The 144,179-nt window shown below is 37.0% G+C and overlaps 1 protein-coding gene across 2 annotated transcripts; it reads right to left on the bottom strand.

Annotated features, from left to right (window-relative positions):
- Nucleotides 1-57,887: 57,887 nt before the first annotated feature.
- LOC131056778 (protein NO VEIN) lies at nt 57,888-141,411 on the bottom strand. 2 transcript variants are annotated; one of them, XM_057991040.2, is made up of 13 exons: nt 140,821-141,411; nt 124,280-124,617; nt 112,974-113,622; nt 112,155-112,283; nt 91,171-91,312; nt 88,808-90,639; nt 66,417-66,629; nt 63,854-66,133; nt 63,587-63,699; nt 62,715-63,117; nt 61,210-61,539; nt 60,797-61,057; nt 57,888-59,653 (listed from the first exon to the last, which is right to left on the bottom strand). In XM_057991040.2, exons 1-13 carry the CDS (start codon nt 141,280-141,282, stop codon nt 58,451-58,453), a joined length of 8,355 nt encoding a protein of 2,784 aa, XP_057847023.2. In that variant the 5' UTR covers nt 141,283-141,411; the 3' UTR covers nt 57,888-58,450. The 2 variants fall into 2 exon arrangements, with proteins under 2 accessions (XP_057847023.2, XP_057847024.2); XM_057991041.2 differs by lacking the exons at nt 124,280-124,617; nt 140,821-141,411 and having other exon boundaries at nt 112,155-112,286; nt 112,974-113,112.
- Nucleotides 141,412-144,179: the final 2,768 nt, after the last annotated feature.

Here is a 144,179-nt window from a genome sequence, read left to right as displayed (position 1 = left end):
GATCCAAGAACCATTAGTATTTATGTGAGATATTAGGGATTTTTCTTCATACCTTTCTTCATCTGATCCATCTTTGATAGCCACATAAACTACTTCCTCTATATCAGTTTCATCTAATTTATCATCATTCGATTCCTCATCGGCTATTAAGCATGACTTTCTATCTCTTCTTCTGAAGTCTTGATATCCTTTGTAATGATTATCTTTATGTCTATCATCTCGGTAATCTCTCTTTTCAGTAGAATCTTTGTCGGGACAGTTAGAAGCCATATGTCCTATCTTATCACAATTGAAACATTTCAAAGGTAGTTTTCCTTTATACTTACCTTTGCCTCTCGGTAACCTTCTGGCTAATAGTGCTTCAAACTCTTCTTGCTTTTTTATTTCCTCATACAGTTTGTGTACTTCCTCCGTGTTCTTGCGAAATCTTTCACTTGCTCCACTATGATCCCCTTTAGTGTACTTACTCATTCTATCATTGTAATCATCAGATTCACCAATATGAAAAGAACTAAATGCATATTCAACTTTATTTACTGATGACCCACTGTTATCAAAGTTACTTAACTCAAATGCATGTAGCTTACCAATAGTAGCATCTAAAGAAACTGGCATATTAGGTACAGACCTCAATTCATTGATTGTAGAGACTCGGATTGCATAAGCCGGTAGAAGGGTTCCTAACAACTTACTTGTTATATCATTTTCTTCAATAGTTCCACCTACTCCTTTGATTTGATTGACAATCTCCTTTAGTCTTGTACTGTACTAGGTTATGTTCTCACCTTCATTCATCCTCATAGATTCAAGTTGTCCTCTTAGACTATCCACTTTTTCTCTTTGAACGTGTTCATCTCCTCCATACACTGATATGAGTCTGTCCCACATTGCCTTTGCATCATTGCAGCCTTCTAGATCATTAAACTCTGAATCGGTCAATGCAGATGTTATTTCAATCATTGCTTGAATATGTTCTTGCTTTTCTTTTATCTCTTCCATTGTCAATGGATAGGTGCTCGGTGTGATGAAATCATTCTCCAAATAATATACAGCATATTCTCCAACTCTTGATAGGTGCAGCTTCATCCTTTTCTGCCATGTAGAGAAACTTGATTTGTTCAGCTTCAGTGCATCCCTCTTATACATCTTTGGATCTTTGCCTCAAGTACCTTTAAACTTTTCTTCCGGAGTCCAAAGCTCTGATACCAATTGATAGTTCTGATACTTAAAGATAAGTATAGATGCCAAGCTAATAAGATGAGAGGGAGGGGTGAATCATACAAACTTAATCTTCCATAAAAACATTAAATTCAACCTCGGTAACATATACTTCAGTAATATAACCAAAACTGGTAAACATGCAAACTCAAAAGCATATAAACATCATAACACCAGCTTTAAGGTGGAAACCCAAATAGGGAAAAACCACTGTGGGATTTTGGACCCACTAAGAAATATACTCTTCTAAAGTATGCTCGATTAAAAGCAAATCATGTTAAAGATTACAAACACATTGCTAGATGTGACCCGGTTAAGGGATTTCCCTCAGATCTATTAGGATCTTCACCTTGTTAGAAGTGACCTTGTTAAAGGATTTCAAACACTCAATCAGAATGCCACCTTGCTAGAGGGTTTTACAAATAAGACTGTTAAGTCCACTCAGTTAAGAGATTTTCTGTCACTTCACAAAATAACAGTAATAAAAATCTATCTGCAAATTCACATCTAAAATGATAAAGCAGATTCTTATTTGCTCAATACAATATAGACATAGAATTAATCTTGTCCAACTGTTGGGCTCTATACTCTGTTTATTCAAAACAGGTCTTCAAGCTTCTGTGCTTGGTAATCACTATGTAGCATCCCTATGCATACACTTGCCTGCATACATTGTTTATCAACAGTTCCCTATTTATAAACAATTCGCCAACTGCTTAATCTCCTTGATCACATTTCCCATGATCAATCATAGCCATTAGATCTTCAAACTTTGACCAAGTTCAATGTATCCTTCGATCTGAAAACATTTTACCCCGCCTTGGAACTTGCATACATTTCTTGGAACTTGTGCTAGGGTATTGTAGTTAAATCTAAGCTGTAGATCTTCCTGTCGATTTTCCTTTGCCATAGATTCTTTAACAAACTTCATTCATGGCATACCAATCATTTCATCATAGCCAGCTCATCAACTTCCTTCATTAAATAATGCTTGTATTCATTCAATGCATTTTGTTATTACTCGGTTGCAACTCGGTAAATACTAAACTTCACTCGGTAGACATTCTGCCTTCATTAACCGATAGTGATAACCTTAGGGTTTACTGACTAGGTTCCTTAGGGTTTATCGACTAGGTTCTTTGCTCGGTAACATAGTATAGTATTAACCTTACAATCAATAGCATATGTATGATATCAAAACAATCTAAACATCATGATCTCATCATTGTCTAACTTGGTAATAGTTGCCCCTTGAATAACTTATTTCTCCCCTTATCCATCATACTCTTTCTGTGTCTTTTACCGACATCTTTATACTCATCAAATCATACTTCTCAAGATATGGCAACATCATACTGAATTAGAAAATCTATTTCTTGACATCAATGACAAAATAATAATATTAAGACAGTAAACATCCTTAATCAGTTATATCCATAATCATCAACAACCTTCTCAATATCCTTATTGAAATGCCAACAATCTCTCCTTGCTTGTTATAATGCCAAATGCCAACAATCTCCCCCCTATCCCCTCACCAACCTCGGCCACCTCCACCATCTCCACCATCGTCTCCTCCATCGCCACCTCCCTTATCTACCTCCTCACCTGCCTCTCCCCATCGTCCTAGCCTCTTAGGCTCATCATCCTCCTCATCATCAAAAATGAGAATCATCTCCGCTGGATTAGATATCCTGGCCACTACACGCGCTGCAAAGAGTGTTGCAAACTCATCAGTCATCCCCGCGTCCACTATCTGAGGGGCATAATCCCAAATCTGGCCGGCTAAATTAAAGAACTCCTCCATGGCCGCCGCGCTATCAATCGTAGGTCCCTAATCTGGAATGTCCTGTCTCCGTCAAGCATATAGGCATGCTCCCTATGGAATCTCATGTTGTCAACCATACTGCCACAGTACCCGGCTATGCAGAAACCTCTCGATAACAAAGGGCGTCTGCCCTATCCGATACCTGGACATGTAAACATAAGGCATCTCCATCTCATCCTCTGCCCATACCTCGCAACCTGTATATGGTCGCTAGACGACTGTATCAATATCATCCAACACTCTCCTCCAGTGCTCTAGCTTGCCCAGCTTACGCTGGACAACTAGCCCTCGGTATCCATATGCGTACGCACACCCAACAGGCCTATCTCCATCCGCCAGTGGCCTAGCTGCAGTAATATGCTCCCATGCCCATACCTGTAGTAGTGTCACTCCAGCTGATAAACTATTATAACCCAAGTATACTACCCCAAGCAAATTCCTATATAAGTGGGCCAGCATAGCCGACCCCCATGCAAAGCGGCGACCCTGCATCACCATGTCCTCCAGAACTAACCCCCACCCCACTTCCAGTCCCTTTGACCTACGATCGGGACATAAGAAACCACCTATAAAACCTATCAGCATTGATGGTAAGGGAGCGTAATCCAAATCTAAGAACTCTTGCCAAGGGATCTTGTATCCACAAACTATGTCATCCTGCAGAATCCGGCTAAGTGCCTCTATACCACCCTCCTCAATCTGCTCATAGGGTAATAATGCCCCTACCAGAGGAATCTGCAGAATCCAGTAGCAATCCTTAGGCATGACTGTGATCTCACATGTCACCAAATGAAAGGTGTTCGTATCATTGTGCCAACTCTCAGCTAATGTTGTCAATAAACCTCGGTTCACGATAAACCGAGGCATCTCTAACAACAAGGACAGGCCACACCTCTCAATCATATCTCTATCAGCCTGTGTCAATCGTGGTATCAATGACCACGGTCTAAGAAATCGCTCTCGTGACTGAACCACTCCAATGCGCTCCTATCACACAGCAAAACAAGTCCAATATCAGTTTCCTCATCAAAACATAGATATCAAAATCAAATACATATCAAAACTTGAAACTTTGAAAATCTATTCAAGTTCCACATCATATCAATCTATTTTCATATCAAATCATATCAGCTTGTAACACAACTCAAGTTTCACATTCATATCAACTTGTAACACAAATCAAGTTTCACATTCATTGCAACTTGTAAAACAACTCAAGTTTCACATCCATATCAGCTTGTAAAACAACTCAAGTTCCACAATCATTGCAGCTTGTAAAACAACTCAAGTCAAACATATATATCAACTTGAAAAAATTCATATCAAATCAAGTTCATATCCACCATCCTTATCAAAAACCACATCATATCAAATCAGCATCAAATCAATATCAACTAGAAACATTGCAAATCAAATCAAGTTATATCAGAACACCTATTGGACAAACTTATCGCAAACAATGATAGCAGGCACGCCGACTAACAATTTACACCTATCTTAGTAGAACTGGCATCAACCTACAAATTTTCTTCGTCAAAAAATTATCCTTTACCAAAAAAATTTCCCCATGCACTAAACAAACTTGTCTACACGCTAAACTGCTTACTATGCACTACCCTATCCTCGCAAAGCGCTACCCAATCCATCCTATGCGCTAGCCAGCACCTACGCGCTATCATATCCCATTTCTGTGCCACCTAACCTACCCCAAGCGCTAAAACTGCCCTATGCGCTATCCTACTTGGCTCTTGCGCTATAACCCTTCCCCGCTATGATAGGGTATACCTACGCGCTACATAAGCCTACCAATGCGACCTCGTAGAAACCCTATGTGCTAGGTATCTCCTAGGTGCTACCCATTTTTCCCTCTACGCTACCCTGTGATCCTGGTGCGCTAACCTAATCCTAAGTGCTACCCTAATTTACCACTACGCTACCCTAAACTTTTCGGATGCTACCTATTTTATTAAAACCTACGCGCTACGAAACCTATCGTATGCGCTACGCTTTGACACTGACGTGCTAAACCAACAAATCCACGTGACAAAATTGAAAACATGATAAAAAATGACAAAATAAAAAATCGAAAAGGGGTCAAAAAGGTTGACTTACTGGTGGTCCATACGTGACAGGCCTCCGATACCTCCAAACGCGCTCGAATCAATGAGAAGCATAAGGAACCGACATGTTGACTTCTCTCCAAAAATCACTTTCTCCAAGGTCAACAAGCACAAATGAGACAAAAGAGATCACTTTTTCCCTTTTATAGGGTAAATCGAAATTAGGGTTACATGGAGGGACGTGTAAATTGCTCGCGGTGTCTCCTACAACCCTACCAAATGTCAATATCGGGAGATGAATCAAATTACCGCATTCAACATAGATAAAATTTCACAATGCAATGAAATTTATCAAATTTATCTAAATCAAATCAAATTTTCAAAAAAATTTATTCATCTCCCGGGGGGGCATTATCAACATCGTTTATCAAACCTGGGGCATCGTTTATCAAATCTAGGGCACGACATGAATATCTCAAAATGACATAAAAATTGATCATAACTAAATCATGACGACACATCATTTTCTTTGAATCAACATGTGGACACATGTCACTTCAAAGAGGGGCAAAATGTAGACGTATAAAAATGACCATATTCCTAAATGAATATTTAATGTTCATTTTATTCCCATTCCTCCATTTAGTTAAATTCAATTTAACTAAATCACCCACATTCTTCTATTTAAATAAATAAATTATTCAATTTATTTAGTTAAATTCACTAAAGCCCTTTGCATCATTTTATTAAATCCCTTCTTCTTACTTTTAATTAAATTTACATTTAATTAAATAGTTTATCCCAAATTGAATAAATCTAATTTATTCAATTTCCCAAATTGCAACCAAATTGAAATAAAACAATTTATTTTAATTAATTCTATTTTCCCTCACCCACTTGCATTTTCCTACATCTCCCACTTGCATCCTAAACCCTATTCCTAACTTCTTCTAGAATCCATCTAATCCTAATCAATTAGCCCAAACCCATTCATTATCCCCTTTCCCTAAATTTGAGGAGGTCACTTCTCAAATTTGGAGCAAAGTCTTCAAAAGGCATTAAAGACTTTATCCATTCAACAAGTTAACTTGTTGAAAACCCCCAAATGTGGAAGGACTCTTAAAAATTTGTCCCCAAAGTCTTCAAACCATTAATGGTTAACTAACCCTTAGTGACATGGTTAGAGACTTTTTGACTAACTTAACCTCCATCTAACCCAAGGGTCTCATCAAGCATTCATTGCTTTGACCATGGTTATCCCTTTAACCTTTGCACAAGAATTTACCCCTTGGCTAAAAGCTTTATCCATTGGATAACCCTAACCTAACCTTAACCCTTACCTCCTAAGGTAACCATAAGGTCTTCTCAAGCATTTAATGCTTCTTTCATCTCTCTCAACTAGTCTTATGCTGACAATTGTCACCATTTCATTGGTGAAAATTGTAAACATGGATTAATAACTTTCAATCCTGACCCTTGATTAACTCCTTCAAATCTTGACCATCCATTGCCCTATTTTCACTATAAATAGAGCTCTCATTCCTCCATTTTAAAGATCCATGCAAGCTTTTAGTGTCTCATTTATGCTCAAATTTATCAATACATCTAGCTTCTCTTTGCAATAGGAATTAATCTAATAAGCATTTTAGACTATTTCCTTTATCATTAGCTTAAATCATTAACTTGTATATCATGTTAGGATAGTATTGCTACTAATCTTGTCATCTTATAATCTAGTTTATTGTATTTGTAGGATCATGCATAGATAGGATGTCTTTCATAATTAAAATCAGTCATAAGCATCCCTCGTTTTTACATTTGTCATCCCTAAGCTACTTTGCTCAGTAATCTAAGAGCAAAGGCATTGGCTTGAGGGACCTTGTGAGATAGAGAACCATGGAACCAACCTTGGGAAGTTGAGTCATTCTTCATGACTCCATAACTTGCACCAAGAAGTATCGTGGGTGTGTGAACAAGCCTCTTTGAGACCACATTTTCACATTTTGAGTTTCATCGCCCCGCTTTTCCCGCACACAATGCCATTTGGATTTGTTTACGATTGAGATAGACGAGGAGAGTGCTAGCAACAACCTTGACCACTACCTTGATATACCTTAAGATAATTGTGTCTTTACCCTTACTCCCGCTGACTTTGAAAACATCGATGGTCTTCTCATCATTCACCCATAACTCATTGATTAGGACCACGAAGGATGTTTACAACTAGACACATTTCAAAACGATGAGGCTTTCATAGAATACCTAGGCATACAAGATGATCTTCCATTTGAGGACCATAAAGCAGGATACACTATAAAAACTCAATGACATGGCATACTTTGGTAAGGGTGTTGGGTCTTCTAGTCGCAAAAATATAAAAATAAAAACAAATCATGACTCTTATGTTGAAAACCACACTGTGGCACTATCTAACTCTAAATAGGTAAAAAGAAAGGAAGTATCTGAGGGTGAAAACCTCTTTGAGGTGCCCGAAGATGGAAGGCTCGACATCCTCCCAACATCATATGAGGAGAAATCATCCATGTTGGTAGAAGAGACTATCAAAACAAACATTGGCACATAAGAGATTATGCATAACATATTCTTGGCACAATCCTTGACAGAAAGAGAAAGGCCTTAGTTCATAAGTTTCTTCATGGAATGACAAATTAATTTTGCATGGTCATATGCAGATATGCCTAGACTGGACTCTGATCTAGTAATGCATCATTTAGCAATTAAACCAGGAGAAAAGTCAGTGAAACAAACATTAAGGAAAATGCATCCACAAGTGGCATTATTAGTAAAGGTAGAACTTGAGAAACTGTTGGATGTTGGATTCATAAGACCAATTGATTACCCCGAGTGGATCTCTAACGTAGTACCAGTCAGCAAGCCAGATTGCAGCATCAAAATATGAACAGATTTCAGAGACATCAACAAAGCTTGTTCTAAAGATGACTTTTCGTTGCCAAATATTGACTTGATAGTGGATCTTGCAGGTGGTCATGCAATGCTATCTTTGATAGATGAATTTTCTGGCTATAACCAAATAAAAATTGCAGCTGAGGACCAACACAAAATAGCATTTACTTGTCCATGGGGAACTTTATGCTGGAATGTCATGCCATTCAGACTAAAGAATGTGGGCGCCACATACCAAAGAGCTATGACTACCATCTTTCATGATCTTATGCATGTAACTATGGAATATTATGTTGAATACCTCATGGGTAAATCATTAGAAAGAGAAACACATTTGGACATTATTTTAGTAGTTTTTGATCGATTAGAGAAATAGAAAGTAAGATTAAATCCTAAGAAGTATGTCTTTGGAGTAACCTCTGAGAATCTCCTTGGGTACATTGTTCCAAAAAGAGGAGTTGAAGCTGATCCAGCTAAAGTCAGAGCTATATTGGAAATGCCACCACCAAAGAAAATCAGTCAACTTTAGTCTCTATAGGGAAGACTCCAGTCTATACAAAGATTCATAGCTCAACTCGCGAATAAATGTCATCCTTTTCAACATCTACTACACAAAAACATGAAATTCAAATGGGATGATAACTATCAACGGACTTTTCAGACACTCAAGGATTATCTCCTAAATCCACCAATTTTGATGTCGCCAATTCCAAGAAAACCCCTGTTACTTTACATATCAGCTACACAAACAGTATTGGGGGCACTCTTGGCACAACAAGACAATGAAGGCAAAGAAAGAGAAGTATATTACATCAGTTGCACTTTGGTTGGCTATGAGATTAACTATACACTGATTGAGCGTGCATGTCTTCCAGTGGTTTTTGCCTCGTATAAATTATGACATTACATGCTAACTCATAAAACTAAGCTTGTTGCAAGGATAGATCCACTAAAATATCTTCTCAATAAGGCAACACTCATTGGCAGATTAGCTAAATGGGTTATGATCCTAAGTGAATTTGACATCGAATATATGGATAGAAAATCAATCAAAGGACAAGCTATTGTAGATCAGTTGGTAGATGCACCCATGGTTGATGATACGCCTATAACTTCAGAGTTTCGAGATGAATCCATTCTGACGGTGACACACACAAAGCCTTGCCAATTATACTTTGATGGTTCATACAAGCAGCACGGTGCAAGAGTTGGCATCCTCTTTATCACACCTCAAGGGGATTCCATTCCTAAATCATATCAATTTCCATTTCCTTGCACTAATAATATAGCAGAATATGAGGCATTGATGACAAGATTACGAATTGCAGTTCAGTGGAAGATCCACGAACTTCCTGTTTTGGGGGACTCTCAACTTGTAATTCGTCAAGCAAATGATTACTAACAAACAAAAGATAAAAAATTATTGCCTTACAAGAAAATGGTAGATAATTTCAAGTAATACTTCACAAAGATAATCTTTGAGAAAATACCAAGAGAGAATGGTTGAGCTGCAGATGCCATGGCTATTATTGCCTCACTGATTGATCTACTACAAAATGAAACATGCTATGAGTTCTTGGTGGAAAAACTTTTAGTCCCCTCATATGAAATCACTCTTGTTGAGATGATATGTGTCATTAGTCCCAATTCCCCTTGGTACGGTGCCATTTTTACATACCTTCGCAATAATACCCTTCCTCCTGACCTATCCAACAAACAATGTTGTACTTTCATCCGCCAATCTTCCCATTATGTCATTTTCGCTGATACCCTTTACCCTCGAGGTCTAGATGGTAATCTTCTTAGATGTTTAGAAAGGGATGAAGCTCAGATTGCATTATGAGATGTTCATGAAGGTATATGCGATGCCCATTCTAGTGGTCTGACCTTAGCCAAGAAACTCATCAGGACAGGATACTACTGGCCCAGTATGAAAAAAGATTCATATCAATTTGTCAAGAAATGTAAGCAATGTCAGATTCATGGAGATCTTATTCATGCACCAACTCAATAAATTCAATCAATGACAACTCCTTGCCCTTTTTGTCAGTGGGGACTTGACCTCATAGGCCAGATTCACCCTCCTTCTTCCAATAGCCATAAATTCATTATCACCACCACATAATATTTCACAAAATAGATTGAAGTCGTTCCTCTCACTTAATTCATTGGAAAACAAATTGCTACATTCATCCTTAACTATATCATTTGTCGCTACGGTGTCCCTCTCTCTATCATCACAAATAATGGACATCCCTTCAAGAACCAGGATGTTCATGAACTTTGTGATCGCTTACACATTAACCATCGCTTCTCCACTCCATACTACCCCCAAGGTAATGGTAAAGATGAGGCGTCTAATAAAACCATTCTTACAATTCTCAAAAAGACAGTCGATGACGCTGGCCGAAATTGGCATATCCAACTCAATCCCGCACTTTGGGATTATCGCACAAGTGTTTGTACGCCTACATGAGCTACACCTTATTCACTTGTCTATGGTGATGAAACTATCTTTCTTATTGAGGTCGAGTTACCATCTTTACAAGTCTCTTTACGCAACATAATCGGTGATGAAGACTACAGGGTCTCTCGCTTACAAGAACTAGCACTATTGTATGAACGATGACAAACTACTTTTAATCATCTTAAGGCTTATCAATAGAGAATGAGTCGAAGCTATAATCATAAGGTAAAGCCTCGTACATTTGAGGTGAGTGAATTAGTTCTCAGAGAAAATCCTAAGAATCAACAAGACCGAGAAAAGAAAGGAAAGTTCGAACCAAATTGGCTTGGTCCTTACGTCATCACAACAGTCTATGGATTAGGTGCATATCATCTTTCAACACCAAATAGAGAACCTTTGGAAGATCCTATCAACAAAATGCACCTTCGCAGGTTTTACACGTAGCCCTTTAGAATATCCTAATTCAAAAATAATTAAAAAAAAAAAAAAATTGTTACTTGGTGAAAACCTAGCAAACTGGAGCCTTGTGACACAAAAAAAAATTGAAAAATCAAAAAAAAAAAAAAAAAAGTAAAGTAAAGAGAAATCAATTCGTCCAATGATGAAAACCACTTCAGTGGCGCCCTGGGCAACTACCATGGTGAAAACTAGGTTACTGACGCCATGTGTAGAGACCTTGCTCCTCCCTCCTTCAGGATTCAATCCCTTTTCCACTTCACTTTGCACACACTCAAAGCCTATCCATTCATGATAAATTTACCCATTCCCATCATGGCTTCTTATTGATCTACCCAAGATTGGTTATCCATTCATAATAAACCTCCCTTTTCACCTGTTCCTTCCATAATAAATCAGGTCCAATCCATAACTCGGGGCAAAAATCCTAAATCTAGTGATGGAAGTGGTATCCTAAGCATCGCATGTTTTGAGGAGCATCGTCTTTTCATTCCTCCTTTTCACGCACAATTCACAATAAAAGATCACTTGCATCACCAATCCGCAATAAAGTTCTATTCTTTTTCGCAATAAAGTATCAATTTCATGGATTCAATCAATTTCAGATGAGACACAATCATCAGTGGGCTTTTAACAAATCAAATCTTTCAGCAGACTTTGGCAACAACATGGTTTTTCAATATAATCTGTCCTTTATCAAGATGACAACATTGTGACCAAATCAAACATGTTAACATATATGGCAAGAAACACAAATAACTTGAGTATTTCATTGTATGTCAAAATCAAGTCTTGGTTTTCTTTTGATTTCATCTTTTGGTGACATGTCTTTTAGCTTTTCTAGGATGTCTCTGACTAGAGATTATATCTCCGAGATGTATTTGACTAGAAAGGCGAGGATGGGATATGTTCACCTATTGTTTTGTTGTATGTGGATTGTCTCTTAGTAATGTTATGACTTGTCCAAGGATATGAGGACATTGTGAGTCTAGTATGAACTAGGGCATTCCTTGTTTGCGATTGTTTTATCTCCATGCAAATGGGTACAATGACTTTCTAGGTCTAACTTATACCTCGATTATCATAACCTATTTTCCATAATAAAGCTCAATGATGATAAAGTACAAGAAGCTCTTTCACTTCCATATCGTCTATCTTCCATCCCCCATTTCGTGATTGACCTCCATTATCCTTCCTTGAGTCCATGTAGCCCTCTATCACATGACTAAGTATAATGACATGCCAAAAACATCTGCATTTCATGTAGTTTGCACCTGCATCATCACATGTTAGCATATCTCATATCATACATCCATATAGATATCACAATAGCATCACATCCTGCACACACCACTGATTAGTACATACACATTATGCATCGCATCTTGTAAATAATCATATCATATCATTTTCATACATCCATCTACATATGGTACATCCACATTTGCATTCTCATTATAAAAACATAAAAGAACAAAAAATAATGCATCTCATCATGTATATTTTTTGAATCCATATCATAATCATCATCATCGGCATCATAGAATCATTATACGAACATGCATACATAAATTACATCATCATCAACATATAGAAGAATCACATAGGAACGCATGCATATAGTTGTCGCAACAAATGAGTCATCTCATATATATTAAAAATAATCAGTGCCATGATACAATGATGTCAATATCTTATATGGCTACAAAATCACCCAAAGGTGTCTACGTCATAATACAAAAACTGATACAAAATAGGATCCACGGGAACTATGATGAAGACCCTCCCTCAGAACTAGATGGCCTCGAAGGAGTCTGAACTCTTGAAGGTCCTACTCCAGGATCACCCCCCTATCTCTCCCTCCTGGTGGTGCAGGTGGACCCATAACCCCTCTGATGGATGCCTATCATCTATCCCCTCCCCCTATAGTCATCTGGGATGCTCTCTTGAAGCTCCTAGCCCTTGGTTCTGGAGGAACAACTGCATAGTACAAGTCTCTCCAGTAGGCTATCTCTTCCCCTACCCGTAGGACATATGGATACCCAATTGTTGCATCCTCTTCTGCTCTCCTGCCTACCCTCAGTGCCTCCTCAGCCTTAGTGTATCGCTACATGGCCTGATCCTTCTCCCTCTACATCTCCGCTAGTTGTCGCCTCAATCAAGTAACGTCTCTCTCAAGATCCTTGATCTCATCAGCTTGTCCTATTGCAATCTCTCGCAGCACTAGCAACTCATCTCCACCTTGAGCACCCTCATGTCCAACCAGTCCCTGTACCTATCCTAGTGCATCACCCCTAGGTACTTGTCCCTGTCCCTGCCCACCAACCTGTAATACATGTCCTCCTCTTCCCCTCGGTGGTCTCAGTGGTCTCCCTGCCTATAGCTCTTGTCTCTCCTCATCCCTCTCTCTGGAAACTCTCTCCTAGCATCCCTTTGTCCACCTCTACCCCTTACCACCCTCCTCGCTACTCCTCTCCTCTTCCTCCTCTGTCTCCCTCCACCCCTATCATCATCATTCTCATCATCATCATCCTTTGTTGCCACAAGCTCATCTGGATCTGTCAACCTAGGTACCAGATGTGTTGCAAAATATGTGTCAAACTTTGCTTCTGTACCTCCGTCAACAACATCCCTCAGTCGATGCCAAGGCATCATAACCATCTTCTCACACTATGTAACTGCAGCATCATAAGACAAAATCAACCCCCAGTGAGCCTTCTCTCGCATTGTTCGTGCAAACTCTCCTGAACCCCGAGGCATCCTCTACTGTCGTTCGAACTGTCTGCACACCCTGTCAATCAAATTCATATCCAAGATATATTGCATTTGCCCAATCAAGTACCTTCTCCTGAATACATAGGGAAGCTATGTGGCATCCTCCTCCCAATCCTCACAATCTAGATAGGGTCTCCATATGACACTATCTACATCATCTATCACCTGTCTCCAATAGTCCACCTTCCCAATTTGTGGTTGGGAAGTAATCATACTGTACAAGTGAGCAAAACATTGTCCATGCCCTCTCCCTCTTAAGTGCACTGGCCTCGTCATTGTGATGTGCTCATAGAACCCCACTTGTAGAAGAGTCACCCCGCAACCACCAAGATGCACAAACCAGTGAAGCTCATGATACAAATGTGCAATTACATATGAGCCCCATGCATATCTGGTATGTTGTGTCTCCAATGTCTCTAGTGTCCATCCCCAACCAATAGACATACCCCGTGTCGCCCTGTCTGGACATAGGTATCCACTGATCACCCCTCTGACTATTGTTGGTAGTTTGCATCCAGTATCTAGCATGGCGTCCCAACTGACATGACCTGATCTCATCTCCATCTCAGGGTCTCCAAAGACTCGTCTGAGTGCATCCTTGTCTCCCTCTCTGTCATGTGGCACTAGCTTGCCATGGATAGGTATCCTTAGAATCATGTACACATCCTCTAATGTGACTGACATCTCGCCAGTCGACAAATGAAATGAACAATTCTCTAAGTGCCATCTCTCTACTAGCACAGTTAGTAATCCCCTATTTGACCAAATCATAGGCAGATACATGATGTGTCTCAAATCCATGGCCTCGACAGTAGCTCACTCCTCAAAGGTCAACTCTGGTCGCAATCTCTATGTCACAGGGAATCTCTCTCGTGACTCTATCATGGGAAAGTACTCATGTATCCAATCAAACCAATCATGTTAATCCTAGTGGTATTCATGTTTATCACATAGTGCTACTCCTATCCTAGTGCTTATGTCTATCACATGGCATTGCATCCTAGTGTATATGTTCATCACATTGCACTTGATCCTATTTAGAGGCCTTGCTTGAGTGCATCCTTACAACATCTTATCCAATTGGCAACATATGTTCATCACAGAATTGTCAATTACAACCTATCTCTCAGTTTTGTCTTTCCTAGGGCACCTGCCTGAGTAAATCCTCTCAGCAACTTATCCAATTGACAGTGAATGTTTATCATAGAACTGTTGACTTGTTCCCTCTAAGGTACAAATGCATTTTTACAACATAGACGTGGTTTTACTTAACCTAAATGCACTTTCTTGCCCTAGACGTGCCTACACAACACAGACGCGTCACTGGCCTACCCAAACGCATCTTTGTGGCACAAACTTGTTTTCTGCACCTAGATGCGTCTTTACTTAACACATACGTGATCATATTCATAAACGTGACTATACATAACCTAGATGCAATAATCTATCCTAGATGTTCCTGGCACAAACCTAGACATGTTTTTCATGCAAACTACCGATTTTTTCATTTTTGTTCATGTGCCCTACAGTGCATTAATGACAGTAATAAATGCAAAAATGTACAAAGTGGCTTTGAGGCACTTACCGGTTCACCCATGTCATCTGTACTCTGATATCGCCGAACTCGATCAATCCTGTGAACTATATCGGTCATCGTTGACTGCTCTGACTACTCTAAGATCTCTCTCTGCACTCTGATCTCTAAGGTGTTTGGAAGCAAATGAGGATTTTTTCCTTGTGGCCTTATCTTATAGGCTACCTAGCCCTAATCTTGTCTATCAGTTTTTTTTCCCCGGGTCAATCTTTTAGCTATGTGACCTTGTCACCCTATCTGGTTAGTCCTTTCTAGCCTTTCTTTATTATCGAGAGATTGTCTGCAACCCCTTTTAGTTTTTCCATCCAATCTATCGAGGGGGCATATCATTCTTGTCTTGGGACAACTTTGTATCAGTTTATCTTATCTTTTTTCAGCCAACCCGACAAGCTACATTGTCTCAAAGAGGGGCAAAATGTAGACACCTAAAATTGTCCTCTTTAATTAAATAAATATTTTTATTTATTTAATTATTTTATCCTAAGTCTTTGATTAATTAAATAAATCTTTATTTATTTAATTATTTCATGAATCCTCTTCTAATCATTTCCTCATTTAAATAAATACTTTTATTTATTTAAATTGTCTTTTTCCTAAATTAAATAAATATTTTATTTATTTAATTGATCCCACTTCTATTAATTAAATAAATCTTTATTTATTTAATTAATTAATTATCCTTTTCTACCCATGACACATGTCATTTATCTCTTAATTCTTCTCTTACCTACCTCCTTTATCATTTTATTATTTCATCTACCTACCCTTTAATCTTAGCCGACCATTTATCTTTTCACCTCTTAATCTTATCCCTTCATTTCTTACAATGTCTTCTATATAAGAGGATACTCTCCTTCATTATCAACCCTAATGAATGAGCATTCTAATCAATCTTATGCAACCAAGCTATCAACCACATTTCCGTTCTTTGTTGAGCTCTTGTGCACACATAAAATCTGAGAGCAAATATATCCAACAAGATCAATGGAGATAGGAAGAGTTGGAGATTGAAACCCTACTACACATGTGAATGTTATATTTGATTTGTTTTTATTGATTTGAATGGTCTTAGGTATCTTCATTAGTGTATGGTGGATTGCTTTTATTGTTAGGCTAAGATTTTGTGGTTCAATCCATTTTAGTCTTTCAATATTGTTGTTTCCATTATCCACTTTTCACCATATACAGGAACAATAGGATTTGATTTGTCAAAATAGTATATTAGTAGTATTTCATCTTTAGTATAGTAGATGTCATTTATGTTGTTGAATGCAGCACAGATGTTAACCTTCCAAAATCTGTATGTATCAAAGAAGGAGAGATCCCCTTAGGAGATTCCTTCCTAATTTGGATAACTCTGATGAATATCCACCTGAAAATCTCGCTGAGCCAGAACTTGACCACTTTGTGCAACTCTTTGCAGACTTAGATAACTTAATTCCTGCACCAGAAACACCACTTGACGAAGATCTAACCATTGCATTAGTTGTTTACCAAGGCATTATGGCTGGTAGAGGCGGTGGTGCAAATAATCCACCTCCATCCCCTGAACTAATCTTCAAATTTCCCATACCTCCATAAGGAGCCAATGCCAATCTAAAAAGCATCCCTCCTTCTCTCGCTCACTTCTATGACCTTATTACAGAAGATCCAGATACCTTTCTCTTTGAATTTGATGTCCTATGTAGAAGCTATGATTATACCACAGATGGACACTGCCTCAAATTGATTCCATCCACCTTGAAGGATTCTGCTCTCTGATGGTTCATGTCTTTAGGAGAAGATTTTGTCACTTACTGGGACAACATGAAAGAAAAATTCATTAATAAATACAAATATTATTTTAGGGGAAGTGATATGAGGGGAGATGATATTTTCAGGATGCAACAAAAAGATGAAGAGTCTCTAGAAGATTATGTAGGAAGATTTCTTTTTTGTCTGAAGAAATTCCAACATAATCAGCTAAGTGAAGATTCACAGAAATTTGTCTTTTTAAGGGGGGTTAATGAATAATGTATAGATTCTCTCAACTTCATGGCTAGAGGGGATATTACTCAAGCTAAATGGAGTGACATACAACTACTATGCCAGAATTATTCAAGAGTTGCATTGACGAAGCCCAGAGGATCCAAGTACATGTCATCAGGAAGCAAATCTAACTCTCGAGTTTCAAAATTGGAGTTGACTAATCTGCTCAAAGATTTTCAATAAAACATCATCAACAATATGGCCACACAAATTGACACTCCCCAAGCCAAACAAAAACAAGAAGTTGTAGAAGCAATGTTGTCTGAATTTTGTCCACATTGCAGACAGAAGAAAAAGGAGTGCAGATGTAAAAAGTTGGCCGATATTGACAACAGAATGCATCAACTGGACTTTCACCAAATTGAGGATGATGAAGGATAAATTTTCTTTGTGGCACAAATAAAACCATGGGCTCAAAGACAAGGTATGCCACCTGATCCTTTATCTTTTAATGGTACATATTCATATGCATCCAATAGTCAATGACAAAACCAATATCCTTCTAATACTGGCAATTATGGGAACCCTCAATGGAACTCTCAACCTAATTCATGTTCTGGACCCCAAGCTCAATGGAAACCACCTTAAGGAAACTATCATTCACCTAAAGTGAATTGGTAGGCTCAGCAATCTAGTTAGCCCCAACAACAGCCTTGGAGAGGACAACAATGGCCTAACCAAGTCAATCCACCTCCAACCTCTCAGCTAGTTATTTTGCCACCTACAAATGTTCCACCAAGGCCTACACAACTTCCTAACCAACCTACCCCTAATCCTAACAATAAACCACAACATCAACCTGTGTATTCAGCAGAGTTTAACCAATATCCTGCCTACTTAGTTAATATCAATAATGTTCATCTCAGATCAGGAAAAGCTCTACAGTCACCAGTCACTCCAATAATCACAGAGTTAACCAATGAGGAGGAATAAATAGTTGGGCCAACCCCAATTTTAACACCTAATGACCCTTAGGATCCAGACCCTCCATCCCCTCAAAGATTGATCAACCAAAATCTGTTCCTAAGCCAACATTTGATGTTTTGGATTAGCTTAAGTAAGTCTCCATAAAAATTCCTCTTTTTCCAAGCCATTAAGGATATACCTATATATAGAAAATCTCTTAGGGAAGCTTGTTTAAAGAAACTTGGATGAAAGGAAAAAAAGACCCTACAACAATTCATGTTTTGGGAAAACTAGCTGACATCATGCTAGGAAAAGTGTTCATGCCTAGTTGTTTCAATTATGATCAATGAAGACGTGATTCAAAATGCTCTAATAGACTTAGGAGATGCTATTAATGTAATAACCAAGGAGATTATGCAAAGTCTAAATTTGGCCCATCTAAGACCTACTCATACAATTCTCCAATTAGCTGATAGTTCCACAGTTAAAAAGGATGGTATCATAGAAGATATTGTAGTAACTCTTGAATCTTGGGAATATCCTGCTGATTTTATGATTCTATCACCTAAGACTACTTTGGGAGGCTATCCAGTTATTTTGGGAAGACCTTGGTTGGTACTGTAGATTATTATATTGGTTGTAGATCTAGGAACATGACTATCTCAAATGGAGATAGTACAAACAAAAAATTGACACTCTTTCCACCAGCTCAACCTCAAGAAGAATCAGAGAACTTTGTTTGGCCTAATTTGGGAGAGGAATCTGAATAAGTTGCTAAATTTGTGGTAAAACTTATGATGATTAATAGAAGACCTCTTCTCCATCTCTATGATGAAGATCAACTGTTGTTACAAGTGTTGAATAATACATATACACAAGAAGCTCCAACAAAAGATACTATTGGAAATTTTGAATGCTCTTCAAAACAACAATTACAAACATCTGATTTGCTTACTCCAGCATTTCTTCACACTTTGTTACCTCAAGAAGTCAAGCTACCTAGTGTGAATGAAACCTCAATGAAAGAAATGACTAAACAAATTTAAGTGGCAACTGGAAAGCAACTCATTATTAACAATCAACTCTCAACATAGCAGGAGCAGTAATTGCAAGAATTGCTGCAAGAAAAGCAATGTGCCTTTGCTTGGGATTATATTGATATGGTAGGCTTAGATCCTAAGTTATGTACACACAGAATTTACATTCAAGAGAACATTGAGCCAATCAAACAACCTTAGAGAAGAGTTAATCTATCCCTTAGATAAATTGTGAAGACAGAATTACAAAGGCTATTGGATGTTGGATTCATTTACCCCATCTCAGACAGTAAAAGGGTTTCACCATTGGTAATTGTTCCTAAAAAGAATGGTAAATGGAGAGTGTGTGTAGATTGCAGAGATTTGAACAAAGCTACCAAAAAATATCACTTTCCACTACCTTTCATTGATCAGGTACTTGACTCTCTGGCAGGTAAGAAATATTTCTCATTTCTTGATGGGTTTAGTGGTTATAATCAAATACAAATTGCACCAGAGGACCAGGACAAGAAAACATTCACTTCTCCCTGTTTGCTTCACCAATAGGAACAACAACTATAGCTAAAGTCTCAACCCGAAGTTTGGACATTCACTCCGTAAAGTTATTATCTTCATAATTGAATTTCATTTGTTTATCAACTCAGGGACATATTACTTGAAATGGGTCTGCACTATATATGCACTAAGTTCCTGCAATAGCTATTTTGCATTAATGCAGCAACTAAACCTATTTGAAATAAGTAAGCAAGAATTGTAACAACTGAATGGCTACAGGAAAACTATGCATTAACATAAAACCCAATTAAAGAACTTGTTAACTAAGTCCAAAGCTGACAAACAGGAATTACTATGTTTGCTTTGGTTGTAGGAATAGTCACAGCATCTGTTTCCAATGGCTGCAGGAATAGTCAATTGCCAGAATGACTACTGCAGCAGAAAGGGAAACTAAGTTAACAAATGCACAAGAATACTCACCAAGTGGGCCCCCTTGGATTAGTGTATCCAAGCTTCCAAAGATAACTCTAAATACTTAGAATAGCATCACTTTATTCATTGTCTTCAAAAGGTCGATACAACATACAGAATGAAAGAAAGCTAAAAATACTCTACAACTTTATTTCTAAATCTTCTTTATCTCTTCCCCTTCTCTTTCTCTAACCTCTAGGAAGAGGCACGGACTCTTATTTAAAAGAAAAATACAACAACTACCTACAATATAGGTCACTCCGATGAAACAAGGCGGGGAATATTTATGACAGAGAACAAACGGAGTTAAGCCACTGAAAACGTGGATCACTACTAAACCGCAACCAAGAATATAGCATGGCGGTATTATAATATTTAATGTTTACTAAAGACAAACATAAATGAGTCTTGTGTGCCCTGCTATTCCTTTTCCGCTCCTTACGCCCATTATTCTCTTTGTTGTTTTGAAATTTTAACCGCCCCTTGAATATCTCTAACTCCCTTCATGTCGTGACACAAAAACCGCCACTGCAACATCTTATTTATTCCTGCAATTAAAAAGATAGAACATACAAGCATACACATATATCTATTTTAATTAATCAAAACACTTATACATTTCACACATGATATCACCTATGATAATCTACATGGCAACAAGAATAATTGGCCAAGACGAAACAGGATTTAATGAGTTCAGTTAACATATGTAATGCATATAGTCAAACTCTAATACATCATTACTATCCCATTATACAAATTAAAACATGGTAAAAACTTATCATTTTTAAGAATAAAAAGAGATAATATCTCAGCTCATCATGCCCCCCAACTTAGTGTCTTGTTGATCCTCTAGCAAGAGGAAAATTTCTGATTTGGGCACTTACTCACAAGTCACCAATAGTTCCTTGTCTTTTCCCTCCTGTAGCCAAATTCCAATAAAATCCCTTCATTTTTTTTGGTCTAGCCCATTTGGCTTATTCGGTGGCCTCCTCATATGGCTTATCTGCAACCCTGCATCCCATTAATGGCCACATAAAGATAGGTGGTTGAAATATCAAGGGTAGCCAGTTACTGCTCTTCGCCCTACCCAATGGATGTATTTAGGGGCTCTTTATATAGCTGCATGAAAATTAGGCAATGAATGAGGTTCACCCTATTTTAAGTCTTCTGGAAGATTATTCCAAAGCTGAAACAGACAGTCCATTGCAGCTGCATTTTCATTTTTAATCAAATGTTCATATTCTTGATATGTTTCCTCTCTTATTGGTAACACTTGGCTCCTTACATCAGATCTTGCTAACAATTTCCGCCAATCATAATAAAGAAGCCGTGGATTCTTGGCTTCGGCTCTGAGTGGTAATGGACGATCAAATTCCAAATTTCTATATGTTTTGGCCTGAGTCCCCATGTTGATTTCATTTTGCACCCATGACATTAATGCTTTTATGTGAATGTCACCAATGTATAACAAGGGATTCCACTCACTGTTAGAAGTTATAGTATAGTTATGCAAATAGAATTCACATAACAAATTCTTAACATTTGTTGGAGAGGTTTGATAAACACTATAAAATTCTTCTCGGGTATCTAAACAATGACTAAGGTCTCTAGCAATGTGGTTTAGCTTAAAACTTAAATACTTCTCTTTTAGATGCAAAGCATAAACCATTGGAGGAGCCCTACATTATATCAACTCAAGAACCATACTGGCAATTGTGTCAACTTTATCTTTCAATTCCTCAATCTGATTATCCCTCCTTTCAATTTCTTTATGTTGGTTATCAATAATCCCATGTAACCTAACCCTTTCTATCTCCCACTGCCTATAAAATGTAAGTGCAACAGACAAACTAGTGAGCGATGAAGGAGGTCTATTAGTTGTTAGCTAAGGGCGTGAGATTTCTTCAACAAGTTCTCCAAATTTTTCTGCTACTTGTGATAGATTTGAAAGTCTATCGGTACCATGTTCTTCCTATGATTTAATCTATGTTTGACTCTCATGCCCTTCCTTTGATGCTTCTAGTGAAATGATTTCCACTGCTTCCCCTGTTGCTCAAACTTTATGCTTACTTCATCGAGTCCTTCTTGCATACATTTTCAAAGTGGCTACAGGAACAGTTCTTGTAAGAGGCATTGTTGTAGGAGAACTTTCTTTCAGCCTACGCTTTTTGGCTGCAGGAGAAACCTGCGCTGCTTGAGGTTGCACTATGGTTTCTCTCTCTGCGTCAATTGTCTCTACTTCTTTCCCTTTTCCTTTAGAAGATGTCGCTCCACTTTGATGAGTGGAGGGTTGCTCAATATTTGTTCCCATCACTATTTCTTCTGCAATAGTCAAAGCTTCATTGGCAACGGGAAGTCCATCCTCTGCAAAAACCCTAGGGGATGAGGGCTCTCTGATATCCTCCTCTTGGGCTGCTAATTCTTCTGCAACAGGAGCATTTTCCTCCCTAAATTGAAGTATATCTTCAAATACCCCCCATGCCATTTGAGAAACATCCCTAAGAGAAAGTTCTACTAACAATTTTATCAGGCCATGATGACTGACAGAACGATTTCCTCCCTTTCGTGTTTCTTTTGCACTTATGGAAATAAGGTGATATAGAAAATTGGGAACATTTACCCTTCATCCATGTCATAAATGACTAAGTAGTTTAAAATGGACTGAATGCAAATTTGAGTACCTTCCATCGTAGGTAATGTATTTCATCACATACAATGCCACCTGGGGCCATTCTGCTGGAAGAGATATCCGCCGAGTACCATGTTTGTCCACCCTTAGGGGTCCATCTGTTGGGTGTGTAAATTCTTCCCTAGCGCTTCTTGCATCCTTACATTCAAGAAACAGCTCCCCTTCCTGCAGCAACCCAATAACTTTAGTTATTTCCTGCTATGTGGCAATAACTCTCAATCCCTTAATAGAGGCCTCTCCTTCATTGAATGTACGCATGAATTCGGAAGTAATTTCTTCATTGTAATCTATTATTTTTAGAAAATAATCAATCCACCCATCCATATGGAAATAATGCTCACACAGGAAATTCTGCAGCAACATGTCATGAATTATAGGTTCATGGCAGATAGGACCTCCACCCATGTCTATTTCGTCTTTCAAAATAATTTCCACAACAGAGAATGAGGGACTGAGATAACCTACAGAACTGAAAATATTTTTCTCGAAAATACCTTACTTCCAGTTTCTTTCAATGATTTCGGTAGCAGGATGAACTGATCACTCATGGAAAAGAATGTCTTATTCAAAAATGATGTTAGGAAAATCAAAGCAGGTTACTGGCAAGGACGGATAATTACTCGACTTGGAAAAAGTGGACCATAAAACACCCCCCCCCCAACTTATGATGGCGTGTGTCCACACATGCAGAAAGGACAGAGGGAAGGGTACGCGGATTTAAAATAGGCAATAATCATAGTAAAACATTAAATGTATAATTAACAATAAATAAACAATGTACATACCTGCAGTCATACCAATAAATGTTGCATGAAATGATTAACTAACAAAAAGGGTGAAATGAGATTGTCATGCTCTATGAAGTGTACCTGTACCTGCAAACACAGTGCACTCAATAGATCATTACAAGCAATGGTTAGTGAATTAAATCAAAGAAAAACAAAACCATAGCTAAGCGATCTATCACCTCCTAGTAAATGCGAGTATGAATTTTGCTCTCAGATCTTGGTATGCAAACTCCAGTGACTTGACTACACTTAAATGGAGGATTTAAATGATGAAGATGCATGATCTAGAAATGATAGCATGATTAAGCTACATGATTTCATGATTATTCTAGAGAAGAGGCTAGAATGAAGATGCAATTAAGCTAATATTTGAACATGATAACAATGCTTGAAATGATCAACTAGAAGCTAGATGCCTATAGTAACAATGCTTGAATGCAAATGAGATGGGATCAAATGATATGCAAAAGTGATATGAAATTGGGACCCTTTGTGCTCCAAAATAAGGTCTATTTATAGGATTTCCCAAGGCTAGGGATGATGTGGCATGAATCAACAGTCGAGATTTGATCTGAAGATATCAATGGTTAAATTGGAGGTGGGTTGAGAAGAGGTTGGATGAAAGGGGACACTTAGAGGTTGGTAGGAGAAGGGGTTGGATGAAAGGGAACATTGTCATCTCCATGATGATAAGTGTCAAGAGGCTTCTAGAAGGTGTTGGATGAAAGGGAACATGTGGGTTGGTAGAATGGGTTAGGTTTATTTGAATTTAAAAATTCAAATAATAGGAAAAGGCTAATTAATTTCAACAACTCATGAATTTGATTTGTTTTAATTAATTAAAGGATTTAGAAGAAATGAATTTGATGGAGGGAATTAATTAATTTGAATTAATTAATTAAAGGGGATTATGAAAATGAACCTATTAAATAAATCCTTAGATTTATTAATAAGTAGATGAAAAGGGGATTTAATCAAATTGCTTAGTGAATTCAATTAAATTAGGAATAATTGCTTATTTAATTAATTATCTTCAGACCATTTTTAGGTGTATACAGAGATGATGTGACATGAATGAAGTGATAGACACAGAGATGGAATAGGATGACGTGGATGGAAAAAAATTATTATCGAAGAATAATATTTCCATAAGACATGGAAATATTTTTATGAAAACATGCTTGAAGAATTTATTGAATGCTAAGAACATTCCCTGCAGAAGTTGCACGAACTTCTTCAGATGCTGAAGGAAATTCTTTAGTTGTTGCAGGAACTGATGTTTTTTCTTGGCTGGTGAATTGTTGTAGGAACTGTTCTTTGGTTGCAGGCTTATGATACAGGCGTAGTCGATGACCATTGACTAGAAGCTTGAATCTAATTGGATCTATAGTGGTCAAGCGAACTGCTCCATTTGTAAAAACTTCATCTATTTCATATGGTCCTAACCATCTTGTCTGCAGCTTCTGTTGGCATTATGTGAACCAGTATGAGGACATGATGACATTGTATGTTGTCATTGATGTCAATATGTTGAAGATGAGAGAACCGATATGTTACCAAGAACTAGTATAACATTGTGAACTAGTATATGTGCCAAAGTGAAGCAGTGTGTTTGTTCAAGGTGAACCGGCATGTGGTTATGGGAACCGGTACATAGAAGCCTTGTATGACTACCGGTTGGTAGTCTCAACTTCAGGGTTTCTGATTGAAGTGCCTCAAGCCTGTGTGACTCAATCAGTGACTTTGTGTGATGAGTTAGCATTGTAACGAAGAACAGATCATGTTGCCACGTCAGCCTTGTGCGCATGAAGGATCTTGCATGAAGGAGATTGTCCCTATCTACCTTGGGAATGTGCAAAGTCTGTAAACGGTGATAATGCGTGATGGGTTATCAGCCACCATGGAATCGATGGAAAACGAACGATGGAGAATGTCTTGAGATTGTCTCAAGACTGTTGCATTTAATGAAATGTGCTCAACGGTCAGGATTGAACGGTTTGAATTGCTTAACCTAACGGGTTTAGGGTTTAGGGTTTATGCTACCGACCTATCTGTTTCCTATAAGGTCAATGTTGTGTTTCTTTCTGAGGTTGTTGGCAAAATTTGTGTGTGTGTATCCAAGAGAAGAGATACGTGATTCTTGCCAGACCAGAAGAGAGAAGTGATACCTGCAGAGTGTAAGTGCAGAAGGTGAAGAGGAGCTAAAGAGGATCTGCATTGGCATTGAGTGTTGTTACCAGATCATTGTAATACCTGTTGATCTCTAACCACTTCAACAGTTGGGAAATCCCTTAACAGGGTAGCTTTAACCGGCTTACTGTAAATCCTTTAACAGGGTGACTCAAAACCATTGAGTTCTTGAAATCCTCTAACAAGGTAACCTTTAACAGGGTTTAACCCTTAACCGGGTATTCTAGTCATCCCTTAACTGGGTGATCCCTAGCAAGATCAGTTCCTAAAAGAACCTATTGTATCAGTCTTTAACCGGACAAGGCTCCTAACAGAGTGGATGTTAGAACATAATGTTATTAGGGATCACATCCTTATAACATTTATATATAAGGTTCTAATATAAGGTTATAAAACCTTATATATTATATGCTTTATAAGCATATCCCATTTGAAATAATTATAATCTAATAACTATTAGATTATTAATTATTTATAAGTGGGGGTTATTGAAAAGGTGTGACTAGTGAAGTCACCCTTCCTCCTATATTTAAGGAGGATCTCTCTCATTTGAGAAGTGTGAATTTGGAGCTTTATGGTGAGTTGTATCACTATGCATATGAGGTATTATTAGCCATGCGGAAGTATTGGAGGAGTATCCCCAGGTTCATGTCTATTTTATTATAGACTATATTTGTAAGTGTTTTAATTAAATGATGTTTTATGGGGTTTTTTACCCGAAAGGGTTTTCCCCATGTATATCTTGTGTAATGTGTACATTTTGCATGTATGTTTCATATTTCATTTACTTTATAATCTTGTTTATAATGATTAGTATCCTTAGATCATAATTTCTAACATGGTATCAAAGCAGGTTAGGCTATACTAATCATTTTTACAAGTTATACTAAAAGATATGTTCAACTTGATGGAATTCTTATTTATGTTGAATCAACACATGTGCAAGGTCTTATTTATCTATTTTTTAAAATCAATTTATCAAGGCCAAGTAAGGAAATTCTAACTATTATTTTTTCATAAGTGATATTTTCAAGAATATTTCAATTTTTTTTCTAAATATCTATAATGCATATAGATAATTATTAGGTGGTTATGATTTTATATTCTAACTAAATCAAGAATTGTTCTCTTATAAAATAACTTTATTATCAAAACCTTTAAGTGCCAATTCTATAGAAAGTTATGCTTCTTTTAATACATTATTATCCCTTATTAAAATGTCAAATAATGTTCTTAAAAGTCATAAGTCGTGACCTTGGTTTCCCTCCTCTCACATGAATTGAATGTTCTTTCTCCATTATTACATTAAAAATCATCAAATTTCATTCTTATTATCATTCACTTTAATTTCTTTAAATCAACAAATCTTAGTGACATAATTGTTCATTGCTAATCTATTTTTTGAGGAAGAAATATATCATATATTACATTAGTTGAGCAACATGATTACAAGGACACCATTTCCGAAAAACAAAAAAGGCTAATATTTTAGTTTGCATCTTAAAATAAAAAATTGGTACTCATCTATAATATATGCTAAGAAAAGTTTCAACAATCTCAGTCATCACGATGTCATTTTTTATCTAAATTCATCAAGAAAGAATAAAATTGAATGCTAACCAAAATTATTCTTATAACAATAATTTCTTAATTTTCTAAAGAATGACCATTCAATTATTTCCAAAAATTATCTTCTTTAAGAATTGATTTATTAAAAATAAATAAATAAATACCATTTGAATTTGTTAAAACATCACATAATCTTGCAACCGTTAACAATATTTTATGACTATATTGATACTATTATAATCCATAAAGTGGTCATGGAGGACCTTCTGCGTGGCTATACAATAAGTACATATGACTATGAATTGTTTATAGACTACACAAAATGTGTAAGAAGTTGTCTTTCATTAGGTACGTGACCATTTACCATTCAACATATGATTGATTTTCGAAAGGACGTGTTTTTGAAGGGATACAAAACATAATCTTGTTGATACACAAAAGCAAATTATATCTCCATGTTTAGATTACACTCTTTAAAAAAGACATGAAAAGAACTTTTTTCTCCTTGAATATTTTAAACCACTCCAGCATTTCGTAATCCTCCTCCTCCATGAAATGGGTGTAAGCACCAGCACGATGCAAAGCTGAAATAAGTAAAACTAATCATACAGTGTGACATTGTACAAAATATATCATCAAACTATATTTAAAAAAATATATCTGCCAGTAGCTCAAGAATATCCAAATAAATGAATTGCTTACCATAGAAAGAGTGAAATCTGATGATAAAGAGTGCAACAGGGGGTAACATTGTATTGCTCATTTATGCAACCTATTTTCCCAAATCAAATCAAATCACATTGTCCTTTGCGACATAGCAAACGCTCCACTGCCAGTAATACATACTATTTGGATACTTTATATTGTTCATGTCAGACATACTATCATTGTCTATCACTATTAGTGATGGGAATATTACATTCATAACATTTGATGCAAATATTACATTCATAACATATTTCATATCCCCATAACATACATACCTATACCATATTGTAGAATTGAATCTGAAACATTAGTAGATATTTGGCATATCTTCTATTATCAAGTCTAAGCACAATTATCGATTAAGGAAAGGAGGGAATTAGGAATACCATCTGGTCTAATATAGATATCAGAATTATAGTAAGGGGATTTCAATAGAAAATTCAGATTTATTAGTATTAGAATAAGCTTGTCAAGGTGCTTTGTGGGTTCCACACAATAGTTATTTAGATTCCTATAATAAAAGAATCTTAAAACAATGTTTGCAGCAATTAGAAAAGAGTTTGAAGATTTCACCATTGTAGTTGTTTTGTTTTTTTTAGGGAATGGAATTGATTCATTTGGGAGACTTTGAAATATTGGTTGTGTTTTTTATTTTAGCCTCACCTAAGCCTTGCAGTTTATTGATTGTAATTTGAACAAACAACATTAACAAAAGGTCAATGATGGTCTAAGAGGAGTCAACAACATGTTGAAGATTGAAGATTTTTGTTTCAGAAAATTATTTGTGTTTTTTATCCATTCTCCACTAATTGTTAGATATCAACCATGGTCTAAGGGGATGTTTACAATATAGAAACATATATGTCAAATCAGAGAATCTATCAAGATAAGTACTACTTTTATAAACTACCCTTAAAACTTTAAGTCGAATATTAGAATGAAATATATTCAATTTTGATAAAACTATATTTATTAATGAATTACTTCCACTTGAAAAATTTCCTTCATGCTCAGTAGCCTTCTTGCAATTACATCTCACATATGAAACCAAATTCAAGTCATTTCTCCATGAAATAGATAATGCAACTTAGTGTGATGCTAGGTGAAATTCGTAGAATTTTTTTCTACGTCACATCTAAGTGTTTGACCAATAATGCATTTTAGAGTTTATGATGGATCATTGTTCTCATATAACCACTTTTAATTTCATAAAGATGATATCTTTGAAGAGAATTTAAGATTGTGGAGTATAATCTACATTATTTTTTTTAATATGAGATTAATTTCATAACAATTCTAAATGATAGTTTCAACCTCATATTCAATAATACCCTCTTCTCTTTCAAGATTTCTTGAGTTTTTTATAGAAGATATTGAATTAGGTCTATCAAAATAAAGATATATCAAAATCTACACCCCTTCTAAGTTGGTATGATAATATCTAGAAGCAAACCATATTCTTGAGGTCCTTTTGTCATTTTAATTGGCATGAAATTATTATGAGAATATCTTAAACTACATTTTGATAGGGTAATTTTTTGCTATCCATTGTCATTATAATGAAATTTGTTTATTTATGACATTTCCCATTTACTTTCAATACTTTAAAAAAAATCAAGTCTTCATATATATTTAAGACTCATGGAATTATTTTTGAATCTTTGATCAACTAACTTTACTTCAATGTGTCAAATGTCTTTCAAGTGGCCCTTCCAAATTACTTATTATTAACTATATTAGTGCTTATGTTGCATTTAAAATGTCACATACGAACTAGTAGGAATAAAAGAAGGAACATCATGAATTATCTTTATTTTTTTTTAGTATTTGATGAAGGATATGCATTATATTAGCATTAGGGATATTCCTACTTGTACTATGTTTGATGTATGAATGATTTACTATCAAATTATCACATGATCATCTATAGATAAAGGATAAAATATTTACCTATGAAATATAAAGGCTATTAATTATGCATATGTAAATTTAAAAATTTCTTATTAGTATCCTCTTTTGGAGATCCAAGTTATTTGTTATTCTATTCTATATTTGATCCATTCCTTTTTCAATCATCCTATTTATAATGGGTGGCTATCGCCCTTATAAACTATCTAGGGAGCAAACCTGGAAAGGATAGCTCACCCATTGCCTAAAATTTTATATGGATCATTACTATATGTAGCAGCATGTCTATTTTGTATCTTAAACAAGACAACTAGTTATTCATGCTTATTCTCATGAAAATATCCATTGATCTCCTTGCTACCAATTATTGGACTATATTTTACATTTATGAGGAATATTATATGATATTTGGCAAATGGAAAATGCATACTATTATGTTCTTTCTTTGCACCAAAAATTAATTTAATTGATTACTATGTTACTAACTATATTGTTTCTTCTATGGCGAGGTTATGCCTTCAAAACATATGGTGCAAGTGCTATTACATGGATGGTGCAATACTTTAATAAGAAGACTATTTTCTATATGTCTTTGAATCAAATGGACAAAATATGAAGAATCAATATGGCCTTGAAGATTTATGGAAGAGTTCCATTTGGATACATATGAAAGTACTATATTACTTGAAGTTACTTTACTCTTTCTAGAGAATATCATTTCTAAAGATCAAAATAAACATTAAAGATCATGGGCACCTCACTCAAGTGAAAGCATTCTATAATAAAGGCACCTTGAAGATCATGGGCACCTCACTCAAGTGAAAGCATTATATAATAAAGGCACCTTGAAGATCATGGGCACCTCACTCAAGTGAAAGCATTTTATAATAAAGACACTTTGAAGATCATGAGCACATACTATATATTATATTTTTAGCCATCACTTTGAAATCCTCTATGCAGTGATTGGCTTTGAGGTGATGCCATTAAGGGGGAGTGTACATGACACCACCTAGTGGCTAAATCCTAGATTTAAGACGTAATAGGCATAAGACCTTTAGGCATTATATGCTCCAAATTCAAATAATGCTTGGCCTTAGGTGATGCCATTGAGAAGGAGTGTGCATGTCAATGACACCACCTAGTGGCTAAATCCTTTATTTTTTAAGTCCTATGGGCATAGTATCGTAAGACCTACAGGCAAATTTTTTTTAAGTCCTACGGGCACAGTATCGTAAGACCTACGGGCAGATTTTTTTAAGTCCTACGGGCATATTGTAAATTCTTCTCCTTGTAAAACTTCCACTTGTAAAAGCATTGTATTAAGACCTACAGGCTCTATGTAATGAACCTGGGGAGAGGCTAATTTGAGGGGACCGCGGCTCCAATATAATTTTTCAAGACCTCACAGCATCATTTTTAAAACACTCAGATTATAAATTATGACAAGATGACTTTCATGTAGTCCAGAATGCATGATCTTCATGTTGGTATATATTTGTGTCCCTGTTTATCACTGTCAAAGAAGACCTACGTTACTAGGGTGCTTCATTTTTTCATTTATGGAAATTGACATGTGATCCCCTATTAACATTAAGGGGGAGTGTTAGAACTTAATGTTATTAGGGATCACATCCTTATAACATTTATATATAATGTTCTAATATAAGGTTATAAAACCTTATATATTATATGCTTTATAAGCATATCCCATTTGAAATAATTATAATCTAATAACTATTAGATTATTAATTATTTATAAGTGGGGGTTATTGAAAAGGTGTGACTAGTGAAGTCACCCTTCCTCCCATATTTAAGGAGGTTCTCTCTCATTTGAGAAGTGTGAATTTGGAGCTTTATGGTGAGTTGTATCACTATGCATATGAGGTATTATTGGCCATGTGGAAGTATTGGAGGAGTATCCCCAGGTTCATGTCTATTTTATTATAGACTATATTTGTAAGTGTTTTAATTAAATGATGTTTTATGGGGTTTTTTACCCGAAAGGGTTTTCCCCATGTATATCTTGTGTAATGTGTACATTTTGCATGTATGTTTCATATTTCATTTACTTTATAATCTTGTTTATAATGATTAGTATCCTTAGATCCTAATTTCTAACAGCGGACTTCTAAAGAGTTCAAAAAAAGATTGTGGGTATTCATCCCCACCGTGGTTTTTCCCAGTTGGTTTTCCATGTGAAAAATCTGTGTGTCATGTGTGGTGTTATTCATGTGATGGTTTGAGTGATTTGTGTCTGAAGATAAATCATGTTGATCTAGCTATTTATATATCTTTGATGATAGATTACCTGTTCATGCACTAGGGTGAAATAGAAATGAAGTATTAGATTGTATGAAAAGATAAGTGTCAACCAGTTTATGCTTGTCTCAGTTACTCTAGGTTTTGTCAGTTGTACTCTGTTTGAGACTGGTGTTACTGTTTGTCTGCCAAAGCACAGTGTCTGCTGACAAACCGGTTTAGGATTGTGTTTTTGTCTGTACTAATTCACCCCCCCCTCTCAGTACCAGTTTGGTACTATCTGTTCATCATTGAGTTATCAACTTCCCCATAGTATCTTTATATCTTGAATCATACAGCAGTGCCCAATCACCTGTTTTAAATTTTTTCTCCTTTATGTACTTATCATGCTACTTAGCTCTTTGATTTTGAATAAGTTATGTATGTTGGATGGCCATCTTCCTCAACTCATCCAAAGCATTTAATTGCAGAATGTGGTATGTTTGTACTTCAGAGAGAGTCATATTCAATTGTAGAGTTATCTGAAGAGTTTTGTGCTCAAACTCAATGGGCATCATTGTTGTTTTTCCATACACTATTTCAAAAGGTGTAAAACCAATTAGTGTCTTCCATGTTATGTATGCCCAAATGGCTTCAGGAAGTCTATGTGACCAGTATTTCTTATGAATAGCCATTTTCTTAGTAAAAATGGCCTCTAAATCCCTATTGGTGACTTCTACTTGACCATTTGCTTGTGGATGATATGGGTTAGACTTCATGTGCCTGATATTGTATTCATTAACCAACGTTGCAATCAATGTGGAAGTAAATTGTGGTCCTTGGTCTGAAACAATCTCTCTTGGAACTTCATACGTGATAAATATTTCTTCATAGAGAAATTCAGTCACTTTATTATCTCTTGCATGTGTCATAGCTCGTACTTCCACCCCTTTAGTGACATAATCAGTGCATACTAGAATACAAGATTTCTCATTTGAAGGAGGATCAATTGGCCCAACAAAATCTAATCCCCATTTATCAAATGGTGCAACTAATATCTGGGGATATAATGGCATTTCAGCAGATCTGGTAGATCTACCCATGCACTGGCATCTATCACATTTTCTAGTATATTGTGTTGCATCCTTATATAATGTTGGCCAATAATATCCCATGCTAAGTATTTTAAGTGTTGTTCTTTTAGCACAAAAATATCCTCCAAATGGTTCATCATGATATGCATGAAGGATATCATATGCTTCATCCTCTCTTACACTTCTCATGACTTGATCAGGTCCAATATAAAATAAGCAATCAGCAATCTGCAATCAATGAGAAATTAAAGCTTTTCTCAACTAACAATCTTCTTTCTTTAGGATAAAAATGAATTGGCATCTTATTAGCAGCTAAATAATTTGCAATATCGGCATACCAGGGTGTGTGTGCTTTTATAAGGAACAAATGTTCATCTGAAAAATCATTGTCTATGGCTGCAAGATCATCCTGCAATTGAAGCCTAGAAAGATAATCTGCAACTACATTGGATTTACCTGGTTTATCAACAACTGTAATGTCAAATTTCTGCATCAATAGTAACCAACGAGCCAATCTTCCTATAATTGAAGGTTTGTTCATGAGATATTTGATTGTTGTATGATCAGTGTGCACAAATATCGGATATCCTGTTATATAATGCCTGAATTTGTTGAGTGCATATATAACTACTAACATCTCCTTTTCAGTGACAGTGTAATTCATCTCAGGCCTCTGCATGTTCTTGCTAATAAAATAAATTGCATTCTCCAAAATGTCAATCTTTTGTCCCAAAACTGCTCCTATGGCATAATCTGATGTATCTGTATGAATATGAAAAGGTAAAGACCAGTTCGGACCCTTGAGCACTGGTGCTTGATTTAATGCATATTTGAGCTTCAGGAAATCTTCATTGCATGATGAAGTCCAATTAAATTTTGTATCCTTAGTCAAAAGAGAATATAAAGGGCCTGCAATTTTGTTGAAATATTTCATAAACCTCCTATAATATTTGATGCAGAGGCCTCCTTACACCTAAGGACAAGTCCAAAAGGTTAGTTTCTGACCCTTTAAATGACAAGAATAACCCTACAAAGAAGGACTCCACATCTTAAGGTTTTGAACCACTCCTACAATACTCAAGCCTAACACCTACTCAAGATGAGTAAATGGCTTCAACTTCTCTAACATGCCTCACCGGTGACTCCTTCTCTTAGGGGATTTGGATTTGGTTCATTTATGGCCATTAGAGACTAGTCCAAGCATTTTGGGGGGGTTTAGATTCCAATCCCCTATACCCCCTTTAGAAACCTACCCCCTAGGCTAGTAGCCCTATTTGGCGATAAAATTGGTCTTAACTCCAAAATGTTCCACACACATATACAAAAATGTACCATTTCAGATACCCTTTTGGGAGTTACACTTATCTCCAAAACAGTTAGCTCAGACCTGCACTTTCCAGGTCTGAACCCTTCAGAGGCCAAGAGACTTAATTAGGGGAATTAGGCCTAATTTACAAAGAAACCCTCATTACCGATATCCCAACCACAAATCCAAATTTATGAACATGTGGGAGATGGTGAGTAACATCTAATTCCAGAGTTGCACCCCTGGACTCCACCACTATAATGTTTTGTGATGATTGTCCTAAATTTGCCTAAGGTAGTCACATAGAGATGCCTACCCAGTTTTACTTCTTTCTCCTCAAAACCAAATCTTCCTGAAAAAACCCATGAAAAAATTAATTTACATTGACCAATATTGTACTCCACTAAAGGAATTAACTTCTAGAGGAAGGAGATGCAAGATATGGCCATTTTCAAGTAAAACCCTAGCCAAACCCTTACTTTCTGGGTAACAGTCAGAAAAATGGAGGGTTCTCACTACATAGACACAATCAAAGTCTCAAACCACCACCAAAATGAAGATATTTCATTCCTCCATTTACTCCATGAATGGTGTGACTCAATTCAATTCGTACAAGCACGTACAATCACTGCAAACTCAGAATTTTCGGGAAAACTTCAGTATTTCAGTGTTTTATTGCTTCATCACTTCAAACCACAACATCATCCCCATTGGGAATCATGTCCACAAAATTTATAAAACTCTCCAATGGTTTCCAACTGAATTTTGAGGAGGTTGGAGCCGTTGAAAGGCTTTCCCCAACCGCATTTTGAAAAGTTGCACTTTTGTACTCAAAAGTTGCACTTTCAAAACTTGCAATTTTGCACAAAATGTTGTCAAACTTTATAAGGTGGGGATCCACACACTTGGATAAACCAAACACCCCTATAACATGTAAAAAACCTACCAAACACAAAACTAAACCTTCTACTATCCCTTATTGAGCACATTGTCCCAATTGGCTTATCAAATTGCCTAATTGGTGGCATGGGTTCACATGGTGGGGTTTATTGAATATATGAAACAAACTTGTATAAACACAAGACACACTGAGACAACTATTAGGGTCCTAATATTCATCCTTGGAGCCATGATTTTCTTGTTGATGAGGTGCACCTACACCATACTCACCGGAAGAGATCTCAAGCCCACTTGAGATCAAAGTTTGTAAGTCTGCATCATGGTTGGAAATTTGTTTTTCTATCATCCAAACTGCCTCAGAGTCTGGTTTGTCCTGCCAAGCCACCAAGTACTTAATGTTCTCCTTGTTCCTTGTCTTCTTTGTGACTCTAGTGTCTAACACTTTTCTCAATTTAGGTGATTTATTCCTTGGAATGTCATTGTCTGCTGCAACCTGCATTGGTTCCTCCACTTCATTGTCACTACCTTTGAAAAGTGTAAGATCACACACATTAAAAATGGGTGATAATCCAAGATCAGAAGGAAATTGGATTTCATAGGCATTTTGTCCACATTTCTTCAAAATCTGACATGGTCCAATCTTCCTCTGCATGAGTTTGGTGTGCTTACCCTTTGGGAGTCTCTCCTTCTTTAGATGTACCCATACCAAATCCCCAACACTAAACTACACATCCTTGTTTTTCTTATCAACATAGGCCTTGTACTTCTCTACATATTGTTGGAGATGAGACTTCACTTGGTCATGCACCTCCTTGATGGCTGATGCAAAAGCTTCACCATCTGCACTAATGGGCTCTTCTTTAGGAAAATCCCTTAACTCTAATACACCCCTTGGGTGGATACCATACACAATTTGGAAAGGAGACTTCCCAGTGCTTCTATTTATGGTGTCATTGTATTAGAACTTTGCTTGTGACAGTATATTGTCCCACTTTTCTCCATGTTGCCTTGGCAAACATCTTAATAGGTTTCCCAATGACCTATTGACAACTTCAGTTTGTCCATCTGTTTGAGGATGGTAGGCTGATGAGAAAGCTAGGTTAGTTCCCAACTTCTTCCAAAGGGTCCTCCAAAAGTGACCTATAAACTTCACATCTCTGTTTGAAACAATGTTTAGAGGAAATCCATGTATCCGGACTATTTCTTTGAAGAATAGGTCTGCAACATATGAGGCATCACAAGAAGTCTTACATGGCAAGAAATGAGCCATTTTACTAAAAATGTCCACCACTACAAAGACACTGTCAAATCCCCTCCTTGTCCTAGGCAGACCCAACACAAAATCCATACTTATGCTCTCCTATGGCCTAGAAGGAATAGGTAAGGGTTGATATGATTTTACATTAGAGGACTTCCCCTTGTCTTTCTGACATATTACACGTGTTTCCACAAACTTCCCTACATCTGTCTGCAACTTATCCCAGTAATAGTGTCTCTTCACAAGGTCTAGGGTCTTGTCAAGGCCAAAATGACTTGTCATGGCTCCACAATGCTTCTCCCTAATGGTATTTAACCTCATGGAACACTTAGGAATACACAACTGTCTTCCTTTGAGTAACAATCCATCTTGTATCAGAAATTCAGAAAAATCAATATGATACCTCTCACTAAAAGTTTCACATACCTTGTATATCTCTCCAAAGTCTTCATCAGCGTCATACATATTATTCAAGGAGTCAATACCAACACTCTCCATCTTGATTTGGTTGAAAGTTAAGACCCTCCTACTCAAAGCATCTGCAAATTTGTTCTTGACCCCCTTCTTGTGTTTGAGGGTGAAGGTTAAGGTTTGTAGGGTCTCTACCCACTTCATGTGCCAGTGGTTTAACTTCTCTTGGCTATTTATAAAACTGAGTGTTTGATTATCAGTAAAAACTATGAACTCCTTAGGCAATAAATAATGCCTCCACTTCTTCAATGACTGAACCAAAGCATACATCTCCAAGTCATAGGATGAGTATCTCCTCTTGGCATCATTTGGCTTTTCACTAAAAAAAGCAATTGGCCTTCCTTCCTGACTGAGCACTGTCCCATTAGCCATGTGGCTTGCATCACATTCCACCTGAAATATCTTATTGAAATCTGGTAGGGCAAGGACTGGTTGTTCTACAACTTTCTTCTTCAAGGTCTCAAAAGAATCATCTACCTCCTTGGTCCAACTAAACCTACACTTTTGTCCTCCCTTTATGGTTTCAAGCATGGGTGCACAAAAATGAATAAATCCTCTTATGAACTTCCTATAAAAATTTTCTAAACCATGGAAGCTTTGGACATCATTCATAGTCTTAGGTGTTGGCCAAGATAGTATAGCACTTACCTTCTCTTGGTCCATTTTCAACTCACCTTGTGAGATTACAAAGCCCAAGTAGATGATCTCCTACTACATGAACAAACACTTATCCAAATTGATCATTAGTTGTTCTTCATGTAACCTTTTGAGAACCATATCTATGTGTTTGAGGTGCTCTTCCCTTGTGTGACTGAAGATCAAGCTATCATCTAGGTATACTATGACAAACTTGCCTATAAATTCTACCAAGACCTCATTCATCAACCTCATAAAGGTATTAGGGGCATTGGACAACCCAAATGGCATTACTTTCCACTCATTTAACCCCTCATTGGTTTTAAAAGTTGTTTCCCATTCATCCCCTGGCCTTATTCTAATCTGATGGTATCCACTTTTTAGATCCATTTTGGTGAAATACTTAGCACTCCCCAAGCAATCAAGCAAATCCTCTATCCTAGGGATTAGGAACCTATACCTTATAGTTATCTTGTTGATGTCCCTTGAGTCTGTGCATAGACTCCAAGTAGCTTCTTTCTTGAGTGCCAGGACAGCCGGTACTGCACATGGGCTTAATATTTTGCCAATTAGCCCTGATTCTAGCAACTCCTCAATTTGTCTTTCCATTTATGCATTTTGATCTCGAGTGAGTTTGTATGCTACTTTGTTTGGGAGAGTAGATCCAGGGATCAGATCTATGCAATGACTGATGTCTCTCATCAGTGGCAGAGATCTTGGCATTCCAACTGAGATTATGGCTTTGTACTTATCAAGCAACTATCTGACTGTAGGGTCCATGTGCTTATATCATCCTTCTTTCTCTTCTGCAAACTTCTCTTTCCTTGTCATCTCAGGACTAGGCATGAGGACATAGCAAACTGCACCTTTCTTTGCAATCTCCTTCATAAACTATTTTCCTTCTACCATTAGCACTTTGGCATCTTTCCCTTTTGATTCCATCTCTTCCTCCATCACAGGTAAGAGTTTTGTCACCTTACCATCCTTGGTGATTGAATAGTTGTTTCTCACCCCATCATGATGAGCTTTCAATTCATACTACCATGGTCTCCCACATAAGAGATGGCATGCATCCATCTTGGCTATTTCAAATAGCAATATATCCTTCTATGATCCAATCTGAAACTCAACCCAAGCCTGCTCTTCTACCACGTCTTTCTGACCTTGGGTGAGTCATGAGACCTTTTAGGGGTAAGGATGAGGCAACCTTCTAAGTTTAAGCTATTCTACCATTTCAAGTGATACAAAATTTTTCAGTGGATCCGAAGTCTATCAAGACCTTGCATACCTTTCCTCCTACCTTGCAAGTGGTTTTGAAAACAGATTTCCTTTGTGTAGGCTCCATGTCAGGTACCTTCATGGTGGTTACTTCTCTCCTCATCATTAGAGTAGGTCCTCTTTCAGGATAGCCATAGCTATCAAGATCACTAACACTTTGATATGTGTTTGCACTTGCCACACTTTGACAATTAGATTCCTGCACCAAATTGATTCTCCTTTCTCCTATGGAGATAGAAGCCTTCTCTAGACACCTATTGTCCATGTTCCCTTCTTGGTTGCATTTATAGCATCTAGGAGGTCCTCTACCTTGGTATCTTCCTCTAGAGGGTGGTCTTCTACCCCTAACGTTCCCTCCTGGATTGTAGCCCCCTCCTTGGTTGTAACTGCTCTCTCCTCTATTGCCTTCTTGGCTAGAGTCACCTTGGTATCCAAAACCATTTCCCCTACCTCTGAAAGGGCCTCTTCCCCCTCTTTGTTGTCTCCCTTTACCTATTCCATTTTGTTCCTTCCTTCTCTTCAACTTCTCCTCCACCTGGAGTGCCAATTGAAAGCACTTTTGGACTGTCTCCTGCGTGTGGAGATTCAAATCTTATTGGATTGCAAATCTCAACCCATTGAGATATCTTGCCACCTTATCATCTTCACTCTCTTTCACCTTGGTCCTCACACACAACTTCATGAACTCCTCTGTATAGGAACTCACGTCCATCTCCTTTTGCTTCAAATTTTATCTTCCCTTATGCAATTGGACATTATAGTCCATTGGAACATAGGCTTCCTTCACCAAAGCCATCATCTTCTTCCAAGTAGCCACTTTTCTCTTTCCTTCTTTCACCCTCTCATCTTGGATTAAAGTCCACCAAGTCAGTGCAGCCCCTTTCATTTTGGATTGGGCCATCTTCACTCTCTGGTTCTCTAGTATGTCTTCACTTTCAAAAAAGTTGTCCAAGGATTTTATCCAATCCATCACTGTATCAGGCTCCTTCTTGCCTGCAAACACTGGCAGATCCATCTTCACCTCCATTTTTCTTCTTTCCATGGACTTGAGGACACTCATCAAGGGTCTTCGGTTTGCAAGAACCTCTAGTTCTTCCTACCTAGGGATTTCCTCTTCATCCCCTTCTTCAACATCTCCAGAGTCTCTCTCTCCCCTCTCCACCTTGTCCTTCAACCGGTCCATTTCATCTCTCAAGGCCTTATTCTCATCCCTGACTTCTCTGCTCTCTGCCATCTGCTTCTTCACTAGGACATTCAACTCAGCATTGGTCATCCTTAATGGGACATCTTGGGATCCCTCTTCTTCTGACATCTTGTCTTCTCCTTCTATCCAAAGAACACTCCTACGCTATGATACCACTCAATGCAGAGGCCTCCTTACACCTAAGGACAAGTCCAAAAGGTTAGTTTTTGACCCTTTAAATGACAAAAAAGACCCTACAAAGAAGGACTCCACATCTTAAGGTTTTGAACTACTCCTACAATACTCAAGCCTAACACCTACTCAAGATGAGTAAATGGCTTCAACTTCTCTAACATGCCTCACCGGTGACTCCTGCTCTTAGGGGCTTTGGAATTGGTTCATTTATGGCCATAAGAGACTGGTCCAAGCATTGGTTTTGGGTTTAGATTCCAATCCCCTATACCTCCTTTAGAAACCTACCCCCTAGGCTAGTAGCCCTATTTGGCGATAAAATTGGTCTCAACTCCAAAATTTTCCACACACCTATACAAAAAATTTACCATTTTAGATACCCTTTTGGGAGTTACACTTATCCCCAAAATTGTTAGCTCAGACCTGCACTTTCCGGGTCTGAACCCTTTAGAGGCCAAGAGACCTAATTAGGGGAATTAGGCCTAATTTACAAAGCAACCCTCATTACCGGTATCCCAACCACAAAACCAAATTTATTAACATGTGGGGGATGGTGAGTAACATCTAATTCCAGGGTTGCACCCCTGGAATCCACCGCTATAATGTTTTGTGATGATTGTCCTAAATTTGCCTAAGGTAGTCACATAGAGATGCCTACCCAGTTTTACTTCTTTCTCCTCACAACCAAATCTTCCCAAGAAAACCCATGAAAACCTTAATTTACATTGACCAATATTCCACCAAATTAATTAACTTCTAGAGGAAGGAGTGGCAAGATATGGCCATTTTCAAGTAAAACCCTAGCCAAATCCTTACTTTTCGGGTAACAGTCAAAAAAATGGAGGGTTCTCACTACACAGACACAATCAAAGTCTCAAACCACCACCAAAACAAAACTATTCCATTCCTCCATGTACTTCATGAATGGTGTGACTCAATTCAATCCGTACAAGCAAGTACAATCACTGCAAACTCAGAATTTATGGGAAAACTTCAGTATTTGAGTGTTTTATTGCTTCATCACTTCAAACCACAACATCATCCCCCTTGGGAATCATTTCCACAAGGTTTATACAACTCTTCAATGGTTTCCAACTGAATTTGGAGGAGGTTGGAGCCATTAAAAGGCTTTCCCCAACCGCATTTTGAAAAGTTGCACTTTCAAAACTTGCAATTTTGCACAAAATGTTGTCAAACTTTCTAAGGTGGGGATCCACACACTTGGATCAATCAAACACCCCTAGAATATTTCAAAAACCTATCAAACAAAAAACTAAACCTTCTACTACCCCTTATTGACCACATTGTCCCAATTGGCTTATCAAATTGCCTAATTGGTGACATGGGTTCACATGGTGGTGTTTATTGAATATATGAAACAAACTTGCATAAACACAAGACACACTAAGACAACTATTAGGGTCCTAATCTTCATCCTCAAAGCCATGATTTTCTTTTTGATGAGGTGCACCTACACCAATATTTTGCATGACCAAGGAAACGTCTGACATTCTTTTGCTTTACAGGTGCAGGGAGGTTTTGAATGACTTATATTTTTGCTAGGTCAAATTGTATTCCTTTGAGAGAGATATGATAACTAAGAACTATACCTTCATGCATCATCAAGAAGCACTTTTCACTGTTTAATGATAAATTGTAGTCTTCGCACCGCTGCAAAGTTTTATTCAAATTCTTCAATGCCTCTTCAAATTCTGAACCATAGGTAGTAAAATCATCCATATAGATCTCCATGATGTCCTGGGAGATATCTGAAAATATGCTTATCACTGCTCTTTGAAAAGTAGTTGGAGCATTACATAATCGAAAAGGAAGAACAAAATATGCATATGTTCTCCAATGACAAGTAAATGTAGTCGTTTACTGATCTTCGGGAGCAATTTGAATCTGGTTGTATCCATTGAATCCATCCAGGAATGAGAAGTATCGCTTCCCTGCCAAGGAGTCTAATACCTGATCCACAAATGGTAATGGAAAATGATCCTTCTTGGTTGCTAAATTCAAAGCTCTGTAATCCACACATACCCGTCATTTACCTCCTTTCTTTGGAACTATCACTAGAGGTGAAACCCATTGACTATTCGAGATAGGATAGATAAATCCAACATTTAATAATTTATGCAATTCCTCTTTAACTATTTCTCTTAATGCAGGATTAATTCTTCTATGTGGTTGTCTAAGTGGTCTGCAGTCCTCTTTTATGTAGATACGGTGGGTACAAACTTTAGGATCAATGCCATGCATGTCTTTGTAATCCCATGCAAAAGCGTGTTGATGACATTTAAGCAAGTCAACCAGTGTTATTCTTTGAATCCCTATGAGTTGATTGTTGATATTCAAATATTTGTTTAGATCAACTTCCACTTTGACAGTAAGATCAACCTGATATGCCTCAGAAAGATGAGAAGTGCAAACTTCCTACGGCAACAGGGTATGCAAAATATCAGTGGTTGCAGGAAAATCTGATGTTGGAATATTTGATACTAACTCCTGCGACTGTTGCCCTTGTCTTAATTGATTTGTCAGAATTTTATAGAGAATTGAATCATCATCATGAAGTTGTATGAATGGTTCTCCATTAATCATCATAAGATGATTGGCAGGGTCAATTCCTTCCTCAAATTCTTCTCCCACATTAGGCCAAACGGCTTGTTGTTAATCAAGTTGGCGCTGAGCAGGAGAATACAAAGCCAAATTTTTGGTTGTATTTCCATCTGAAATAGTCATATCTCCTGATCGGCATCCAATATATGCATCGGTTGTAGCAAGCCAAGGTCTTCCCAAGATAACTGGATATCCTCCCAATGTAGCTTTAGGAGACAAGATCATAAAATCTGTTGGATATTCACAAGAATACAAAGTAACAACCACATCTTCAATCATACCATCAAGTCGAACTGTGGAACTGTCAGCAAGCTGCAGGACTGTAGGTGTAGATCTAAGACTGGTTATGTCAAGTTTCTACATAACATCTCTTGTCATTACATTGATGACTGCTCCCAAATCTATTAAAGTATTCTTTATCTGAGTGCCATTGATGACTATTTTCAGTACAGGGCTATCAGGATCAGTATATTTAGGAATTGAAACCTTTCCTAACATGATATCAGTCGATTGACCCATTACATGTACTATTTGCAGATCCTTTTTCTTTCTACCAGGCTTCTTCAAACATGCCTCCTTAAGTGCCTTACCATAAATAGGGGCATCCTTAATAGCTTGTAACAATTAACACATACGTGTTTCAGCTGATCTATGATATCAAAACGTATTTCCTCTTCCTGAAGAATCTCTTTAGCTTGGAACCTATGAGGAAATGGGGGTATTTGCTGATTTTGAGGTATTTGGGCTGCTGGACTAGAGATTTCTTATTCCTTTTGTATCTCAGTTATAACTGGTGGAGATGGGTTGGGTAAATTTGTCCCAGACCTGAGGTGAATATCACTTATAGAAAGAGAATAAGTTGGGTATTGATTAGGATCAGCTGAATAAACTTGTTGTTGTTGCTGAGGCTTGTTATTAGGATTTGGCATTGTTTGAGTGGGAAACTATGTAGGTTTAGGTGGAACAGTATTGGCTACAGGAGGAGGCATTATTGTAGGTGGTTGTGGCTACGGCATAGGTTGTTGATAACCAGATGATTGATTTGCCCATGGCTGACCTCCTCTCCATTGAGGAGCAGGTTGTCAATTCCCTTGGAATTGTTTCCATGGTCCCTAAGGTTGGGATTAATTTTCTTGTGGTTGCTGCCACTGTGGAATTTGATTGGCAAAATGTTGCCCTTGGCCTTGAGGATTATACCAATTTTGATAATTTTCAAAATTTTGAGCATATGGAGATTGCCATTGATTATTTTGTGCATAGGAATCTCCACTATAACCAGAAAAAGAAAGTGGATCGGGAGGCATACCTTGTCTTGGAAAATTTGGCCTTCTCTGAGAAACAGAGAAAACTTGTTCATCATCACCTTGTATTGTCTTGAAATTGGGAACTTCAAGATTTGCAACAATTTTACATGTGTAGTCTCTTTTCCTCTATTTACAATGTGGACAGAATTCTGCAAGAACTACATTAGCTTCCTCATATTTCTTCTTAGCTGAAAGTGTGTCCAATTGAGTAGCCATGTTGTTTATGATATCCTCCTTAAAATCCTTCAGCAGATGGCTAATCTTCATTCAAGAAACTCCATTACTGGATGTCGATGAAGAAACCCCCAGCTTGAAACGCCTACTCTTCTTAGAAGAAGATCTGGAATACTTTTGACAAATTTGTCCAATGTCATTCCATGTTGATTGTGTTATGTCACCTCCTCCCATAAGATCCAAGGCATCTGTGCATTCATCACTGATTCCTATTAGAAATATTAACTTAAGAGATTCTTCATTTAGAGTACTATGCTTGGACTTTTTGACACTGAATAGAAATCTCTCCAGATAATCCTCTAAACTCTCATCTTCTTTTTGTGTCATTCTAAAAATATCATCCCCGTGGCAGTCAGTTCCTCTACAATAATCCTTGTATTTCACAAGAAACAACCATTTCATCTCATCCCACTTAGTGACTGTGCTACTCCCTAGACTCATAGACCATCTCAAAGTTGACTCTTTCAAAGTAGCAGGGAATATTTTGAGTCTATGGGCATCTATAGTATAATCAAAACTCCTATAGAGGACATCAAACTCAAACAAGAAAGTGTCGGGGTCTTCTATCACTAATCCATAGAATTTAGGAAGGGAAGAAGCTGGAATGTTCTTAAGATGAGCATTATCATGCTGATCAGAAATAGGAAACTCAAACGCTGGAGTCACATGTGGAGGTGGGTTATTCCCACCAGGGGGTGGATTTCCTTGCATTGGGCTTTGAGGGGAAGTTACTAAATGAAGTTCCTCTTCAGGAGGTCCAAAGAGGAAATGGAGGTTGTTCTCTAGAAGTTCAAATTCAAGAGGGTTCAAATTATCTAGAGTTTGGTATAGTACAGCAAAAGGATTTACATCTGGGGGGTCATATGGATTGAGTCTTGTATGGTTAGGACGGTTGGGAAGGAATCTACCTTGAGAATCTCTTCTTCGTCTATGCATACAGATTCATGAGAATTACTTTAAACAAACTGAGTTATCAAAAACAACTATATTGAAAGCTAAAAATTAATAACCATACCAGGTTCTTAGCTTGACACCATCCCCGACAATGGCACCAAAAATGTTTGCTTCACCAGTAGGAACAATAACTACAGCTAAAGTCTCAACCCAGAGTTTGGACATTCACTCTGTGAAGTTATTATCTTCATAACTGAAGTTCATTTGTTTATCAACCCAAGGATGTATTACTTGAAATGGGTCTACACTATATATGCACTAAGTTCCTGCAATAGCTATTTTGCATTACTGCAACAACTAAACCTATTTGAAATAAGTAAGCAAGAATTGTAACAACTGAATGGCTACAGGAAAACTATGCATTAACATAAAACCCAATTAAAGAACTTGTTAACTAAGTCCAAAGCTGACAAACAGGAATTACTCTGTTTGGTTTGGTTGTAGGAACAGTCACAGGATCTATTTCCAGTGGCTACAGGAACAATCAATTGCCAGAACGACTACTGCAGCAGAAAGGGAAACTAAGCTAACAAATGCACAAGAATACTCACCAAGTGGGCCCCCTTGGATGAGTGTATCCAGGATTCCAAAGATAACTCTAAATACTTAGAATAGCATCACTTTATTCATTGTCCTTCAAAGGTCGATACAACATACAGAATGAAAGAAAGCTAAAAATACTCTGCAACTTTATTTCTAAATCTTCTTTATCTCTTCCCCTTCTCTTTCTCTAACCTCTGAAAAGAGGCGCAGACTCTTATTTAAAAGAAAACTACAACAAATCTCTACAATCTAGGTCACGTCGATGAAACAAGGCGGAGAATATTTATGATAGAGAACAAACGGAGTTAAGCCACTGAAAACGTGGATCACTACTAAACCGCAGCCAAGAATATAGCATGGTGGTATTACAAGATTTAATGTTTACTGAAGACAGACATAAATGAGTCTTGTGTGCCCTGTTATTCCTTTGTCGCTCCTTACGCCCATTATTCTCTTTGTTGTTTTGAACTTTTAACCACCCCTTGAATATCTCTAACTGCCTTCATGTCATGACAAAAAAAACCGCCATTGCAACATCTTATTTATTCCTCCAATTAAAAAGATAGAACATACAAGCATACACATATATCTATTTTTATTAATCAAAACACTTATACATTTCACAGATGATATCACCTATGATAATCCGCATGGCAACAGGAATAATTGGCACGACAATAGGAATAATTGGTCAAGACAAAACAAGATTTAATGAGTTCAGTTAACATATGTAATGTATATAGTCAAACTCTAATACATCATTACTATCCCATTATACAAATTAAAACATGGTAAAAACTTATGAGTTTTAAGAATAAAAAGAACTAATATCTTAGCTCATCAGTCCCTAGGGAACTTATGCTTACTTTGTCCTTCCATTTGGGCTATGTAATGCTCGAGCAACATTTCAAAGAGCAGTTCTAAGTATTTTTGCAGATATCTCACACAATTATATGGAGATCTATATGGATGATTTCACCACATATGGTGATGAGTTTCAAGAAGCACTTGATAATCTATCTAAGGTGCTGCAGAGGTGCCAAGATAATAATTTGTCCCATTGCATTTCAACCAAAGGAATTCAAGTGGATCCTACTAAAATTGAGTTAATTCAAACTCTTCCAGTCCCTACCAAGCAAAAAGATGTACATAGTTTTTTGGGGCATGCTGGTTACTATAGGAGATTTATCAAAAAAATTAGTACTATTGCCAGCCCTTTGTATGGTCTTTTGTTAAAAGATGTTGACTTTCAATGGACACCATTGTGTGACAAAGCATTTCAAGAGCTCAAAACAGTACTCACACAAGCACTAGTCCTACAAGGCCCCAAGTGGAACCTACCTTTCTATATATATACGTATGCCTCTGACCATGCATTGGGAGCAATTATTGCTCAAAAAGAAGGAGCTTTAGAAAATACAGTCTATTTCATTAGCAAAAATTTGCAAGGAGCTGAAGTCAACTACATTGTGATAGAAAAGGAGATGTTAGCAGTCATGTATGCTCTCAATAAGTTCAGACATTACATTATAGGATACCAAGTCTTTGCTTATACTGATCATACAGCCATATGATACCTCATGAACAAACCAGTTATTTCAAGAAGGCTGGCAAGATAGCTTCTCTTGATGCAAGTTTGATATTACCATCATTAACAAACCAAGAAAGACAAATGTTGTTGCTGATTTCTTATCTATACTTTCACACCAATCTGATGAGCATTTGCTTGCAATCACAATGCACATACCATGGTATGCTGATATAGCTAATTACTTAGTTACGGTTAAGGTACCTAACTCCTTTTCCCCAAACGATAAAAGAATGGATGTTTGTTTTATACTGGACCAAACAATGTTATGACAAGATGTGTTAGAGAAGATGAAACATTTGACATCCTCCATGCATGCCATGATGAACCTTGTGGTGGTCATTTTGCAGCCAAAAGAACAACCATCCAGATACTTAACACAAGGTATTATTGGCCTACTCTACATAAGGATGCAACCAACTATACTAGGAAATATGATAGATGCCAGAGGATGGAGCACCCAACAAAGTCAGATGAGAAGCCACTGTATCCACAGGTAGTTGTTACCCCATTTGATAAATGGGTTATAAATGGGGTATAGACTTCATTGGTCCAATTGATCCTCCATCTAATGGAAAATCCTACATCTTAGTCTGTACCGACTACCTAACTAAATGGGTTGAAGTCAAAGCAATGAAACATGCCAGGGACAATAAAGTAGAAAATTTCTTGTACGAGGATATATTTACCAAATATGGAGTATCTCGAGAACTTGTAACTGATCAAGGTGCAAAATTCACATCTAACCCGATTATTGCTATGATAGAGGAGTATAATATTATACATAAAAAGTCTACACCATATCATCCTCAAGCCAATGGTCAACCTAAAGTGACTAATAGAGAAATTGAGTCCATTCTCACCCAAACAGTTGCACTTCACAGGAAAGATTGGGCAAATCGCCTCCCAGAACCAGTCTGGGCCTACCGAATATCCTGGAAAACAACAATAGGGTTTACACCCTTTGAATTGGTTTACAGTAAACATGTTGTCATGCCCATTGAATTTGAGCATAAAACTCTACGTATAGCAGTACAATTGGGTATGCAATTGTCAAAGGCACAATAAGAAAGAATATTGCATCTAAATTAGTTGGATGAATTAAGGAAATCAGCATTGGAGAATACACTTTTAGTCCAACAACATCACATGAAGTGGCGTGATAAATACATCAAACCTAGAAATTTTCATGCTGGGGACTGGGCTTTATTGTATGATTCAAAACTTAAGGATAATCTGGGGAAGTTACAAAAATGGTGGCTAGGCCCTTATGAAATTAAATAAGTGTTTGATAATGGTGCAGTCAAGTTGGCCACTATTGATAATGCATAGTTCAAATTGATTGTCAATGGCCATCGACTCTGCCTATATCATAAACCAAGAACTAAGGAAGAGTTTCTCCAACAATTTCAACCACTTCCGACTCTTCCTACAACCATTGAAGGTGAACCTCCGGGTCCACCATTTACATGATGACAATTGTCAAAAATCATAATAAACACTACATGTCCACATGGAGTTTCTTTCACTGTTTCATTCCGCTTTCTTGTCTTTCACTTCACTTCCGCCACCATAATTCCTCTATGAACATTGCAACAATAATTTGCTCTTGTATTGCACGTGCCAACACAAGTCACAAAGTGTCACAATCACAACACAAAGCACGTAAGTATATTTACACTTTCATGATTACGACTTTTTGCTTCATATTTTTCGTCATTTCATTCAAATTTTAAATAATTATGATTGCATTATGATTTCCTACCCTTACACATGTGTGGACATTGCATCTATCTTCAGTTGGGAGGGGAAGGAATTGATTGTGAGATAAGGTATTGCCATTATTAGACCTATACAAATTCAAATAAGCATGTTAACTCAAGTTAAAGGAATGAGTTAGTTTTACCTGTCATTGTTAAATTCTAGTTTATTTCTAATTTGGCAAATTTTCAAAAAAATTCCTTTCAAGTCGAGTCTGTGTAAATCCCTGTTCTATTTGGAAATCTGTCTTGTACACATTGTTTTCTTCTGTTGTCTGAAAGCAAAAAGCTTCATATTTTGGGTTTAATCGAAAGGGATTTTCTTGAAGGAAGTAATAGTTGCAGTAATGGGAGGTTCCCCTATTAAGAGAGAGCCTAAAGACCACACTCTGATATTACAAGATGCGGATTGTGAACCTTTGTATAAAGGATGTGGGTGGTTAGAGTATTTCTTGAAATTGCATACTTATGATGACAATGTAGCCCTCGAATTTGCGCAATCTTTGAAGGATGGTATGGTTGTAGTGAAAGGGTTGAGGATTCCTATTACAGAGGAGCGTATTGGTCAAGTTTCTGGGTTGCCTAGGGACAATGAACCATTTCCAGAAACCAACAATGTCAGATCTGTTAGAGCACAGTTTACAGAGCATGGTGACCTCCTTTGAATGTCACTAAGCAAGGAACTAATAGGTTGTCTCTTCCACGTCTCTGGGCTCATAAGGTAACCTATATTATTAAGTACATTACTTGTGGGAGGAGACAATCTCAATTGCATTATGTTCATTTCAAATTGTTATGTCATTTAAGACATGGTAGGCGGATGAATGTTCCAAATTTCCTTTACAATATACTTAAGCAGATGGCAGCTCAGGTACAAAAAGGTAACCTTCAATATGTGTCTCACCATTGCTTAATTCATCTATTGGTTGAGCAAGCCCAAGTAGAAAGCAACCCTAGGATGCAATGGGTGGATTTTTTGGCGATAAGCGGAGCTCATCCATTAAGGCAAATTTCCAACTTAGCAAAAAGCTACAAAGGCTTCATCCTCTAGACCTACTAAGGATCATAGTGAAAATTCTTTTGAGTATGCCACTCAAAAATTCGCTTAGAAAGTTCCAAAAAAACAAAAACCCTCATCCAAGAGTAAGAAGAATGAAAAATTGGTTCTGGGAACTAGGGTTAAGAAGAATAAGGAAGAAGGAAAATTTTCTAAAAAGCAGGAAGCAAAGAGACCTACGACCTCTGCAAAAAATCAAGAAATGGGAAACTCTGCAGTAAAAGATGGATCATCTAGCCGAAAGAGGAAAAAAATCAAAAGACCTTCTACAGGAAAGAAGCCTACAAGAACTAGTCATAGGCTGAAAAAGAAGTTTAAAGGGAAAGTAGTTGTAGGGGAAGGAATTGAAATTCCGAGCTCGAAATCTGATGAGGAAAACTTTCCTCGAGAAAACTCTCCTAAGATATTGTCTCAATCCTCTTCTCCTAGTGAAGAAGAAGAGCAAGAATATGAAATGTCTTATTCAGAAGAATTCTCAGAAGAAGAAGTGGATACCAACATAAGAGGCAATCAAGAATTGGGAGGAGAAAAATTCAATGAAACAAAGTGTGAAATTCAAAACATGGCTCGGACTAATGAGGAGGAACATAAAGAAGCAGAGGACGAACAAGAAGAAATAGAAGAAGATGAGGAAGAAGGGCCATGACATTTTGGAGAAATCAATTTAAATGTTGATTTAAACATTGGTGATAACACTTCTAGACCTCATCAAACCAGTTAAGAATAAACCTAATAATGAAAGAATTGTTGCAATTGGGTTAGCAAATTTGGTTGAGGTTGTTGAGAAAGTGAATCGGGAAGAATAGCAAACAAAAGATAAGATAAGTGTGCATGTTCCACATTTTTATTGGGGATCAGTTGCTTTTGGATTATTGCAATTATTAGAAAATAAGGAGGAAGAATGGAAAAAGGAAAAGGAGACATTAGAAAGAAAAATGCAAGAAAAAGATGTAGTAATAAACAAGTTGGAAGATAGGATAGATAATTTAGCTACTCTGGTACCTCAGGTAATAGAATGTAGGCCTCCTCCAAGAGTCTATTCTCTTTATTTAAAGGAATTGCATCTTTCCTACAAGATAGGTAGGGAGTTATCAGGACTGAATTCATCATTAATGACTCCCAATGAATTTTTCAATGCCTATAAAACCTCTCCTCCTGAGCAAAAGAATTTACTTTGCGAGTTCTATCTCCACAACTATGCTATTCCATACACACCTCAGTTGAACCCACTTCTTTCTATCGAAGATGTTCATCTCAGGGCATTTATGTCCTATATTCAAAATGAAAATATGAGGGGTGAACAGGCTAGAGAATATATGGATATGGAACAAGTTGTTTCATTACCACTAAGGGATGAATTAGGGGACCCAGATGAAATTTACTATAGATGGAACCAGCTTACTTCTGATCCAAGGGTTAAAAGAAGGATTTTCTCATTAAGGGAAGAAGTTCACATTGAATTTGAACAAATGGCATAAACAACTGCAAGAACAGTGTATGGACATCTGGCTCAGAGATGGAATGGTTTACCTAAGGACCTAAAGAAAGTAGAGCCACATTCTTTAAGAAACTATCATGCAGCACTCAGGCGAGCAACCATCTATATACATTTGGGGCGGTCACAACAGGCAAAGTAGATTCCTTTGACATCTCAACCGCCTATGTTATGGTGGCCTATTCCTCACTGGGAGGAATTGCAGTATTATGATGTGGAATAGGAACGAGAAAGATGGGAGGATCTTAAAGAGAACCAGGGGTTCTACCAGAGCCCTATTGCTAAAACACGAGGGGAGACTTCTGCTACCGACTTCAGGCTGCTGACTTGGATTGAAAATCAAAAGACATCTTCTGAGGGAACACCTGCTGGTGGACCAGCAAAACCTTCAGTTGGGGGTGTGATGAGTCATAGTTTTATGGTTCTTTTATAGATAGTTTGTCATCTTTAGAGGTTTATGTATTTACTGATGGACTTCATAAACATACTTTAATCTATCTTATATGCTTGTTTTGATAAGTCTTATTATCTGTAGTTGAAACATTTATTTTGACAGAACCATGAACCTTATGAATGCAATTATAAATATTTACTATTTTTATGTGTGACTAATGAATATGTTCAAAATAAATGATCATGATGTGTGGATAGAATGTTTGCTCTAACCTTTGCGTGGCAGTTGTGTGGAATAATCTTTATGAAGGAACAGGATCTCATTCATAGCAACAAGGTAACTTGGACAAAGGATGGACATCAAGGCACGAAGAGTTCAAAAATATGTTGAAGACTTGTTCGCTACTATCTCTAATCAATAAGGAGTCTATCGACTAATTTTGATCCGTTAGCAAAGATCGTTAGTTGTCATGAGGGATGTTAGAGAGGATATAGGGAAAATCTACAAATATTCAAAGAAGGACAAGAGTTCTAATTATCTTAGCTTTCCTAGATTTTATAAGTTTTAAATAAAGTTCCCACCTAGATAGTAGGAAGTGGAGCATATATTCTGGATTGTTATTAAGGATGAATATTATAAATCATTTGCGCATTCATGTGTTAGTTCTTGATTTCATATTAGACTAATGTTATGTTGTTAAAGTTGATTTCTGAATAAAATAAAAGCATCTACTTTCCAATTAATATGGCGTTTATGATATGGTTGTGGGCTTAATCAGTTAATTGTTGTTATAGTTCTTAATCCAGGAGACTCATCCAAGGGGGGCCACTTGGTGAGAATTCTATATGGTTGTCTTTTATGCACTTTGTTTCTTAAGTTGTTTAATTTTGTTTCATTCACTTGCTCGTTGTTTGTTCCTGCAACCACAGTCTGTAACTCTATGATTGTTCCTACAACCACGACAGGGCGGAATAGTTATTTCTGTACAAGTTGAAGAATTGGCATTTTGTTAGCAGAAATTAATGTTATCCTTAGATTTGTGATTTCAAGTAAATTCATTTTCTGAAAGCAGATGTTTAATCATTGTCTAAAATAGGATAGACTTGCTCCTATATGTTCTTAGTGCATATACTTCGTAGTCCCATTTCAAGTTACGTGTCCTCGGATTGATAAATAAATGAGTCAAAAGAATGGAATTCAGATAGTTGCTCAATGAAAACTTGTGTCTCTAGTCTAAGTACTTAGTTGTGTGTTATAGCCATTGTTTTGCACCTACACACTCTACCATCAATTCATTGCACTGCATAGCTGGAGGAAATCTAGCTACTTGAACAATTCCATTTCACATCATTTTGTGTGCAAGTAGTGAAGGAAGGCAACCATCAGACCCGTACATCCTTTTCTTGAAATCCTCAAGGTCCACATGGCCGAGGTCGGTATCACTAACTTTCTTCCACTTCCTCCTTAGAAATTGTTTTGCACCTACAATTCACTTTGAAATCTACCTAGAAACTTGAAAGGAATTCTTCCAAGAGCTCCAATTTTCAAGTATGAGAAGCAACTTGTGAATGAATAGATTGCCTAAACCTATGTTTATAGAGAGTTTGATCCTTGCCTTGCTTTATTTTTGTTTCAATGAGTTTTATTTGAAATGAATCAAGTCATGTTTCGGGATTCAAATCGAGCCTTCCCTTTTCTTTCCTTTGTTTTCTTTGTTTTTTAATTTTAATGGCAATCTCTTTTCTCTTCTTGCTTTATTCTAGAAGCATCCTCTCTTGAGCGAACTTGCCTCTTGTTTTAATCTATTTTTGCTTAAAATCCTTTTTCCTTTCTTTCAACACTTTGCCAAAAATTCTCAAACTCTTCTCTCTTTCACTTAGGCGAATTCTTTTTTGATTTATTTCTTATTTTTGCTTTAATCCACCTCACCATTGTCCTTTCAACTTGGGCAAATTTCTTCTCCTTTGACTTTTGCTTTATCCACCTATGCCTTCAACAATTTCTTTCCACACTTCTCTTTTTGCTTTAATTCACCTATGTGAATTCTCAAACTCTTCTCTCTTTCACTTAGGCTATTTCCTTTTGATTCTATCTTTTTGCTCTAATCATTTATCCTTCTCCCTTGGATGAATTTTTCCTTGTTTTCCACAGTTGCTTTTAGCCAGACTTCTTCTTTATCCACCAAGGGAGAACTTTGCATTAGGTTGGGGAATATTACCAAAGGAAGGGGGGGGGGAGGGTGTCGAGGGGCGGACTTGGTTTGCCCTTGAGGAATTTCCTCACACCTTAGAGCGTACTTGGTCATTCCACCAGGAATTTTATACTTCCCTAGGGCGGATTTGGTGTTAGCATAGATTGGAAATCTTCCTCATGGGAGGGGTGGACTTCATTCCTCTTAAGGATTAACCCTGCTAGCTTGGGCGGACTTCATCTTGGATTGGAAATCTTCACCATGCCTTGATGATCTTCAAGATAGGAACAAGGAATCCCATGATCCAAGCTCCAGACTTAGCCATTTTTCATGATCTTCAATTAGCTTTTTAGAAAACATCCTTTGGATTCGAAAGCAACTTCATACTTGATTTATTCTAGATGCATTCCCCTGACTTGACATTTCTCTTGACCTAATGACCACCTATGATCCCAGAAAAGGCAAAAAGCAACTTTTCTATTTTTAGAAAAAACAAACTAAAAAAGCAAGTTCCCGAATCGACCCCAAATGCCAAAAACAAAACTTTCTAAATTTAAAATGAAAAAAAAAAAGCAAAAAGCAAAATTTCCTAAAAATAGGAAGTTGTCAAAATTAATCCCAAAAAATTGTGATTTTACTCCTTCGGCCTATCTGAGCACATCCGTAGCATCAAAACACTCTTTTGAACATTACTTCTCTTACTGATTTTAGCGACTCCTCCAAATTTCAAAAACTCAACTCATTTGCAAAGGCTAGAGATCGGAGACAAAACCCTAAGATGCCAAAACCCTAACCTAAAAAGCAAAAAACAAGGGGCTCCCCATTTGCAATGGGGCGATGTGTGATTATGTCAGATCACTACCCAACACAAGCGATGAGACAACCACCACAATTTAGCAAATCATGCTAGAACTTCATAAGACAAATTGCTACTCAACTTTGACACTAATTAATAATTTCTATTGGACACTATTGCTGCATATTGATGATTGTGTACATGCATTTCCATGCTCTGAGGGCTTTTATGATCCTTACACACCTTGGATGCATTTATTTGACACCTTCATAGAGTATCATGTCTAGCATATAGGAATGTTTATCAATCTTCGGCACAATTTTTTTGTCTTAGCCAATACACACAAACAAAGAAACACAAATTTACTTAGCAATTGAACCCTAAATTTGATATTGTTGAGCAGCAAAAAATTGATAGGACTCTGTGAAGCATAAGCAATGTCCTTCCTTTGCCAATTCAATTGAGGACTTGCAAGAGACAAGGCCGAGGGCACAGTAAGGAGGCAATGATATGGGAAACCACTCGTGCATGAAGTGGAGCTTTAGCAAATGAATAAGGGACTTGATGGCTATGTAATGATGAAATTAGAGTTTTAGGTGGGATTTATGGCTGATCATGGCTGATCAGACTTGCAGGCTCAATAGATCACCTGCACACCAACAGTAAAAAATACCCAAGTTATGAAAACGTGTGTTCACATCGCAGCTTGCAAGGATATGAAGATTTTGGAACAAATAGGAAATGTGCCTAGTTAAAGGAAAATTCTGTTTGCATTAAAATTTGGCATTCAAGCTTTAAGGGTATTTTGGTACCATAGGAAGTGGTGCTTAGGTGGAGCCAAAACTTGCTAACAAGATTTGGGATTAAAAGTGTCTTGGGTAACAAAATAAAAAACATGTTCGAGTTGGATGAAATCCCATTTTTGTGGGCCAATGGGTTTACTAGGACCACTGACACAAATGAAAAAAGAATGCAAAGTGGCTAAAAATGTTAGCATAATTTAGACAACCAGGGTTACAATTTTGGCTACACATTTCCACCTACTGCAAAAGTGCCTCAAAAGTTTGGTTTCCCACCATATGATGTTTCATGCGGTAGTAAGTTTTACTCACACATTTGCACACAGTGCAATAACGCAAGCAAACCAATTCCCCATTCCATTTACGATTTGACAGGCATTTTCTTGACTCCTCAAAACAGCCATCTTAAATCTTAAAATACTTACAGCCAAGACCATTTAACAATTAAAAATTTTGCTTCAAAATACTCGAAATTTTACATAAACAAAGACCTTTTACAAACACCTCAAAACACTCGTGCAATCTCCACCAAGACCATTTGGCTAGCAAATGTAAACCCAAAATTTAAGTACAACACACCTACAACTGTTAGGAAAGCATTTCACATCTAACACTACACCTCTGCTCAATCACCTAGGAAAAGAACAGTCACACCTAGATCATTGAAGAAAGATGTATATATTCTTAAAATGAAATCTCACCGTCATCTAAACTCTGAACACTTGCATGTTGAAAATAATGGACACTGAAGCATTGGGGATCCAAATGGAAAACATATTGATTAGAGAAACGGTGCCATGCAAGGATAATAACGAAGAATGGATATATTAAAAAACAAAGTAGAAACAAACTATTTGGAAGAGAATGAGGATAGTTAAGAACAGAAAGGAATGCGGAAATAACAGCATTAAGATCACTTTCCCACACATATCCTCAAAAACAAGTTAAGCTCAGCAAAAGATAAGTGTGATACAAAATGAGTAATTGTATGATAGAATGTCCACTGACGACCATATATTAGGTAAAAATGTATATTCGTCAAAATGAAAATCAAGTAGCCTAACAGAAATAATAAGCATGATAATAAAAAGTTCAGCCTTAGGTAATCCTTCAGTAGCAACAAAACATAAGATTTGCATTAATGAAGCATTAGTATTGACTTGAGAGATGTGAATAGACACTTGAGAGAACCTATCATGAAACGTGATAACAATATCAATAATGATGAGAAACATATAATCAGTAACTCTTAGAGACCTCTAATTCATAACCTTTTACAATATTATAATAATAATATTGTTGTTATTGTTACTATTGTTATTATTATTTTAAAATAACAATAACAACAACAAAAGAAGAAGAAACGTAAGAATAACAATAATAATCAATCATATTACTAAAACTTTAATTAAATGGCTTACTATCTTCAAATTAAATAAAAGCCCTATGATATCTTGTCTTTAAGGAACAATGGATGCAACCATAAACGATATCTTTTATCTTATAATATAATTCTCTTTACGCGAGATCTCGGTAAGACCTGGAACAATGAATTCAAAAGTCTCTACACAATGTTATCCAGATACATGATATTTGCAATATATAATGACTGCTACAATCTAATCTGGCATCGAATAGCCATGTCTATAAAGAATGAATATATTTTATAAAATAGAATTTCCAAGATGTACATTGTCACCCCTGTGCTATTTACAGAAAATGCCTCCTTGCAGCACTTAGCAGATGTTAGAAGTCTTGTATACTTTATAAAGAAGAGATGTACAGCCAACAACGAAAGCAAATCAGTCCCATACTGCTATCACCTCCTTCCAACTGTTGTGAACAAACTATCCAAAGATCAGCATACCCTTCATCTTTTTGTTTGTCCTTCTCTAGAGGTAAGAGTCATGCCTTTCATAAGCCCAAGGATACAAAAAGTGAGTGCCTGCTTCATGCCATTAAAGAATTTTCAGATTCTTACCCAAGATGTATTACCAAGATGACCATTTTTATTGCATCAGATGTGTAATGGTAGAATTCATTGGTACTGAAACCGAGAAGCCTCTATCTCATCCCATCCCTGAGGCATGAAACTGACCTCAGGAAACACACACTGCTGATTTGTGGGTGTCAAAATAACAAGTTTAATGAATTTCTGTTGGCAGAGCTTTATTGGATTTGCAAGCAAAACAAACTTTACAGATTGAGATAGAGTCAAAAACACCCGGATTATTGTAAAACATTCACTATTTTTGCTTGCAAACTCCAACTCTCGGGTTGTTATCTCAAACCAATCTTTATTTTCAGACCTAGTTGCTTTTACTTCTATGAACTCTTTCTTGCCATCTGCTTTACTAAGAATCATGTCAAAAGGTGAACCAGTTTCCTCCTTTTCGTTTACCCAGTTTACAGACATCAGACCATATTTCTCAGTTAAGTACTTGTAAACAACATATTCTCCTAATCTACCAGTGAGCTGCCGTTGATCATCATCAGTTCCACCCCAAAATAATTTATTCCTGTTACTAAATATGCAAGATGTCCTAACATTTGTTTCCTCAGAAGCAGACATATTTTGTGAATGTAAACCAATGTCAGCATTTCCCAGTCCTGCCAAAGATGGTTCTAGGAAAAGATCATCTTTACCAGCAATACTACTTTCACCTTCACGTTTAATCATGGTTATATCTGTATCAGATCCGATCTTTGAATTGTGTGGAGTTACAGTAATAGTGGAAGCCTTAAAGGTATCTATGCTCTGATCACTTTCATATGCACTCTTCGATGAAGAAACATTTTTTAGGTCAATGCTATGATTGGATCTTCCAACATCTTGATTTATTTCTGAATGAGAAACATGTGGCAGTACCTCATCTTGAGAACTTGGTGCACCAAACCATGTAGTTGGGGGCCAACTGGCATCAACACAAAGTTTTTGTGACTTCTTAGAGGTCAAGTAATTTTCAGGAATATTTGCACTTGTTAGTAAAACATTTTTGTCACTATGATATCCATGTTCACAAAACCATAATGCTTCTTCCTGAGGAAGTTTAGGTATTTCTTGTGCATCCATAATAGAAGATTCTGTCTGTTCCTCAGTAGACCCAGACTTTGCCATTATAGTAATCAGGTGAAGGAAATTTGCCAACTGAAGATTCACACATCCCTTGAAGAAAAGGCGTGATAATTCCAAATATATTGCAGAATACTCAGCCTCTCGAGACACGTACAAAGTGTTTCCCTACAATGACAGTGAAGGCCACTTGAAGGTAAAAATTCAGACAGTGATTTGCAAGAGTGTTTAAACCAAAAGATACATTATAACTATGAAACGTGAAGCTGTTGAGTCATGAAGATTTAAGTGTGCAAAAGTTTAAGATAGTAAACGTTCAATATAATATGACATTATCCATATTTGAAAAGATCACACCTTCTATGGAGTTGTAATACATGCCATATAATAGTATATTGACAGCAATGACAGACATCCTAGCTTCTTTTTTTTCAATTCTTACTGAGTCGATCCGACACCAAATGAGGTTGGGTTACAGCTTAAACAAAATAAATTGATAGAACTATAGACACGAGTGAAGCACAGCTTTATCAAAATTAATCCCAACGACGGGCTGGAATCACATCAAATTATTTTAGTAAATGTGTCTAGTCTAGAGTACTTGCACATTGATCCAGGTAAAGAGAAAGACTGTACTAATTCCGGGGAAATGGTTCTTAACATTTCAATGACAGAGATTGGACATAAAATCAGATTCTAGGTATCTGAAGAACCATAGAAATTCCAGTTTATAGGCTATTGACACAATTGTCCTCAAAGGGTAACAGATTACTTGAATGGTTAGAGAGCTAAGAAGAATATTGCAATTTTAGAAAAGAGCTGGATAAATTTGCCTTTAATGGAAGTTATAAAAAGGCCACAAGAAAAAGTTCAAAAAACATCAGAAAACTCACTCACCCTCAAGATCATCATTCCATAGTTAGAAGACGTTATGCATTTCTCTGATTGTAAACAACTGTTAAGAAATGTTCGAAGAACCGAAAATTTCAAGAAAAATGCCTACTTTCTTAAGTGAACCAAAGGTGAGGACACTTATGAGCAGATGTTTTGCAACCAATAAAAAAACTCATCATAGTGAGAAGCATGTCTGGACCCAATTAAAAATATAAAAAAAATTCTAGCATAGTCTGCTTTCCTTCCATGATCACAGGTTCACTTCAAAAGCTAGGTACATCATCCTAATTGTATTAAGCTTATCCCATATGGCGAGACAACCAACAAAATTTGTATCCTTGTGCAATGAAACCATTCATCTTATCTTGGAATATTGGAATAAGCTAGTGAAAAAAGTGACGTGACATTCATACTCACCTCTAAGAGACAGCTACACTCATATCTTTTGTTTGAGACACTATCGCAGCCATGCAAAGTGTGCCTGTAAAAAAGTTTTTCAACCAGCAGAAGGAGCAATCGATTGGATTCGCTACTGAATATATTGTCTTTTACAGCCCAGTATACTTCAGGATGCATCCTGTGCAGATACCTTTGTGCATAGGGAAGGATCCAGTTAATGAGAGAGATAATTTGCTTACTGTCTTGATGACCATAATATATTGCTTCTCGCACCACCACCTGTTATAGAAATGAAGCAGTTTGTTTAGACAATATGCATGAAAATTGAGATTCTAGCCATTCAGAAAAGTACTTCTAAATTATGTATGGCTTGCAGGGAAGCTGATAAATACAAAGAAAAACACTGCATAGAGCAAGGACTTAAAACCAACCTCAGAAAGGGAAGGGATTCCCATAGTACGCATAAGAGTTAAGACTTTACTTGGAATACCGTCCTTTCCCCTAATCTTATTGAACTTTCCCTCTGTATTTAGATGTAAAAAGTAGATGCCATGACAACTCCTAAATTGTTTCCCAAGTTCCACATCATCACACCAGCAAACGAGGCCACCTTGTTGATGTAGAGAAACCCACTTATCCTGGATAGTTGGAAGAACTGAACAGTCCAAATCATGCAAGCAACCTTTCCAGCGGGAAATCTCCTTGGAATCCACCCTCTCAGATTCAATATCCTCAGCCCACTTATATAAAACTTGAATGACCTGTGCCAAAATTCATATCTGAAGTTATTCAGACTAATCTTGTATAATCAAACCTCAATTAGAAAATATATGAGTCTCTGTCTATGTAGTACTCCTTTTGTCACCATTGCTTCTGGTGCAGATTTACAGGACAATGGATGTGTGTAAAGGTTTGTTCAAAAATATTCTAATCACGTGTAATGTCACCTTTTCATTAAGTCAACAAATGTGGGACCACGAGGGCTGATTGCTAGAGAAATATATACCAGTGAGGATTGGTTTCATCCATTTGTCCATGGTTTTTTTGAGTTCGAAATCATTTCCTATATTCTATTTGCATTTCCTAAATTTTAGGACAGTTCTCTTTACTCTTGGCATTATTCATAACCCTTGGAGAGTCTTTAGTGTACATGTCCATTATAAGTGCCCTAGGGAAAACTTATTCATATTTCTTAGGGGCTTTTAAATGGTGAAAAGGACAGAACTATGTCATGCATCATATCCTTGGATTTGGATGTGAGTCGGCTGTTCATAATGCTTTATCTCCTAAGGAAAACTTATTCTTATTTCTTAGGGGCTTTTAAATGGCAAACACATACAGAACTATGCCATGCATCCTATCATTGGATTTGGGTGTGAGTCAGCTAACTGTTCATGATGCTTTATCCTGGGTCATTCTGACGAGTGGTTCTCAAGCTATGATTGATTTACCAATGAAGGGTAGCTACTTGGGCAATTTGATGGTATTACACTAGCATCATGTTAAGGTACTTGATTATTAAGTAATATTAATGTCATATCAGCAGCTACATCAAGCAGAACTCATCTACCAATTCAAGGACAAAAATTCTTGGTTCTAGAGATCAGAGAACAAAAACCCTTCTAATTTCTTGTGGGCAATCTCATCTAGGAATTGCATCAAACTCAAAAACTTCTCTTATATTGGTAGTCTTATTTGTGGGGTGTGCTTTTGTTCTAATTAGTTCCACATTATTATTCCATTGCGTGGGTGGATTTAAGGGCTCATCTATCATAAAATTTCATCTGTTTTCAAAAACTTCCCATGCATAGTGATCTATAATGAACATATACCTTCAGAACAACTTCTTTACACATGGTACTTACTAGTGTGATGCTAGAACAATACATAGTACAAAGATGGAAAATAATCATTTAAACATCACTAGTATGATCACCTCCTTGTATGCTTCCGAAGGCCGAACAACTCTTGAAAGATTCTGCAGTATCCTGACGTAGCCATCAAAATCAGGGCTTTCTTGCACAGACAATTTATTCACAAAAAAATATTGAAGGTTTGGATAGATCTGACACAAGGCTCCTAAGCACATCTTGTCAGTGAAAGGAATTTTATCAGAAGCAGATGCTCTTTTTTTCAAAAGATCAAGGCTGCCAGTTTGATCTCTCCAGTAAACTTGGTCCAGTGACAAAAAGATTCCTTCAGCAACATCATCCATATTTAATTCATCCACAAGTGGCACAAAAATGGATGAATTTACTCCAAAATGGGCAGCCACTTCCTCCCCACATGTGTCCATTCTAGTCCAAAGGAATGAATATAGCCTTCTCATTTGATAAGTGCTGAAAACACACAAAGAACAAAATTACTTGATGTCCTACTGAAATACTTCTAAGTTCTACCCACATCTTCCAACATAACAAAAAATTGGCAATCCCCAGAAACGTTAGCAACAAGATGGCATCTTTCATATCATACACTCAGAGATTAATGCACATTAACATGTAAAACAAGCTCCATAAGTTCTCAATGAGTCAAGGATATCTTTAAGTCCAAATAGACCTGTCTGGTACTAGGTTAATGTCATTTCTGATGGATAAATTAGTAAAAGATAGGGAAAAAACACGTGAACATCCTAAATTCAACATTTTCTATTGCAAAATGAAGCTTCAATAATGCATAGAACATTTTCTACTGCAAACAAAGTAATTAGAAATGAATCTAACCAATTAATTGCACTTAATATTATACTGTGCTTAGATTTCAAGGGGCATTACCAATACAATGAAGGTGCTCAATGGGAAGCCTCACCTTGCTTTGAATATTCTTCCTGATTTGCTCCATTCAAAAAGAAGATTAAGAGCATCTTTAACAGAAACCTGTGTCTTCAATCCAATATCTGCCACAAGCTTTTTATTATGGACCTGCTCTCTCTCAATCATAATATGCATGGAATTAGGATAAATGCAGAAACTAAAAATTAAATTAAATAATCAAACATTGCAAAAACAAAATCTCAAATGCTAGCATAGAACAGCAAACCAAAATGACTAAGAACAGAAGAAAAGACAACTTTACTTGAGGAGATGCATAAGGAACATGAGAGCCAAGGATAGATTTAACATCATCGCATTCAAAGAACAAGTTAGTTGGAAAATAAAGCTTGTCATCAAGTTTTGATTTTATCCAGCGATATCCACGAATCTGTAAGACACATGATGCCTCTGTCTGTTTTCCTTCTTCCTTGCCAGGACTCCCAGACCAATAGGTAGCTTTTTTAGCACCAAAAACGTCATCCCACACTTCGTCAAGAACTTTGAGGAGACAGGAGCATTGCTCTACAGTTTTGCATGAACTTGATAAAACTGTCAGAATTTCAACCAACTCAGGAGATTCCCAATCATTCACAGTCCAACGTACTGCACCTGCAGAACCTTCCCATGCCAGGTCTCTCCATATAGTACAAGATTGATCATCCACATTCTTCTTAACGTTAAGAATCTGTACAAAGTCGGTGACACCAAGTTCTTTGAAAAATATGCGCCATTGTGACAGGTTTGATGGATGTAATTCAGTTGAGAAAAATTTCAAGTACACACTGTCAATTTCATTCCAGACCAAATTTGTGCCTGAAAGAATTTTTCTCATATCTATAGGATTCCCAAATTCGGTGCTAAAATGTAGAGGCTCAGAACTAGCCACCTTTAATCCATTTTTTGTTACAATGATAGCCTTCTTTCGTAATTCTGAAATTAGTTTTTCTCTTTCCAAGTAGCATAAAGAACAATTTGATTGCAAATGTAACATTATAAAGGCCAAATATTCTGTCAAAATTATCTTATCCTTAGACATGCATTCACTCATTGACATAGCTTGTAAGATATGTGTCATCACAACTTCATGCGCCGATAACTGGCCAACACCAACATATCGTAGCATGCGTACAATCACATCTGAATCATCCCTGACCATTATATCACCTACAGTTGATGGGGTGAAAAAGAGAGAAGAATGTACAGTTCTTATCTCTGAATACAACTTTGGGAATTTTTTCATGACATGTGCATCAATTCCAGCTTCAGTAGAGTCACAGGGTAACCAGATAGCACCTTCTACAAGTGATGAATATGATCCATCTGAAAGTGGAATGAATGGAATCATACAGAGATCACTAAGGCAGTCAGATTCTTGTTTCACTTCAAAGTAGACATTAGGTTCATCAGGTCGATGCCTCAAGCAATCATAAAGAGCAGAAAGCAAGGAGCCTAACCAATTCAAGCCCAAGTCTCTTAAGTCATCTCTATTATTGCAAAGTGATTTCAACATCTCAATTAAAGTTCTTGGTCCATATGCATGTACACCTAAAGTATTTGCTAATGGATCTGTCAAATGAACATCTCTATGTAGGTAACCAAGACCAAGATGATTATTCAGTAAGTCATCCGGTAAAAGCATGCGTAACTGATCACTCCAACCCCTTAGCACCTTGCACGGGATGGACCATGAGATATCCTTGCTCTCTAAAGGTAAGCATGAAGAAGCCCTTAACTTGGAAAGAATCATTCCTGGAAGTGGAGAGAAAAATCCCAAGACTTCCCCAATCAATGGGACAAATCTCATATAAAGCGTAACGGCTTTTCCCAGGTTACTTTGATAACATGGAAGATCCCTGAAAGAGACTGCCGCACTGACAAAAAGATCTGGAAACTCTGAAAGCAACCATTGATTCCAGGCACTATCTCCATCAACCTCTTCTCTTGAAGATGGCAAAATAAAGTCCCCTTGAAGTATAAATTTCAAACCATATGCCCGCAATGGAAGAAATGCAAACACTGGTTGATTTTCAAGGCATGGCCTGTACTCTCCACTTTGGTCCTCACATAATGTGAAGGCCATAGCAATTTCAGTAATTTGTACACCCGACCGCAGACTACCAGCATTCAGTTTACGACTTGCCATAAGCCAAGTGGTACTCTCTTTACCATGTGAAACTTTTACAAGACCATTGCCAACATCCTCTCTCCGCATTATATTTAAGGAATTTGTCACACTATCCCTAATTTTTATACAGCGAAGACGATGAAGAAACAATAATAGTGATGGATGAAGGTCAGCAAATTTCGACACCCAAGACCTTATTCCTATCCCCTTCAGAAACGAACCTTTGAAAGGAAGGACAATGCAGGTTTTCCAAACGGAATCATCTAATTCATTATTTTCATTGGATAGCTCCTTACTTATTGAGTGAAGATTGCTGAGAGGAGCTACAAGGGTTGGCAAAATGAAACCAAGTTCTCCCTCACTTACATCAAATTTCACATGAAAACCATTGGAATGAATCTCCGGTGCATCTGTCACCTGCAAAAAGGCCAAAAAGTGTTTATTCAGATATATGTCATCTGCATGCTGAACAATTTAACAAGATTTATGAGTATCCCTGACAAATATAGCCTGTAATTACAATACAAATCAAGGTCTAGAATTTCAAAATAAGAGATAACTAGATAAGGATTCCAAATTGGCATTTTTCATATGTAACTTACTAATTAAAGACAACTAAACAAAAAAAGACAATGCATATAATGCAAATCGAAGGTAAAAGATATTCAAAGCCAATCATCTATAGTAATTGCATGCTTACACGAAAAACTGATTTAAAGCCAATGCCTTTGTGCCCAATATAACCAGCACTTGAACCTTTCTTTGTTGAATTCCCAACATCACAAAGAGCCTTAATATCTTTGGCAGTAAATCCCAATTCATTATTTAAGACCACAACACAAGTGCTTTGAAGGACAAATGCCAAAGTTGGTTCCACATGAGAGGGATAGAGATTATCATCTGCATTTTGCACCTGCAAAAAATCAATTCAAGAAAAATGAAGTCATTCCTGCAAGATTGAAATAAATGTTCTATCATAATAACAATGCTAACTCTAAATACCTAATCCAACCAAAATGAAAATATTAAACACTTGATCTAACAAAAGAATCAACAGCATGTAACAGCACCATTATCCAAATGATTCAATTTTAAGTTCTAGGCAGAGAATTTTATTTATCCCAAATACAGAGACTTCATAATTGAATCTTCAAAACACAAAAATAAATATTTGTATTACTGGGGGGCAAGCTTCGGTTCAGATACTAGTCTGATCCAGTCCCAATAAGCCCCCAGGTACACCCAGGGCACCGCCCGGGAACCCAAGTTCACTGTGGGTCCTTCTGAACACAAAGAAACTAGGCAGCCAAGTGGTACCATGGGAATACCCGGGACAAGCCTGGGCATACCCAAGCGTACCCACAGCCTAGGATGCCCAAAAAGGCATTCTTTTAACCAAACTAAAAACTATTTTTTAATCTTCCACTTCCCCCCAACAAATGAATTCACCTTAAAGTTAGTCTATTTGGTGTTTGCAAGTCATTTGACAAACACAAAGCACCAAGAAGAGCATTTTTCCCTCCAAGCTGCCCTTGTTGGGTTTTGAAGGTCGTTTCATTTTTTTCGAAGGTGAGGGCAACAAAGAAGAAGAAATATACCAAAAGCTTAGGAATCATTGCACAAGGAATATTTAGCCATCAAAAGTGAGCAAATCTTTTATTTTTATCAAGTTTTCAATAATTTTCTCAAGATTTTTCAAAAAAAAATTAAACTTATGCGGGATTTTTTTAGTAAGTTTCAAATGCTTTTTATTTTATTTTTATGCATGAGGAGTTATAATGCCATTTTGTTAATTTGTAATGTTTTTCATTTTAGGTTCATATAGAATGGCTGGAAGTGCTAGTTCGGTTGGCCAAAATGCAGAGAGTTCTTTTAATTTTGATGCATCTAGCCTCTTTGGCATTATAGCAAATGTGGAAAAGAGTATGAGCTCATATTTTCGAGTGAAAGCTCACTTATGGCCATTCCTTTACAAGGAATAAGAGTTTCTCCAAGGCCAAATAAAAAGGGTTGCCAACGGTACAAATATTGACCTATATTAAAGTACAAGAGAATATAGATATGAGAAGTAATAGATCAAAGGCTCTTGCACATCCTCTTGACAAGAAAAGCTAGCAAAAATTTCCTATTGGCTCCATACAACCAGCTGAACCACATTCTTTCATGCCAATACCACCATCTTTTCAAGAAGAGAATGTTTCGGTTTCATGAAAAAGAGACCTATTGGACAAGGCCTTCCAAAATTAAATGAGTGAGGTTGCAGATTACAGCATTGCTTGTTGCATCTATGGCAATAGGCCTCCTTTCAACATTATTAGATCACCTTATTGGTGGGATATGGTGAATACTCTTTGCAATGCACCTCCTGATTATGTTACTTAGGCGATTATGTTATTCTTAAGTATGAAAAGGTGTGAACCACTTTATTAGCAAAGGAGAAGCTTTTGCTAGAGACATCATTGAGAGAAATCAAAAATACATGGCCCGAACAAATGTATCCATTTTTATGGATGGAAAGATTGCAAAAATAGACCGTAGATCAATGTTATAGCAGTGTCCCCCAAAGGAGTGATGTTTTCGAAGATAGTGGATTGTGAAGGGCAAGTAAAAGATGCAAGTTTCATTGCCAATATCCTCATAGAATCCATTAAAATGGTGGGGCCTGAAAATATTGTCCATGTCATAACGGACAACATTAAATATTGTAGGGCAGCTAGGGTCTATAGTGGAGGCAACATATAGTCACATTTTTTGGACACCATGCCCAGTCCACTCACTCAATTTGATATCACAAAATATTGGCACACAAATTGAGTCAGTCAAACAAATCTACATAGAGAGCGAATAGATCCAAATGTTTGTGATTAATCATCATATGTCACAAGCCATATTCAAAAGGTCCTCCAAGTTGGAGTTGTTGAAGGTAATTTAAATTTTATTTTTAAAATGGTTTTTTTTTTTTTTTTTATTGTTGATATGTGATGTGTAATTTTTATATTATTTTAGGTTTCTAAAACATTTGCATCTCAAACAATCGTCTTAAGAAAACTTGTAAAGGTGCAAGAGGCCTCGAGTTCTATGGCCATCAATAGTTTGTAACGTGTATGGAGGCAGTTGAGCACAGAATGAGCCCAAAAAGTCAAAGCATTGATCCTAGATGATGAGGAGTGAGATTATATGGAATATGTTTTGAATTCCACTGAGCCTATCACAAGCATGATTAGGCATGCTAATACGGATAGCCCAAGTTTGGTGAAATTTATGATGGCATGGACTCCATGGTGGTAAAAAAAAGCACAATAATACAAGATAAGGAACATGACCCAACAGAAACATTCTTCAAAATTGTGCAAAATTATCTGTTGGAACAAGATGACCAACCCCTTACATCTCTTAGCATTTGCTTTGTCACCAAAGTATTATAGGAAAGAGGTACTTTCATTGTCGAGGAGGGTAGAAATGGAGTGGTTGTTGCTTTCTATAAGGCTATATTTAGAAAGATCTATTAAGATGAAGAAATCTAAAGTATTGTCTTGAGAAAATTTGACAGCTTCATAGCTTCAAATAATCATGATGTTTCCGCTCTTCTAGAAAAATATAGAAAAGTGTTAATGAGTGATAATTGTAGACACATAAATTTTCAAATTTTCCTCATAGCCATCTTATTAATGAATTTGGTATTATTTTCTACATCATTTAATTTCATTAATTCATTAGATGATCTTCTTCCATTTTTAATTATTTAATCATTCCATTATCAATTCATCTATCTCTACTATTTCATAAAATCTTAATCTTCACCTAATCTCCACCATATCTTACCCATTCAATTTATCCCTTCCACCTCTCTTCCATCACACTCACTTGGAGAATGGGACAAATATTTAGCCATAACTACCTTCTTTAATCCCACATTGCTCCCACGATGGATTTCCTTCATGAGGATGCTTATTTAAACATTTGCCTCTCACATAAATCTCTCTTGCTTATTGGAATCTTGATGTTATAATCTCATTTTGATTTATTTTGCATACATTTATCTTTGTGAATCATTCATTTAGAGCAAAGGCAAGATCTTGGTTGATTGGGAAACAATGTAGTTAGATAGCTGGTGAATGTATTTGGTTTGGTTTAGTTCGTATTGTTCTTTATTTGCATTCATTTAGAGAACGCTCCATTGCGTGATGTTGGATCTTGATTCTAGAGTCTTTGGCTCCTTGTCGGGCTCTTGAGACCAAGAACGAATTCATATCCCTCATCTAACAATAATATCTACATGGTCAAGGCTTCATTACTTGCAGCCTCTTGCAATTAAAATTCTCTCCTAAGTATGAATCTTTTTATTTCTTTATTTTTCTCGGTTTTCATTCGAGGCTATCATGCTATATATTACATTTTATAATAATATAATTTTATAATTTATACTAGATGTTGTATGCAAACTCTATAGGTTGCAAGTTCTTCGGCTGATTTGGTCTATATACACTCGAACCTTCGTCTATTGTCACATTAGAAATTTGAATACAATACTACTATAGATGAGGCAACTTCTACACTTGACATAGCTAGTGGGAGTGACAATACAATTGATTGTGATTCAAATGAAATAGAACCAAATGTTGACCTTGATGCTTTTGATGTAGAAGAATATGAATATTAAATATCAATTGTTATTTGAATTTTCATTGTGTAAAGACATTTTGAGACTTGAGCATTTTCATTTTTACAAAATATGAATATGAGGTATTTAAATATTCTATTTATTGGCAATTAGGATTATCATTGTTCTTATAATTTATATATATTCCAATACCATAACCAAGGGAAAAAAAAATGTCGTACCACCGTATCAGGTTTCAGTATTGTTGTGACCTTTTCACACATCGCCCCATTGCAAATGGAGACCCCCACTTTTTTGCTTGTTTGGGTTGATGTTTTGCGTAGGTTGTCTTAGTTTAGTAATAATTTCCTAGTGTTTGCCTTTGCTTATGAGAGGGTGTCGTGTCAAAACACAAAAGGGTGTTAAAATTGCAAGGAAATGATCCTAAGTGTCAAGTTGCCTTAGCTTGCCAGCTTATTTTTCTAAGTGTTAAATTTCAATTTGCCTTAAAATTTGAGCAAAAAATGGTGAAAACATTGCAAATTGATACAAATTTTGTGTGAAAATGCTAAAGGTCCCTATAGGAGTCGTTTTTCCACTCCTAGGAGATGAAATGAACCCAAAAATGCACAAATTCCCGATGAACTTTATTTTCCACCATTCAAATAGTGGGAAAATTCATAAAGTCCCAATGGAAATATGCATAAAATGATAAAATTAAATGAGTTTGGGCTTTTAGAGTGTGAAAATCAACTTAGTCCCGATGGAAAACGTTTTTCCACCAAGCAATTAAGACATAAAATCAAAAGTCCCGATGGGCGGCATTTTTCCACTCAGTTATAGAGATGAAAAGGATGAAAGTCCCGATGGAGCATCATTTTTGACTCCATTTTGAGCAAGAAAGCATTTGATTTAATGATGAAAATGGACATAGTCCTGATGAGGTTCATTTTTCCACTCCTGAACTTAATTTGTAAATGATTTTGTGGAAAGTCCCGATGACTAAAGAATTTGCACTCAAGACAAAGGAAGTGTCCCAATGGAGGTCATTTTTCCACCAAGCCCAAGAATGAAAATGCATGAAGAAGGTGAATCCCGATGACCCACTTTTTTCCACTCATAGGTAAAATGACCAAGGTAAGGTGCAATTTGAGTGTCCTGATGAGGTTTGATTTTCCACTTGGGTGGGAAAATGATTGAATAAGCGGAATAAGGATGAATTTGAGTGTCTTGATGGAGGTCGATTCTCCACTTGGGGCAAAATGTGAGGATTTAATGAGGTTTGTGTGTCCCGATGGACATTGATTTTGGAGACTTAAAGACGCCATTGCTGGTTGAGGACGTCTTTGCCAGTGAAGACAACCTTTCCAGCCACGTTTCAAGACACAAACATTGTTTCAAATCATTGATTCAGCCAAATACTAGGTGATTTTCACCTTATTTTGGGCAAATCACTCCGAGTGTGTGAATTGTGCCATGAAGGGGATGATTTCCAGCTGATGGAACACGATTTTCAGAGATGTTTTAGACCTTTATACTCAGAAATCAGACCTGAAACAGCGAACTGGGTTGCAATATCATTCATTTTCCGAGTTTGGAAGGGCATTTTCAGACTTACACATTAAAATCAGACCTATCCTAAGTCTGAAAATCAGGTTTATTCAAGGCAAAGTTTCCAGATTTTGATCCAAACACTAGTATTTTCTAGAATTATGTTTCATAACTTTGAATTTCTGAATTTAGAAAGCTCATAAGTCTGAAAATCATTTGAAATCAGAACCTATGTTAATTCTAGAAAATTAATTGTTCAAATTACCTATCACAAGTTGAGACAAAAGTTGGGAACAAAAAGTCCCTATAAGGTTCGATTTTCCACTCAGGAATAACAATCAACTTGTTGATGTTATAGCATCAGGAGATATCTTTCCCCTGACTGCTGTATTAGTTGTTATAAATACTTTATATTACAGCTTGTGTTTATTCTAGTTAAACTTTCAGATTAATATCGCACCCCTTGGTTTTGACTTTGACCCTCCCGATAAGAGTCATGTATGTTCGTTGTCTTGCCTTAGCCGAGTATATAGTTCCCTTTGATCAGGAGTCTTGGGGGGAGCGTTGTCATAGGATATGTTGTGGTTGCATATGCAATACCTTGGATAAACAACATGGTATCAGAGAAAAGGTTTTGATCCTGGCTTATACAACAATCAAATATAAGTGTTGATACTCAAAATCACCATGCTTATACCGTTGGAGCTTTTAGTGTTGATTTGCGGTGGTAATGATGAGAAGTGCCACCCTGATATTCACCTTCGCCATTTGTATCGATATCGCCTCCTTCAAATAGAATTCGATCAAAGGTAGACATATTCAACTACGTATCACCAAATATCATTAGAGGATTAAATCGCAGAAGTGAGAGCAATATCGGCCTTAATTTGATCAAATTGGAGTCTACAATCGCTTAAAAAGGTCGATACCTCATCGTGGGCGCATAGCAATTTTCATTAAATGCATTGCACTCGATACTGTCTGCTCAATATTATTCAATGTGGTATTGTTGAATGGGAAGTTCAAGAGGACGATACCTATATGAACCGCCACCCTAATCAAATGTACTAAAGTAATTCGAGGCATTATCAACTAAATGATTGCAATATTAATAGGTAAAGATTTTGAGCTTTGCAACATAATTGGCTTCATGCGATTGCCTGAATTAATGAGTCGCCTTGGTCAATCAATATTCGTTATTGTTATTACATGCAATCAATTGTCTAGCTTGGAACTTCAATTTTGATAATGTCGGCTGCAATGAAAATTGCAGAGACTGTGTGAAAATGAGTTCAGCAAAGGCAGAGCGCCAACAAAAATCAAGAAAGGCAATAATTTTGGATCGCCATGGGACTGAGTTGGTGGCTGGAGACATCTCTAGAAGAGGAAGAACCCATACAGATCGTCATTACGATCAGTTTCTTCGGAGAGGAGGAATTAACATTCAGAGGGAGTCTGACAAACCAACAGAGGCAACTTTGGACGACAAGGTCAGGAGGTTGATACTAGTACTTGAAGCCCTTGCTGAGAGGGAGGCTTAGCATAAGTGATTTGTGTTATGTGTTGCTAATGCATTTTTCTCTGAGACGAAGAAATTTGAGGTGAAAGCCCTTGTCCATCTCTGAGACAGAGATGTGGTTCTTTCCACCCTCTGGGAGTAGCCATGGTGGATGTCATGTTAAGTGACTCCATGACAACATCACATTGAGAGACTCCGTGATGATTCTCTTGTACTTGTATTTATCCACCCTCTGGGAGTAGCCATGGTGGACATCATGTTGAGAGAATCCATGATGACATCACATTTAATGACTCCATGATGGACACTTGTTTCCTTCCACTCATTCCACTCATGGGAGTAGCCATGGTGGACATCATGTTGAGTGACTCAATGATGATATCACGTTGAGAGACTCCGTGATGGGCACTTGTGCGTGTCTTGCGTTCCACGCATGGGAGTAGCCATGGTGGCTGTCATGTTGAGAGACTCCATGACGACATCATGTTAAGGGACTTCGTGATGAACCTTTGAGCTTTCCACAAATGGGTGTAGCCATTGTGGGTGTCATGTTGAGAGACTCCATGACACAAGTATCTGGAAAGATATCTCCCTAGCTAAGAGAGAGTGTTGATGTTATAGAAGCAAGAGATATCTTTCCCCTAACTACTGTATTAGTTGTTATAATTACTTTATACTACAACTTGTGTTTATTCTCATTAAACTTTCGGATTAATATCGCACCCCTTGGTTTTGACTTTGACCCTCCCGATAAGAGTCATGTTTTTCTGTTGTCTTGCCTTAGCCGAGTATATAGTTCCCTTTGATCGGGAGTCTTCGGGGGCGGGGGAGCGTTGTCATAAGATATGTTGTGGTTGGATATACAATAACTTGGATAAACAACACAACTTACCCATCAAGAATGAGGACAAAGTAAAGAACAGTAAAGTGTCCTGATGGGATTCGAATTTCCACTCCATCAAATGGTGATCAAATCAACACAAAGTTTTCAAGGACAATGAGTCCTAGTGAGGGTCGGATTTCCACTTGAGGGCAAAATTACAAAGGAAGAGCATAAGATGAGTAGTCCCTATGGAGATTGAATCTCCACTCCAAGGCTAAGGCATCAAAATGAAGTAAAATTTGCTAAACAACAAGGAGTTCCTATGACCTTTGAATTTCCATCATGAGAAAATGATCATGGAAAATGTGATAAATTTCAAGGATTGAATTAGTCCCTACAAGGATCAATTTCCCATCAAGGTTGAAACAAGGTTTATCCCATAGGTGTTTGATTCAATATTTGTTTGTTTAGTAGGTCTGCTCCAAGGAAGGGAAGTATGATGATGAAGGCTTGAGGTGAAATAGGATGCAGCTTGCAGGGATACCAAGGACTCAACACTTCAAAGCAATAAATGATGAAGGATCAGCTCCAAGAGGACAAGCAAGTGAAATGCAAGAATGAAGAAACTTAAACAATGCTATGAGGAGGAATCAAGGTTCAAATTCATGAAAAGATAAAAGTATGATTTGGAGAAATGACTCTACAAGCATATTGCAAGGACAACATCACAAATGCGAAGGAGGAAGATCAACATTTCAAGGATGGGAAGAGGATTTCAAGACAAGGATTTCCAAAAGCAAAGATGAGGACTAGCTCAAACATGAAGAAAAACTTACCCATGATGGTGAACAAGTGAGAGAAAGACAAATCCAAGACATATGCACAGGGGATTCCGCATTATGAAGTAGGAACTACATCAAAGGATCTCATAGTCAAAGAACATTAAGGAGGAAATAGTTCAAGAGGAATTTTCTAACATATGGCTGAAATGCAAAGTATCATAAGGAATTCCAAACATCAAGAAGAATGTTCAAGGCAAATTGATTAAGTCTACGAGGCAAGTTGAGGTGGCATCCCAATCACCATTCGTCAAACCATAAGGGTTCCAAGTCAGCATTCATTCAAGGAGGGAAGAAGTGACAAGTGGCGCTACATCAACGCTACATCAACTATTATTTATCTTACCTATCCTCATCTCTCATTGGCCAATGTAATGGTGGTTGGAACAAACCCTAATTAGGGTTTTATCTTGTAATCTTGGCCATTGATCTTGAATCAATATGAGTCATTCATTGTAATGAAACCTCTATATAAGGCTCAGTGCTCTCATTCGTAAAGGCTAATGTTAGAAGACTAGAAGAATAGTTGCTAAGGCTATTAGGAATTAGAAGTTAGAGTAGAGTAAAGTAGAGTAGAGTAGGAGAAAACGAAATTGTTGCTAAGACTTGTTAATGAATATACTCTTTTCGTTGAAGATAAGGTGAAATGTGTTGTTTCAACAAGTTGCATGGTTTCTACTTCTCATTTGTTTTAATGTTGGTTAATTGAATGAAAGATCTTGTGGATGATTAATGATGAAATTCGCATATCCATAACACTAGCAGTTTGTTGATTGTAAACTTGCCTTGTGTGGTCAATTGGAATGCTTATTCAAGCTTAACTTCAATTACTATTCACACATTGATATGCATTGTCTTGATGGAGTCTATGTTGTTGGTGGTAATTTGAACATCCTATGTTTACCTTAAAAGATTGCACTAGCTTTGTGGAGTTGTTCATTGATGTCAAAACAAAGTCTAGTAGAGTCTCACCAAGTCATTCGCTACTTCTTACATCCCTAGGATTAGAATAGCTTCCGAAACCCTTTCCCCTTTTGTCCTTTTTTCCAATTCAAGTCAATTTAGGAGAGAAAGCATCAAAAGATTGCAATATCTGATGATCAAGTTCCAGCAATATTCAAGCATTCATGCATTCAACGTAAGTCCACCTTTGATTCCAGCAATATCACATCAAACCATTGAGTTACCCACACGTCATGACCTAACATTAGGAACCTTGGAGTCATCTTGGTTGATCATATATTTAGCATCCAAGGTGATTTTGATCAAGAGAGGGTAAAATACTTTGGTATTTTATTCTGTGTTAAAGGTGTCTAAAAACAACATCAACAAGTATCTATACCGAACCTGGCCCAGCAACTTAGATAATAATATGCCAAAGCACACACATCAACAATAACTATAGAGTTGATTGTATTTAAATCAGCTTGTTTATGTAGGTCTTGGTGTAAGATGTCATGTGAAATGAAGCCATAAAAACGCACACATCTGACCTGAAGTATTCAATTACATTTGTATAACTTCAATTAGAGCAAAAAAACATTCGATGCACTTCAGCAGCTTTGGTCCCGGGCTTACACTCATTTTCATACTTCAAAATGCTTCGGAAACATATAAGGATCCAAGACAACACAAAAATACAAGGGGAATAGTTTCAAAGCACTTCCCCTTTTTTAAATGCATAAGAAACATTCCACAGGATCTTCCTATCCTGATCTATCAAGTCAAAACATTTTCCTGCGGGGCAAAGTTACCAAAAAGGGCTGTTTGGGCCTCTTGTCTTTAAAATTATCTCATCTTTAAAATTATCTCATCTCTCTCTCCTGCCAGCAGTCTTAATACTAGAACTTTTAATGTTGTGGAAAGCATATTTAAGAGGTGCTACAGTCATTTTCATACTTCAAAATGTTTCAGAAACTTCAAAGGATACAAGACAACACAATAATACAAAGGAAATACCTTCAAATCACTTACCTTTTTTTAAATGCATAAGAAACATTATATAGGCTCTTCCTATCCTGATCTACCAAGTTAAGACATCTTCCTGCATGGAAAAATTATAAAAAAGGACTCTTTGGGCCTCTATCTTTAAAATTATCTTATCTTCTCTTTCCTGCCAACAGTCTTAATACTAGAATTTTTTATGTTGTGCAAAGCATATTATGAGGCATTATACTTATTTTCATACTTCAAAATGCTTCAAAAACATTTAAGAATCCAAGACATGACAAAAATACAAGGGAATAGTTTTGAAACACTTCCACTTTTATAAATATATAAGAAACAGTGTATAGGCTCTTCCTATCCTGATCTGTCAAGTCAAGACATTTTCCTGTGTGGAAAAATTACCAAAATGGAGTCGTCTTTTTCCTACCAACAGTCTTAATCAAGGTCACCAGGAAATGGGAGTACTTGGAGACTCTGGAGACTGGTATTTGACTCCGGTACTGGTATGGTTAATTTTCAAAAATAGGAGATGGGGCTACTTGGAGACACCAAATTTTTTCTTTAAAATAAGTTAATAATTTCCAAAAAACATCATGACATGCGACTTTGAAAACAAGAACAAGGGTAAAGTTTAACATTAACTTTAAAGTTTAAATACACAAATCAAAATGTCAAATCTCATTGTGTCAAAGAGTCAAAGAGTTCAAAACTCACAACATTTTTCATATTAAATTATCATTACATATTGAAATTCAAAAATCAGAAATCTATCATCTACCCTTCAATGTTTTGATCATCCATATCAAGCTCCTCATCTATGATGCTCTCCACATAATCATCACTCCCAAACTCAGGTTCCTTTGATGGTACTAGAACTAGGGGTAAATCATTGAGAGCATCTGATTCAACCACTTCATCCACCATGGCTGCTGAATGATGGAAAACAGCGTTTTTGTTTTGTTTTTTGACCTTTTCACATGCCTTTGGTCAAAGGAGATGCGTGGGATATGGCCAAAAACCTAGTAGAAGACCAGGAGATGGCGGGAGATGTGGAAGTGAAGTCTCCAGCCAAAAAAGAGGTCTCAAGAAGCGCAAAAAGTCTCCAAGACGCATCTCAGGGGGGTGGAGACGTGTCTCTAGGTTACAGAGGTCTTAATACTAGAATTTTTAATGATGTGGAAAGCACATTTAAGAGGTACAATACTGCGTAATAATTTTGGGTAGTTGAAGAGTCTGACATTGCAAGTCTCAACTTAAAAGTTAAAAGCATGTTTTGTTTAGTAGCATTTCCACACGTAATCATGGAATAAACCTTAAATACTTATTTAAGTGTTGGTACTACTTGTGACGTTTCACACATCGCCCCATTGCAAATGGGGACCCCCAATTTCTTTGCTTTTTAGGGTAGTGTTTTGAGTCACCAATCTCTGGAAGTATAGAGTTGGGGGTTTTCAAGAGTTTTTTTAAAGTCCTCAGGTAAATTGGACCAATCAGAATCAAATGGTCATTTTGACATCACAGAAGTGCAAAGGCAAGCCAAAGGACGAAAAACGCAACTGCTTAAGGTCAATTCTGAAAACTTCCTATTTTTGTGGAATTTTACTTTTTTGCTTTTTGCTTTTTCATTTTTGGCACTTTGGGACCAATCGGGGAAGCAACTTTTTAACCTTCTTTTTTGCTTTTTGCTTTTTCTTTTTCAGTTGTTTTGAAGATTGACCTAGGATTAGGTCACTCAGGTCATGGCAATGAGGTTCTTATTTTTGAAATGAAAAGTTTGTATAATCAAGGTGAAAAATCAAGAAAATTCTCTAGACAAGGCGTTGATCCAGAAAGTTCCAAATAAACATGGTGATGAGCAAGAAATTTTACTAAGTGTTCATGGCAAAGATAAAATGTCTTGAGGCATGATGAACTCCGCCCATCAAGGAAAGAAAATGTCTTGAGACAAGGCAAATCCGCCTTCCACAATTTTACTACGTGTTCATGGCAAAGATGAAATGTCTTGAGGCATGATGAACTCTGCCCATCAAGGAAAGAAAATGTCTTGAGACAAGGCAAAATCCGCCTTCCACATGTAGAAAACATCCTAAGACATGGCCACTTATCACTTGTAGAAAACGTCATAAATCCACCTTCCACAATTTTACTAAGTGTTCATGGCAAAGATAAAATGTCTTGAGGCATGATGAACTTCGCCCATCAAGGAAAGAAAATGTCTTGAGACAAGGCAAAATCCGCCTTCCACATGTACAAAACGTCCTAAGACATGGCCGCTTATCACTTGTAGAAAACGTCCTAAGACATGGCAAAGTCCACTTATCACTTGTAGAAAACATCCTAAGACATGGCAAAGTCCGCTTATCACTTGTAGAAAACATCCTAAGACATGGCAAAGTCCACTTATCACTTGTAGAATACGTCCTGAGACATGGCAAAGTCCGCTTATCACTTGTAGAAAACGTCTTGAGACATGGCAAAGTCCGCCCATCAAGGTAAGAAAATGTCTTGGACAATGCCTAAGTCCACCCATCTCTTGTGAAAAATGTATTGAACCAAAGCAAAGTCTGCCCAAGCCTTGTGTAAAATGTCTTGGCAACACATGATCTCCACCTAGGAAAGGTTGGAAAGTTTTTTGGCAACACAACCCCACCTAGGAAAGGTTGGAAAGTTTCTTGGCCACACATGAAGTCCACCCAAGGATGGCATAAACTTCCTCAACCACATGCAAAGTCTGCCCAAGGAATGGATAAAGAAAGTGGTTAAGTGTTAGCATTTTTTAAGGGAAAAGTCAAAATTTTGGCTAAGTATAAAGAGATGAGAAAAATTCTAAAAAGATAAAGTTCACCTTGGAAAATGTGAAAGTTCCATTTACTACTACCAGTTCTACCCTATCAAGTGGCATTTTTTCCTTATCCTAGTGTGAAGTCCATCCAAAGAATGGTAAAAATTCCTTATCAACGCATGAAGTCCGCCTTGGGACATTAGAAAGTTCCTTATCCACACATGAAGTCCGCCCTAGGTGGATAAATGAGAAGTTTGGCTAAGGGTGAAAGCAAATGTGGAAAGCAAAGAGAAATTCGCCCAAGTTGAGAAGGAAAAATTTGGAAAACAAAGGTTGAAATCAAAAGGGAATTCGCCTAGGTAAAGAAAGGAAAGTGAAAATGGTAAAAAAATCAAAGGCAAAGGATAAAATTCACCCAACTATTGAAAGGAAAATGGAAAGATGATTGAAACAAAAGTGAAAAGCATGAGGAAATTCGCCTAAGAGAAAGAGTTTGAGAATTTTGACAAAGTAAATCAAAAAGAAATTCGTGTAAGTCTTGGAAGGGAAAGAATTTGAGAAAATTTGGCTAAGTGTTGAAAAAGTTCAAAATTGCAAATTCCCAAGACATCTTTTGGGAGAATTGCAAAGCCAATTTTCATGCTTGAGGTCAAAGTTAGAATGATTTAATAAAGAATTTTCCAAACTTACAAAACAGCTTTCACTTCAAATCATCTTGCTTTTTTATGCTTTTTAGGGGCAAATGCTTCAATTTCTAAATAAAATTAACCTTTGGAAATTTCTTCAAACTTTGCACTCCAATATGGGAACAAACATCTAACCCCCTCATTGTTTTTTTTAACTTAGAAAGTTTTCATGATTTTCAGGATATAGATGTCAGCTCAGGAAGGGATTTCCAGAAAGGTACAAATGAAGTTTGCCAGCAAGGGAGCACAGCCAAAATCTAAAATCACTTCAAATTGGAAGAGGGTTGGAGACACCAACCTTGGTCATGTTGACTTCAAAGACAATCAAGGAATGAGCAACTGAAAAATTATGTCCAACACTTGATCAATCATATTGCTCAAGGAAATGCAGCGATTTCCCCGCCTTTGGCTCTTCCACAAGAAACAATTGAAGACTTTGAAGAGAAGAATGTGACAACCAAAGAAACTAAGGAATGGATGGCAAACATCAATAATGAAGTTGTCACGTTCGTAGAGGAATTGATATTGGCACATGGGCAAACTTCTTCATTATTATCTAGTGTTCAAGACATGGCAGAAATGTGGGAGGATCTTCAAAATATTCAAGATAAAGTAATCCCATGCTTTAAGTTGTTGAAAGGAATTCCCAAGCAAGAATTAATAGATGGACAAGTAATTGCAATTGGGGATATCTATGATTTCAACATGTGGTATTGGGCATTGATAGCAAGAAATGAAGTTTTAGAGGAGGTAAAGGTTGATGGTGTCAAAATTGAAGAGCTGATCAAAGAAATTCAAAATAAGATTTTCCTTATGGTCGCTGATGTACTTGGAAAGGAAGCAATTCGAGAAAATGAAATGAACATGGAAAATCTAAAGGTCAAACTGAAGAGAATTTCTTCACTTTCACAAGATCGATCCTAAAGCAAAATTTGACTAAGGCATTCACCTTCTTTACCATCAAGGATGCCTTTCAGAAACAGAAACTAGATTGGGAAAATGCTTTTGCCACCTACGCTAATGATTTGGACGTGATTGAATTCAAGATAAACATGCTGCCTCATGTCACAACGGAAGAGGTTAATCCACTTGTGTCCAAGTTCATCGAATATGCTGCCACATAAAAGGGATAAAGATGAATTCTTCTAGAAGAAAGCTCCCTGTGACATGTGTCTATCTTTTATTTGTTCTTGTTGGATTACTATTGTAAACCCTAGCTAGGGTATCTATGTTTTAATCTCAGCCATTGATTTATGTTTGATCTGGGCCTTTCATTCATTATTGAAACTCTATATAAACTCCTCTTCTCTCATTTGTATGGGAGAGATTGGTGAAATTGTTGCTTAAGACTATTAAGATAATAAAGTTCATTTGCATTACTTTGAATCTCTATGTTATCTTGCAGTTGCATGGTTTCAAATTTTCTTCAACATAGAATAGAATTTGCTTTATAAAAGTTATTAAATGAATGCAAGATTTGATAGTATTAATTGGTGAAATCATTGCTCATAATTTTGATGAACAGATGATTTTTGTTCATTGTGCAAAGTTAGCCTGAGCATATTTTGTGGATGTTTAACTTCTACCTTTGGATAAGTATTGTTCATTCTAATGGTACTTTTCATGGTATGAAAATTTTAGGCACAACCCTTGAAGATTGCACCCACTTTGTTTAGTTGTTTAAGTTGGCGAACCAAAGCATGGTTTTATTTCACCCAATCACTACCGTCTCTTAAATTCCTAGGAATAGTATAAAATTCCTTAATCCTTTTCCTTTTTTCCGTTTTTTTTGAAATCCAAAAATGAAAATCCCATTCCCAAGTCCCCCCTTGGATTACCAGCAGACATCACCAAACGAGCTATATCCAACATTAAAGTGGCTAGTTCGCAGTAAAAACATTGGAATCGCCATATGATCTTCTTTGCAATCTTAGCATACGCAGTGATTATTAGAATAATACTTTATTATTTATTTAATGCTCAATTATGTAATATTATGTAAATATTTCTAATAAGATCTTTATGATCTTATTCGTAGTTTCTTTTTAGAAACTTGCTTTTATGTACATTTTGTAAATCTTTTTGTTGAGCATATTTGCTCATTGTTAATACAACAATCATTTTTTTACCAATTACGATCCCGTAATATGGTATCAGAGCACTGTTTAAAAAAAATTGTTTTCTAAAATTTCTTTTCAAGAAATTTTCTCGATTTTGAAAAATGATTTTCGAACCCAGTTTTTCGCGGATTTTTTAATAAGCTCGTGTAACAGAAGGGCTGTTCACATCATTTTGGCATGTTCGTGCTGCGACCTTCGTGTTCTTTCCCACTGGTTCTGCATTTTCTTCAGCTCGCGACCATTTTCGTGACCATTTTTATGTTCATGCGACGTGGGTTTTGGGTTTTACCCCTAGCACGACACCTATTTCCGAGATCTTCAGCAACCTCCTGACCCGTCATTTCTGCATTTCGCGACGTGACGTGATTTCGTGGATTTTCCTCTGCAAAAATCGCGATTTTCATTTTTGTGTGGCAGAAATTTTCTGACGGGATTAGGCAATGAGATTTTGTGGTCTCTCCTATGCAAACCCGCGATTTTCATTTTTCGTGTGCCCTCTTTTTCTGCGTTTTGAGTTTTTGGTTCTGCCTTTGTGCAGCCTGCACGAATTTTTTCTGTAGATTCAGACCTACGGCTAGGATTTTGACAAAAACCCTCTGTTTTTTGCTGCCTTCGGAAATCTGACACTAGATTCCTTCTGGGTTTTTCGAGATCTGAACAAAGTTGCTGTCTGTTTTTGCTGGGTGAATCGTTTTCCATGCCTCGATTTTTGAGCCATTGAATTTGCATTTTCATTTTAGATTCCTTGTGGGTTTTTCGAGAGCTATTCTGGGTCTTCGCTAGATTTTTCTGGGTCAGCCAGAAAATTTGTCTCGAAATCCATGCCATTTGTACTTCGTTTTTTGAAGTTTGTACCTGATTCTGCCTTTATTTCAGATTCACGCTTTTCAAATTCTTGCATTTTCTATGCATTGGGAAACGTGCAAGATGGTGTCATTGACCAACTTGATGTTGGAAGGCAGTCAGCAATTCAACGGCAAAAATTATAACACCTGGAAGCAACGCATGTTGACAATCTTTGAATATCGCAATAGGGAAGTTGTCATGCTTCTCAAGCTGTCTGTCACAAATGACCAGCTACCTCAAATTCCTTCTGGCCAATCATGAAAAATAAACTGAATGAATGATTCAATAATCGGATTATGTATATATAGAGATTACAAGACGACGTTCTAAATTAAGAACAAGTCGTTTAAAGTGAACTACTAAAAAGCTAAACACTAAATAAAGCTTAAAAGCTAATTAACTAAAAAGAAAAAGCTAAATGCTAAATAAAGCTTAAAGCTAATTAACTAAAAAGCTAAATGCTAAATAAAGCTTAAAAGCTAATTAACTAAAAAGCTAAATGACCATTAAACAAGGAACTAAATATAGGTGACTAAAATATAATTAAAAATTCTAATACCCTCCCTTAATGGTCATTCTATCTACTAACTACCCTACAGAAGACACTGCAGGTCTTTTGATCACAAATGAAAAGAACACTCTGCTGCAGTGGAGACCCTCCCTGGATCTGAAAAGTGTTAATGACCAAGAATACCAAAATCCATCCAACCTAACGTTGGGTAACCAAACTGAAAACTGAAACTGACTGCAAGATACCACGGTTGCAGATGTTCGCCCTGGCAGGTGCGACCCAAACTAACTGCAACAAAGCACGATTTTGAGGAAAAAACCGTCAAACCCTGAAATAGGAACCCTCGAAAAGAGAATTTACGATTTTGAGGAGAAAATTGAAAAACCAAGAAAAATTTGGTTACAAATCATCGTTTTTGTGGAAAAAAACGGTATAACCCAGATAACTAAAATCTTACGCAAATATCGCGGATTACAGATGAGATAGGAAGAATGGAACCCTCCTAAATTTTCTTGTTTCCTGCGGAGGTGATTGATCATTCTAATTTCTACTTCCCTAAATGCATTGAATATATTAAATTTTGATTTGTTGAAACTTGATTGATACATGACAATTTGATAATTATTTTGGTCTATTTTCAGGATCCACCATGTTCTGGAAGTCTATTGATGCTTCCTCACATGTGAAAAATGCCACATACTTATGTGAGGCTATTGAGAAAGTCATACAAGAGGTGGGGGAAGAAAATGTGGTGCAGGTGGTGACAGATAATGCAGCAAGTTATGTTGCTATAGGCATAGTTGAAAAACTCGGACTCGGCGATGACTCGGCAAGCCCAAAAATTTTTAAAAACTCGAGACTCACAAAAACTCAAGAAAAAACTCGGCAATAACTCGGTATCTTTATCGAACATTTGAAAATACAATCATATAATCATATTACATTTTAACTAGTTATTCAGTCATATAATCATATTACATTTTTATTCGCGCTCAAAAACTAGATGAAAACCTTGGCGCATCCTGTCTCATGGCCAAAAAATAGAAGTTGTGAATCAAATTAGTAATTCCTGATGAGTTTCTCTTGAGAAATAGGATTTAACCCACGAGATTTCGCGGGTATTTCCTCAAAAACGCTGCATGTTTTTATAGAAACTCGGAGACGAGTTTAATGGCGAGTGACTCAGCTAGGGTTTTGACCCGCGAGTACTTGCGAGTTTTTGAAAAACCCGCAGAGTTTTTCATCTATGGCTGCAGGTAAACTTTGAACTTTTCAAGTCTTGATGGAGAGGCATCTATGATTATTTAAAATTTTCTTAACACATCAAAATTTCTAATTAATTTAAAATTGCTGCAGGTAAACTTTTGATGGAGAGGCACCCGAAAAAATTTTGGTCTCCATGTGCAGCCCATTGCCTTGACCTCATGTTGGAGGATATTGGTAGGCTTGAATGGGTGAAATCAATAGTTGAAAGGGCCAAAAATATCAGCAAGTTTATCTACAATCATGCATTGGTCCTTAGCATTATGAGGCAATACACAGGGCAAAAGGAGTTGGTTCGTCCTAGTATCACGAGGTTTGCCTCAAACTTTCTCACACTGAAATCCTTGATGAAATCAAAGGCGGCTTTGAGGCGTATGTTTGTTGGTGTGGAGTGGACTTCCTCATCCTATGCTACGACCACTGCAGGGATAGATGTGGTAAAATGCATTTTTGATGAGCCAGGTTTTCGGACGCCTTGTGGAGAAATCATGCAGGTAAATTTATTACAATTTAACATTTAGTATCTACTATTTAGTAATTTACTTTTAATTTATTAACAATTTAACTTTATAATTTTGTTTTTTTTTTAATTTAATTTGTGACTTAATTGTTTTTGTTTAACATTATGTGTAGGTCACTGAGCCCCTCGTAGTTCTCCTACGAGTTGTTGATGGAGAGAAGCCCTCTATGGGCTATATATATGAGGGTACGGATAGGGCCAAGGAGGCCATTAGATCCATATATGCAGGAGATGAGGATAAGTATGGCCCCATTTGGGAGATTATTGATAGGAGATGGCAGAACCAGCTTCACAGGCCCATCCATGCAGCAACCTATTACCTCAATCCGGCATTTTGATTCCGTTATGACTTCAAGGCAGATGAGGAGGTTCTTAGTGGCCTGTATACAGTGGTACAGAAGTTGTGTACTAATGGCACAACCTCAAGTACAATGCTCCAACTGGATAAATATAATAATCAAGAAGGGGCAATCTTCACAAGCAGCATGTGCATAGAGGCTCGGACACAATTGCAGCCAAGTAGAAATATGTGTAAACTTAAGATTATTAAGTTTATGGCTTATGCATTTTAATTTTTTATTTTATAATCTAGCCTTAAAGTTGGAAATGAGATTGATTTTTTTTCTTTTCGTTATTTCAGATAGATGGTGGCAAATGTTTGGGCCCTCAACCCGAAACCTTCAAAAAATTGTCATCCGTATTTTGAGTCAGCCATGTAGTGCTTCTGTATGTGAGCGCAATTGGTCCATGTTCGAGCACATCCACTCAAAGAGGCGTAATAGATTGTCTATGCAGAGGTTGAATGATCTTGTTTTTGTTCATTACAACCTTCGTCTTAGGACTAGACAGATTTTGGACACTGACTCCTCTCCGATCACTCTAGCAGAGATCGATCCAGAGTCCGAGTGGATCACTGAGTCTACCAATCCTGTCTTCACTGAGGAGGACCATGAATGAGTTGACCAGGCAGACATAGAGGCTGAGCTTGAGGCTGTGGCTATGGCAGAGGAGGAGGATAGAGCACGATCCGGCACAGGTACAACTGATGTTGATCATTGTGGCACCTCACAGGCGAAAACTATGGCTACTCAATCATCCAAGACCTACCTTAGACGCCTTTGTAGGAGGCAGATAGACTACTTTGAGGCTGAGGCTGAGGATGAGCTAGAGCCTGAGCCATAGACTTGTTTTTGTTTACAGTTACATATATGTTTAGGAACATTTGATGTCATGGATTTTATATACATTTGACAACATTTATAACTCTATATATCTATGTTTTCTATTTCCTTCAGCTACAATTTACATTTCTACACATGTGATGGATGTATGTTTATGTATGTGATCAAATTAGCTTCTATTTGATGATGTTATAGTGTCTTTAAGCTTTATTCAATAATGGGTGTATGAAACAAGTTTTAAATCATTAAAAATCTCTAAATTTCAAGTGTTTTTTTTTTTATTTTGCCGAGTCGTTGCCGAGTCATAGCTGAGTCACGAGTCAAGTCGGCCTTGCCGAGTCCGAGTCTGGGAACTTTGGTAAAAACTAACATTCCAATCGCATTTACCCAAGTATTGTGTATGTCAACCCAAAGAATTTCTTGTAGAACTTGGATTACATGGAGAATAGAGTCACTAGGAAACTAGAGGCAAGGAACTATGCACATCTCTTGGTGCTATATATAAATGTAATGTGATCTTACCCTTATTTGCTTCAACACGCTATTTCAAGCTTTTGTTGCCATTAGAGTTCCCATATCCCACATCACCTAGTTACTAGGAAGGGGAACAAAAAAAATTTAAGATCACAAAGATGTGAATGGTTACAACTATTGTGCAGATTGCAAATGCATTTATGATCTAATTATTTTGAATTAAAGGTTTAGATTACAACCACGCTAAAAATGTTGGGATAAGGTGTCTCAACCTTGCAATCCTAAATTTCATGTCTTGCTATTTTGTATGTATTACAAATCTTGTGTACCTTTTGTCTCCACTTGGAAAGTTGGTGTCCCATTTGAATTTTGTCTTCTAGTGGATTTTGTCCTCAAATAAGGAAGTAGGCATTCCACTTGCTTTTTGTCTTATTTGAACATGCATTGACCAGCCTTATGATAGTGTTGGACTCTTGTCATGAAACATCTAATTCATGGAAGAATAAGGACAAATTGGATGCCCAAGTTTGAGCAGTCAAATATTCTGTGTTATGACACTAAGACAACATAGAAGGAATGTGGTATTAATAGCTGGGAGCATCTTAGCTGAAGGGAGGCATTGGGTTTTGAGTCCAACCAATTTGAGCACCATACCTCTCTTGGACTTGTAAATGGTTTCCAAAACCATCCCATTGTTCCCTCTTGTAAGTCTTTTACAAATTGGAGCTTGGTCTAGGATGTTGGACAAGTTCTTTTGCAAGTTGTAATAGTAAAGAAGTCAAGAAGGTATCTAGAGAAAGATGTTGTTTTGCAGGTAATAATAGTAACGAAGTGCTGCAGGAATTCAGAGATAAGTTGTATCCGTGTAACTCATTCAAAGGATCAATACAAGCTTTGGATCTCTTTGGTGTGGATTTTTCCCAAAGGGTTTCTCCGTGTATATCTTGTATTAAAGTTTGCATCTATTTTGTGATTAATTTCATCTCCGTTTATGATTTATCACAGTTTAAGTAATCAGATGCTTTAAGTTTCCAACATACTTTCACTTGTTAGTTAATTCCTATTTCTATAGAAACCTATGGATTATTCCGATGAGATTATCTAGTTTGTATCTGTAGGAGATTCAGTTTTTATTTGAAATTTCAAATGATGTGAAACTTGTAAAGAACTCCAAATATTTGTTGTAAGAATAACATGTGCAATGTTTGCAACATCATAATCAGTATTCAGTTAGACTGAGGAGGGTCACAATATAGTAGAAAAAAGAAACCTGATCACTGCATAAATCACATCAACTACCATTGTATGGTAAACTAAAGACCACATAAAGAAAAATATATAGATAAGTAAAAGTTGTAAAACAAACAAATATTTTCATAACAATTTCATCTCAATTGCACAAAATGCTAGTAGATGCAAGGTTAAATACCAATTCAAGAAGAAAATGAGAATCCTGGGAATACAGCTCTTGTGACAAGCAGTGCAGTGCACGGCCCAATCGAGCATGTTGTCTTTTGAGAAGGTTTGTCTCGTTACTCTGGAGCTTCAAATCTAGCCCAAATTCTTCACATCGAATAGACTCGATAATTCCTTTTGCATGGTCTTCTTGACTCAATGATCCTTCATTTTCAGGCATAGAGATAGCAAATTCATTTAGCTTGGTCTGTAAAACACCAGGATCATTCACATCTTCTAATTGCAATTTTTGGAATGATTTTTTCTTTCTCCCAATCACATTCAAGCAATGACTACCTTCCAACTGATTAGTTTCAGATTCACATTCTGTATCATGTTGTTCATTTATCTGCATATCATTTTTTCTCACTTGGCATTCTAGGGGGTCTTGCACAGCATGTGATAAATCGATAGAGAAATCTTGATAATCATTGATCCACTCAACAATGCCAATAGAAAGCCCAATTTCATGGAGCATAAGACGTTCATCAGAGACAACACATTCATGCAAAATTATTTGAGATGGAGCTGCTGATAGTGTACCCAATCCTGACAAGAATATCTGACCAGCAAAAGTCCGGAACTCTGGAGGTAGATGACCAAGGAAATCTAATATAAATCTGGCCGCGACCCTCATAACTTGAGCAGTTTTTTCAATGTTTTGTGATTTCTCAGAAAATTTTGTTTGTGTCACTGTTGTAGAAATATGAGAATTTTGTAAAAGTTCAGTCTGACCAGAATCACAGCCAAAGTTTCTATCTCCAATCAGAGATTTTCTGCAATTAATGCAATAACCCATTTTTCCCATATCTAGAATACCTGCATGTTCAAATTGATCTACAAAATTTTTCACCAAAACATCTATTCCCCAAGCAGCATGTGATTTCATCAGTGCGATAGGAGCATGTTGCATACCTCCAAAAAGAGCCACAATAGAAACAAATTGTATTGCAGTTTCCTTTGCACAGCCCTTCATTACAGCTGCCAAGAATTCATCCATTGTTGCTGAACCATCAATTCGAAGCAATTTTCCATTCCTTGTTACAAGACAAATCAAATTATCACTGCTTGCTTCTTTCTCCAACCAGCTCAATATTGGCCCAAGTGTAGGAGCAAATACATGATCCCAGTGGGACCACTCCCCAAGATCTGATAGCATAGGAGCTTTAAGCAAGCATTTAATAGCATCATCACTACTCATGTGACCTAGTGCCCCAGCTATTGGCAAAAACTCTGAAGCCTCTCCACTACCATGTGAGTTAAATCTTGACTTTTCTATTAAGCTGCTTCGTGCTAGCAGCGCAGCCGAATAACCTGTATTTCTCTTTTGAGAATGACTTCGGAATTTTGTGATACAATTCATCAGTCCTTCAACAGAAGCACTGTCTGACATCTCAAAGTTAATAAATGGAAACTGCTTATGCAATAAAACACTAAATTCTTCTTTAGTCAATATCGCATCACCACCAAGGTCCCATACAGCTTGAGACAAAAATCCTAAGAGTTGCTTAGTTGCAACATAAGCAATCAGCGGTGAGTCTCTGCATTCATGGGCTGTCAATATTTTCCTTATTTTCTGAGGGAACTCACAAAGGTGAGTTTCAAGGAAACTAAGGAAATCTCCAAACCCTAAGCATGCAAAGTCCTGCACAGAAAATTGACTCACCAGCCACCTTTCACAGTGCCAAATTTTTCTCAACATAATGAACTGTTCCTCTGTCGCTAATTCTCCACCTCGTGCATTCTCAATAGGATTGACTTCAAAAAACTTTATAACTTGCTGAACAACTTCATGAGAACTTAATCCTGTCAAATAAAAATTAGGAGCACAAAAAGCAAGTTAGAATTTACTGCAAGAATTACATAGAGCTCCAAATATCACCTGTGCTATTAAAAAGTGAATATTATATACTCTATAATAAATAAAACGTTATATATATTACCCAAGACACAAGTACAATTAACGCAAACATTAGGTTCAAGCACGCACCTAAGATATACAGTGGACCAAGTCTTATATATGCAATATACTGCAAATTGTATAAAAAATTTAATGCTCTTGATTTCATTAGTAAAACATCATACAGTAATGCATTACAACTAAAAGTACAATAGAATCAACAAATGTTATATTTCCACAATCTTCAAGCATCACAACATTGCCAACATAGAGAGTCACTAGAAAGTATGACCATGTAGCAAAAACCCAAATCATTTGAATATCATACAAGATGCATCCACAGTACTCTACAAGATACTAAGCAATGTTAATTTTTGTAACAGTGAAAAAAGACATATTTAGAGTGACTGTTTACTTCTGTACATTAGAAAAATTACCATTTTTAACACCCAAAAAGTGGCTTTTGTCTTCAACATTTTGAACTTTTTCTTCTCTAGAATAAGCATCTCCAGTCACTATGCCTTCCTGTTTGTTTAACTCTAGGAAGGTGTCCCACAGCCCCATTTTCATTGAAATTACCTGCGAAAAAAATAAGAAAAACTGAAAGCATGAAACAAATAAATGAAGACAATTACACAGAGAAAGACTCATTTATAAAAGATCAAACTTGCAGGATATCACTAACATTCAAATATCGTCATAAGTTCCATCTCTAGTTTACTTAGATTCACTGGCTCCAATTTAAAAAGTTAAAAAATATTTTTTCTACCAACTGCAAACAACTATTTGGCCTTTGTCATGGATATATGCATGGAGTTCAAATCAATTTTGAGACCAATGAAATTTCATTAACACTCAAATAGTGGCTAGCTAAAACATGCAATTCAAATACAAAACTAATTCCATATTGCACATTTCCTCAATTAACAAACAAACAAGAAGAATTGAGAAATTTCAAATCATAAGACACTCTTATCTCTGATCCAGTGCTTGCCCTCCTACACATTTAGCAACTCTGGTAAAAATCAATCCAGTACTTGATTTCCTTAGTAGCCCTTTTGTTCAATTCATCAGCATATTGGACAGCGAATGCCCAACTTGAGAACTAAGAGGATGTGTCTTGACATGATTAATGTAGCTCTTCAAAAACCCAGAGTAATCAACCACCACACCCCTTTCCTTGATAACACATTACAAGATGGATTGTTATACAAGCTCGATTAGCATAGCATCCCAGCAGGCACTGCTCAACAACTTGTACTCAAGCAGGCACACTACTACTCTAGTGTATATTTTGGAGGTCATATCACTACATCATCTTTAACATTATTTGCAAAAAAAGACTTTGTGGGCTTAAGCCTATGCATTACAAAGCAATAACTATCATCCAAGTCATTGATCCCAATGCCTTTCATTTAGACCACCCAGGTCAACTGGGCATCAATGATGCAGTTATTACATCCAGCATTATTTTCAAGCATTTGCACAAGGAGGTGAAAGGCCAGAATTTGTAACTTTCAGCATTCTTTGACTGAAGATAGTTTGGCTCAATATTGAGAATTGAAATATTTAGCAGCCACAAACTATACCATCATCTTCAGACAAGTCAATCAAGCATAACCTAACAATTCTCTCCAATACATGTCCCTGGACAAAAGCAGTAAGTAGTTCATATTTCTGGGTATTTTAATCAAGTTCCTTGTCTCAAATAAGTTATAGTTCTTATAGGCAATTGAAGTTTATGAAGGGAATTTCACCATACGGTATAATCATGTTTAAGTGAGGATGAAAAGAGGGCTTATACTAATCAGATAGGCATCTAGCTAAAAGAAATGGCACTCACCCAGTTAAACGTAGGACTATTTCCATTATGTTATCCTGATTTCAATATAACCAATTAGTAATTATATTTCTATAATGTTCCCTCACCTTTTTGACCATGTATTGAGGTCTAATCTGGATAGATTTCAGCAGTGGTCTAAGTGTTATGGAATTCTAAGGGGCATCTAATGGAATTGAAAGAGTTGTCCAAAGCAATTCTCAAAGATATTCGAAGGAATTCCAAGACCATATGCAGGACTTTGAAAGTTTCCTACAAGAAATCAAGAGCCACAAATGATCCCAAGAGTCATCTGAGTTGCAAACAATTCTTCCCTGCATTAAATTGAGTTGGAAATAGAGATATTTGAATAGGCCATTCAAATATCTACTTTTTCTCAGATCCAAATGTTATACCAAATTCGAAAAAGACAGAATATTTAACTAGAACATGCCAAATATCATCTAGTTTGCTATCTTCCATGGCATTTCAAAGACGGGGACAACATTAGATGGTAGTCTAAGAGGACATTTTTAGCAATGGCAAGAAAGACAATGTGTGTGTCAATGGGACTGTGATCTAGTGGTCAAAGCATTGGGTTTCCATTGTGGAGACCCAAGTTCGAATCCCCAAAGGAACATCTAAGGCAGATTTCTAAGTGGTGAAACTCCTGGTCCTTCATCGTGACTCCTAATATATACATCTAAGTTGATATCTAGATACAAACTCGAAGGATGCTGTTGCTGCTCCATCGTGGCTGCTTGATTGTGATCATTGCCTCTTAGTGTGTGGTGCATTGCCTAGTTGTGTTTGTCACCTCTCAAGTGTGATTGGCATATTGTAATGTCCCCTTCTCGGACCTAGCCAGTTGATGCTTCCCATTAGTCTATTCTTGTGTTCCCACACATTATTTAATGGTGGTTAAGGGACTCGTGTTTTCTTTGAGAGCTTGATTTTCAATTTCTTGGCTTTCGACAGTTGTGTGGGTGTTCAATTGCTGTTCTAGTTGGTGTCAATGCTCTTTGTAGCATTTTTTTCTTTCTTAGTTGTTTTCCATAGTTCTTGGAGAACACCGCATTTACAGTATGTGCTTGTTTTGGCATTTAGCAGTATTCTTCAGCATCAATTATGTTTCAGCATGATTTGTTTCAGTTTTTGGTGCATTGGCAAGGCTTTCCACAAAGTGGTTGGACTTATTTTAATATGTGCATTAAAGTTATAAAGTAGAATTTTAGTATTCAGTACAATGTTCAATATCATCAGTGAAATTATGTTCCCCAAGTTGGATGCCTAAGAAAAGGGGACTTGGGGTTTAAGTTGTTTTCAAATTGTGTGTGGAGGCTTTTTTGAGGGAAATGATTTATTTTGAAATTTAAAATTCCCCTTTTTTCCCTCCAAGTCCATATAAAGGGATTTTGGCTCTCATTCTATTCATTCAGAGTTGCACACATACAAAGATGTCACTGGATTGAACATTGAGTTCTTCCAACAGTTGATTAAGGATGCAAACCCTCATCAATCTACACTAGTTTCGATGGTGAAAGATCCATCCTAGTTGGTTTGGTGTTTTCACACAGGAGACACATTGATTTATGTTAATTTTGTAATGTCGGTCGTACTGTTTCATGCTTCCGATATATATATATATATATTTGATTACATATACTAATATGTTAGCGTTAACTAATGATAAATAAAACCAAAGTTAAATTATCACGTTTGACCAACGGTTACACCGTTCATGGTATCGGGTGGTAAAGCGATTCTCAAACAAGTCGCACTTCTTCAGATCGGGTAAGTAAACGGTGACTAGTTTATATACTGTGGTGAGAGGTGCGTAGGGAAGAGAAGTGTCTTCCCACGTGGGAAGACATATCTCTTCACTACGTAACCCCTCATCCACTTATATAGCATGCTTACATTGAGGAGGATGTACACACCGAAATTGATAAGTGTGGTGCATCTTTAAAACATGCTATAGCAAATAAAATACAACTTTCAGATCATATCTCCATCTCTTCTATTTTGATCACAGAATTTTGAAAGAACTTAACATGGTATCAGAGCGAAGTTAAGGAAGATTATATTAAAATTCTGTAACAATCTCATAAACTTTCACCAGGCTCTTACTAAGATCACATTCCCATAATCCTAATGGCAACCGAAGTTAGGTTTGAAGATAGATTAGATGGAGCATCAAATTTTGTATCTTGGAAATTCAGGATCATGCTTGTTTTGAAAGAAAATAAAATTGACTCCCATGTCAAAAGTGAAATTCCTGATCCCTCTAATAATACAGAGAAAATTCAATGGAGAAAGGACAGTGAGAAGGCCCTTAAGATAATTGTGGATTCAGTAAGAGACCACATTGTACCAGTTATTTCTAAATATGAGACGGCCTTTCAGATGTTCAAAGCACTAGCTGACATTTATGAAATCAACAACACTAGCAAGGCTCTCACCCTAAAGAATCAACTACACCATATAAAGATGAATAAAGGAGAAACAGTTACATCCTATTTCTTGAGGATCACTGAGTTTAGGGATCAACTATCCACTATTGAACATCTAGTAGACAACAAAGAACTTGCTATGATGGCCGTAAATGGACTTCCTACCTCATGGGAATCGTTCATTCAAGGAATCAGTGCTCGTTCTAAATTTCCTAAGTTTGATAGATTGAAAACCGATTGCATTCAAGAGGAATCTCGACTTGTCACAAGAGGAATAAAACAAAACAATGGTAATGAAGACATTCAAGTTCTAAACTCTAATTCCCACAAGAAAGGAAAGAAGAAGAACTTTAAGAGAAAGAGGGACAACAGCTCAAATGGGAAGAGGTCTTCAAAGAAGAAGAGAGACATTTCTGAAGTACAATGTTTCAAATATGACCAATATGGGCATTATGCAATGAAGTGTCCAGACAGGATCAAACAACAAGCTTCAATGGCAGAAATTAAGAAAGGGAGTAATTCCGAGAAGCTAGTCTTCTACTCAGCCCTCTCTAGTCAAGTCACCTCCAGTTTCAACACATGGGTGATTGACAGCGGAGCATCTCGACACATCACTGGATTTCGTGAGCACCTAGATACACTTGTGGAAAGTTCAAATGAAGAAGTGACAATTGGTGATGACTCAAATTATCCAGTTATGGGAATAGGAACCTGCAATATCAACCTAAAGTCAGGCATATCCCTACAGCTGATTGGAGTTCTATTTGTACCTGGTATAAAGACAAACCTTGTCTCAATTTTTGCACTTGAAGATAAGGGTTACAGATTAACCTTTATGGAAGGAAAGGTACTTGCTTGGCCAAAGAACTCCACCATCAAGAAAGCCCACACCATTGGAGTAAGACAAGGGAGCCTCTACAGACTTTGCACCACTCCACCTCTAGCCTTGATTCATGAGACTCCAGATTCGAATGAACTTTGGCACAGGAGATTAGGGCTCCTTCATTTCCATGCCCTACCTAAGATAGAGAAGATGGTGATCGGCTTACCCAAGCTAAGTCAAAAATCTGAAGGAGCCTGCAAAGGGTGTAACTTGGGAAAGAATACTAAAGGGTCTTTTAATTCTAGCAACGATAAATCCAAAAATGTATTAGAATTAGTTCATTCTGATTTATGTGGACCCATGTCTGTACCCTCATTAGGGGGATTTTTATATTATGTAATATTTGTAGATGATTATTCTAGGAAGACTTGGATATATTTTCTGAGGTACAAAGAGTCTGAAGAAATCCTTTCTAAATTTAAGGAATTCAAAGCTCTTGCAGAAAATATGACAAGTAAGAAAATCATAACCTTAAGAACAGACAATGGGGGGGAATACACTTCTAATATGTTTAAAGATTATTGTATAAATGTTGGGATTAAGAGGGAGTTACCTGTAGCTTATAACCCACAACAAAATGGGGTAGCTGAAAGAAAGAATAGGACTATAGTAGAAGCTGTTAGGGCTATGTTGTTAGACCAAAATATAGAAACCTCATTTTGGGCTGAAGCATCTAGGACAACTGTGTACATTCAAAATAGATGTCCTCATTCTCTTCTTGACAATAAAACCCCTAAAGAAGCCTTTACTGGCAACAAACCTGACATAAGTCATTTCCGGATCTTTGGGTGTCCAGTCTATATTCATGTCCCCAAAGAAAAGAGGTCAAAGTTAGAACCTTCTGGAAAGAAAGGAGTATTTGTTGGGTACAGTGAAACCTCTAAAGCCTACAGAATATACATACCTGGTCAAAGACAAATTGAACTAAGCAGAGATGTCATCTTTGAGGAAGACATAGCATTCAGGAGGTCCAAAAGCTCTAATGAATTAGAACACCAAGATCCTCCTACAAGCTTGGATGAGGATTTCACCCCTGAGATTCAGAGGGAGATCCCTGAAGATGTTGAGCATGAAGTTCAAGGCTTACCTTTAGAAGAAAATTGTCCCGAAACTAGGAAGAGACCACTTTGGGCTAAAAAGATGCTTCAAGATGCTGAAAATTATGCTGCTCCAAAGGGGACCTTCAAAGAAAGTAAGAGACCTAACCTATTTTCCAGTTATACTGCCTTGATGAGTGAGATCATTGATGCAGAACCTTCCTGTGTTGGAGATGCGCTCAAGCATCAAGTTTGGAAAGATGCTATGTCAGAAGAGTATCAGTCAATTCTGAAAAATAATGTCTGGGATATTGTGCCTAGGCCTAAAGGCAAATCTGTGGTATCTTCTAAATGGCTCTTCAAAATCAAACATGCAGCAGATGGCAGCATTGAGAAGCACAAAGCAAGGTTTGTTGCTAGAGGTTTCTCACAGAAAGAAGGTATTGACTATGAAGAGACATTTGCTCTTGTTGCTAGATACACTTCTGTCCGAGCAGTTTTGGCTATTGCAGCATCTAAAAGATGGAAAGTCCATCAAATGGATGTCAAGACTGCTTTTCTGAATGGTAAGATTGAAGAAGAAGTTTATTTGGAGCAACCTGAAGGTTTTGTGATTCATAAGGCTGAATCACATGTCTGCAGATTAAAGAAAGCTCTTTATGGACTAAAACAGGCCCCCAAAGCATGGTATGAAAGAATTGATCACTATCTCTTGGAATTAGGATTTTTCAAGAATGAAGCAGATCCAAATCTCTACTACAAGGTAATCAATGGTGAATTATTAATTCTTATTCTTTATGTTGATGATCTACTAATCACAGGAGATGATAATTGTATTTCTCGATGTAAGAAAGAATTAGCCTCTGAGTTTGATATGAAAGATTTAGGAATTCTTCACTACTTCCTTGGATTGGAAATTTGGCAGCAGGCAGATAGTATAATCCTTAATCAAGGAAAATACACCATTGATATACTCAAGAGATGTAGAACGTTGGATTGTAGATCCATGACCACACCTATGGAGACAAATTTGCACAAGCTAAAGGAAACAATTGCAGAATCAGAGTTTGCAGATCCTACACCCTACAGACAGATTATTGGATCTCTGATGTATTTGGTAAACACAAGACCTGATATATGTTATGTTGTAAATGCACTAAGTAAGTTCATGTGTGAACCCAGGGAAATACATCTTGTTGCTACAAAGCATATTCTAAGATATCTTTGAGGAACTATTGGTTTTGGTTTGAAATATAAACATGTAGAACTTGACCTACATGGATTCACTGATTCTGATTGGGTTGGAAGCATAGTTGACAGGAAAAGCACATCAGGATGTTGCTTCAGTTTAGGATCAGGAATGATCTCATGGATATGTAAAAAAAAATCTTCAGTTGCTCAAAGTTCTACAGAAGTTGAATAAATTGCAGCTTCCATGGGAGCAAGAGATGTTGTATGGCTCCGGAAATTGCTTGTAGGACTGTTTGGTCAGCCCTTAAATCCTACTGTCATCTACTGTGACAATCAGAGTTGCATCAAACTTTCAATGAATCCAGTATTTCATGACAGGCTAAACACATTGAGATTCCTTATCACTATGTTTGAGATATGGTGGAAAGGAATGTGGTCCGACTGAATTATATTAGTACAGGTGATCAAATTGCAGACATTCTTACCAAGCCCTCTCTCCAGGATCAAGATTGAACACTTTAGAGATAAACTTGGTATGGTTGAAAATGTTATTTAATTTTGAGATAGAGACTCAGTTATTCTGATATACTAATATATTTAAAGATGTTTAGTGTGTAAACTCTTTTATTTGTCATGTGTGTGACTCCATGACTGCATGGGCCTTCTGTGAACATTATTGAAGGGTGACGACTTTTCAATAATGAACACTTGTTTCAAATTAATATTGTAAGGTGACGATTTTACAATTATCAATTTAACTATCTTGATGGATATCATGTGACTTGATATCTGTGGACATGTCATTATAGTATATATATCTCTGAGACATTATGGTAGATATATGTTGGTTAATATCATTAAATAAACCATAATTATGATAGATATCTTCATGGTGAATATTATGAACATAATATTCATGGACATGCCATGAAATCATTATCAGTATGGTAGGCATCATGTGACTTGATGCCAGTGCACATACCTTCCTTGATAACTATGAGTTATGGTGAGTATCATGAGACTTGATATTCATTGTTAAACCATATCTCTGAATATCACTATGGTGTGATATCTCCTCTCTTCACAATGAATGGATGAATTGTGATGTTTTCTCTAACATGAAATGTGTCCTCCCTAGTTAAGAGGGAGTATTAATTTTGTAACATCGATCATACTATTTCATGGTTCCGATATATATATATATATATATATATATATATATATATATATATATATATATATATTTGATTACATATACTAATATGTTAACGTTAACTAATGATAAATAAAACCAAAGTTCACTTATCGCGTTTGACCAAAGGTTACACCGTTCATGGTATCGGGTGGTAAAGCGATTCTCAAACAAGTCGCACTCCTTCCGATCGGGTTAAGTAAACGGTGACTAGTTTATATACTGTGGTGAGAGGTACGTAGGGAAGAGATGTGTCTTCCCACGTGGGAAGACATATCTCTTCATTACGTAACCCCTCATCCACTTATATAGCATGCTTACATTGAGGAGGATGTACACACCAAAATTGATAAGTGTGGTGCATCTTTAAAACACGCTATAGCAGATAAAATACAACTTTCAGATCATATCTCCATCTCTTCTATTTTGATCACAGAATTTTGAAAGAACTTAACAATTTCTATAGAGTTTTAGATTTTGAGGTTTCACTAAAATGAAGATTTCCAAGGTAGATTAATTGTGAATTTCCAGCAAATGTTGGCATTTGATTTTTAGGCATTTTGGTGTGCCTTCAAAATAGTTTGCAGATGTTCCTTGACCTAGCTGTTCACCCTCATTTTAAACCCATCATTATGGACATCACAGTTAGAAGGGGTGTCAGATTTTTGTGGGTATTATTCCAAAGTCTCTCTTGCTGCTAGGCCACCAGATTACAAGTAATTTTGAGGGCCTTTCGGAAGGGGTAGAGTTTTCTATTGTGGTTGAACCTTTTTGCCAAGCCATACTATTGATTAGGAGGTTTGCACAAAACCAACACAAAATAAAATATACAAAGTATATCCTATTCTCTCTTGAAAAAGGAAATTATATCTTGCATATAATAACCCCAAGGCTTTGATAAGTCAGGTCTTGATAGTGCTCAAGGATAACTCAGTAAATGATGTGATATTGCTGGTAATCACAAAGGGACTTACACAAGTGCTCAGGAGCTTCTCTCTTGCAAAAAAGACTTCAGCAAATCCTCAGATCTAAAATCTCAAATACATCAGATTTCTCCATCAATGGTGGTGTCTTGTTAATCCTTAAAACTCATTTCCAAAAGAAACTCAACAGGACTAAGGTTTACAAAGCTAACTAATATTATTAAAATATTCAATATTATTGTATTAAACAATGGAGACGAAGTGATGTTTCTAAAAGAAACAAACGTGAACTGAAACCAGAAATAGAAACTACCTAAGCAAACTAGACAACTAGATGACCATTAAAGAAACAATACATTATTCTAACACCCTCCCTTAACGGTCATCGTGCTAACTACCAAGAGAGAAAACATAAAAGGTTGCCCGCTTCTTCTTAGAACGCTCTGTGACAAGAGCCTGCCACTGACCCTCCGAGAATCTAGAGAACTTTTGGATAACACAAATCGTCAACAAACTTTTGTAGATGAGCATCACGCCCCAAAACAAACTGCAAGAAGCCGTGATTTTTGAGGAAAAAATCGCCAAAACCAAAAACTAAAATTTACAAAGCATCATTTTTTTTTTCGGAAAAAACAATAAAAACCGTAAGACAAGAACACTTGTACCCATGATATTTTGAGGATAAAATCAGGCAAAACCCAACACGATTGTTGAGGCAAAAATCAAAAAACCCTTACAATAATTTTTTAGGAGAAAATTATAAGCCTTATAGAAGGTAAAAAATTATAAACCAAACAGAATAATTTGTTTTGGATAAAAAATATTAAAACCCTCCCATAATTTTAAGGGAAAAAATTATTAAAACCCATCAGAAATTTTTAAGGGAAAAAGTTTATTAAAACCCATCTAAACATCTCCAGGCAACCAAACAAAGAGGCAAGTTGCATGCCCTAGTCACATTGTTGCAAGGAAATGAAGACATCGAACAAGGCCTTACTCCATGAAGGCCTAGACCGCAAGTACAGAGGATCTGAAACCCTAGGCCGCAGGATGCAAAATACAAATGCAGGTTGCAGATCTAAAACACCACAGTTGCGAACAAAAACCAGAAATCCGTGGGCACGAAAAAACAAAAGAAAACCTCCACGATCTTCAAACACAGCACCCAATTGCCCACGAACATAGGTCCACGAACCCACAAATTTCAAAATATAGCTCCAAAAGAGCCCACGAAATTCTGCAATGATTTCAACAAAACCTCCAATGATTTATAAAAAATCGAAAAACAAATTTCTAGAAAAAATTCCAGATAAGAAGTTACAAATTTTTTTCTCAATTTGCCAGATTTTATGAAATCCCATTGACCTACTCTAATACCATGTTAAAATATTCAATGTTCAATGTTATTAAACAATAGAGCGAGAGCTCTATATGAAGAATTTTCAAGAGAATGTTTCTAGAAGAAACAATTGTAAACTAAAGCTGAAAATAGAAACTAACTAAAGACGACTAAAATGACTAAGATGACCATTAAAGAAACATTCCAATATTCTTCCACAAATTTTTATTAAAAAATTCTCCAAATCTTAAACAACCCCATTGATCTGTTTTGATACCATATTATTAAAATATTCGATATTATTGTATTAAAGTTTAAACAATGGAGACGAAGTCTCGTTAGATAGATTTACACAAACGATGTTTCTAAAAGAAACAATCGTGAAAACCAGAAACAGAAACTACCTAAGCAAACTAGACAACTAACTGACCATTAAAGAAACAATACATTATTCTAACAACTAATTCTAACTGTAATGAAAAGAAGTTATTGCTAACAAATGAAATCCATAAATCAGACTTCGCTTTGCCAGGTAAACACAACTCAGACAAAGTTGATGAAATCTTCAATTGATATTCTTTAGATTTTCAAACTATCAAACATTCATTAACATCATATGATAATGCATATTAATGAATTGAACTCAAATTCATAAAATGTTCAAACTAACCATGCACTAGAACTTACAATCAGCAAATCCCGAATGGTACGAACTCAGATTTCACCATTCATACAAATCTTCATACTAATCTAACTTGAAAAGAAATGATATTTAAGAAGTATGAAACTAAGCTACTCACAAACTCAACACAAAATTTCACCAAATCAATGAAGTTTTTGTATTAATTGTGCTAGTATGTCTGCAACAATTTCAAGTTCCTTATAAAGAATGAGGCACTAGCCTTTTATAGTTTTTACATTCGGAATCAATGGCCAAGATTAAATCCTTTCAAGGGCCCAGATTAAACCTCTAAAACCCTAAGACAGTTTACATTTAATACATTTCAACAACCAATTGGGAAAAGACAAAAAAGACATGCTTTCCCAAGATAATTGGACAAAATAGCAACTTTCTCGATAAATAACAACTTTTGGCATTACAATATTAATTTAACTTTGCCAAATTATTATTATTTCTTTTACAATGAAATGTTTTATTTCAAATTAGTCCATCTTTCCACTTGTCTCTTCCAGCTACTCTCTCTATTGTAACATATTCCATCAATTTTGCTAATAATGCCTCTAATTCTTGCTCAAGTGGCACTGCAATAGCATTAACTTTGTACTCCATAGCATCTATCTCTTCATCAAACTCCTTGAGCTAACTATTCTATTCTAGTCTGGCATCCTTGTAGTTATGTACCATCATATTGATTTCTTCTAGGTTATCCTCATAAAATGGAACATTGTCCACAAGCAAGAAATTCTTCCTCCAAACAGCTTTAAATGCCATAGCATTCATCTTATCATTGTCATTTCCTATCATCGCCTGCAAAAATGCAGAACAGCCATCCAAAAGATTCTTTATCGCTTTATCAAACCTAGAACAGTTCTCTTTAATGACGTTAATGGTATCTCTCTTGAAGCATATGGACTGATACCTACCTCTATCGACCTACAGGCTACAACTTATCTGATTCTACGATTTGCTCCTTTATTAAAATTTTGGTTGTCAGTTTCTATTAAAGCATACAAGTGAACAAAAATCTTGCCAAAAGTAGTGTCAAATTTGGCACATCTAGCCATTATGTCTTTGAGCCTCTTAAGAGAGGACTCGGCTGATTGATGCTCTTATAGAACATGATTTCCTCTCTCCAAAATATTATTAAGCCACTTCTCAGTCACCTTGGCAATTGACTTCATCTTTTCAAGTTTGTCCATTGACTGTTGATAGAGTACTACTGGGGGTACATACAAGCCTTCTGCTTGTCGGATTGATTTCAATCAGTGTTACAAGACCCAGACTCTGCGCCCAGACTCGACAAATTAGAAAACCGAAGAAATTCAAAGATTTTCACAAGTATACATTGATCACATAAGTATAAACACAAATTAATCATCATACTTTGAGAATCCACTGAAACTCTACTAGACTCGATCAAACTCAGGAATCTGTTGAGACTCTACCAAACTCGGCCAGACTCGAAGAGTCTAAGTCTGTAAAAAACCTTAACGGGTTCTGATTGTAGTGAGTGTTTATAACCAGATTATGCAGAGGTTGCTCGAGTTTAAACGATTGCTAATTAAATGCCTATGAATTCATTTGAATAGTCTGAAATGGAAAAATTAACCTTCATATTGCTGATGGAAAATACATTCAATATTCATCAACGCACTGGTTGACATTCAGTATATGTAATACATAAGAGTTTAGTGTTTTTGAGTGCACCTTTTGGTTCATATTGCTGACGGTGTCAATTCTGCCATCGAGTCCCTTTCTGAGACCTCACCGTGGATTCGCTGATTATCTACGAGTTCTTTCCGCTCCCGAACTTGGCTATCGCTTAGACTATCGTGGGTGTACGTCCCGATATCGGGTCACTGTGTGTATGTGCAAGTGTCGTCTCCTCAGTGAATGAATGACGCCTTCCAATTCTTCGAACCCCGTCCGCTTAACACTGCATTTGTTGGAACTCCCGCATCACACGACATACTCTGGAGTTTCACGCAGTTGGGCTTCCCATGGTGAGCGACCCGCAATGTATACGTCTTCCCATCCTTTGGTTCACAGGTTTCGTGGTTCTCAGGGTTTCCACGTGATTGGAGAGAGACTGCGTTTGTATTGTTAATGTCATCTCTTAACGTGGCCTACGTGAATTTGAAGTATCGTATTTGCCTCCTGCGCAGTAACTGCTCTTACCACGGTGTATAGAATACACACATCTCTGCACCCTAAATTAACCTTCGCTATGCTTCACCTCACTGTTCAATGCTACGTTCAGTAATCCGATTCCATTATGCCAGTACAACTGACGAAAGGAATTCAATTTCCAAAGGTTGATATCGTGTAGATAATCAACTTCTACATCCAGATCTGATAATTTAATAAGTTCTTCCCCCCTCCTCTCTTGGTGCTACCATCCGTTTATTCATCATCGATTGGTTAGGAATCCCGTAATAGTTAGGACTAGTTACGGAGGTAAATAAAACTAAAAGACATTCTTGTACATATTAATTATTTATATAAACGAATGGGAATTTATATAAGATAATTAATACATTTTTTACACTTTCCTTTTATTGTTTATTAGGGGACATGACAAAGTCTCAAGGCTCATGGACTCTACCAGGCTGCCTTGCCTCGGGAATCGACTGGAATCGGCGATTCTGGCAGATTCTTGTAACACTGGTTTCAATAGATGTTTGATGTACTCCATGTCTTTAATTGTTAAAATTATTAGATGTTTGAGATAACAGGTCTGAATTGGATCGGTTGGAGTCTGATCTTGTTTGTGTATCCACTACTTATACACATCTTTTCTGATCTGGAATTATTTCCTTCGCTAATTGCTGTATTCCTCGGAGCTGATGATGCTAATATGTTCAAATATCTGCTGTAATAATATGTTTAGGTCTTTTGTAAATATATCTTAGTCTGCTCCAATAATGTATTCTGGCTGCTCTCCTAATATATCTTTTCCAGTTCTCCTGAGTTTATGGCTGTGATTTCCCTTCTTGAAGGAGACATGACAGTAGTTAGTCCAAATTTGAAACTATAACTCTAAATTTCACCTCTACATCGGCCTCCAAACCTGATAATTAATTGCATCCCTGAACAATGATGTGCTAAAGTTTCACAAACCAAAGCTCTTCCACCAAAACACACCCTTCTAACTAGGGGGGGGCCATATGTCTCTCTGAAACCAGGGATACTCAAGGGTTTCAGACCTTAAGCCAAGATTGCAGCAAGAATAGCTAACAAACTCATAACATAACATAATGAGCTCTAAAAGAACCCTAGAGAGTTATATAATAACTGCCAAAGAGATAAATTCATCTTAGCCCTTGATCATCCACCTCTTAATCAAATGCTCCACATTAAAACCCTAAAAAATGAGCCAATAGGCTCCTTGAAAACCTATACCCCCTTTACCTTTTTGTCACATGCTTATAAAATCACTTAAAGTACATAAAAAGGGGACAACTTAAGTCTTTTGGCTAGAAGTCACTTAAGTTGCATAAAAAGACATGTCCACAACTTAAAATCACTGAAGTTGCATAAAAAGATGTGCAACTTAAGAACAGAATTGTAATGTCCCACCCTAGTCTGGAACACTCAACAAACTGTAGAACTGAAAATGACCTGCCTGTTCCCAGTTTATTTTTGTTTGGTTGATTTTATCTTTCAAAGCTAGACAGAAGTTGTAGAAGGGATTTTCTGATTTGTTTTGCAATGTTTGAGTTAATAATATTGTGTTGAAATATTGTCATTGATGTCAAAGAAAGTGGAAGAAATCCATTATCTAAATTTGATGTCAAAGAAATATTAGATTGGTATATGAAATCAACACAAAGATAAATATTAGATATCAATATTGTCAAGTGGAGGCAGGATTATTGTCAAAGATCAAAGCCATTGCAAGAACATAGAGGAGGGAAGATTAGATGTCATCTTTCATATTTGTTATGCTGGTCGATCCACAGTAAATCACCCAAAGTCAGTAGTCAATGAGCTTCAATCAATATAATAATAAAACTGTATCATATATGCAGCAATGATAAGTGCTAAGACATCAATCATGCAACAGCAGCGATCAGATTAAGAGATGTTTGAAGGATAGTGATCAGATTAAGAAATGTTTCACATCAACTGGCAAAGAATTGTCAATGATCTGTCAAAGAAACAATGCCAGCTTCAATCATGATCAGGTAACATGAAGATTGTGCACTCTAAAAACAGCGATGTGTTGGATTGATAAGTTTCCGAATTAGAACCACAGAGAAATACGATTCACACAAAATAATAGTTAACATAATAAAAGAATTGATATTTAAAAAACAGTAATTAAATATAAGAAGTTGACTTTACTAATGTATAACAGATTAGTTTGCAAAGGAAGTGACGTTTTGAAGGTTTGATAATTTCTTTTTATGAAGGAAGTCGATGCAAACAAAAGGCATTGTATTGTTTGAAAAGAGTTTCGACTGAGATGAATCGGTTTAGCAAAATAAAAGACATGATTATCATCACAACCATTGGGTTATAAAGATGCAACCTTTCTATGAAAAGTTATGTGAAAGGTATATAAAGAAATCAAAATCAGTTTGAAAGTTGAGTAGTGTGGGTGTAATTCTGAAATTATAATTCAGAAAGAAAAGAAGAATCAGATGTCTGTGGTGTGCATAAATTGAAAATATATATCAGCCACAAAGGAGAATTTTTGAAGAATAAATTGCAGAAGATTGTGAGGTTATTTGCATGCGCAAAGGCAGATTATGAGGAAATAATTATCAGATTTTATAGCAGAATTATGTGTTGAGGTTGGTGCCTCATCTTGGTGAAGTTGGTGCTTCATCTCATGGAGTTGGTGCTTCACTTGAAAGGGTTGGAGCCTCTTGTAAGTTGGTGCTTCCTGTGGGTTGGTGCTCACACATCAGTCTAGGGATTTGTGCCTCTACAAATTGTAAAAGAAATAATATACTAGTATTCATTTGCTCGGATGCTAAAGATTAGCTTAAGGATCATTCGAGTAGACTCCAAGGTTCATCAATGTAGGGTCACTACGTGTAGATAAGCTCTGTTGGTTGATGTGATTATGCTGGAATCACAAGGGGACTTATATTCGAATGCCTGCATGCTTGATTTGCTGGAACTTGATCATCTGATATTTCAATCGGGCGATGCACTTTGTCCTAGACTAACTTGAATTGAAAAAATGGCAAAAGATGAAGGGTTGAGAGAATTTGTTCTAAGGCCTAGAATGCAAGAACATGGATGAATGACTATATGGAATCCTACCGAGCGAGGTCTCACCATCAACTTGAACAATTTGGCACAAGCTCAATGCAATCTTCTAAGGATATTTCAAAGATATTTGAATCAATACCATCAAACATTGATCACCATTCAAGTTAATGCATAAGCAATGAGCATAGAACGATTCAAAGTTGAGCTCATGTCATTCCAGTTGACCACACAGGGCACTCTTACAATCAATAAGAGGCTAGTGGTATGGACAAAACGAATTCCACATGAATACATTCAACAAATTCTTCCACTCAATCTAATCGACATAAAAGCAAAATTGAGAAGCAAAGACCATGCGAGTTGTTGAAGTAACAAATCAAATTCACCATAACTTCAATGAAATCAATTGTTCTTTACAACCATGTTAGGCAACAATCTTTACCTTCTCCTTCACTATTCTACTCACTATTAACTACTCTCCAACTATTAACCTTTACAAATGAAGAGCTTGAGCCTTATATAGAGAGCTCATTTACAATGAATGGCTACGATTGAATCTTCATCAATGGCCAAGATTTTACAATGAAACCCTAATTGGGGTTTGTTACAACAAACTCTCCTTAGCCAATGAGAAAATTACATTCAATGAGCATGGGCGAATAGATATCAAAGGTAGGTACATTGGAGTTTGCACCTTCATATATGAGCTTAATTCATTGAACTTGGACGTGTTGAAGTGGAACCTTTCTGATTGGTGGAGGTATGATTGGTGGAGGTAGTGACTGGGATGATGACTAGGATTCCACCTTTATCTTGCACTTCATAGTCTTGATTTGATACATCATCATGAAGGGATGTTGAGACATATCTCTTGATACTCAACATTATTCAGTTGCTCAATGTGATGATGATGATGAGAAGCAAACTTTGATTAACTCTTCTGAAACTATATGCTTCTTCAATCGTGCTCGATGTAGGTCTTGTGATGACTTTGGTTGATCCTCCTTCGTTTTTCAACATACTTGATGAATGGTGCACCTGATTGAATGTAGCTCTTCATCGTACTGACTTCAATTCTTCGATTCCCGAAGGGAATTCAAGATTGTAAAACATTTTCTCACCATGTAGGTTATCCTTCCTTCATGTTCCAGTGTTTGCTGATGAAGTTTCCTCTTGATCTTGCATAGTGGTGATAGGAAGTACTTGTCATGGTCAAGTCTTCATCTTTTGATTGCTGATCTTGCCTCAAAGTAGTGTCATCTTCTTTACATCTGCAAAACAAAGCAAGTATAATATCAAACCCACATGATTTATAATCTTTACATACTCCTATTCTGACTTCATCTCTTATTCTGATTTTATGTAATATTTTACTAAATCTGATCAAGAGGAGGTTGATTATAATCAATGAATTCATTGTGTGCAAGACAGATTTAATGTCTAAGGGCAAATCTGGGCTGTCTTAATGATCGAATTTACTGATTGATATGTCTCCCAGCTGTGTACAATTCGCTCCCTCTTGATTAAATTAGATGCTGCATGGTGAATTCTCCTTCTTAAAACATCAGATCTGTATCTTTGATGCTCGAAATTATCTTCTTTGATTACCAGGTCTGCACCTTCAATGCCCAATTTCACCCTTGTGCTGGGGCAGTTTGCCTATATTCTGATAAAATTCGCTTATGTGCTGACAAAATATGATGCCTAGCTGAAGAAATTCGCTAAATCTGCTCCCAAATTCGCATTTGGAGGGAAGAAAATGTTTGAGTTGATGGTTAAAATGAATGTTTTAACTTCTCCTTTATAGGCGCTTAGGGTAAAGGTCATGTCTTTTGGGTATAAGGCCAACTTGCTAAAACAATAAATTCCCTTCCTCATGCTGGCCGACTCAACACAAACTCTCTTCATCTCCTTTGCAATTTGAATTTTAAATTGATCTTGGCGCCAAAATGTTTGCCTTTGATGAATTCGCTCTAGGACCCTTGGAAGGTACATGTTCCAAGTAGAAAATTCGCTCTGTGTCCTCTCCAAGGACAAGGTCAAGGTAGAAAATTCGTTCCATGTCCTTTGTAAAGTACATCACTTAAAATTCGCTCTGGAACCTCTCCAAGGACATGATTTGAAAAATGAAATTCGCTCTATGTCCTTTCTAAGCTATGTACATCACTTAAAATTCGCTCTGGAACCTCTCCAAGGACATAATTTGACAAATTTCGCTTTGGATCCTTCTCCAAGGTACACACTCCAATATTCCCTCTAGGACCTTGGCAAGGTACACACTTTGACAAATTTTGCTCTATTTGGTGGCCAAGGTACATGGTCTTAAGATGAAATTTGCTCCAAGTTTGAGGCAAGGTACATGATTTGGAGAAATTTGCTCTATGTCCTCTCCAAGGACATTCGCTCTAGGACCTTGGGAGGGTAGACACTTGATTTTGGACAAAGTTCGCTCTAAGACCTTTCCAAGGACATTCACTCTAGGACCTTTCCAAGGACATCATTTCAAAATTTGCTCTCGATCCTTGACAAGGACATTCGCCCTAGGATTAGCAAGGTATATGACTTGAAGCAAAATTCGCTATAGGATCTTTGGAAGGTACACATCCTTGTGAAGATTTTCGCTCTAGGACCTTTGCAAGGTACATGGCAATTTCGCTCTGGATCCTTTGGAAGGTACGGGAGTCTATGTCCTTAGCAAGGTACGGGGTTAAGGAACTTAGGCAAATTTCGCTCCAGTGAGAGAGCAAGGTGCACATCCTTAGGAAAGACTCTTGACTTAGTCCTTTCACCTGACTTTGCTCAATTCATTCAATCCTCAAGTCTTTCACCCATAAATCATTCTTGCAACATGCTTGATGACTTACTTCACTCTACTCAGGAGACCAACCTAACATGATGACCCTCTAGATACCTGAGAAACTCTATCCCTTCAATGCAAAGATTAATAGCAAAGACTCTTAAGACAACCTAGAAAGCGAAATGTGGCAGTCCCCATTTGCAATGGGGCGATGTGTGAATATCTCACAACAGGGACATCGCAGATTTGATGCCATAAAAACAGGGAAGCTGGATCAAAATCATTGTGTGGACTCAACTAACATCAAACTAACTTGGGATGCAACTATTTTGAAATGATCTTCTAGAAGATCTATTCAAAGATGTCTTATTTTAAAAGGCCTTCTCGAACGTTTGTTTAGAGAGATGGGTTTTTATCAGAAATCTATTTAATGATTTTACTTTGATTGCATGCAAACTACTCTTAGCATAGGAACTATAGCTACTTTATACTCCACTAAAATTGTTGATCAAGTTATTGTATCTGATCTTATTATTGCTGATCTATCAAACCCAATAGTCTTCTTGAAAAATGCAATTCCATATTAAAGGTTTCATCATATAAATTATTGTAGTTTTGTATACACTAGCATCTAATCAATTTGTTGAATTAGGTTTGCTGTTTTCAATCCAATTCTTGTGTTGTACTCATTATTTTTAGTCCCCATTAGCTATTGTAGGTGTATGCTTATAGAAAAGATAATCTTAAGTAGAACTGTTGATAAGACTTGTGACCTTGCTTGAGAACTAAAAAGATAGGCCATTTCTTTAGTTTGTTTGCAAGGTATACACAAAATCCAGAGATCTATCTTGTAAATTTTATTAAAAGCTAGAGGCCATTTCCTTAGGTTCTAAGGTTTAGTTTTGTTTTCTATTACAAGGGAGCTTCCCCTTCTAATTTGAAGAAAAGTTTATCATTACAAACTATTCTATTTTGCGTTGTCCTAGAAGTGACAAATTAAAACACTAACAACCTTCAAAGACAAATGAAATTTCGGCAAAATGAACTTGATAAGATCCTATGGCATGCAATGGACAGATTTATAGGCAAGATATACAAAAGCTTAAACAATGCCATTGAACAAAATTTGAGAAAACTCTCACTCAAGTGGCCACTAATAGTGCTGAATTAATCACGATTGAGTCTCTGGTCCTCCATGGAAGCTTCTGAAAGAGGACAATTGTTCATTTAGAAGCTTAAGTCAGTGCAATAGAAAAGGAAATATTACTGCAAAAATATAATATTGTTATCTCCTCTCTCTTAAGAGTTTGAAAACTCGACCTACGGACAACAGTTGCTCATTTATAGGGGTCTGGATCTTCACTCTACCAAAAGCAAAGAGAAGAATTCTCTAAGCATTCAAGCCAGAAAACCAGGTCAATTGGGTAAACTACTAAATTCAGTTATTTGAGACCCAACAGGGATGACCTCTTTTCTTCTCAGATCAATAGATTCTGCAGCTTTCAAGAAGAAACTCACATATGAGCAAACATTAAGATTTTAAACGAAAATAAAAACTTGATTCTAAGATTTTCTGAAAATTCAAATTTATTGTTTAACGTAAAATTAAAAACAAAATAGATGCAAGCAACTGCTCATCCCCAGCATGGGAAAGACTGTTCTTTGGCATGTGTAGCATAAATTAGGTTCTGAGAGCCAGATTGAGAATGACAGCAGAGTTTAAACAGTGAACAAACAGATGAAGAAATTAAATGATAAAAGATTTATCAGTCTAACATGAAGAAAACAATGTATATCATCCATTCTACAATGCATATTAGAGACCTATTAACTTCAACAGCCTAAACGAAGACACAAAAGAATAGCTTGATAATCTTACAGCAACGTTGAGCAGACTAACAGCAGGTTCCATTGTGAAAAGTTTGGATAGCTTCTTCATGTTTCTCATTAATAAATTCCTTCCCTTCTTATCTACTGTGCCTTGCAATTCCATCATTGTCTTGAATACCTACTGGCATACAGTTAAAATTTTCTGAATGAGAAATCAATGACTAACAAAACTAGGTTCCCAATCTAAACTGACTTTAAATCTGCATGCCATATGTTGAATTGAATGATCTAACAACTAAAATATAAGCGGCTTCAACAAATATTCCAAATCATGAATGCAGAAGAAACAATACGTAAAGAAAACAAAATGAGCTGAATAGCCATTTCATAAATAAAAAGACAGAATTTTCAAGCTACTGTAGCTGATAAATATCTACAGATGTTTTTGCTTTTGACAGGCAAAACAACATAATATAATGATTTATAAATCATGCAATTCTATAATACTGGTATAGTAGTTCTCCTTTCATCATTTTCAAGCATTTTAACCCTTTTTGTGCTTGCTGCAAAAGGCAAGTAGGAAAATGAAAAGCTTGATTTCTTTACTATTAATATTCACTCAACAAATTAAATAAAAAAAGCAATAAGAAAAGAACAGTATTTAATATTAGTTGAACAAAAGCTAGAAACGTTCTTGTTTTTGAAATGAAGAAAAAGATAAATTTACAAATCGTGTGATTCTAAAATACTGGTTTACAAGTCATCCCATTCTTCATTGTCAAATATGATACCAGAACATCGAAACAGAAGATAAATGTTCAAGTGTAACATTTGTTAGTACCGAATAAATGCAAAAAAATGCATAAACCTGAAAAACTGATTTTTCCTGGCAGATGTTCTTCCAAGCTGCAACAAATATTATTAGCTCATGATCTGTCAACTCAACATCTTCAGCATGTACATTGGCAAACACCTTTGTCGATAATTCTTGCACCACTGGTGAATTCTTTTTTTCTGTCGATAGGCAGGGACTCTTAGCCAAGGATATTTTAGATTTGAGAGCTTTTCTCTTCCTTTTAAATACATTCAGTGAATTTCCACCCCCTCGATCTTCATTGGAATCTGAAGACACAACCAGAGATTTCTGTGTTGCTAGATGCTTTCCCAATCGGACCTGCTCTTCTGCTGCTGAGGGGTAAGGACAACTACCTCGGGATTTCTGAAATCGGTGATCTACTTTTCTTTTCCTTGAAGATACCATGATCTCTTCTTTACGGTACAGAACCTCATCATCATCTGAATCTGACTCTGTCTCAAACTTTATATGTTTAGGGCCACATTTTGATCCCATAAGATTATTAATAGACAAATTTAATTGTTCAGATATGATCTTTGACTCCAGTTCAGATGCCTTTTTCTGTCTTTCAATTTCTTTGTCCTTAGCTATCTCGGCCTCTATTGTACGAGCAAGGTCCCTCTCAGCCTGCTTAATGCGTCGAATAATGCCAACATGCATCCTAGAAACATTTCAATAGACCAACAATAATTTAGATGCCAATGCTACACAAAGGTTCATCATTACTAATGCCAAATTGAATGTTAGAATTTTATAATTATCACCAATGCTCCAAGAAATTTATTACATTATCCATCAGTAAATAGAAATGTGAAGGCTACAGCATTCAAATAAATTCAAGCTAAGATCAGAAGTATCTATTCCGGTTTCAAACAGAACTCAAGAATATCATTTCAAAAATAAAAAATAATTAATTACAAAAAATGGATTTAGAATCTTGCCAACCTTTTGAGAGTTACAAAAACAGCTAAATTTGAGATTGCACTTTCTATTCTTGTCAGCTGATTTTTAAAAAAAACTCTAGTGACTGAGCAGCTATCTATTACAAAGCTACCATTGTAAGAAACAGAGACCTCCATAAAGACTAATTATCAACATACAGCAAAAAGCTTAAAAAAACCCAGATGATAACATAAGGAGGTTGAATAAAGCTATGTCTTCCCCAGACAATAGTAGCCATAGGGAAAGTGTAGTTAACCATCACTTCGCAGTTCGCACTACTGGCCATGGATTAATAGTCATGAATGGTTGGACCAGAACTGCTTGCTAGTTGATTTCTTGTGTGCCAGTTTCTCACTAGATGTTCTCCACATTCCACAATCCTGAGAGCAGAAAGGACTTGAATGCTTGGAAAGTGTTCTCATGATTTTATATAATTACGTTGTGTCAATACTGCAATTATTCATTGAGTCAATCCTCTCTTGTTAAATTACTGAAAGTGGAAAAGCTAGAAAAAAGCTTGTTTTCATGAAGGGCTTATCAAGTGTGCACTCCCCTTATTAAATCGGTTCAATGCTGCTCGGATCCTGCAATTTTATGGACTATCTTTGCAGAAAGGGGCCAAAGGGGCCAGTTGGGAGGGAAGTATTAAGAGCAACTGTAATAGTGAAAACCAGTGGGAATTTTAGTGTTGGTAGGGGGATTTGGGCTTTATGCAGATGACTGAGATAGTATATTGGTTTCAAAACCTGACTGAACCCTAGATACTACAGTGAGATGGATTAGTAGAGTCTGTTCATTTTTAAGTTATCCTCCTCAATTTCATAGCAGTGGAACTTCAAGACTTTATTGATTGGCGTTAATCTGGGAATAACAGAGAAACTATAGTTACAAAAGTCATCAAAAAATTTGCACAAAAAGTGACATGGAGTGTGTTAGACACAATGCACCACTGAGAGGGGGGTGAATCAGTGGTTCTCACTTATTCTTCCTTAAACTATTCTATGTGTGTATACCGGTTATCAGATCTAACTTAATGCAAACTCACAAGTTAGTGGGGAGACCAACACAAATGCAATCACACACAAGGAGACATCTCATAACACCAACATATACGAGGAAAACCCAAGATGGGAAAAACCTCGGTGAGAAATGCTGCTGGAGACTACTGCTCCAATCCAGCCTCACAATGAAACTCCGATTACAATGTTTAGGGCACCAACCCAAGGAGCTACAACCCCTGCACTGAGCTACAACTCAGTGAATACAAAAACATACTTTGATACTAAAGTTATCTTCTTGTTACAAATGGATTTTGTAACTCTTCTTCAAATCTCTCTGCTGGATCTTCTGTCCAGTTCACTGTCAGTTCTCTCTCTGTCAGTTCTCTCTTCTGGTTGCCTCTTCTCTCTGTTGCTCTGCTGCTCTTCACCGGTACTACACTCTGCCGGTTTTGTGCCTGTCTTCTCTGCAGTTTCCTTTACTTCTGCTCTGCCGATATGGACACTACCGGTTTTCTCACTATTGCCAGTTGATCCTCTCAACCTGATTCTCACTCGCACACCCTCAGTCTCTTTTCAGATACTCATTGAGTACTTGATTGATTTGCTCTTACAGAAGCAACACTCTCCCCTTTGGCAGCATTAAACAATATATTTGGCTTGCATATTTATAGCCCAGTCTTCCCGCCAAAAGCCTATTCAAATTTCAAGTGGTTAGGGTTTCCTCATCCTCCTCGAGGCAAACCAAATCTAATTAGATCTCATTCGATCTGATCTCCAAGACAATTGTCTGCACATCACCACCATTAACGTACCTTCTAATACACGTTTTCTAAACTCAGCAACCACGGCCCTGTATCTCGACCTACATCTGTCAAAATGCCATAAATGTCTCAGCTGTTTCCTTCTCGAGGTCCTCCTGCAATTTGATTTCCTTGCATTGATTCAAGTGCCAACAACTCCCTGATCTTTCTCTGTCGTTCACTCTTCCTCGAGCCGCACTCTTCTGATCTGATCCACAAATCACAGGCTCCATATTAAATGCACGCCCGTAGAAACACCTATCCCTACACGGCACTTCACCGACCTCTGCGAGCTTGCCACTTCATCTCTACGTGGCATCCATGTCGACATCCACCTCTGTTGGGTCATCTGTGTCGGTATCCACATCAGTTTGGACCTTGTGTCGATTCAGATAGGATCACCGACCAAACACTCAACGAGTCCTTCTTTTTTGTCGGTTCACTAACCCTGTCGGTATCTCACACTTTACCGGTTACCCTTCATGTCTGCACTTTGCTGATCTGCTGATGGAACCCCTTGACCGGTCGCCAGACATGTCTATCCATAGCATGCACATTCTCATCAGATGGGAAGTATTTTGCATATGCACCTTATCCCTATTACCGACAGACTTACATACCGGTAAACATCCTTGATGACACCATGTCATCAACCTTCAACAAACTCCATCTTCAATCCGACCATTTTCCTCTGTCTACATCTGCTCAGCCTTGCCTTCTTCTTCATCAACCTAGACCATATCTCAACCGGTTTGTCAAAGTGACAAACCCATCACTCTTCATCTGTACTGGCAATTCAACATGCCTTCTCTGTCGATTCAATGCATATTCCTGATCTCATGCACTTGAGGCATTCCTTTGATTCACCGGTAGATCCGGTGTGAGCCTCCAAACACCTGTCTTTACGTCTTCTTCCTTATCTCACAGAACTATGATGCACACTATGCATAATAGGAGATAAGTTCCAATTACCGGTGGTAGTGTTTCCTTGTCATCTGCATCCTGCAATGCACTCATGTGGCTTCCATGTTTGTGCAGCATATCTTCAAACAGGCACATGTGATCCGGTGTGGGCACATTCACTGTCAGTCATCTCTTCACATGGTGACTGCATCTTCATCCGGTGGGAGTCCTGTTGTTCTGCATCCACACAGCATACCGGTGACCTATACATCCTTCTTCTCTTGTGTTGTTGTGATTTAGGTAACATTCCGCCTCTTCATCACAATCAACATCCAAGCATCCTGCTCATTGTCAACACATCACTTACCAGTTGACATACTCTCCTTACCGGTAATGCTATCCATTTCATCCACACAAGTCAAACACTCACTTGTGTATCGGTGACTCAACTGTGACTCCAGTGGTCATTCCTTTAAATGACATTTTCTCCCTTACCTTACCGGTGTTCTGCAACACAAGGTGATATCAAAGATATCTCAACCTATACACATCCATGACAGTGTTGCACATACATTTCTTATACCGGTAGTCATCCTATACCAGTAGACACCAATGACAACACAATGCCAACAAAGTGAAAACCAGTTTTAGATTAAAACAACGCTGTTTTTTGAAAATTACCTAAAAATTAGGGCACACATCAGGAACAGCCAAATAACTACTCGTGAATGAAAGCAAAGGCTAAATCACAAGGTTTAGCAGTTTTTTTACCACTTTTTGTGTGTTTGGTTGAGTAACGAATTTCCACTCAAGTTATTCATTTCTAACAAACTATAATAACCTCCTGCACATGATGAATGCTGAGCGTTTTGGGGGGTTAAGAGACATTTAGAATTTTTTTGTAAGATGGAAGGTTGGTAGTTTTAAAATTTAATGACTGTAGGAAATGAATGGACACAAGATGACTTCAGGTGGAATTTCCTTGGTTGCTTCCTATGACCTAAAACACATCAATCCCAAACTTCTACAAATGGCTACCAATCTATCTTGAATGGATCTGTGTAACTTTCTATCATGGAATTTTGATGGCAGAAAAATATGGAGACGCTGCCTTCATCAATGAAACTATCTTGACTTGGGGTGGTAGTTGCAAATATAGAATTGACCTAAGTGCACTGAAGTAATTGTAAACATCGATGAAACTATCACTGTGTTAAGAAATGAAATGAAACATCACTTAATACACCCTACTAATAATTTAAAAAATGGTAATAACAAAAGTACATACCAGCAACACTGCCTACATACATCAAATCATAGATGGACTACTCCACGAGTAATAAAAAACTCACGAGTTTTAGGCCTCGCGAGAAAACTCACCATTAACTTGCCCAAAAACTCGCTCAAGTTTTTGCCAAAAACTCGCAAAGTTTTTGGCAAGATTTTGGCAAAAACTCAACGAGTCTATGCCAAAAACCCGTGCACGGCAACAGTTAAAGGCAGAGACAACAAAAAGGCATACATCTAATCATAGATGAGCTACTCGGCGAGTAGTAAAAAACTCACGAGTTATAGGAATGGTGAGCAAACTCACCATTTACTCGCCTAAAAACTCACTCGAGTTTTTGCCATGGAGCAAAGTTTTTGGCAAGAATTTGACAAAAACTTGGTGAATCTTTGCCAAAAACTCATGTGCAGCAGCAGTTAAAGGTAGAGATGTCAAAAAGTGCCTTTTAATTTCACTTTTTTGGTTCTCTTTTGCTGCTCGAGAGGAAAAACAGCCTCCCAAACATCTCCAACGTGACTTGCATCAATTTTAGTCTATTACAAGCAGATTTGAAGAGGATTTCGAAGCAAAATTGGATTCCCATGTATTGTATCTGATTTTTTTAATGCATCTAGGTTTATAGAAAATCAACAATGGCCTTTCCTAAGTACTCTTAACTGGTTTAGAGTCCAATGAACAAGATTTAACACCATTTTTTAACAATTTTTACTGATTTTTTCACTGGTTTTTCAAGAATCTCTACTTTTCAAAAAGAATTCAAACCCTAACACTTTTTCCTTTTTTCAAGTTACAATGATGTCTAAAATTATTTAAAGTTTAAACTGATTTAGTTTGATTGCTAAATTTTTTTATTAAAATATTAACTTTGTGTTTTCACTTTGTATGTGTAAGTTAACCGATAATTTATAATGGCAAATACAAAAGATTCTACAGTTGGTTCAATTTTAGGGTCTGCCCCAACAATAGATGCATGCCCATCTGGAGATGTAGGCAGTCGTCCTAAAGGTGCTAGAGACAAAGGTTGGAAGTATGCAATTGAAAGATCACAACCTGGGTCGGTAATATGCATTAAATGTGAAAAACTATTTCATGGAGGCATAAACCACCTCAAACAACACCTTGCAAGCATCAGTAAGCATGATGCTAGGGGTTGTCTTGGGCCCATTAAGAAAATAAAAAGACAAATTAATGTCTTACTTTCAGCCGGGGAAGAGAAAAAGTTGCAAAGGGAGAGGGCAAAACTAGCCATGAGAGCATCCATAGTTGAATCTCAAGGTGCTCCAATCTACCTTGAAGAAGAACAAGCAATCATTCAAGGCATAGTGGGCTCTCTTCATGGCCCACGTCTATGCAAATCCAGCACCACCTCGGCCATCACTTCAGCTACTTCTAGTAAAGCACCAATTGCACCACCATCAATGTCACAATCTATAGGTGATTATTTTGAGCACGGGAACACATGTGCAGCACAACCACCATTAGAGGCAACTGTATGGAATAGGGAGGTGCATGAGCAAACAGACATTGTATTGGCCAATTTTTGGTATTTCAACAACATCCCATTCAATGTGGTAGACAATCCTTATTGGCTTAATTTCACTTCGTACTTGTAGGTTGTCCACAAATGCAACTGATAGGGCAAGATAAGTGGTGAAAGACCAAAGAAAAGAATGGAAAAAATATGGCTGCACCATTCTTTCCAATGGATGGACAAATGGCAAAAACCACACCATCATTAAATTTTTGGTTGCTTGCAAGAATAATATGATTTTCTTGAAATTAATGGATGCCTCCAACAAGGTGAAAAATGTTGAAACTTTGGCTCTAATGTTGGAGCAAATTGTCATAGAGGTGGGAGTTGAAAACGTGGTGAAAATAATAACCGATAGTGCAACAGCATATGTGACAGCAGGTAGAATCCTCCAAGAGAAACGCCCCTCTTTTTGGGACACCTTGTGCAACATGTCCTTGACCTTCTTTTGGAGGACATAGGAAAACTTGATTGGTTGACACCAATTGTAAAGGATGCGAGGAGGATCACAAAATACATCTACAATCACCCTTGGGTTCTTCACTTGATGAGAGAACACACCCAACAAAAAAGTACATAAGAGCAAGTGTCACAAGGTTTGAAACGATTTTCTTAACATTGCAAAGCATTCTTGGTGCATTGACGGATTTGAAACAAATGCTTGTGAGTCAAGCATGGCTAGACTCAACTTATTCAAAGAAGCCTAAAGGAGAGGGTGTTACATGCATAGTCTTCGACAACCTATTTGCACAAAGAGCTGCAAAGATTGTGAAGGTAACTTAAAAACTTGAATATTTAATTTCCTTTGATTCAAGTCTCTCATTATTAATTTGTAACTTTAATGATTAATTTTTTTGTAATTTGCATTTTTCACTCGTAGGAGCCCTTGGTTAGAGTTCTCCGCTTGGAAGTTGTGGATCAAACTCCAATGGGGTATGTTTATGAGGCCATGGATAGGGAGTTAATCAAAAATTACTACAAAGGGGCAGCATCAAATTTGATCCCATCTGGGAAATTATTAATAGGAGGTGGAACAATTAGCTCCACCAACCCATTCATGCAGTAGGATACTTCCTCAACCCTCATTTTAAGTTTGAGGATTCCTACTCATATCCCAATGGAGAGGTCATAGAGAGCCTCACTACATGCATTCTGATGATGATACCTGAGGTTGAGGTGAGAGAGCTCGTTGTGGCCGAATTCTAAATTTAGGAGGAAAAAAGCGGTAAGATATTCTCTTCAAAACTAGCCAAGAGAGGAAGAACCACTCAAACCCCAAGTATAATATTTAGAATCTTTCACATGTATCTTACAAGCTACAAATTTCAAATTTACAAGTTTACAAATTACAAGTTGTAACTTACAACAATTGATAATTTGATACAATATGTTTTCACTTTGCTTTCTAACTCTTCAATATTTTATTTTGCAAATGCTTGGTGGCAAAGTTGAGGTGGAAATACTGCAAATATCCAAAAATTTGCCCTTAGAATCTTATGTCAGCCTTGTAATTCATCCAATTGTGACTCGTTTGAGGCCATCCACACAAAGAAGAGGAGCAAGTTAGCTCAAAAATGCCTTAATGACCTTGTCTTTGTGCAATATAACCTTCGGTTGCACACAAGGAAGGTAGAGGAAGCACCAGTTGGTCCAATTAATTTGGATGATATAGATCCTTACAGTGATTGGACATCACAAGAGCAACCTCCATTGTTTAATGAGGATGACATCTATGATTTGGAGAGGCAGGCTATGGAGGAGGGGGTAGGATTTGGATTCACATTGGATGACATCGAGGAGGATGACGATGATGAGGAGTCATTGCCAATGCCAGGAGCAGCTAGAGCTACAACCAGGATGCAGGTCAAGCCTCAGCCAATCGTGCCGAGCGAAGAGGCACAACCACAACAGACTCCTACGACTAGACCCTCCAATTCTACCTCTCCCCTAGTTTATACTAGAGCTGGGAAGAGGAAAATGTAATTGTATTGACATATTTACTTTTAGTTTTACAAAAACTATTTACTATTTTGCTTTCAGCCATCAGCATTCGACATGAGGATGTGATTTTGTACCCAATTTGCATTTAAATCAATTACATATATCTAGACTTAGCTTGTTTCTTTTGTGTACTCATTTATTGACTCATTGGATGCATCTCCTCATTGAATTTTGCAAAAAAAACGATGCATTTCCAATTAAATTTAAGCAATTTTTTAAGTTGACAATTTTTTGGCCGAGTTTACACTAAGTTTTTTCTTCGAGCCTTGGTGAGTTTTCGCTTTTGGCAAGTAGTTCAACTATGCATCTAATTATTTTAACTTAATTGTTGTACTCAAAAGTTACTGCATAATTAAAATTAAATTTTATATTATTTATCAACTAATGTTGACTTCAATCAATCTAGCACATTGAATAACAAAATAAAAACCACATAAATGTAATGAGACCATCTCAAGTCAGTGTAAATAACTGCATTCAACCTCCACTCAATGCACTCTGCTAATCCTCAAAATTTTGATGGAAAAAACAATTATGGGTCATGAAGTCTCCCTATCTGAAAAATTTTGTGCCAGTTTCGAACAATCAGATGCAAAGTCTTTTTAATCAGAAGGCAATGGTTGCTAACTCATCCGTAATTTCTCAAGTCCATGCTTGAAAAGATCAAGAACCAAAGAATATGTACTGAGCTACTTAAGAATGACAATCAAGAGAGGAAGAAAAGACAATGAAAAATGAAGTAAACACCAAATTTTTACCCTTGGTGAGGGAAAAGCCAGCCCTGCTAATGGCAACTGCACTTCTATCATAGTATATTAAGAAAATAGCAAATGCAAAGGGTATGCAAAGACATACAGATGAAATCTGCATCTTCCTCAACTCAATAAAATATTAAAACTCTGAAATGCAATCTGCCACTTCCACTACTAGTTGCACACGACATTTGTTTGCCTATACTTTTAAGAATACTTACATAATTGGAATTCTACTTTCAATATCCATATTTTCCCTCCATTCTCTCCTTCCTCAAAAACATACTTTTCACCTTTATTTATGATTGTTGTTTGTGATGAAGCAACCCTCTTGAGCACCAAAAGGATCTCATGGAAGCTAGAAGTTGAAAAGTCATTTTTGTTTCATGTTCTGCTTTACACAATCAGGGGATCATTTCCACCACTGTGGATTTGCCCCATGTCACTTCCACTTGTGTGGATTCATTCTATGTGGAATTGGGCCCTTATGTGCAGCTTTGCCCCACACGGTTGGAAATGACCTTTCAAGCTCCAAACTATGTTTGTTGATGACATGAAAGTAATTCCTAAGATGAACATCGACTTTTACAATCCAACCTTGCTTCTCATACAAGCCTTTGGCCCCACAATTCTGTGAGATATTTGTGTGTACACATTTCTCCAGCATTGAAAGTCCAATAGATACAATCTCTTGTGATGCTCAAGGCATGCTCCAATATGGTTGCTATGGGTTAGTAACAATATTTAATATTACTAAAATATCCTCCCTACTTGCTACACACAATTAACACAAATTACATACTAAAATTTTAACACTGCCGTGAAAAGGGTACCTGCTACAATGTGGCAATGGATTTACATGCCCCTACAAATCCATAAGTTTTGTCATCTACTCTAATACCGAAATGATTCATTATTTCTATGATGGCAGAAATCAAGAATCAAGAAATATGTATTGTACTGCTTCAATACAATTTAAATCACATTGAAGAGAGGAAGTAAAGACTAAAAATAAAGCAAACACCAAATTTTTAACCAAGAAACCCTTAATAAGGAAAAACAGCTTTGGTAATGGCAACTGCACTTCTACTATAATATATTAAGGAAATGGCAAATGCAATGAGCATGCCAAGAGATATGCATGCAATCTATGCAGAGACTCTATAAAATGCTAAAACTGTGGAATGCAATCTATCCCTTGCTCCACCAGCTACAAAATACACTCATTTGCCTATAATTCTAAGCAAAATTACACTATTGGAATACCACTTTCAATATCTATAAGTTACCTCCATTTTGAAAAACACATTTTTCACCTCTATTTATAATTGTTGTTCATGCTGAAGCATCACTCATACCCTAGAAGGATCTGATTTAAGTTGGAAACTGTAAAGTTATTTTTTTGTTTCATATTCTGTCTTACATTGTTACAGGTCACTTCCATGGCTGCTGATTTGACCCAGATCACTTCACCATATGCAGATTTGTCCACAGAATCAACCCCACAAATACACATTTGTCCCAAACAGTAAAAAAAAACCCTGCAAGCTCCAAACTGTGTTCGTTGATGATATGAAAGTGACTGAATTTCACTATCCATTATATAATCGCTAATAATTAAAACTTAATTCTAAAAATTCATCACTAAATTGAATTGCACACGATCCATTGTGAAAATTCTACCAGGCATTAGATTCTACAAGTACTGACAATTTGATTTTCATACTTGTATTTAGTTACTGTGTAAATCAAACATACCCAAGGTTTTGAATTTACGTATGAAACAGATGTATCTAGTCTTTTAGGGCTTCATATCCATACTGAATAACTAATCTCTCTTAATCATAATTATATTCTGAAAGCATTTTAATTCATATTAGCTTTTGCTATAGTTCTGCAAATGCCCATTAGTCCAAAAAAATTTTAATCCAAATTGAAAATTTCAATACATCAGGACATATCAGTTACTCCTAGCAGATAATTCATACATGACAATCAAATATATGTTACATTTAAATGGGCATGAATGTTCAACCTATGCATGAGATTAAGTGACAATTATAGAGTAGATAAATCTTTAAAAGGATTTGATATGCATACCTCAGACTGTGAATGCGTATACACAACTCCTTTGGAGATGAAACTTTCTGTTTCTTGGCCACAACAGACAAGAATTCATCCACCGGTATTTCCTTATCATGGTGTTTATATAAGAAATCAGAAAGATAGGATACAATCTTCTTTGTTGTTATTTCGAAAACTGTGACCACATGTTCTGGTGGTTCAAAGTAATGCACAATCAACGGATGTCGAACAAGTGGCCCGAGACCTAATTTTTCAAAATCTTCCACCCCTTCATATCGACAAAACTCATCACTTAGGTCATAGAGAGTTGCAATCCTTCTTACTGCTACATAGCAATGAACAAAAGCATTCATCTGCCAAAATTTGCAAAAACAAATGTTCAATGAATTAGGACATAGTTTGTTGCTAAGTTTCTATTTGGCATAAATGTCATCTTATTAATATGCGTCTGTTAAATCCAGAACAAAAAAAGAATACTGGGAATGTGCCAATATAGTATTCCAAACAATATATACTTAACTAACATAGCACTTCTATATTGCCCAAGAATCAAAGGGTTTATTCCAACATGACAGTCACAACGTTTAAAGACATGGCCTCAAATAAAATGAAGCCAAAACTATTAATAGTTGAACACTTGGACTCAGGAGCGAAACTACTGAAGATATTCCACTTATAAATATATGCAGGTGTATACTGAAGGTAAAGAACATCACGTGTAAGACTGAGTAGTTTGGTAATTAATCAGAAATCTGAAGTCCATAACAAGTAGAACCAACTGATAAGATAAAATGTATTAAACACGGCAAATAGTTTAATTGATTAAAAAATATGAATGTAATTGATGAAGGGAACAAAAAACAATTCCAACAGATGAATGTGAAGTGTGAAGTACTAGATGCAAAGAACTAAGAGGCCTTGTAAAGAAAAATCTAACAGCCACCTCCAGCTTCAAAGGATATAGAGAAAAGCGGCAACATAATGACAACCCCACAAAGAAAGCAGCCACATTAATGTTCGCAAATGACCAATATGGTCAATTAAATTTCATAATATGATTGACCAACCAGCAGTAAATGCAAATAAAAATCATAGACTTGTTCTATCAATTCAAGAAACTTCCTTTAGAAAAGAGTAAAAATGTAAAACACAAAATAAAGATCTCCCATTTTTGAAAATGACAAATAAATGTTCATTGTTGTAAAGGCTAGAACTATAGGCTTGCAAAGGTAAATGCAGCATCATTTGTCAGCCACACAAGATCCGACCTAAGGTTTGAGAAACAATACTTATTTCTTCATATGCATTACACTACCATAATCTAAACCAGTGTGATTCATGGCTTTACTTTCTCTACAGTTAAATCATGTACCAACCCATGCTTTAGAGCAGTTACGAACCTACTGTGGCATTGTGGTACTTAACTTTCTTAATTTGTTTGCTCTGAAATGTTTGTCGAGATTAGAATTACATGCCATCAGAGCCTCCTTAACAACACATCATGATTTCTTCTATCTGCATTCTATATGTTCCATCCCTTTCTTCAGAAACTATTGGGGTTGGTCCATATAAACTCGATCTGTAGAGCACATGGATAGTCCATTGCAGGAATCATCAATATGCATCCCTCATTCATTTTATTTCTTGCTTGCTAGTTCTATACTAAAATAGACCAACATGGAAGGCTGAAATCAATACAGATAGGAACATCGCTATTGTCCAAACCCAATGTTTCTTAATCGTTAGAAACTTTTAGTATCGTGGCAGGAAAAGGCAATAATTTGAAAAACATTGAACACAAGAACTATTAGATATATTAGAGTGTTAGACATAATGTTCACTTACACTTTGTACAAAGGTATTTATTGATTATGTTAACAATGTAAGAACACCATATTAATTGTTTCTAAATTTCAACTCATAATGTAAGTTACAACCATCAATGTAACTTACCCGATCACTACTAAATAGTAGCATACACCCATTGAAGGGTGTGCCATCCAATTCTCTTAAACTCCAGGGATTTATTCTTCCAACAAGCACAAAATAACTCAAGATTCACCCTAAAGAAATCCTGTAAGGGAAAACTCCAACAAAAGATTCCAATGTAAAAATTAGTTTGTACAAGCTTCCTCTCTTCAAAGGCTTTCTAAGAACACCTCACTTCTAGCATTATCTCACTTTCACACAATTTAGTGAACTCCAATAACCACATGTAAGCACACAATCCTCGAAAACCATGTCAATAGACTTCTATCTTTAAATGACAAAAACCTGATACTAAAATGACTAAAATCTGACTATCTCAAGAAAGAAAGAGAGAAATTATGTTGAAGTCCACAAGTGACCAAAAACAGAATAATGGGAATCAGAAATACACAATAATTTAAGACTAGCATGACTAAAATGTAACTCTCTCAAGAAAGAAAGATAGATAATATGTTTAAGTCTAAACACTAGCAAGAGGAAGCCAAAAACAGGATACAAAGAAGCTACAAACTAACGATAACAAGAAGCACAACAAAAACTTAAATGCATTCTAACAAACAAAAAGGAGGGATCATCCCAAAGTGGTGAAACCCTATTGTTGTCAGAAAGGGAAGTTTCCCACATGATCGAGAAATTCCTTCAACTGGAAATATTAAAATAGTAGATACCTCAAAAGGTGTATTTATATTAGAAGACCAGTACATGAATTGACCAAAAAATGATATAACTTCAACGTGTCAGGACAGGACAGTCATTTCAAGTCCACAGCTGACCTTTCACTTCTGTCATTTTTTCCTACATAGGATGTGTTCAACTACAGTCACTTGTAATTCTTTTGTAAAATTCCTATTTTAGTGTTTTTACTTGTAATGGGGATTTTATTCCCCTATTACATGTGTTAAGATATTAAAACTTGTTGAAGGGATTTTATTTTCCCTTTACAAGTTATTATAACTTGTATATATATCTCTCTCAAAAACCCAATTTTGCTTAGAATGGAGAAAAGTGACATTTTAAAACTTGCATTTGAGTTTTAAAAACCCGATTTGCTCCATAAAGAGAAAATGAAGGCATTTTAAACTTGCTATTGAGTCTTAAAAACCCGATTTTGCCTTGTGAAGAGAAAAGTGAGATTTTAAACATGTAATATGAACTTCAAAACCTGATTTTCACTATTACATGCAAAATCGAACTTGTTCTTTTTTCTCAAAAACCCGACCAGCCAAGAAAGGCAATTTTGTTGGAGATTCCAAGCAAATTTTGTGGAGATTTTTTGGGAAGAAGAGGCGTTTTGGACTCTTGCCTATTTCCATGCATTTTCAAACACATCTTCATGCCATTTGGAGGTTATGTTTGCTGGTTTTTTGTTATAAAACAGCAAACACGTGTTTGCTGAATACCACGATTTTCTCTTTCAAAACTCCACGAATCCTTCATCTCCCAAGTCGTTTTTGCTTGATATGCCTAGGTGTTGGGGTTTGATGGAGATTTGACCCGTTCTTGTGCCTTTTTCCTTGCATCTTGCTCCACGTTTTGCTGCTGAAGACGTTTTTCAAAAACGTGGCAAGGGTTTTCAAGTTTGTTTATTGCTTACTTAAGGGGTTGTCTTCTTCAATCAAAGATTGTTCATCTTTTCAAGAAGCATTTCAGATTGAAGCAAGGTATGATTTATTTTCTTCTTGTTTCATTTTCTTGTTTTCTTGTTTTCTTGTTTTTCCATTCTAGTTGTAAATTTGTGTATATGTTGGTTTTGCCCCAAAAATCGGTTTTTGTGAGAGGGGTTTTCCCCTTTGCAAAGCAATTCGTGAATTGCATTGTTCATCCCCATTTTCCCTCTTTACTTGTATTGGGGATTTTAAATCCTGATTACAAGTTGGATGAAAATGATTGATCTTCCCTTATGGTTATAAGAATTTAACCATTTTTGTTAAATTCCAAGTTGCAAAGATGAAAAATGCCCATCTTTCCAAAATCGGGTTTTTAAAACCGGATTACATGTCCAAAGTTGTTCCCATTTTCTTGAAAATGACATTTCCAAAACCTTCCCATTTTTATCCATTCATATTGCCTATATCCATACTTTCCGTTCACGTCATTTCCCACAAGTCTAAATCTCATTTTTCACTCATTTCTCCATTTTCTGTTTTACAAGTATACTTGCATTCGGGTTTTAAAAATCCGATTGCATGTTCATTCTTCCCAACTTGTATACTTGTAAAACTTTCCCCAAGATCTGAAATCGGTCAAAGTCAAATTTCCACCATTCGCATTTATTTCCCATCTTTCTCTCACAAAATCATGAAGTGCAAGGGTTGGAGTTCTTCCCATTTGAAGAAGGAAAAATGTTAGTTGCAGCTGATTATGATGTTGCCTTAACACTTTTAAGTCTTCATTGCAATATACCAGGTTATCCTTCAATGTCAGATTTACCATCCTCTCCTATTCCGAAGAAGATGAAGTATAAATATGACAAGTACCAGAATGAAGTTTCACCTTCGCAAGTTTCCTCTCCTTTGGATCACATTAAGGACATGGACATAGGGCATGTTCATTAAGAGAGTGGAGGAACCGCAGGATAGTAATATGCAGCGGTTGTTGGACAGCCACATTCATCATGCATCTTCTTTTCCAGTGACTACCCTAGAACCTGAATTTGTTCTCGCTTGTGCCCATCACTTTGACAAGGAGACGAGAACCATTAGAAATGATGATGGTGAGGCAATAATCTGCCTTGATGCTGATACTATTAAGAAAGTCTTCAGAATACCACCAGCACCTGTTTATATGGAAATTTCAAAGGATAGTGCAGCTGAGTATTATGTCAAGAGGGAAAAGGACTGCAAACGTCATATTAACAGGTGGATTCATGAGCCACAAGCCGCCTTCACAAGGTGGGCTAAGTTGTACCGTTGTGACTTTAAGTGGGAAATTGAAGACATCATTACTCTCCTCATCAAGATGATGGGTCTTGAACACTCTAATGTTTTTGAGCCCTGGATGTATCGGTTTACCATGTTCATAAGGCAATCCCATCATTTATCATGGGGAGAAATTATCAGTGATGCTTTGTGCGAGCAACTTGCAACAGTCCCTACCACCATGACTTTCTACATGAATTCATATTTAGTGTATTTGGTAGCGTCACTCAGACATTTCCCTGGTCTTTCTACCAAGGGTGATCGCTCGCTTATACCTGTGTGGGAATATTATGATCAACTACTTTTGAGACCCAACAGATTACATTTCAAAAGAGTTCAAGATGCATTCTTTGGTTACTTCATGTGCCAGTTTGACAAGACTCTAAAGAACAGAAGGGTGTCAGATGAAACATGGGAAAGAGTCAATGAGTATGGGTGCTTATTTCTCCAATTCCCAACTTTCACTTATGTGAGAGTCGGATGCTACAATGGGCAGCCATACATGCTTCCTAGATATCCAACCGATAAGATCATTCTTATGGAGTTGGGAAGACAAATCATGGTTGTGCACACTCATCAATCTGTCAGACATAAGGTCGGAATGGAGATTTCTACAACAAACCCATTGAAGATTGGCTGGTATTCTCTTGTCACATCCGTCAAAGCCAAAGCTATGGAGACTGAGATGCAAGAGATTAAACTCAAAAGGTTTAAGTCCATGGCAGATTTTGATTAACGGGGTATGAAGGAAAAGATCAAAAAGTCCTTCGTGCACGTGCATCGTATTGAGGATATCTGGGTAGATCTCCGTACAGAAATGGAGGTTCTCAAGATGGACTACTGCAGGCTTAGTGTTGAGCAGGTTATTGATCTGAACCTGGTGGACATTCCACAAATGATTGATGATGGTAATGTGCTCGATCCAGAGTATGTCTCACGAAGGGTTGAGGAAGCCCCACTTCCTTTAATCCAATGGTCGCCTCAAGAATGCACGTCCATTCTTGAAAGATTTCAGCCTATCTTGGCTAACACCAACACTTGGCTCAGAGGTAATGGTGTTAGACTCATCAAGATCAAGGTTGGGAAAGAAGATGACTCTACGGGGCCTCTTGGACGTAAGTCTGAGATTCAGATTGACAACAAGGAAGGTGCATCATCTTCAGGCACTGAGATCAAATTGCAGGTTAGTCGGGCAATAGAGGTTCCTCCTGAGGAGGCAACAGTTCGTGGAAAGGAAAAGTCTCGGCTTCATGTTAAAGTGATCGATCCTGATAATCCAGAAGAAGGACACCAATTAGATGATGCTCCTAAGTCTCTAGCTTCGGACTCACCTCATGAGATTCCTTCCTCAGTTTCCATTGAGATGCCTCTTTCTCCTCCTGACATAATAGTGGAAGAGTCTCCTCAGAATGTCGTTCCTATTTCAGCAGTTGAGCCGCCTCCTGATCATCAACAAGAGAGTTTGCTGAAAATTCCTGAGGATACTCCTGCATGTATCCATTTGTCAGAGATTGATACCTCTACTTCTGGCTTTGAAGAATTTATGAGGCAATCTTCATGCCCTTTGGTTACTGAACAAACCATGGTCGCCATCCAAACAGATACTCCTCCCAAGGTGACCACGATTGTTCAAACAGAAACTGCTTCTCCTTCGCCTTCAGTAGCTACTAGAGGAGAACTAATCGTTTTACCTCCATGGCCTAGTTCTTTTACCCCAAAGAGGAAGAAGCAGGAAATCTCTCCTAACGTCTTTGATTATCAGCAACTCAAGCAGTTAGGCCCAAGGTTGCTAAAAAGACCAAGAAATTATTGAAGAGTAACTGTTGAAAGTGGCAAAAATTGTTGAGCCCCTTGCGGATAAGCTACATAAGGAAATGCAAGCTGCTGATTACAGGGTTACAAGGATAGAATTGGGTAAACAAACGCATGAAGTGGTCAAACATGATGCCCAGCAATCCGTAGCCTCACTAGTGCAGCGGTATGATGAACTTCTAGCAAAGAAAGACAAGCTAGAACAAGAGAACAGGCAACTTGTTGCAGCTGTTCATAAAATTACAAAACCTGCTGGTGAAGGGAGTAATCCTACAAGTTCTTCCGGTTCCCAAGAATCAATTGGAGGAGTTGAAAGAGCTGCTCAGAAAGTACAAGCGTTGGATTCTTGGGTGGATCAACTTCATGATCTGTGTGCACAAGCGCTGAAAGACATTTTCCAAATGATGTCTAAATTGGAGACCATTGAAGAAAAATTGAATCGCACTTCCGAGACTTTCAAACAGAATTTGGAAACAGTTGAAGGTAGTTTGACAATTTGGCGCACAATGCCCCAACAACAGTTGAGTGTTCTTCAGGAGCATGCCATTATTCCTTCTAGAGTCATGTACTTGGAATTTGAAGAACTTCTAGAGAATAAAGCCCTTGTTCTCAAATCCCTCATTGAGGAGATTGATGATGCAATGTGATTGTGGGTTGAAGTATTCCAAGGTGTTGTTTCCCACTATGAGAAGGCCTCTTGCAACATCATGAGTCAGAATGGAGAATTGATACCAGAAGAAGAAGTGCTTGCAGATTTACAGATGAAGATTCATGATGAGTGGAGAAGCGAACAATTTTCAGCTCCCTCAATTTAGGTTTTGATGAAACATCAAATCTTTTTGCACGAAATCCGGTCCACTTTGGAAAAGAACGACTCTATGCTTCTTCGATGCCATGACACCATTGGGAAGACCATGGTTGTTGCCAAGAACACCCACAAACCGAATCCTGCTGAGTTACGAATGATCATCCAGAAGTTCGAAGGATTCATGTCTTCACACGTTGCAGCTTAAGTGTTTTTCAACACTTAGTTGTATTTTTCCAAAATTGTAATCTCTTAGTTGTAGTTTTTCTTTTGACAAGTTACATGTAAAAACCTTTTGTAATGCACGTCAAGTCTTTACTTGCACTTTTGTAATTACATGTAAGGCAACTACAAGTTGTGTTCAGTTAGAACTGTAGTTGAAATAAGTCATAGTTAGTTATTGAATAAGTCTTGGTGGTTGAGAGAATCTCTCAAATTAGTTAGGATCCTCCCACCTTTTTCTCAAGACTCCTCTTCTATAAATACTTGAGGGGTCTATTGTAATCTTTATCTTTTAGAAAGCAAGAAAAAACTCTGCCAAATTTACAGCAAAGAAGTCTTTGAGCTTTCATGTGTGAATTCAAGAATTGAAAGAAATAGAAGGAAATTGCTCAAGCTTTGAGTCTTTGTGCTACATTCTTGAGTTTGTGTTCCATATCATCTTTCTTGCAAGTGTTTCTTCAAGAACTTAATTGAATTTGATTTGCAGTCTTTGTGCTGCAAGTATTTGAAGTTAATATAAATTAGAATAAATATTCTTTTGAGAGGAGCTGTAAGACTTTGTGTTTGCACTTATTCTTAAGAGAGTTTAGAAGCAGATTTTGTAAGAAATAGTTGTGAGTTTTTGAGCTCTTACTACTTCCTACTGTTTTATGTAGAAAAGAATAAGATATTTCAGTCTTTGAGCTGTTATAATTTGTTCTTGATAGCCTTAGTATAGAAAAGGGTAGATAGGACTTCACATAATCAAGACTTTGAGCTTGATATTGCTGTCATGTCCCGAAGGAAGTGACGGAAGTCTTTGAGCTTTCAGGAAACTTCATTTCCTTTCTCTCATTTCATTTCAAAAAGTTGTTACTGTTGTTTTATGTTAAATTGTTATCACTTTTCTGTGAAGAGAAAAGGATATTGGCTTTCTTAAAAGAAAAAGAAAGACTACTGTCCCATCCCATTTTATTTTTAAAGTTGTCGATAGATAGGGGAAGCCTTCCCTTAATTAGGAGAGTTTTACTCACACACTGTGGTTGAAACCACAATTTTGTATATTTCCCCAAGTGTACAAAATTTTCAACCAACACTAGGAGATCAACGTTGCAAAAGGGGAGACAAGTTCAGGAAAACACCACAAAGATGAGGAGATTCTTAGAATTACCTTAAATTATAATTACCTTGAATTTCCTTCAGAAATCCAAGGTTACTATTAGTATAACAAGGTATTCAAGGCTAGTGCAACATGGAGATGCTCACCACATCGAGGCAAGGAATTCAAGTCAGTGGAACAAGGAGGATCAAAATCAAAGTACATCCTGAACATGAAGTTCTACATTAAGCATCGACATTATGAGGTCAAGATCAAATATCATCAAGAAGTGCAACACAAGAATGAAATACCCAAGCTTGAAGATGGAAGAATGTAAATGTGATCCAGGCAAAGTCAAGTGAGGACATCATGTTGGTCGAGATCAAGCACCATACATAGGAGCTGATCTACAAAGTCGGTATTCTCAAGTTAAGAGATGAAATGTAAACATGATCAAGCAAATAGTTTCAAAAGAGTTAATCAAAGTTAGAAAACTTGATCACCCAAAGATGATACAATTTGGGAATATGCCTCATCATCCTCACATCCGGCAGCTGACTAATGTTGAGTATCAAGAGAATTCAAGATGGACATGTGTCCAATTCAATGTAATTATTTCATTGGTCAAAAAAGAGTTTGTTGTAACAAACTCTAATTAGGGTTTCCATTGTGAGATCTTGGCCATTGATTTGAGAATCAATCCGAGCCTTCAAATTATAATGAGACCTCTATTTAAGGCTCAAATCTCTCACTGTAAAGGTTAATAGTTAGAAGTTGATAATTACGAAGCAAGTAGCAATAGAGTAGGAGAAAAGGAGATTGTTGCCAAGACTTGTTGTAATAAACATACTCTCTTCATTGAAGTTATGGTGGATTTTGGTGTGCTATTTCAACTTGTTGCATGGTCCCTACTTCTCATAGCATAGATCTTAATTAGAAGAATGGAAGACATTATTATTGATGAATGGTGAACCTATGTTCATACCACTTGGAGTTTGTTGATTGCAAATTGCAGTGCACAGTCAAAGTGAACGTGATTAAAAGCTTAACTTCAATCATTATATGTTCATTGTTCATAATGTTGAAGTCCATGGATGATATGAAAATCATTTGCTTATTCTTAGGAGACTGCACATTCTCTGTGTAGTTGTTCGCGCATGGCAAAGCAAAGCTTGGTTTGGTTGTGTTGATGGGTGTTTTATGACCACACCAACACAAGATGAAGTGCCAAGAGACACTCTATCCTCTCTTGAGCAAAGACCCCTCGTATGTTAAGACTGCAAAGTTCATAGAGGTGACCAAGGCTCCTACTACAAACTTGCGACTTTATGTTGGATATGAGCTTGTTTAGCTTGATGTAATATGTTGGTAACACAAAGGGACTTACATTTGGATCATTCTTTCACTTCTCTGTTGTGGTTGGAACTTGATCATCATATATTGCAATTTAGTAATGCATTTCTCTTCAAACGAACCGAAAATATACTGAAAGTAAAAAGGGGAAAGGGTTAGAGAATCTATTCTACTTCTAAGGACAATGATATCGATGGATAGTGCTCCGATGGACGAATTCCAAATAACCAACCAAGGCCTGCTTTGCCAAGGTCAACTACAATTCCACAATAACTGGTGCAATCTTCCAAGGATGTTGAGGGATTTTCACATCAAGAAAGTGCATTTGAATACCCAAAAAGGCACAATCCAAACAACCAGCCACAATTGAACTTAGCACAAATTTAGTGGCTCGAGCTAAATTTACACTACAACTTATAATCAACAAGATGCAAAAAGTATGAACCATGGAAAATCATCAAACACCATTACATTCTACATTAAAATCAAAGCACTTTATCTAACAATTTTGAGAAATTGGAAGAACACCATGCAACAAGATGAAATAAGCAAGAATCCATCATAACTTCAATGAAAGCAAGCTTTATTCCTTCAAGTCTTACAACAATGTCTTCTCCTTCTCCTACTCTACTTCTACTCTAAGAGCAAGAGCTCTCTACTTGAAGTAATGAGCTAACTATGAGTTACAAATGAGAAGGCAGTGCCTTTTATAGAGCTCCTCCCACAAATGAACAGCCAAGATTGATTTAAAATCAAGGGTCAAGATTACAAGATGGAACCCTAATTAGGGTTTTACTAACAATAGATTTTATGGCACGGAAAAGTGGGGCCAAGTCGATCAATGAGAAAATTACATTTGGGGACACTTGTCCTTTCGAATATAAACCAATAATAAAATATTATCAGCACCTTCCAGAAGCTCTCTTGGATAAGTCAAGTTCATTGAATCTGGTCATGTCGACTTGGATACACATGATTGGCCAACGAAGGTGATTAGGCGCCACGTCAACATGCTAGGTGCATGTAGACTCGATAACTCATCACAGGCAATATTCTCAAATTGCATCATTTTGAGATCAAGGTTCTAACTTTGATTAACTTTTTTGAAACTATCTCTCCTTGATCATCTTCCTCCTTCCATGTACTTGCTTGGTAATTCACCTTCATGAAATGGATTGGACTCTCTTGTTGATGATTTTGTCATTCTTGAAATCTTTCACACTTAACATTCTGACTTTTGATTTTGGATTTCCGAAGGAAATTCTTCCTTCTACATTTGTACTTGAAATTTGATCTTTGAGGTCTTGAACCTTGAATGCCTTGAGCTGGATTGTCTTGAATTAGACTTCTTCACCCTAGGTCTCCATGCTTCCTGATGTACTGATGTTGTCTTTCAATTGGATAGATGAATCCTTGATGTTTTACCATTTTCTTAATTGTCAAGAATACCATGTTTTATCAAATATCTCCTTCGGAACTTGAATTTTATGTCTCCAATAACCTCTCTTCCATGGGCGCATTCTAGACATGGGGAGGGATTCTTGTCCTTTGACGTTTATCCTTGGCAGAGGAGAGGATTTATGCCAGAGAGCTCACTTGGGCATTGGAGGAGGATTTGTCCTTGTGACAAAATCCTTGCACATGGTGGAATTGCGCTCATGAGTGCACCTAAGCTTGGAGAAGGAATTTCTCCACACAATCAAATTTTGATCATTTCATGCCATTTGAGAGGTGGGCACATTTTGGAGGGAGTCAAGGAATTTCTCCATACTTAACCAAATTTTGTTCCATATCACTGAGTTCTTGAGTGCATTTGAGCTTGGGAGAAGGAATTTCTCCATACTTAGCCAAATTTGGGGTTTTATGCCATTTGAGTGCATAGTCGCACTTTGACCCTAAAGGACAAATTTTGGACTTGAGGAAGAATCCTTTTGCCCATGAAGGATTCTTTGGTGCATTTTGGGGGTGGAGGAGGATTGTTGAATTGACAAATAATCCTTCCCTCCTTGAGATTTGCACTCCAAGAGGCTTCCATGGTGCACTTTGGGGGTGGAGGAATTTATGGTGATGGCGCAAATCCTCCATGGTGAGGGATTCCTACTCTTGGGCACAAATTCATGCGTAAAGAGGAATTTTCCTTGCAGTAGCCAAAATTTGCCTTTTCATTTTGATTTATCCTCTGCCACCAACAATTTCTGAATTGATTTTTCGTTGCAACATTGATTTCTTCTATGCTAACTCCCTTCGGATAGACTTTGTCCAAGCTCCCCTTTTATCAATTTTTCATCCTTCCAAGTCATTATATCATCAAACATTGAATTCCTTGATCTGGAGCACATTTTCATCCCTGGGGAGGAATTTTTCCAAACTTTGCCAATTTTTGGTTGTTTCTCTTTCATTTCTTCATATCAGTTCTCAAGGTTATCTTGACACTTAGCCAAATATCCATCACTCCATTCCTCTGCCTATGCATTCTTAGTTCTATCATTGCAATCTCTTCCTCAGACAATGGTATCATCCATTCAACAATGTCCTCTTCTCAGCATCCAAAGTCTTGCTCCCCGCAATGTACCTGAAAAAGACAAGGAAACATTGTGAAGTATCAATCAAGTTCATAGTTAGCAAAATGCAAAGTTCGAAGGATAAAGCAATAAGCACAATGCATATCCCAATACATCAAAACCCTAATTCTCGACTTGATGAAAACTGTCATGGCTCTATATTCTTTAAAATTCATTCCATACTTAGGCGTTTCATCACCTCCAAAGGTCAATCTATACTGATGACTCGATCCTCAAGGTTGAGAGACGACACTGACCACAAAAGACTTGGTTTATAAGGCGAAAAGAGGGAGTCCCCATTTGCAATGGGGCGATGTGTTAAAATGTCAAAACAGGTTGCACCGAGTCAGCAATAATTTCCTACATTCTTAGGATTAGTATGGTATTTCTAAACCCTTGTCTCTTTTGCCTTTATTTTCCAAGTGAATCAATTAGAACCTATGTTCCAACAAAGTTAAAGTAAAAGGTAAGTTCCCTTGTGATTCCAACATTCCCACATTCAAAAACTGAGTCTATCAAAGCAATCAAGTCGCTTAGTCCGCATTGTAAACCTTTGGGTTGCTTTGATTGATCACTTTATTTAGCATTCAAAGTTTCCTTGTTCAAGAGAGGATTAAATACCTTGGTATTTTATTTTGTGTTCAAGGTGCATAAAAAACACATCAACAAGTCCCATTTCCACCAACAATGCCATCGCCGAACATAGTTACACTACCAACTATGGTACCACCACCACCACCACCACCACCACCACTAAAAGGGCCACAATTGGCCACACCAACACCTTTCGTTGAAGGCACTACGGTGGCTGACGAAGCCACTGAGGTTGTCGATTGACTTGGTAGGTTGGGGGTAACAGTGGATGCCCAACCAACAAAGTCATGGGGACTACTCACCGAAGGTGTTGAGCCACAAGAGACGGAGGTTGTTGCCCTGACAATTGATAATTAATTGGGCCCTCCAAAGCATTCACAACCACCATCCACAAAGGTTACCATGGAGACAATTTGGCCATCTACGAAAGTTGTCATCGAGCCAACAATGGGTACAATTCCACAACCACCTCTAGAGGCTTCACAGTTACCTCTTGTAGGTTAACAAATTTGTCACCTAACTCTATATTCTCTTGCCCTTGAAGGTGACAACTGAAATTAACAGTTGAGCCAGGTGTAATGATATTTTACACCTACTCTCTCCTTATTTTACAAGGCACAACTGCCTTCTAATAATAGACAAAGAATAAATTCCACGTATGCTTTTAACCAGAAAGCAAACAAGGCAAAGCTTTTAACCAGAAAGCTTTAAAAGGTGAAAATCACAATAGTATTATAACTGAATAAAATACAAAGATTCTATCTCAGAATACTAAAATTTATAAAAACCAAAACATCACCGTTCCATTTGTTCAAAGCCAAAACATTCAAAGCAATGTGCATATACAATTTTCATAAATCATCTAACGAATATCGAGAAAAGATAATCCAAACAGCAAAGTATTCAACATAGGAAGAATAATCAATCCATTAACCATAACTCAAAGTTTACGATCCATGAATATGCATTCAGATTTCTTTCATTAACATCTATTCAAAAATAGTCAAGTATATGGAAAAACAAACAAACAAAAAGATCCATTCATAAGAATCTATCTAACATATATAGATATCTATCTGTAACTATCTTGAAACTAAGGGCCTCTTAAGGATGACCGTTTCTAAAGCAACTAAAAAGTCATAACATAAATTAAAACAAGATAACTACCCTCCAGAGCCAATAGTTTTTGGGTACCCAATCAAGAAAGAAATATAGAAACTCTTCTGATTCAGCACTCCCCACAACACAGTGCAAAAGAGTAATTGCATCGGAAATTTCATCTTTGAAATGGTCCCTTTTTAAAAGGGAAGGGAGTCTAGACTTGCCCTTCCTCTTAACTTTCAACCAACCGATTGCAATTTGACACAGGCACCATTCTTTTTTGTCAGAAAAGTAATCCCACCCAGACTCTACAGATATATTTACAAATTGCTCCCGTTCAGGAAGCCTGAGCACTTGGGACTCAACTTCGGAATCAATTTTGGCAAATACCGAACCACTGGAAGTTCAAATCTCATGGGACTCAAGGTGGTTTGGCACAAGAAACAATTAACTCGGGACAGGGAACGGCATGTGGAAAACCACCAGCTTCAAGAAGACCACTTTCTACAACTTTCTTTGCAATGGGAGAGGTAGATTCTTCCCTCATTCTTCTAAGAATTACCATGCAGACTCACATCACCTAACTTCCATTGAAGACCAACCTAAGGGTGACAAGCTGGGTAGCTTCTTGCCTAATTGTAGAGTACTGCACTTGAAAATGCCCTAAAGTGTAAACATAGGCGAGCTACTCCTAGGCATTATTGTTTAAAAAGGGACATGTGATGAGAAATGAGGTTGTATAAGGTTGTGTATGAGAAACAGATTTATAATGGCCTTGCATGAGTACATAAAATGCGTTTTCAGAGTCGTAAACATCCTCTGATGGACTGAAAGAGGCCAAAACAGCTATGAAATGGCATAAAAAAGGCCAGAAATGCAAAAGTTGAAAAAGAAAATTTTAAAATAGCATCAAAATATCCCAAAACAGACCAGAACCACTGCAGAAGCACAGGGATTGCCACAGGGAAAAAAACTCAAGAAGGAGCTGAGCAACAGCTGTACATGTTGTGCTGCAGACCATGCAGTTAAGCGTGTGGATTATAGAAATCAGCTATCAAGTTTAGCTGACAAAACAAATAAAACTAAATTAAAATAATTCATTTCTTGAAATTAAAATTTCTAATCACTGGATAAATTGAACATAAGGAAAAAAAAATTATAGGTTCTTTGAACTTCAAATATGCAAAACTATCCAAGAGAGATGAAGTTGAGTGATAATTCATCAGAGCTTCGTAGCAGAACCCCAGATCTAAATCTCCAGTAGACATGTTCAGTTTTATAACTGCATAATATACATCATTGACACCTGAGTGTGGTGTTGATTTGTGATTTTTTAACAAACAGATACCTCTCAGTCATGGTTAAGAAGTCAAAATTTATCACAAAGGCTGCTATCGCACAAAAACAATTTACTAATAGGAATTTACAAAAAAAAGGTAACAAGTCATGTATAAAATATTCCATAAGAAATCCACAACCCAGGCCACAATGTTGTCAGTACCTGTGTAGTGAATGCCCAATATGCTTCGGAAAGTCCTAAGCACAGTCATTTTAGACTGAAAACCTTGAGAAAACTTGCTGAGTCTTAAGCCAAGTGAACCTAGTCCAGCTAACTTCATTTAGGAAACTCACAAATCAATCATTAAAAAACCCAACGAAATAATCCAAAAAAAAATCATAAAGCCAATAAACTCCTCCTTTCCCTCGTCATAACCTCCAAATTCGTTTTCCACAGAACTACCGAGAAAAGAAAAAACCCATAATTAACAACACGGTGGATTTGTGTTTGGTCATTTATGTCAATTTTTTTAAGATTTTGACGACAAACTGGATTTATTGTGTTTTGACAGAATTTTCTCATTGAAAACAATCCATACTTCAAACCTCAAGAAAACCGAGTTGCTCGATTGTAGAAAACGCGGCAGTTTTGATAGATTATATTTAAAGACTTGTACTAGAGTTTAATAGAGCGCCATGCAGTAAAGGAGAGATCTTTTCTTCAAGTCCCAACACATAATGGCTGGACCGTGAAAAATAGCATACAATGGCTAGTCCATCGATAATAAAATACAATTGAGTACAAGAAAAGCAAAAGTCCAAACAAAGGCAAGATGCACACTCACCCTTCCCTCCAATAAAACAATGTTGTGCAGGTAAGGAATGTCGTGAATCCTGACACCCAAGGAATCGAGTGAATCTACTTTCAGAATCGAAATCATCGACTGAACAATTTTGCAAACAGTGACACTCTGCCCAGTGGATAAAAATTCATTGTGTGCAGCTGCCGCGGCCTTTTCTGCTCGCGCCACAATCTCCTTGCGTTTTCCTTGTTTATTCTGATTTTGAGGTGATAATGAATGTGACGGTGAATGACTTTGGGGAGGAAGAAGAGGCGAACTTGTAGAGCAAAAGGCGTGTTGTCGTTGCCACGATTGTTGGGAGTAGCTCATAGAACCTCCCACAGATTGATTGTAGCCTTGCTGATTCACATTCTGAAGAAAATTTAGATGCTGATTGTATGCAGGAAAATTTGAGGGCAGCCCTGGAGGTGGCGGTTCCTGGCCATTTCGAAAGGGTTCCGCCATTCTTAGCAGGTTCTTCTTATTTGGATGTAGCCTAACCTTGTGGCCGCTGAGAAAATCAACGAAAAAACCCGATAATGCCCTGGAACTTTAGTGCTGGTATAGGCGGCAAATTATGTATGTGGGCTTCATTATATGCGTTTAATTTCTCTCCCTTCAGCTTTTATTGACCTATTTACTAGTGTCAATAAGTGTCATATAGTGGTCAGTATTTGCCTTGTTAATTTGTAGTTGAAATAATAATTTATTAATTTTAATTAATATATTGTTTAATTTTTTTTATTTTATTTTATATTATTTATCTTTCTTGTTAATTTGTAGTTGAAATAGTAATTTATTAATTGTAACTAATATATTGTTTAATTTAGTATTATTTAACAATATTATTTACCTACCAACATATTATTTTAATTATTGGACAAAAAAATGGCTCTGCAAGTGAAATATCATTGCAATGCCTCGGCATCCTCTGCCCTGTTGTCAAGATCATCGTTTGGCACTTATATGGGCTCTATGAATTGCTTCTTTGTTCTTGCTAACAATCTTCAGGCCGATGGTCCCATTAAGGCTGCAACACAAACTCATGAACAGCAGGCTTTCTTTGCGAAAACCAAATATGCGTTGATAAAAATGGATAGGGCTCCCCCTCCTCCCTGCGAAGGTAAGGATCGGAATTGGTAGAAGGTTAGACGCAGAAAACCCAAGCATTTAGCTAGGTGAGCGCTCGGTCAACCAACAGGCCATGCCCGAAGTTCTCAGCATTATTTGGAGGAGGGTTTTTTAAAACCTAACCATTGTAATAGCATTGTTGATCGGGATATCATTCCTCCACGAAATTTTTCAGCAACATTTGCGAAGGGTAAGGAAACCCTTGGTCGTCATTCTATTCAAAATCGTCAAAATGTAATGGGTAACAAGCATTTTGAGGTTGACTCATCAAAGAATCCACCAGCCACTAAGATAAGGCTAGTGATTGAAATCGACATTCAAACCCTATCAAAGCATCAACAACATTGTGAGGAATGCGTCATCTTTGCCTCATGGGAAGGTTTGGGTATTCCGTCCGAGCAAATTGTTGACTGGTTAACATCATCCTTTAAGGACCAGGTAAGAATAGATTTCCTTCCTGATAATTTCCTTGCAATTGAATGCGGCAACCCGGGTTTGAGAAATAGGCTTTTGTTTGGGAATATCTTAACATACAAGGGTTTTAGTTTAGAATGCTGGGAATGGCAGCCCCTTTTTTATCCATCTCGGTTAAAGCCTTTCGTGGTAAATAGAGCAATATCAATTGAGAATTTACCAGTAGAACTTCGTAATATTGAAATCCTAAAAATGATAGGCAATAAAATTGGGAAATTCGTATGTGTCAAAAAAACCTCTCTTAAATTCTCTTACCAGATTCTTATGGTAAACATGGATATCAACATCAAAAATTTAGAAAACATAACGCTAAAATTCGATAACTTCAGCTTAACCCTAGAATTATCCTTTTATGTTGGCCCCATTGGAGAAGATCTCCTGGTGCATGAGCACCTGGTTGAGTAAAAACTCTCCTTTTTGAGTATTTCATGCTTTCACGTTCGTAATATCTAGTGTTAGGTTTGTGTTGTTGTTTTAGGTTGTTGTGTGTCATATCTCATGGTTTTGATCTCATTGTGTGCTTGAGAGATCAAGTTTTTCTTTTCATGAGTTAAGTTGTCTAGTTTTGCCTTCTAGGCCAAAAATGGGAAAAATGGTGAAATATGCCATATAGGCTTAGGAATGCTTGAGAAAGCATTGAGTCATGTTGTTGAAGTGTTTTCAATCACACTTAGGTGTTTAGATATGTTGGTTTAGTTAAGATGCTCAAATTTGTCTTATTGGGCAACAAAAGTTGCTTTTCCTTATTGAAAAGTTGCTTTTGAAGTCAAAAATGTAAAAAGTGTTGGCATTATGTGAACCGGCATAAGCCTTATGTAAACTACATGAAGACATAATGATATTGTGTGTTGTCATTGATGTCAATATGAGACATAGTGTGAACCGGCATATGAGATAAGTGAAGAAAGAGATACTGGCATATGTGTGAACCGGTATATGCCAAAGTGAAGCGACACATTTGTTCAAAGTGAACCGGCATGTAGTTATGGGAACCGACACATGGAAGCACTGTATGACTATCGGTTGGTAAGGCAGTTTCCACTTCGGGGTTTCCGCTTGGAGTATCTCAAGTCTGTGTGACTCAATCGGTGATCTTTGTGTGATGAGTTAGTAGTATGATGGAGGACAGATCGTGTTGCCACGTAAGCTCTGTGCGTGTGAAGGATCTTGGATGAAGAAGACTATTCCTATCTACCTCGGGAATGTGCGAAGTCAGTCAAATTGTGATAACGTGTGATGGGTTATCAGCCGCCATGAAAACGGTGGATAATGGACGATGGAGAATGTCTTGAGATCGACTCAAGACTAGTGCATTCAATGTAGTATGTTTCAACGGTCGGGATCGAACCGTTTGAATTGCTCAACCTAACAGGTTTGGGGTTTAGGGTTTTTGCTACCGACCTTTATGTTCCCTATAAGGTCGATGTTAGGCTTCCGTCTAAAGATGTTGGCAAAAAGTTGTGAGTGTGTATCCAACGAAAGTGATACAAGATTCTTGCCAGACCATAGGAGAAAAGAGATACCTGCAAAGTGTATGTGCAGAAGGAAAAGAGGAGCCTAAACAGATCTGTATTAGTATTAAGTATTGTTAACAGATCATTGTAATACCTGTTGATCTCTAACCACTTCAACGGTTGCAAAATCCCCTAACAAGGTAGCCTTAACTGGCTTGATTCAAAATCCCTTAAATCGGTGGTCTTAACCGGCTTGTTGTAAATCCCTTAACCGGGTAACTTGAAGCTAATGAGTTCTAAGAA

Source organism: Cryptomeria japonica, chromosome 1, assembly GCF_030272615.1.
Source record: "Cryptomeria japonica chromosome 1, Sugi_1.0, whole genome shotgun sequence".
NCBI classification, from domain to species: domain Eukaryota; kingdom Viridiplantae; phylum Streptophyta; class Pinopsida; order Cupressales; family Cupressaceae; genus Cryptomeria; species Cryptomeria japonica.
The sequence above is the reverse complement of the archived record's forward strand: the minus strand, read 5'-3'. Positions and strand labels throughout refer to the sequence as shown.

Excerpts from the sequence above, each read along its gene's own strand:
- LOC131056778 (XM_057991040.2), bottom strand. The coding sequence starts at position 141,282 with ATGGCGGAACCCTTTCGAAATGGCCAGGAACCGCCACCTCCAGGGCTG. Across the intron at positions 124,618-140,820 it reads TTGTTTTATTGGAGGGAAGG|ATGAATGCTTTTGTTCATTG; the intron begins GTGAGTGTGCAT and ends AAATTTTGGCAG. Across the intron at positions 63,118-63,586 it reads GGAAGAATATTCAAAGCAAG|CACTTATCAAATGAGAAGGC; the intron begins GTGAGGCTTCCC and ends GTGTGTTTTCAG.